The sequence below is a fragment of the Manis javanica genome, chromosome 15 (assembly GCF_040802235.1).
Source record: "Manis javanica isolate MJ-LG chromosome 15, MJ_LKY, whole genome shotgun sequence".
Lineage (NCBI taxonomy): Eukaryota > Metazoa > Chordata > Mammalia > Pholidota > Manidae > Manis > Manis javanica.
The window spans coordinates 25,395,770-25,511,941 of record NC_133170.1 but is presented as its reverse complement, the minus strand read 5'-3'; the positions used below and the strand labels follow the sequence as shown (position 1 = coordinate 25,511,941).

Genomic DNA, 116,172 nt, shown 5'->3' with positions numbered 1-116,172 from the left:
AATTAAATTAAATTAAATTAAAACTATTGCTGATCAGGGTCCACTAACCTGATATCACTACTTACCAGTAGTTCATCATCCTCAATTTTGAAACTATAGGTTTATAACCAGGAGGGGGATTCTGGGTTGTAATGTAAGCAACTTTAGTAGAGTTTGTCTAATTGAAGTTGTTTGGGTAGATGTTAAGACCCTTAAAATCTCTGATTTGCTGAATAAGTATAATATATTTGTTCAAACATCTAGTCAGCCTAGACCCTGTTTAAAAATACTGAAAGTCAGTTTCTCTTTGTGTTATACAATTAGATAACATGTTTGTCCCTTCTCGTACTTCTGGTGTTCTGAGAGAAAGGCGGGCATGGGACAGAAGCTGGGTCTCTGTTGACACAACAGGTGCCTGTTTGCCTTGCTCCTCAGGTGTTTGGTCAGTCACGTTCCCTTCATTCTTCCTATGCAGCACCTCCGTCTCTGGTTACCTAGCTGGTGAGTGAGAGAAGAGAAGATTAAGATAATATGTTCTCTTTATAATTAAATACATTCACTGAGGGCTTATAAATTGGATTCTGTGCTGGACCCTCAAAACAAAGATGAATACAAGATGGCCCCTGCCTTCAAGAAGCTCTGTGTCTAGTGGAAAGAGAGACATGAAGACATTGTTATAAAACGAAGTGGAAGTATTTGTATAGAAATAAGCATAACATATCGGTGAAACCTCTCTTCTCTGATTGCTGCTTTTCCCTGTCTTTCCTTCCCTCTTCAGCAATCTCAAGATCTCTTTCTACTTCTTCCTTCCTTCCTTCTTTTCTCCTGGCTCCTTGCTGCCTGTCTATTACCGTCTGCAGGGCTTCCTGTCCTAGAATACCCTGGTTTTCTCTGAAGTTACTGCCCTCTTTTTCTTTTCCCTCTGTACCATACTTGTGGAAAAACAAGTTTTTTCTCACTTTCTCATAATGGCAGAGATGTGTGTCACTCACTATCTGTGCTTGGGCTTACAACTTCTCAACTTCCTTCCCTGCAGGAAGGCTGAGACCATGTGATTAGCTATGGCCAATGGACTACAGGCAAAAATTAAGGGTAACTTCCTGGCCAAGGTGACTCCCAAATTTCTGTCTTCCCTCTATAATAACCTTGCGTGTAGGCATTCAGTTAGTCCTCTGATCTTGGCTGTTTGTCAGCTACCTCCTCTCTGCTGTAGCATCACTAGTCCTCCATCTCCCAAAAGTGTGTTTAAATGTGTCATCTGCTGGCATTTCTTCTTCCATTTGCTTCATTCCTATAGATTTATATCTTCCCCACTCTACCCTTCACTATTATTTTAGTGGGATCTCTGGCAAGTCTATCTGCCATTTTATTAGAAGTCTCCCTCTTTGTTTTAAAAATATTTTCCTAAATTGTCTGCTTTAAAAAGTACTTTTGGATAATGTATTTTTCTCTATATTTTTAAAGAACATGCTTAAGTGTCTGTATTAGTCTGGGTTCTGCAGAGAAATAGAACCAGTAGGATACAGGAGGTCATCTATCTATGTATCGATCGATCTATCTATCTATCTATCTATCTATCTATCTATCTATCTATCTATCTATCTATCTATCTATCTATCTAACTATCATCTATCTATCCCAGAAAGGGGTTGTGGTGTTGTAGCTCTCATTCCAGTGGTGCCTGGATATTGTGTAACCATCTGTAAATCAGGTCCAAGTCTTCTTTTCCTCTGTCAAACTGACTATAAGGAACTCCCAGGAGGGCAGAGGTGCAACTTGGGAGTGAGAAGGCAGTGTAGCAGGAATGAGAACATGGCATTTGGGCCACTTCTTCATGTACCTTACCTATATCTTTGGGGCCTGCTTGGACCCAATGACATATATATCACTTCCATTTGATGACAGAGTGTTTCTGTGCATGCCTAGCATTATGGCTTGGTGGGTCATATGACACTGAGTCATAATGGGCAGCTCAGGTCACATGTTAACTTGGTGGCCCATGTTGAGTGTTCAGTCTCTAATAAGGCCCATTAACAGGCCAAGAACTGCTTTTCAAAAGGACAGTAGTTATCCATGGAGGACGGCAGGGCCTTGTCCAAAATCCTAAGGCCCTGCATTGTGATTTGCCTACAGGGGCCTGCTAAAAGTTCCAAGCAACACTTCTATCTGCCAGCAACACTGTAAACAGCATTGGATCTCCTGGACCACGTGGTCCGTGGGGCAGAGCAGTGTGCACAGATGCTTGGACTAGTTGCAGAGTCTTCTCTTGTTCTGGCCTCTGCTCAAAACCAGCAGCTTTTTGGGTCACCTGGTAAATGGGTTGGAGTAACACACCACATGAAGAATATGTTACCTACAAAATCCAAAGAGACTCACTAGATGTTGTGCCTTTTTTTTGATTAGAGGAGTAGCCAAACACAGTAACTTATCTCACCTTGGAAGGGATATCTCAAGATGCTTCACACCACTGGACCCCTAAAAATTTCACTGAGGTAAATGGCTTCTGAATTTTTGTTAGATTTCCCACTCTCTGATTTGCAAATAGCTTACCAATAAATCTATAATAGTTGCTGATGATTGCTTAGTAGGTTCAGTGAGCATCATGCCATCAATGTAATGGACACGTGTGATATTTTGTGGAAAGGAAAGGCAATCAAGATCCTTGAGAACTAAAAAAAAAAAAAAAATTCCTGAGAATTAAATTTTCATAAGGGCTGGAAAGCTGATAAACTTCTGAAGTAGGAGAGTGAGGGTGTATTGCTGCTCTTGCCAAATGAAAGCAAACTGCTTCTGGCGATATTTACCAACAAGTTTTGAGAAAAAAACATGTACTAGGTCAATAGCTGCCTAGTAGGTACCAGGGTGTGAGATAATAGAAAATATATATCTTGGTCTTTGCCCCTGGTTTCTGGCACAGAGCCTTTGAAACCCTTGTAATTTCCTAAGAGATAAGAATCCTAGGAACATCTTTTGTTCTAGTATTGGTCTTTGACCTCTGTTCTGACAGGGGTCTTGAAATTCTTGTAACTTTTCTGGGTGATAGGAAGTCTTTTGTTCTTTTGAGGTGACTTTGGGTGGGCTCCTGGATGGCTCCTGGATAGGGGCTGGTCACCAGGAAGAACAAACCATAATTTGAAGCTTGGAATTTTCAGCTCTTCCCCCCAACCCCCATCTCTTGAGAAGGGAGAGGGACTGAAAATAAAGTTAATCATCAATCAAGTCTGTGTGATGAAGCCTCCATAAAAATTCCAAAAGCATAGTGTTTGGAGAGCTGCCAGGTCAAAGAACATGTGGGACTGCTGGAGAGAGGTACACCCAGAAAGAGTGTGGAGTTTCAGTGGCCCTTCCCATGTTTCCCTTACTCATCTCTTCCATTAGGATGTTCAGCTGTATCCTTTATCATATCCTTTTATAACAAACCAGTAAAAGTAAGTAAAGTGTTTCTCTGAGTTCTGTGAGCTGCTCTAGCAAATTGATCAAAGCTGTGGAAGGGGTAGTTGGAACCTCTGATCTATAGCCAGTTTGTCAGAAGCACAGGTGACAATCTGAGCTTGCAATGGATATCTGAAACGGGGGTGGGAACTCTTGTAGGAGTGAAGCCTTAACCCGTGGAATGTTGTTGTCTCCAGGTAGACGGTGTCAGAATTGAGTTGAATTGTAAAACACCCAGCTGGTGTTGCAGAAAATTGTGGATCACACTTGGTGACAGGAAGTGAAGTGTTATGTGTGGTAGAGAAGAATAAACGAGATGCTGGAAGAAAGACACAGTAGGGAAGAACTGGGTTTTCCCCTAAACAGCAAAGAATAAAGTTGAGTTTTTCCTTTAGGTGGGAGATATGTCAATTTGCTCAAGCAATGAAAGCACATCTGGTATAGCAGCTGCAAATGGGATCACCACCTGGTTACTCTTAATGATAATCTGCAGCCATTCTCCAAAATCTATCTTCTGCACAGGCCAAATAGGTGCGTTGAATGAAGATGTGGTAGACATTACCAGGCCTGCATTTTTCAAATCCTCGATGGTGGGTGGCACTTATCTTTGCAGTCCTTTCAGAAATAGGTATTGCTTTTGGTTGACAATTTTCCTAGGTAGGGGCAATGGTGGGGCCTCTTGCACCATAATATTAGTCACTCCATAGGTCAGAGAGCCAATATCGGTATTCTGCCAGCTGCTTAGTGTATTTATTACAAGTACGCATTTGGAACTGATGGTTTTGGGGGACCTGCTGGACCCACTGTAAGAGGGATCTGAGCTAAAAGTCCATCAATTACCTGACCTCCATAAGTCCCTCTGACTGATGGGTCATAGTGACATTTTGCATGTTCTGAAATTAGTGTTGGTTCAGAGCTGGTGTCCTGTAGCCCCTCAAAGTCTGATTATTTCCTTTTCCCCATGTGGATAAAATTAGAGTTCCTGTGGCCAGGATTCTCACCTGGCCCTGGTTGACACTGTGGGCAATTTGACTCTATATAAAGAACTCCACCCAGTGCTCTGGGCATGACATGGTGACAGGGCTGCAAGGCTGCAGGAGAATAGAGCAGAGGCTGGAGTGGTGGCAGCGCCGAGGACAGAGGCCAGGAGGACGACTGTGCAGATGGAAGGGCCCAGAGGCAGAGACTGGCTTGCTGCATGAGGACTCGCTCTGAGTGAATGGGATTTTAGTGACTGAACTGCCACCTGGAAATAAAGTTGGGTATAACCCTTTCACCCCAAGAACGTTTTACTGTCAATTTCTTTGGTCACATTGAATCCATAGCAAACTTACCCGGGTCTGAAATTCATTGGCAAGACACCCCAGAACACAGTTTCCCAGGTAAAGAGCCATTGATTCTTCTGGGGAAGGCTGGTAGGAAGATTAACAGTATACATTTTTGACAATGTACCAAGGTCCTTTCTCAAGCAGTCTGGCCCCTCCTTTCATGTGTTCTGGGTCTGTAAACTGGCTCAAGTCTGGGAATTGATTGAGAGGCTGTAACTCTTGTTCTTAGGATTCAGGTGAGACTTTTGTTCACTTGACCTAAAACTTTTCTGCTTTGACAGATCAAGTAAGAATTTAGTAGGCTTCCTGTCTGTTTCAGTTCTAGGAGCACCCTGACCAACTAGCTCATGCCTAGGCCTGTGCAAGTCAGACAGTTCTGACTGCTGTTTGGACTCTGCTGTCCGTCATGGTAACCACCTTGCCTTTTGGTGGTTGGGGCTGCCATGTGGCCTCTCCATCCCAGGATCCAATTACTCCCACTGCTTCTAGGTTTCCCAATTCCTACTCTAAGGTCTGGCCTATAGAGAAGAACCATCACAGAGCTCTTCAAGGATGCCTGGTCCCCCTCACGAACTTATTTCTCATAGTAGTGGTGAAAGATAACATTTTCTGGACCCTCCCAGTGTGGATGAGGAGGTCTTAAGTGACAAATCCACTCTAACATCCCAAACTCCCTATGCCTTTGAGTCCCTTCCTCTACATTAAACAAGGCAGGTCTAGCATTTATAATTCACGCTATTTATAATTCATGGGCCGCTCTTTGGTCCATGTTTTAGCCAGCAAACCAAACGAACTGTGGAAGCCCTTCCTTACTCCCCAAGCTGCACCACTAAGTGCCCAGTCTCTGCTTAGTGAGCTCATTTACATCAATGTAGCCTGATCTAACTTTATGTTCCTTCCACCATTATCACACACCCTCAGGAGCCATTCCCACACGTGTTCCCCAGAGTCCCGTGTATAAATTAGAAAACCCAAGTGATTCTTTCAGAGTGTGCTGCACCTGTTCATGAGTCACACTTTGTACCTCAACCTGTAGGGGCCTGCTGGGACTTGGGTCTAGTTCTTTGTTTTGAAGCAAATTGGGCTGGTGGGTGTGGTCCTGAAGAGAATCAGTATTGTCTTACTTGGCAGCCTCAGGGGAAAGCTTTTTAATTTCCTCAGGCAATGCAAGGTTAATCCCCCACAGATGGACGTGAGGGCTTGGAGGTGAAGAAGCTACTTCCATTGCAGGTGAGGAGGCTTTTCCACTGATAAAGAAGATTCAACAGAGTTTAGGGGCTCAGTCTCCCCGGCTTCATCAGCATCTTCCCACATGTCCACATTCCAACTTGCAGGATTCCATTCTTTGCCAACCAGTGCCCTGAGAGGCTGGGAATACAACTTGTAATTCAGCAGGGGACGATTCTGCATTTGCTTGTCAGTAACCTGAGCCCTCTGGCTGCAGGAGTTAACGGTCTCATTCCAGGCACACACGGGCTTTCCCGTCACTGTGTGGTACTTGGGCTGGGAATTCATATCTCTGAGCTCGTCCTTTTCTTTCACCACTTTGTCCAGTGACATTAGGAGCAACCAGTCAACTTCATTATATTTGTTAGTTCTCCAAAAATGTTAGAAAGTATCATAAGCACAGTCACCCAGCTCCTTGCTTCTTATAATGGGTTGGTTAACAGCAACCAGTGGAGCTATTCTTGGTCTCTCTATTGCTCAATCGCACCGTGGGATATCTGTGTTCTCTTTACTACTGGAATTAGAATAATATCTCTCTTTTCTTTGGGTAATGTGTTTTGTTCATAGGTATCATTACAGATTTGTTTGTGTATTTCTCATCTTGGCTTTTTTGGGGAGGGAAGAGGGATGCTTTTTGAGGGAGCTGGCAGCTTCAATTTGATCATGTTGCATCAGGACACTTTCTAAACTGTTTGATGTGTCCTCTGCTCTATTTCATCTCTCTTCCTCTTCTTTTGCATCCGCCTTCCTCCAGTCCACAGAAAAGCCCATCACCTAGGCAGGAGCTGCATGTGGCTTTCAGAGTTTAAGGTGTATTTTATTTAAATATTTGCTGTTGAGTTGTCTCTGTTCAACTGATTCTAATTGTTGCTAGGCAGCTGTGTTGGGGGAGGTCTCTCCCTGCACACAAGGTGAAACCTCAGCCTGGACAGGAGAGGGTTCTTGACTCTGATAGGGAAAGAATTCTTCATCAGGTTGAGCAACTGTCAGCAAGAAAGGAATTCATTAAAGCGAGAATAGAAGCAAATGTCAGCAGCTGTCCATTCAGTAGAGAGCAAGGAAGAACAGAGGGAGAAAAAGTTCACTGAACTCCTGCTTGGCATAGGGCAAATCCCTTGCCAATTCCTAAAGCTAGGGTCACCTAGTGTCCGGTGTCTTGATGTGCACCACGCAGGAATTATCTCCTTACCACCTCAGGATATAGGGGAGCTGTGGAGTACTGCATGGAGAGAGATTATGTCTTGAGAACTTCTACTTCCCTACTGGTCTGAAATAAAACAGGGAAAGAGACAAAGGACTGCATTAAGACTAGAAAGCTGAGTGAAAAAGCAAGGTGACAGAGACATTAGAACTGGAGGTGGAGGTCTGCCAATTCTTGTCTTTATCATGAAGGAGTTTAGAGACAAACGCAATAGGCTTATGCAGCAAGAGGGTTTATTTGGTAAGACAAAACACACACAGATGGGAGTGCAGGCAATGTCAAGAGAGGAGGTGTGCTTAAGGGCTTAGGGTTTGAGGTTTTACAGGGCCTTTTGGGTAGGGGTCGGCATAAGGCATGATGTATACAGGTGATTAATAATTGCTTTGAAGTTTTATCTTAAGAATAGGGTTATTTAGTTGACTGTGTTGATCTGGGTCTTGGCATTCTTTACCCATGTAGGTTCATTTACACTTTGGAGGTCTGTCTATCATTCTGGTTCCAAAGTTACTTAATAGACTACAGGGCTGGAAGAAGAGGAACAGCATATAGATTAAGTCAAACAATAAGCTGGGCCTTTTCCGTAGGCTAAGTAGATTTTACAATGGCAGGACCCTTGTCCCATTTCCCTGCTGTATCTCATAATCAACAGCTATAAAACTGGCTGTGCAGGCCCTCGTTTCAATCTCTGCCTCACTTCCAGGCAGTTTCTCCCAGTGAGAGTCTGAAACGGACAAGAAAAGGATGGTGCCCATACTTCCTTTCTTCATCATTGCCGCCCAGGCTGTGGTATATTCTGGGGCTTTGTTTGGTGTTCTGTTCCTCTACCATAAGACAAGTCCTGTTGCCTCTAGTCCTCATTGTCCTAACAAAGGATGCTTGGTTAGGCTCCCTAGGGACGTCTTACTTTTTGGGAAATGTAGGACCCTCCCTGATATCTGGACAGGAATCTTCTCCAGGTGCCCTCCCTTGTTTTGGTTCAGATTTTTATTATCCTCTGAAAATATTTCTTATAGTCAATGATTTGCATTGTAGCCCTTTTCTAATTTCAGTGCTGATGAAGTGTTCTTTTCTAATAATCATTTTATTGTTAATTTTGGTATTTTAGAGAAGGGAGTGAGTAAACATACTTTTATTCCACCATCTTTTATTGGAACTCTCCTGCCCTTAAACTCTCTTCTCTTGGCTTTTCCTGGAAAAATCTCTTGATTTTCCACTGCCCTTTTGTGATCTTTCTTGAGCTCCTTTTCTTTTTTTATTGCTGTGATTTTTAAAAATTAATTTTAAAAGTTAAGATGATACATACATACATACATTTCAAAAGTCAAAAAGTACTAATAGACTTGTGACATAATGTAGTTGTTCCCTGCTCCACCCTTCCCCATTTTCCCAGTTCTCCTTAAAGGCAACTGCCAAACTACCCATTTCTTCTGAAATTTACTCCTTAGGCTCCTTTTCAAACACTTCTGCCTGTCCTGCAAATTTTGATGTTCTCCAGGATTCTCTTTTAGTCTTTCCCACCTCCAATGGATGTTTTTCTGACACAACCAAGCAATTCTTAGCAGACACTGACTGAGTGTCCTACAAACTTAGCTACATGGAGAGGGTGTCAGATCCCACAGGCAAGGGCTCAGTCCCATAAGAGCCTCCACTCCAGATGCTAATTCCAAGTGTAGGTGTTACCTGTGCTTCTGACTGATTGGCTATAAATCAGAGGCTCCCACAGCTTTCTGGATTAATTGATTTGCTAGAGCATCTCACAGAACTCAGAGAAACATTTACTTGGGTTTACCCGTTAATCAGGAAGGATATGACAGTGGATACAGATGAACAGCCAGATGAAGAGGTACCTAGGACAGATCTGGAAGTGTCCTAAGTGCAGGAGCTCCTGTCCCCGTGGGATTAGGGCGTACCACCCTCCCCGTGTGCTCGCCACCAACCCAGGAGCTCATCAAGCCTCACTGTTCAAGAGGTTTTTATTTCTTTTTAGATCACAATTTTATTATAAAAGGATATAACTCCAGAACAATCAGATGGAAGAGATGCCTGGGAAGGCGAGTGAGAAGGGGTGTGAAGCTTCCATGCCTTCTGAGTGCAGCCTCTAAAAGCACTTCTGAGGCAGAGCAGGGACATGGGACAAGCACTGTGATTAATTTTTTTCTGCCTATGATGAAAAATACTGACATATAAATAGTATAGTAAGAACAGGAGGGACTCCATCTTAAGGCTAAGATTCCATTTTAAAAACTGGTGAGTTAGGAGATAAGATGCCTAACATACTTAATGGTAATTAGCCAACAACCGACCCTATCTTAAGGCAGAGCAAAGCAGTCCTAAATAGCATGTTCCCACTGCTTGAAGGTAACTATTATCTTAGAGAAGACCAGGATCAAGAATGTCCTTGTATTAAGTTTATTTTACAGAATATCCAAAGGATTGACTATGGTAATGACACAACATCTCTCAGAGGAGACAAACATCATAAGACCACATGTCAAGGCTAGATCCCCCCTGGCCCTTTACCCCACTCCAAAGACATGAATTCTAAGCCTTTAAGTACACCGCCTCCTGCCTGAGGCTTCCTGCACTCCCCTTTTCTTCAAGTGTGTACTTTGCCTTAAATGAAGCTTTCTCACAGTCAGCTTACTGTGTTTTGTCTCTGAGCTCTTCCAAGTCTCTCGGGAGATTTTAATAAAAGACCCCTTTTTCCAGTGTTACTTCACTATTTCATTCAGTGTTCTAGATATAAGCACAAGTCTCTCTGTTTGTTTTACTTCAGACAAGTAGGGAAGGGCTACTAAGACCTCTGATTTGGGCTTGCAAGTTTCTGTTGCCTGGGTGACCTGGACAGGACTGCAGCTGTATGATCATACTCTTTGGTAGACTGCCCCCAAATCTCTTTTCTTTGCTCTGGGGAAGTTCTCGGACATAATCTCAAACCATCCGGTGCCCTGCGGCTCCCCCAGTCCTGGGGTTGGTAGAGGCTTAGTTCCCATGCAGTGCAGAATTCAAGCAGACACTGGATGCCAGGTGACCCTGGCTTTAGGAGTTGGCCAGAGATCTGTCCTACACTGAGCAGGAGTTCAATGAGCTTCTCTTTCCTTCCTGTGCTCTTCCTTGCTCTCTACTGCCTGCATGGTTGCTGCCTTTCACTACTACTCTCGCTTTAATGAATTCCTTCCTTACCTACTGTGGGTAAAATTGCAATTATTTCCACAATCTCTTGCCTGGTCTTAGTCCATCTCCATATCAATAGGTGTTTCCAAGGAGTGGAGAGAAGTCCACCTTCATATCAGGAGGTGATTATAAGGGGAGCAGGTGGAGAGGCAAGCTCACAGGGACCAGAGTGGTTATTTTGGGTTTTTCCTAGTCAGAAGGGGGAGAGATGTGGGTGAGTGGGAGTAGACGAACAGAGACGACATCTTGTAAGCAATAAACAGGTTTCTCCCACTTGATTTTTCTCTCTGACAGATTGTGGCTTCAAAGGTTTATTTGCTGTGGGCTGGGAACACATTTTCCCCCCGGAGGTACACCTACACTCACCTGACCTGTTTATGAATTCTTTCTTGATCCAAGTCAAGAACCCACCCCAGTCCAGGTTGAGATTTCACCTAAGGCTCAGGGAGAAACCTCCCCAGACACAGGTGCCTGGCAACACCTCCACATGTTCACCAGCCCAGAAACTCCTGTTCAAGAATTTTGTTTTTATTGAGGAACTGAGTTTTTTATTTCAGATTTTTTTTGGTATTGTTAATGTACAGTTACTTGAACAACATTATGGTTACTAGACTCCCCCTATTATCAAGTCCCCACCACATACCCCATTACAGTCACTGTCCATCAGCATAGTAAGATGCTATAGAATCACTACTTGTCTTCTCTGTGCTATACTGCCTTCTACATGCCCCACCCACCCACATTATGTGTGCTAATCGTAATGCCCCTTTTTCCCCCTTATCCCTCACTTCCCACCCATCCTCCCCAGTCCCTTTCCCCTTGGTAACTGTTAGTCCATTCTTGGGTTCTGTGAGTCTGCTGCTGTTTTGTTCCTTCGGTTTTTTATTTGTTCTAATACTTCATGAGGGAAATCATTTGGTACTTGTCGTTCTCCGCCTGGCTTATTTCACTGAGCATAATACCCTCTAGCTCCATCCATGCTGTTGCAAATGGTAGGATTTGTTTTCTTCTTATCACTGAATCATGTTCCGTTGTGTATATACACTACATCTTCTTTTACTGTTCAAGAATTTTTAGAGAGTTTTGCTCTCTAGCCCCAAACTTGTCTCCACAGAGGTTGGTGGGAGGGGCTAAAAGTTTCAGCCCTTTTACCACTTGGTCTTTCTGGCGCTCTGCACCATCCTGAGGCTGTCTTGGAGCCCCACCCTGAGTCACTTGATTAGTATAAGACCAAAAGGGACCCCTTAGGAAGGACAAAAGACACTTCTACATCTAAGAAATTCTGAGGGTTTTAGGAGTTTTGTACCTAGAACTGGGGACAAAGACCAGATTTATTTTCTATTATTATGTGCCCCCACCCTCCATTTTGCAGCACACCCCCACTCTGCTTCCAGACCTACAGATGCCAGATGGATAATGTGAAAAAGTGAAGTGGGTCATATTTTATTTTGTTTTTTCCCATTATAGTGTCTTCAACAGAAGCTTTTTTCACAATAATTTGGTAGGAATATTCTTTATTTCTATAAAGAAATAGGTTCTCTCCCAGTTTTCTTAATCTTGTGAATTTATTTTGTTTTGTTTATGGTTTCCCACTTTTGATAGGTACAGGGCTATAAACATAGTTCCCTTAACTCATTCTTTAAGGAAGGTACAGTGGCAAATGACAACTGACCACTGACCTCAGAGTCAGGGACGATAGGAAGTAGTAGAGACCGTGGAAAAGTATACAGCATGCCTCATGTGGAACTGTGGGTTATCTATTCTGTTTTCTTCAAAGAAGCTGGAAATATGGATGTGGGTTTATGTGTGCAACCTTCTATTTTTTAATATTGGCAACTAATTAAAAAAATCTTAAAAATTCTGTGTAAACCTATACTGTGTAAGGCAATACCAGATGCATTTTCTGGACAGGTTTGACCACAGTCACCAGTTTATAGACTCTGCTCTGACATGCCTTCTCCATGGCTTTATCCTTTCTGGTGGTTCCATCCACGTAGTGGGAGGCTGAGGGTGGTGATCCCAGGCTTGACTTGGGATTCACACGTCTGTCTGTTGGCTGAATGGGTGAGGTGGGCATATCAATAATCTATTTTTAAGAGAAACCTCCTGAAGGGGAACTCACCCAAAGGGAAGAAAGAATCTGGCACAAGAATATCATGCTCAACTCAGTAACAAAATCTCAGGGTCAGAAGTGACATTCCCTGCTCTAGACTGACTTCTGTAAGGGCAGAGGCTGTGTCCATTTTGTTTCCTCTGTAAACTGAGAGCTTAGCAGAGCCTGGCACATAAGTAGATACTTAATAAGTATCTGACTTACTGACTTTCTGAAATCTAATTATTGCTCAGTGCATGTCAGTCACTTAAGCCGGTTTTCACCTCAGCCCTGAGGAAGTCATATCTGGATCCAGAAAGCTGTGTGTAAAAAAATACAGGAATTGCGTCAGGGAAAACTCAAGACATCGTGCGGTTACACACTGCTTTGGTACGACCTAAAAGGAATAACCAAAAAGAGAGAAGAAAGTGTTTTCCTCTCTTTACGTTACTTTTTTTCAAATGACAAAACTAAAACCATGTAGTAATTAGTTTGAGGACCTTATTCCAGGGAAAACAATCCATGGGTTGGGGGAGTGCTATGTATCACAAGCAGGGGCACTGTTCCCGAGGGATCTGAGGCAAGGGGAAGTTTTATAGAGCAAAGCGGATGGAGAGGCAAAGCGGACGGCTATGAGGTTGGGGATTTCCTTAGAAGGCTGGCAGTCCTATTTTCCAGGGTAAGGTGAGCTACTTAAGGCTGAATTGGAAGATTGGGATTGGTGCCAGCTTTCTTTGACGGTGAGGCATCTCCCATACGTGCAGGTTGACATAGGGTTAGATTTGTGACCTGCGCCAGGTCACTGGGGTGGCTTCCATTTATGAGTCCTCAGACATGAGTTAACTTCATCATGCCTCTCACTGTACATTCCTGTGCAGCTTGAGCCTTTAACGGGCTCTGTGTGATAGCAGGAGGTTCCTGCTGGGAGATGTCACAGTGCCCACAGTGCGGGGAGGAAGTCGCCCAGTGATAGCAGACAGGAGGTGTGTGAATGTGGGCTGGAGACCCTGGGTAAGAGGGTAGAGGGGAAGAGCCAGAGCAATGTTAATAAGATCCCCATTTTTCCACAGCTTGAGAAAATATGGGTTATATTTGGGGCTTCTGGGCCAGGGACTACTAGCTGCTCATCAAACCCAGATTTCCTCTTCTTTCTGGGGACAACCCCTGCAGTTCCATGTGACCTCGTAGTTGGGTTCTAGCCGAAGGACTGTGAGTAGATGCTGTGTGTACCCCACGTAGGCCTGGCCCATAGACATCTCCCACCTGGGATCCTCCATACTTTTTCTCACAGTGGCCCCGTGAGAAAGAATGTGCTAAAGATAACAGGGCCTTCGCTGTCCTGCTGACCTGGAACCATTCTGGGCTGTTTATGTGGGTAAATAATAAGCCTCCACTGTGTCTGAGCTGAAATAGTTTTTAGATTGGCTAGTGTGGCATTAGCCTGCCTAATTAATACACTGACTCATCCAAGATTTTCATGTCCTGCTACTGTAAATAACCAGCAACCTGGGTGTTTAGGAATGGGAGTGGAGGCTCACAGATGACCCCAGATTTTGAGAACACTAATTAGAAGTGAAGAAGCTGAAGTTGAATAGATTCCCTGGGCTGGCGTAGGGAGCTTGGCAGGATTTTCAAAAGTAGGGAAAACGTGAATGCAGTTCATAGGGTTTTCTAGCAACGGTAGCAGGAAATGGGGCTTCCTATAAAGTGATCTTAACATGCTCTAATAACTCAGACGATGAAATTCAAAAAAGAACAAAGCTCTACCTAGAAAGAGTTGCAGGGTGTGAGATAGAGCAAAGTGTGTATTTGAGATCAAGCCCAGAGTCCCACGTCTGAGTCCCACACCGTAGAGAGCCTGCATGGTGGGTTGGGTCGTGGGGAAGGCTGCTCAGCGGCCTGTGAAAATCAGGGAGTGGGCATTCTCTGAAGATGGGTGGGCCTGGTTCATAGATGCTGGAAGAAGTCAGGGGTTATTTTCTCCAAGAAATCTTCCCCTTGGTGGGAGGAGGAGGTGTTATGTAGTTGGGTCCATGTACAGCCCTGTCTTTTTAAAAATCGGTAAAATTCTGAATTTCGAAACACATCTGGGCCCAAGGTTATGGATAAGGGAATCTGGATTGCTTCTGAACTGGGGTTTGATTGGTGGATAGAATTTAGATGTTTGGAGATGTGGAGGGGATTTTAGGAAGAGAAAAAAACATCTTCCCTCCCGCACCAGTTTAGGTCTAGGTATGTCATTATTCCACCATTAAATTTGCCTTAAAGGCAGAGAAGGTCTGTATTTCTGATAACTACTCTCTAATTCGTGATTCATACACAGTTGGAGGGTTGGACTTTCTGAGTTTGGCTTTTTCCCCCACAGTATTAATCCCCTCCTTTTCCCACAAATCACCTGACTTCCCCGAAAACTCTGTAACACACCCTTTGGCTGAAGAAGAGCATTAGGCAATCTGTGAAATTCCCCACTCCTTTCCCCCCTGGAACCCTGGACAGAGAGGAATCCCAGGCCTCAGGAAGGATGCAGTTCTTGTCTCAAAAGCAGAGGGAGCTCCAGGATCAAGGCTGAGCTGCCCTTTCCCTGTGCCCTGGTCTCCCAGCCCCCACTCTGTTTTGACCAGGGAATTTCAGACATGTACACTGGGGAAGGGAATCATACGAACAGAACCGGGACAGGGAGGCCGGCGGAGGTTCCTGCAGAGGAGTGTCCAGGCCCTGGGCTGCCCTTCTTGGCTGCTGGCAGGGTTGCCCAGCATGCCCACTGGCAAGAGAGAGGGGACTGACCCACTTGCTCCCATCATCTTCTGAAGGTAAAAACCTTAAAAACAAAAGCAGAGCTTTGATGGAAGAGAAAAGAAAGGCAGAAAACTTCACATAGAAGATTTCGGGTAAAGATGGAGGGCTGGAAAGAGCAGAATAAAAGGAAGGCAGAATATAGACAACCTATTTCTCTTAGGTTGACCTTGCCAACCCCACATCACCCCACTACTTACCACTGTTTTCAGAGGTAGGAACATTTTTGGCAAGACTTTTCTAGGAACTTTGGGAAGATATCTTGTCCTTGTCTTTTAGTAAAGGGAAAACATCTGGAAAATTAATGGAGGGAATTGACGGAATACATTTCCTTTTAAGTATCTTGCCGTCCATCTGCCTCTTTTCTCTTTGCCCACCCAGCCCACTTCTCCCAAGGTCACTGCCTTCCCCTAGGGAGAAAACCTCATTCCCCATCAGTGGTCACTGGGAGCATCAGCAGCCGTATATGCAACAGTGAACATAGTAAAAGGAGAGCTGGTTTGAAGGGGTAAGGGGGTCACCGCCAACAGAGGAGGGGGGGGATGTCCTGGGTGGGTGATCGTGATGGGAAACGACTTCTGAAAACCTTAGTGGAAATGGAATATTGTTCTGGGAGGGCAGGAGACAGACTGACAGAGGGCGGTAGGGCGGGGGTGAGGAAGGAGACCTGAGAAGGAAGAAAACAGGTGCAAAGTACTCATGTCTTGGGGGGGGGGAACTGGAAGAAGTTCCAGGGAAGCGATGGAGAAGAAAAAGATTTAATTTTAGTCCAGGAAAGGAATTGAAGCAGCACCAGGGAGGGTATGAGAGGGCAGCTGTTATATGGTGGGGTCAGGGATATAGCTGTTTAACCTGTGTGTGATTTGTATGAAGGTGACACTGTACCCCAGGTGGCCCCTACTGCCAAATAGGTGCCTGTGTTTATTAGACAAATATAGCCAGGTCTGCCATCCCTTTAGCTCCAAAGTCCAGAGGTGCCGAGAGCCAGGACCAAGAGACGTGCCACTCACCAGGGTAGACACAGTGCCAGAGATGAGGTAAGTGCCCATGAGTCTACAGAGATGCACAAGGACTCCATTCCCTTCATCTTCTCAAGACAACAGCTCAGATGGAAGCCTGGTTTTGGTTTGACCTGGACCTTTTTGCTTGACTCCAAACAAAGATTCTCCTTAGAGAACGTGCTGTTGCCCCCTCCTTCCCCCTCCCCTCTCCCTGTGACAAAGCCTGGTGCTCTGCACTAGTCCACTGGGACCTGAGCCACCCATCTCTCCACATGCCTTTTTTTTCAGGTGCATTGTCCTGTTTTCCCTTTTGGTGTGGGCGTATGCTGAGCCTACTATGTATGGGGAGATCCTGTCCCCTAACTATCCTCAGGCCTACCCCAATGAGATAGAGAAATCTTGGGAAATAGAAGTTCCTGAAGGGCACGGGATCCATCTCTACTTCACCCATTTGGACATAGAGCTGTCAGAGAACTGTGCATATGACTCAGTGCAGGTATAGTGTCGTCCGCACGCAGAGCGTAGGGCTGGGTGGTAGAAGGAGAAGGAGGTGGGAGGCCATGCCACAGGCATGCAGGGAACCAGAGGCAAATAATCCTCAGATGGTACATGTTCTATTCTCTCTGTCCCTTTTTCTCTGAACTCCACACTGAAATATTACCTTTCTTAGCTTCTTTTGGTCTCTTCTCTTAGATAATGTCAGGAGACTTTGAAGAAGGAAAACTCTGTGGACGAAGGACCAGCAAGAATCCCAACTCCCCAGTTGTGGAAGAGTTCCATGTCCCATACAATAAACTGCAGGTGATCTTTAGGTCGGACTTCTCCAACGAGGAGCGATTCACGGGGTTTGCGGCATACTATGTTGCTGTAGGTAAGGTTCAACCTTCTACGGGTGCCTTGTTGATCCAGCTGAAAGATTAGAAGTGGGACAAATACAGAGCAGTGCAGTGATGAGTATTCTGTTTATAACTGTCACGAAGTGTTGATTTGGCATGAGTTCCTCCATGAATTATTTTTGTGAAATCCAAGCATATGATTGTATCTTTGTGGTGATGATGATGGTAGTACTGGATAGGAAAGGGGGATTTATTGAGAAACATGATGAACTGGGCACTGCATTAGAAAATACACCTGTGTTCACTTAATCTGCACCTCAGCTCTTCAAGGTAGGTATTATTACCTCCACTTAAAGATAAGGAAAGAGAGGACCAGGAAAGATCAGTGACCAAGTGTCACACCTGGAATGTATGGTATTCAAACCTGTTCAATGGCCAAGACACCTTCAAGTTCTGTGTGCTTCTCCATGTATCACCAGGCTAAGATGAAGTCAGATCATCTCATAAAGCCAAATTATTGTTTAGATTTGACAGGAGTGACACAATATCATATCAAATAATACATGTGCTAATGGTTCCTCCTCCCTGCAGAACACATATCAACACACCTAGCTTGCAGTGTTGTCTCTAGAATTGAAATGCTGCGCTTGTGACACAGGTTAAAGCCTCTGGTATTGAGAGCTCCCTCACAGCTGTGCCATGGCAGGGCACACCTCTGCAGTCATACTTCAGGAGAGTTATACATAATAATACCATCCTGAAATGTGATTCGCTGAAGGTCTTTAAGCAACAGGCTTTTCCTACTTTTTCTTACCCTTGTAGTTTTGGGTTTAAACACACTTTTCTTTCCAGGTCTTTGTCGTTGACCTCGAACTTTCCTTGTTCCCTATAGATATAAATGAGTGCACGGACTTTGCAGATGCTCCTTGCAGCCACTTCTGCAACAACTTCATTGGCGGCTACTTCTGCTCCTGCCCCCCGGAATACTTCCTCCATGATGATATGAAGAATTGCGGAGGTGAGCTTGGCATCAGGAGGGGTGTGTGTTCCCTGGGATTTGGAACGGTTTGATGTTTCAGTAAGGGCTTTGTCTACCCTTCCAATTTTGATTAGCCTCAGCCTTGATTTGACATATATATATTTTTGGATCTGTAAGTTGAGGGAGAGGCACAAGAGCAGAGGCAGATAAGCCCACAGAATCAAACTAATTAATTAGGGAAGAGAGAGAAAGATGCCTGTGCAGAGTCTACCTGGGGCTGTTCAAAGCCATGGAAGGCTCTATCATCAGCTCCTTTTGGAAAGCCAATAGGCACTGAGTGTCTCCATTGCTGTGTCCTGGGTGTGTAAACGTGGCACACGGGCTCCAGTCAGGGACTGTTGGTTCACGAGGAGAGTCAGAGAATAGGGCAGAAATTTCTTTGCTTCTCTCTGTATCTGATTTCCCTTTTCCTTTTTTCCCCCTAGTCAATTGCAGTGGGGATGTCTTCACTACACTGATTGGGGAGATCACAAGTCCCAATTACCCCAATCCATACCCAGAGAACTCAAGGTGCGAATATCAGATCCTGTTGGAGGAGGGGTTCCAAGTGGTGGTGACCGTGCGGAGAGAAGATTTTGATGTGGAACCAGCCGATTCAGAGGGCCACTGCCCTGACAGTTTAGTTGTACGTGCTGGGTCATGAATTTTCTCCCCAACTCACACAGAAAGTTTTCTCCTTGAAGACAAATTATTGTTCCTTCTTCCTCTCCTTTTCTTTTCACCTCCTTTTTCTTATTTCATGTTACCTTCTACCTTTTGTTATTATTTTTTATATTCCCTCCATTTTTACCTCTTTCTTTCAGTTCTTTCTGTCTTCTGATTTCACCATGTTGTTTCTTTTCAGTTTGTTGCAGGAGACCGGCAGTTTGGCCCTTTTTGTGGCGATGGATTTCCTGGGCCAATAAACATCGAAACCCAGAGTAATGCTCTTAATATCATCTTCCAAACTGATCAGGATGAGCAAAAAAGAGGCTGGAAACTTCGTTACCGTGGAGATCGTGAGTAACTGAGAATTTACTCTTTGGTTGTTGGTTAGTGGCAGCAAAGTCCCTGGACAATGTAAAATCGAAACAGAAACATTGTTTTGATTCTGAAATAGTCCACTTCCTCGGCAAGACCCAAACCTGTCAGTGGCTGCTACAAGTGCCTTGGGCTCTAAGGAATCCTTCAACTGGACTTGCCAGTGCACACAACTTGGGAGCGGGCAGTTAGTATATAATGCCATATTATTTTAGACATCTCCATGTTGGAATGTTTGGCATCAAGATTGAAGATGGCTAAACAATTTTAGAAAGTGTGAGAATGATATAAATAGAACAGAGATCCTCCAACTATTTGGTAATTTTTTTTTCTGTCCTTTCCAAGCAATCCCCTGTCCTAAAGAAGTCACTGCCAATTCTGTTTGGGAGCCTGAAAAAGCAAAATATGTGTTCAAAGATGTGGTGAAGATAACCTGTGTGGAAGGGTTCGAAGTTGTACAGGTGAAGTACTGTTAGGGGCTCCTCCCTAATCCCTAGGTTAGGATGAGTGTGCTGGAATTGTCCAATTGTTCATTGAATGCTTGAGCAAAGTGTAAACTCTTCTCCACAAACAGAAGGGCTGGGACCTGCAGCCCTTCCTTGTCATGAAGCTCCTTGGCCAGCTTGGCATTCTCTTTCTGCCCTGTCTTCCTGGGGAAGGAGAGCTGATAATCTGGGGTAAAGTTGTCATTTAGCCCCAACTGCTGGATGCTTTGGGTTATTCTGCTGAGATGTCTTCTTGTGGTGAGGACTTCTCCCTGATCCGAGGCCAGAGAGTGACTCCATTTTTAATTTTGATTCTCCATTATCTCCTCTTATAAACTGATGATGATGATGATGATGATGATGTCTCTTATTCTCCAGGGAAGTGTTGGTTCAACATATTTCTATTCTACATGTCAAAGCAATGGAAAGTGGAGTAATTCCAAACTGAAATGTCAACGTATGTATCTCTTTAAAAATGGGATCCTTTTTTTTTTTCTTCCCAAAGGGAATTGAAAGATCAGTGCATCAAGATTCAGATGCATGGTTTCTCTTTAGGCTTGTGAGAGGTCGGGTTGGGATTTAGATGGGAAACCAGTCATGGAGTCCCAGTCTTCATCTGGTCCCAGGCTAGCCAAGTTAGCAGGTGTCTTCCAAAGAAAGGGGCAGTGGGATTGGTAGAGTTAATAGCACCATGTGGGTCCATTCCTGGCTTCTACAGGGGCCTCAGTGAACACTGAGAATCAGGTTTCTCCTTGTCACTTGAAGGTGTCACCTTGAAGGCACTATCTGAATTGGCAGGACTTGGTGGGCTGGGAGTTGAGTGATGCCACTTGGAGAGCATGGCCACAGAGGCTGGTGTGGGGGATTCATCCCATGTGAGCTTACGGATGTGGGGGTGGAAAGGAGTGAGGCAGATGGCTGGGAGGATGACACTAGCCCAGGGACTCTTCCTGGGAGGGAGTGGCTGGCCTGGTTGCCCCTCTCCTGCCTTTTTCTTGTAGCTGTGGACTGTGGCTCTCCTGAACCCATACAGCATGGTAAAGTTGAAGATCCAGAAGATACTTTATTTGGTTCTGTCACTCACTACACTTGTGAGGAGCCTTATTACTACCTGCAAATTGAAGGAAGTGGTAGGTTTTTTTGACTAGAGAAAAAAGAAAGAGTGTGTGTTGGAGGGTGAAAAGCACAGTCTTTCTGGGTTGGAGGGGATTTAAAGAGAGTTGAAAGGGAATGGGATGGACTTGCTAATCTTCCCGGCTTAGTCTAAAGACACGGTTTTCAATTAGGGCAGGGTGGGTTCCACAGGGTCCTCCATAGGGGATTGCAGAGGTCACTGAGCTTAGCTTCACAACTTCTACAGGAATTCCACCTACAGTATTTATTTTTTTGACCAATTATTTAATGTATTCCAGCATTTGACCAATTATTTAATGTAGATCCAACAGGAATAATGCTTCCGGCTTTAAGTCACTGGCTTATAGTGATTGACTTTCTTCTTTTTAAATTGAAGTATAGTTGCTATGCAATATTATATTGGTTTCAAATATACAACACAGTGGTTCAACAGTTACATACATTATTAAATCCTTACCCCCACTAGCGCAGTTACTATCTGGCAACATAGTAAGATGTTAGAGAACCATTAGCTATATTCTTCATGCTCATTATCACCCCTGTGACCAACTTATATTATGATTGAGATTTTTGTGTCCCTTTATCCCCCTCACCCTGTCCACCCATCCATGATTGGCTTTCTTGATGGAGAGGTGTTGGTAGATGTAGGGTTGGATAAGACATAATATGTCCCTCTTCATTGCTTTTAATTTAGTTTCCCATGTGAAGCACTTTCCCAATCTCCACCATAACCCTCATTTATCAGACTGATCCTCCTCCACCCTTGGCAGGACAGAGGCCAGAGGGATTGCTTGGAGGATGTTCTCAGGAGTCTTTCCTCACTGATTTGATCTGATGCCCTCCTTCAATCCCAGAGGAGCTAAGGCTCTGAATGAATGGTGGGGAGGGGAGAATAGAAGAGAGAGGATGTGCTGAGGAGTATGTCTTGTGACACTTGTGCTCTTGCAGGGGAATATCACTGTGTGGCCAATGGAAGCTGGGTGAATGAGCTGCTGGGCACAGAGCTGCCAAAATGTATTCCAGGTAATCAAGGCTTGGGTTCGGTTAGGGATAAAACCAGCCACAGATACAGGTGAGTGGGGGTCACCTTCTAAAAGAAGCTGGGATCTTCTTGGGAAAGGACTTAGTAGTTCAGGCCTAGCAGAGTCAAGCTCAGTTGGTGGGGAGACAGGGAAGTCTGTGGGAGGGCAGGGCCCTGGGGTGTTCCTCATCCACACTGAGTCAGGCCAGCTGAAAAAAGCCCAGCCAGCGACAGAGGTATCAGAGTCAGTGCCAGTGAAGTTTGATAATGTAGGCGTTGTGAAAGGATTTCAGATTGCTAAACATGGGGCCTGAAAATTAGGAGTGAGGAATCAACACTCAGAAACAAGACGAGTTGAATAATCTAGTTATTATATTAAAGTTTATATGGCAACAAGATATAGAGGGATAAAAGAATTGAGGGGTTGCAGACAGGTCAGAGTCAGGTAGAAGGCTCTCAGGTGAAGCCAGGATAATAATATTGATCCTGGTATAGTGTTTTTGAGAGATAGGGGGTGAGCTAATTAATTCATTTATTATCTCATTCCAGTCCTTGCAACAATCCTATGGGGTAGGCATTATTAGCCCCATTTCACAGAAAAGTGAATTGAGTACAAGTTCATACAGTGAGGAGCAGGGGTGGGATTTGAACCCAGGTCTGTCTGAGACCAAAGTCTGTTATGCTCAACTCAAGAGTCCATTCAGGCTGACCAGCGAGGGATTTAGGGAAGCCAACTTCATCTGAAATAAAATTCAGTTTTAGTTACACTGGGTCGTGGCGAAGTGGTCAAACCTGGGCCCCGTCAGTGAGGAATGACAAGTGGGAGAGCCCTCTCTTTGCCCTGCTTCCGCTGACTCCTGGGAGGGACTCAGGTGCAGCTGGGTCCGCAGTAAAGAAGGCCATCAGCTTTGGGTCTGGGCCTGTGCTGAGCCTGGGGTGAAGTGTGCCTCTGGGCGGGCTGTGAGTCACGCGGTCCACTTATGTGAGTGGACATTTGGCCTTGGAATTCACGCACTGCCTCAGTTTGACCAGTGTCTTCCACAAGCCTGCTCGTGGCATTGGCAGAGGGGGATGTGTGGTCCCTAGGCGAGTGAGGATGAGGCAGGTGCTGGGATGGCTGACCAAATGCAGGGGCGGCTATGCTGTTCCAGGCACCTCTGCAGCGAGTAGTGGGAGGAGCTGCAGGAGGCCAGCAACCTGTTTCCTGCTCCCTCCTACCTCACTTTTTCCTTCCCAGTTTGCGGTGTCCCCAGTAAGCCCTTTGAAGCAAAACAGAGGATACATGGAGGAGTACAGGCAGACATACAGAGCTTCCCTTGGCAAGTCTTCTTTTCGAGCCCACGGGCCGGTGGGGCTCTCATTGATGAGCACTGGGTGCTGACAGCTGCCCATGTTGTGGAAGGAAACCCCAACCCTGTGATGTACGTCGGGTCCTCCTCGGTGGTCACCTCAGTTTTGGCAAATGCCCAGATGCTCACCGCTGAACGTGTCTTTATTCACCCGGGTTGGAAAATCATGGATGCCCCAGAAACACGTAAGAATTTTGACAATGACATTGCACTGGTGCGGCTGAAAGACCCAGTGGAAATGGGGCCCACTGTGTCCCCTATCTGCCTGCCAGGCACATCCCCAAACTACAACCCTGCAGAGGGAACCCTGGGACTGATCTCAGGCTGGGGCCGAACAGAGAAAAAAAGTCATGTTATCCTGCTCAGAGGGGCAAAGATACCCATTGTTGCCTTAGAAAATTGCCGGGGATTGAAAGTGGTAAATCGCAGAGTGGATATAAATGCCTTCGTTTTCACTAATAATATGATCTGTGCTGGAGGGGAGAAGGGCGTTGATAGCTGTGAGGGGGACAGTGGTGGGGCCTTTGCTGTACGGGACCCCGAGGGAGAGAATAAATTCTACGTGGCTGGCCTGGTGTCCTGGGGTCCCCAGTGTGGGACCTATGGGATGTACACACGAGTGAAGAACTACCTTGACTGGATAAAGAAGACCATGCAGGAAAATAGTACCCCCAGTGCGGACTAACCCGTACATACCTCACCAGCCTCTCCAAGATCCATAGTCATCTGTTGTTTTCCATTCTTCACAATATTCCCATTAGTTCACTGTGACTGAGAGAAGACATGGAAGTATGATTTAAATAGAATTGATCGTTGGGATACCTGGCTGGAAGTCATTTAGTGTGGTCTGAATTTGTGGGGTCCTCTCCCCTGAATGCCAGCTGTGGGTAACACCACGGGAAGCGCAGCCCTATCTGGCACTATTCCACGGGGAGGCCCCTTTTCTGATGACCGACTCGTGTCACAGTTCTGACTGAAATTGATTGTTGGGCATACCCTTGATTTTTCATTTCCCCCTTTGCCTGTTCAAAGTTCTATTTACTTCATCATTCTCATTGTCTGCTATCTACTTGTAATAAAGCACGGTTATAACCCAGTTCTGGCTGATTCATCATCTTGTTTTCCACCAAGACCTCAGCACCATAGAAGGGGGTGTGATGAGGGGGCTGTTGTGTCCTGGAAATCCAGGCATCTATTTGATCATCATGAAAGCAGATATTTGACCATCATGAAAACAGGGAATTCAGTTATTCTCTTCTCTTCCAACTGAAATTTGCTGAATATTGTGGATCAGCACGAGCATCCTTAATGCAAGTACTGTATTCTGCACCTTCAAACTCATTATGTAAACTTCAGTCAGAAGTCCACATACAACAGTTAGCACTGGCTGTTTAGGATCTTCTTTAAGTGTAACGTTTTAAGTATAAATTGTTTCAATATGTTTCCTGAAGATTAATTTCCCTTTAGTACTTAATTGTAAAAGATCATCTATGATTTAATAAAATAGAAAAACAGGAGAAATTCAACATGTTCTCACTGCTTTCCTAATGGTTTCAGTCAATGTTTCAGTCAGGCAGCAATGTCTTCTCTGGATAGATCTCTGCACCAAGATGTTCTGGCTGAAAGTCCTAGTGACAGGAGATCCAAAGACTCTCTCTTCTATTTTTTTTTTTAAAGGAATGAAAATGAAAAATAAAACTCTTCCTCCCCTCTCAAATAATTAGTGATGAAAAATGACTGCACAGCAGAGATTAGTATGTTTCAGATGAGGACAGGAGAGCTGTCTAGGGCGGCAGTTGCCCTAATAGGCTGTCTTATGAAAGCCATGGACGGAGAGGAAGAGTTTCGAAGGACTCTGGTCTGTTTGATGTGACGTGTGGCTTTCAAGAGAACAGTTTTTATCAGAAGCCAAAGGGGTTGTAGCTGAAGCCCATTGAGAAAGTACTTTGACCTCCACAGAACAACAGAGCTAAATTCAACAGTTGACCTTAGACTGAAGGTCAACACTGATGAAGTATCCACTACGATAACTGAAGAGTCTGAACAATCAAAGGGGAATTATAATAGGGAGCCTCCAGAGGATTGTGCTGAGTCAACCAAACAGCACAAAGCCATTTACGCTATTCCTTGACCGTATATGCCTTGTAACCACCTTCCCCCACTTGCCTGTCATTACACCTGCAATGGAATTGACAGTGTACCCCAGACGACAGTGTTTTGGGTGGGAGAAGGGGGATTCCTCTAGAGAAAAAAAAGAATTGGAAAAATATTAAGATTAAGAAACATATTCATGATGTAGAAATTTTCCTCATTTTTTATAATTGGAGCAATAGAAAAAAAATTAACCTAGAATCTGACAGGTAACAGAAAAAGGAAGCCCATCCCTGCCAAAGAGACTCTTGGTCTGTTTGGGTTCTGCCCTTACTGATAAGGTGAGGTTGGTGGAAGAATTTGCTGGTTGCTGCAGCCTTGTGTAGTAGGATGGGTATGGTTTTTGCATGGTTAACTGTACTATGGGATCATTTTCCTGGGTGAATGGCAGGGAGGGATTCTAAATGAATCATCACTAGAGACTACAGAGCTTGGAAGGGCTCAGCAAGGCCTAGAAGGGCTAGAAAATCACTCATGTGGCTTGATGTGTATCAATCATACTGCTTTGCTTGCCATATGGGAACATGTGTCTGCTTGAGACTCAGGGAAAGACAACTTATTCAGGCAGGTGAATTGTCATATTTCTTTGATCAGAAGGAAATGGACTGGTGGATCAACTCCTCATGCCAGGGAGAAGATAATGGCCAGAGGCCAAGGTGACTTGATGGGAAGGAATCTTGTTGACACTGGGCTAGTCCAGAAGGGGTGAGAGGGATTTGGGGATGTTTTAGAGTTCTTTTACTGTGATTCCTAGTATCAGAAACATTTTCTATGGAAACATGAGTTTATGCTTACTGCGTATATGTTCTTTTTTTAAATAAAAAATCTGAGAAACAATTTTTAAGCTTTATTGTGCTATAATTGACAAAATTGTAACATGATGATTTGATGTACCTATATATTGTGAAATGATTTCCTCCATCAAGTTAATTTATACATGCATCTCTCATATGTTTACCCTTACATTTTTTTGTGTCTCTGTGAGAACATTTAAGTTCTACTCACTTAGCAAATTTTAATTGCACAATATGGTGTTAGTAACTATAGCCACTATGTGACAAATTACATCCTCAGGACTTATTTATCTTATAACTGAAAGTTTGTGCCCTCTTACTAACCTATTTCCCCCACAGCCCACCCCTTCCTTGGCAACTACTTTTCTCCTCTCTGTTTCTATGAATTTGACTTTTTTTTTGTAAGATTCCACATATAAGTGATATTATGCAGTATTTGCCTTTCTCTAGCTGGCTTATTTTATTTAGCATAATACTCTCCAGTTTCATCCACATTGTCTCAAATGACAGGATATCTTTCTTTTAAAGGCTGAATAATATTCTATTGTACTATATATACATATATGTGTGTGTATGTATGTATGTGTGTATATATATATATATATATATATATTCACACACCATATTTCCCTGATCCATTCATCTGTTGACAGACTCTTAGCAAGTTTCTTTATGTTGGCTTTTGTGAATAATGCTGCAATGAACATGGAAATACAGATATCTCTTTGAGGTAATGGTTTCATTTCCTCTGGGTATATTCCCATAAATGAGATTGCTGGATCATAGGTAGTTTAATTTTAATTTCTTGAGAAACCTCTAAACTGTTTTGCACAGTGGCTGTACCAGTTTACATGCTCAACAACAGTGTACCAGGGTTCCCTTTTCTCCCCAGTGTCCCCAGCGTGTGTTATCTCTATTCTTTTTGTAACATCCATCATAACAGATTTGAGGTGAAATTTCATTGTGGTTTTGACTTGTATCTGCCCGTTATTTAGGGATGCTGAGCACCTTTTTCATGTTTCAATTGGCCATTTATATGTCTTCTCTGGAAAAATGTCCTTTGCCCATTTTAAAATTGAGTCATTTCCTTTTTTCCTATTGGATATGTTCCTTGTATAATTTGGATATTAACTCCTTATCAAATACATGGTTTGCAAATATTTTCTCCCATTCTACAGGTTGCCTTTTCATTTTGTTGATGGTTTCCTTTGCTGAGCAGAAGCTTTTTAGTTTGATGTAGTCCCATTTGTTTATTTTTGCTTGTTACCTTTGCCTTAGGTGTCAAATAAAAGAAATAATTGTCAAGACCAATGTTAAGGAGCTCACTGCCTATGTTTTCTTCCAGCAGTTTCATGGTTTCAAATCTTCCATTAAAATCTTCAGGATTAAAGATTTTGTTTTAAAATTGATCTTTTTGTAGTTATAAAAATATTTGATTGATAATTTTACATAATAGTAAGGGGTTGTAAGTACTTTTTAAATTTCAGGATATTGATAAGTGCATAAACTGGCAATTTTGAAATAGGGCATTTTGATTTTTCATAAGAATTGTTGTATTTACAAGTGTTGGTGAGGTTGTGGAGAAAAGTGAACCCTCCTACACTGTGGGTAGGAATGTCAATTTGTGCAGCCACAGTGGAAAGCCACTTATGGAGGTTCCTCAAAAAACTAAAAATAGAAATACCATTTGATCCAGTAATCCCACTTCAAGGAATTTACCTGAAGAAAACAAAATCCCTGATTTGAAAAGATAAATGCACCCTTATGTTTAAGGCCACATTATTTACAATAGCCAAGTTATGGAAGCAACATAGTGTCCATAAATAGATGAATGGATAAAGAAGATGTGGTACATATACATAATGGAATATTATTCAGCCATTGAAAAAGAAGAAATCCTGTTATTTGCAACAACATGGATGGACCTAGAGGGTGTTATGCTCAGTGAAATAAACCAGGCAAAGAAAGACAAAGACCATATAATTTCACTTATTTGTAAGATATAAAAACAAAACAAAACAAAATGGACAAAATAGCAGTGGACTCATAGACCCTGAGAATGACTGAAGGAGGGGTTGGGGTGGGTAGGTGGAGAGGATGAGGAGGATAAAGGGGCACAAAAATTCTCAATCATAATATAGATTGGTCACAGGGATGGTAGTACAGCATGGAGAATACAGCCAGTGGTTCTGTAACATCTTCACATATTGACAGATAGTAACTGCACTAGTGGGGATGAGGATTCAATAATATGGGTAAATGTTGAACCACTGTGTTGGATACTTGAAACCAATATAAGATTGTATATCAATGATACTTCAATAAAAAAAAAAGAATGAGGGAGATTCAGATACATTGACATCCAACATGTATTTAAGAGGAAAAAAGAAATCGAAGAAAAATACATATGTTTGATGCCCTTCCACCCCCCAAAAGAATTGTTATATTTCATAAGGGGCTAATTAAACTGATTTAAGATTAGTTATTTCCCAGTTCTGCACAACAGTTCTCATTTCTATATTAATTAGATTCATGCTTCTGTGACCCTAGCTAAAGTTTGAGACCAGAAAACAGAAATCAAGCTATTAAGTTAAAGTTTTTCCCAAATTGCAGCTTTTAAAATATGACAGGTTTCTTTTCTCTTCTGTTTGCCAAATGCTTATAATTATTTGAATTGTGGTGTGTTATTTAATATGGAAAATGCCAGTGTTTAATGACAATAACACTAAAACTGAATTATAAAGCTAAATAATCAATGTTTTATTATTTACTAGTCTGCTAGTAAATATTACAATAAATAAATGTTTTGAAAGATAAGCGAAAAAAAAAAGCCCACAAAAAAACAGATAAAACCAGAAATAATTCAGGAACAAGAATTTAATAAAATGTGTCAAAACATTGGCAATGGTTCATACAAGTTTTTTATTTAATAGCAATTTTTCTATTTAACCACACCAAGCAGGTGTATTTAAGAGGCTAACCATTAAGAAAATTCTGTTGCAGCAATAGTTGATTGATTTTTGACTTGTATTCACATAACTGTTTCACAATTCTCAAATAACACATTTAGGCAGCTTATGTTATAAAAATTTAAATTCATTGCATGCCAATAGTAGAGAATTCAAGAATTACATGTTAGAATTCACTAAACTAAAAGTGACAATAGACTTACCAATAATACTGAATAATGAATAATTCAACCACAGTTTCATAGCATCTTTAACTGTGGAGACCAAAATATTAAGTCTGGAACTGTTTGGTAGGCATAGTCTGCAATAAACAGACTTCTATTTTATGTAAAATGCAAATTATGGATTGTGCATGAATATGTTTGTTATGAAAATGTGGTACTTCTTGGTATATCTGTGTATTTGCATGGTATGACAGAAATGACTAAGAAATTGGAGAATATAAACTTTAATGAGATTCTCTGTTCAATGAGGAGGCCTCTGCTTGGGGTGAAGATAACCTGGACACTGCCCTCTCTGTGTTATCAGAGCTGGAGCCCCTCTGACTGTGTATCTGCAGAAGCAGCACTAGATGCAGGCGGTGACTTCGTTTTCTCCTTAAAGTCTGTAATAATGACTGTCAGATCCCCAACGGTAACTTACCAAGTGTTGAGAGCTGCTCCGATCAACATGTTTCAATCTTGGCCTGGTTTTCTCATGACTGTTCTTTCGCTATTTTCCTGTTCACTTTTGTCATTTTCTATTTTACCTCTTTTCTCTTTCTTTGTGTAGGGGACACAGACTGCAAACAACTTGCTGTGCAACCAACTGGGAGACAGGTGGCAGTTTCTGGGTGAAAGTGCCCTTCTGAGCATTGTACATCAGGACCTTGAAGGCCTCAGCGCCATTCGAGGAGGTGCAGAAGCTGCAGTCCCAGTAACTCTCAACCATTCAGGGCTTCAGCTGCTGGCATGCTTCAACCTGAAGGACACAGGGCCAAGAAGCCATGGTGCCCAGTCAGCAGCATGCTCACACCTGGCACCAGCCCATCCAGCCCGCCTTGTGCAGCCCAATTCCCCCACCCTTCAGCCCCAGCACACCAATCTGGGGTGTGGGCTAGACTCAGAGGGCAGCACTACCATGGCTCCATTGTGACCCTTAAGTTGATTTTTGTGTATGGTGTAAGATAGGGGTCCAGTATGGCAATCCAGTTTTCTCAACACTGTCTATTGAAGAGACTTTTCATTCCCCATTGTATATTTTTGGCTCTTTGTCAAAAATTAATTGACCATGTATATGTAGGTTTACTTCTAGGCTCTCTCTTCTGTTCCATTGATCTATGCATTTGTTTTTAATGCCAGTACCACACAGTTTTAATCACTGTAGCTTTGTAATATAGTTTGAAATCAAGATATGTGGCACCTCCAGCTGTGTTCTTTGTTAAGATTGCTTTGGATATTCAGGGTCTTTTGTGGTTCTATACAAATTTTAGGATTGCTTGTTCTATTTCTGTGAAAAATGCCATTGGAATTTTGATAGGGGTTGCATTGAATCAATAGATGGCTTTGGGTAGTATGGACATTTTAACATTAATTCTTCCAATCCATGAGCATGAAGTAGCTTTCCATTTATTTGTGTCTTCTTCATTTTCTTTCATCAGTATTTTATAATTTTCAGTGTATATATCTTTCTCCCCCTTGGTTAAATTTATTCCTAAGTATTTTACTCTTTTTGATGCTGTATTTATTCCCAAGTATTTTACTCTTTTTGATTGTAAATGGGATGGTTTTCTTAATTTCTCTTTCTGATAGTTCATTGTTAGTGTATAGAAACACAACTGATTTTTGTATATTGATTTTGTATCCTACAACTTTATTAAATTCAGTTATTAGTTCTAACCAGGTTTGTGTGTGTGTGTAAGCTTTAGGATTTTCTATAGATAGTATCATATCATCAGCAAATACAGACAATTTTACTTCTTCCTTTGAACATGGATGCCTTTTACTTATTTTTCTTGCCTAATTGCTCTGGCTAGGACTTCTAGTATTATGTTGAATAAAAGTAGAGAGAATGGGTATCCTTGTCTTGTTCCTGACCTTAGCGAAAAAGGCTTCAACTTTTCACTGTTTAGTATGACATTAGCTGTGGACTTGTTGTGTATGGCCTTTGTTATATTGAGATACCTTCCCTCTATACCCAGTTTATTGAGAATTTTTATCATGAATGATGTTGAATTTTTTTCAAATGCTTTTTCTGCATCTGTTGAGATGATCATGTGGTTTTTAATTAATTTTATTAATGTGGTGTAGCACATTGATTGGTGAGTGTTGAATCATGCTTGTGTCCATGGAATAAATCCCTCTTGATCATGGTACATGATCTTTTTAATGTACTTGTATTTGGTATGCTAATATTTTGTTGAGGATTTTTGCGTCTGTGTTCATCAAGGATATTGACATGTAATTTTCTTATTTTGTAGTGTCCTTGTCTGGCTTTGGTATTAGGGGAATTTTGGCCTCATAAAATAAGTTTGGAGGTGTTCCCTCTTCTTCCATTTTTGGAAGAGTTTGAGAAAGATTGGCATTAATCTTACGTGTTTGGTAGAATCTATCAGTGAAGACTTCTGGTTCTTATCTTTTGTTTATTGGGAGTTTTTGATTACTGACTCAATTTTTTTATTAGTAATTGGTTTGTTCAGATTTTCTATTTCTTAATGATTCAGTCTTGGTAGATTGTATGTTTGTAGGAATTTATCCATTTTTTCTTAGGTGGTTCTATTTGTTGCTGTATAATTGTTTATAGTAGTCTCTTATTCTTTGTATTTGTGTGATATCGTTGTAATTTCTCCTCTTTCATATAGAATTTTATTTATGTAGGCCTTCTCTTTTTCTTTGTAAATCTGGTTAAAAGACTTGTCTATTTTGCTAATCTTTTAAAAAACTCAGCTCTTAAAAAAAACGCAGTTCCAATGATCTTTTCTATTGTCTTTTTTAGTCCCTGTTTCATTTATTTCCACACTGATCTTTGTTATTTTCTTCCTTCAAAAAACTTTGGGCTTAGTTTGTTCTGCTTTTTCTAGTTCCTTGGGGTGTAAAGTTAGGTTGTTTATTTGAGATCTTTCTTGTTTTTAATGTAGGCATTTATCACTATGAACCTCTCTCTTAGAATAGATTTTGTTGCATCCCATAAGTTTTAGTATGTTATCTAATACAAAATACTTAATATATAAAAATATCTCGAGATATTTTTTATTTCTCTTTTGATTTCTTCATTGACCCATTTGTTGTTCAAAAGCACATCATTTAATCTCCACATATTTGTGAATTTTCCATTTTTCTTCTTTTAATTGATTTCTAGTTTCATATTATTGTGGTCAGAAAAGATGCTTGATAGATATGATTTCAATTTTCTTAAACCTAGTAAGACTTATTCTGTGGCTTAATATATGATCTATCCTGGAGAATGTTTCATGTGTATTTGAGAAGAATGTGTATTCTGTTGCTATTGAATGGAATGTTCTATAAATGTCTGGAAGGCCCATCTGATCCAGTATGTAGTTTAAGTCCAATGTTTCCTTATTGATTTTCTGTCTGTATGCTCTGTCCATTGTTGAAAGTGGGTGGAGAATATGTTATTTAATTTTGACCAAATCCATGAATGCTGCCATTTTTTAAAATGATGGTTAAAAAAAACCCTTTTTCTTTTGAAATATAGATTCACAGCAAATTGCAAGGATAGTACAGGGAAGTCCTGTGTACCCTTCACCAGCTTCCTCTAATGGTTCCATCCTATGTAACTATAATACAATATCAAAACCAGAAAACATACTGGTAATTGTGTGTATAGTTTTATGTCATTTTATCCACGTGGAGATTTATGTAATCACTACTGCAATGAAGACACAGAAATGTTCCCCTTTCCCTTCCTTTTCTTACCATTTCTTTCTTCCTTTCTTTTCAACCTTTCTTATTTCTTCCTTTTCTTTCTTTCCTCCTTCTTGCTATTGCCACCATTCCTAAAACCACAAAACATGAAAAATTGGGCACAATAAAAATGGTAATCATTCTAATAAAGAAAAAAGTAAAAAAAAAATACAGAGATGTTCCATCACCACAGAGATCTCCTTTGTGCTACCCCTTTATAGTCACACTCTTCTCTTTTATAGTTTCTCTTTCAATTTAAAAAGACACTTTACAAAGATCCAGCCTTTCTCAGTTGTGCTGAGAGGTCAGGTAACTGGATTTGGACTGTGCCCACCTTGCAGGTAGAGAAAGAGGGCAAGTAGATAATGACGGGGGCAGTGAAATTGTGGCAACAGCGGCCACAGTGAAGGAACCCCAAAGGGGAGATCATGAAGTTAGGGAGAGTGTCCCCTAATGCATCTTGTTACCTGGGGCTGCAGGTTCTGTTTTAAAAGTCTCTTTTTTTACTACAAGGGAATACAATGGACATAAAATACCAACAACTGCCAATAAGGTACTAATTCTAATTTTAACCACTGTATTCTGTCTGATCTCCAAATAGGCTGTTTGATATCTCTGTCTCCCTTTATGTTTAGTGTGGAAGCAATTTTTTTCTTTTGTCTTCACAGTTTGAGACTGACTGAAATATTTTTGGCATAATATACTCAAGTTTTTCTGGGTATCCATCTATTCATGGGTAAAATGTAAATATTTCTTGATCTCTCTTGGACAGAAAGCAAGAAGAAACTAAGGTTTCCAACAAGAAAAAAAAAGGACGACTAGAATAAAAATTCACAGAAGCCAGGGACAAAGCAAAAAAGTATCTGAGTACAGAGTGGAGGGAAACCCCAGGACAAACCCCTACCCCCCACCCAGAATTCTGCATCCTTGGAGGCCAGTGTCCCAAAGAATCCCCAAAGGAGGGATTGTATTCTGGAACCAAGCAGTGGTGAACATGGGGAAGGGCTGAGCCCAAGAGCCTCAACAGAGATAATCTGAGAGATTTTGGAAAAACAGTAGTCACCTAAAATGGACCTAGGTTTAACTCTACATCTGCTCTGGGACCATGGAGGCGCTCTGTACTTGTGACACAACTTAATGTAGAGCTTTTTCACAGCAGGTTATGAAGTTTTTCAGTTTGTTTTAAGTGGCCCTGAGCCTTTTCCAGCCTCCTTTTCTTTCTGCTTATTCCTCTTTTGACATCCTGTGCTGTCCTCACTACCAGTGTGAACAGATATGTCAATTCATCCAGCTCACCTATAGCTAAAGGTTTGAAGGACTTTTGTCAATGACATTTCAACCATTATCCAGAAATGGCAGGGATTGCTTGAGGGTGGCGGATCTTAAAAAATTGTCCTGAAAAAGGTGTGTTGGGAAGGAAAAGGGATAAAAAGTGTAATTCAAAGATCACAGTCACAAAGAAAGATCCTGCCCTCTGGTTGTGGATATTAAGGCAGTAAAGAACCAGAAGGACATCTTCACAGTGTATCTTATAATGTGCTTGACACTGCGGTAAGCCTGTTACATGTATTATCTCATTCAACTCTTCAGTATTTGTATGAGATACTACTATTATCCCCATTTTACAGACAAAGAAACTGAGGCTCAGAGAGGATAACTAACTTGATGAGGTGCCATGGGTAGAAAGTGGCCCAAGAGTTTGATTCCAGAGTCAATTTGTGAGTTACTGTGCCCTCCTGCAGCTTTCTCAACTGGTGACTGTATTTTTCTCCCACAGCCTCTGTTCCATTGGGACTGGCAGGGCGACTGCCTTCCACATACAGACCATGCTCTCCTTCTCTCAGCCTCTCAGTTTTGAAGCTCATGTCATTGACTACATCATCAACATCTTCTCATTGTTTGGATCATCTCCTACATCTTGGGTCATTCCCCTCATTTCTCAGTGATCTTGGTTCCTGATTCATTGTCATTCTAATATTATGCCTGTCATAATTTTTCGCAATTTTAATGTGCAGACAGGTGATCCTTCTAGAACTTTGGCCTTGTAGTTCCACAGACCTTCTTCTTCAACAATCTTACCTTCTGCTCTATCTCAGCCACACACTTCCATGGCCATGCCTAACCTGACCTTTTCATTACTAATAACTGCACTCTACTGTAATCCCAAGTTCACACATCCCATTCTTTTGCCACTGCCACCTATTTTTCCAGGTCAATTCCTATATGGCCATACTTCCTATATTCTGTAAAACCAGGAACTCTAATACATTAATCTACTGCATATTTGCTGTCCATCACCCTCTGTGTACTTAATCCCCTCTTTACCCAGCTTCAATTCCATATAATAACTCTTGCATACATCTTGGACATCCTTACCCTTCTATGGTTTCAATATATTCACTTGGCAAAATCAAACTTGCCTTCTCTATGCCTATGTTGGTGCACTGTTGCTGGGGGAAAACACACAGCCAAGCTCACACAACTGTCTCACTTTCAGTTCATGACCATGAATCTCAAGTGGACCCTTAATGCTCCCAGGCATTCAAAATTCCCTAATCCATTGTCTCTCCCACTTGCCTTGATGACTATTTCATTCCTTCTTCTCCCCAAATCCCCAAATCTCTCTGCTTGATGACCTTATTTTCTACTTCATCAAGACAAATGAAGAATTAGAAGACAACTACCCACTTCTCTCACCACACCTACTGAAATACCAGCCTTATATTCTGCTTGCCTGCCTGTTACCATAGGTAAATTATCTATGCCTCCAGGGGCCCCATCTCTCCCCCACCCACACCCATCAACACCGCTTTCTCAATTACGTGATTCCTATCAGCATATAGGCATGTTGTTATTTCTCTAATTAAAAAAACCTTCTCTTGACTCCAGTTCCCCCAATAGCTTACCCTGTTTGCTTGTTCCCTTTGGTAGTAAATTCCTTAAATAACTCTTTGTCTCCAGCTTCGGTCTGGCTTGTGTCCTCACCATTCCATCAAACTGTTTTCCTGGATCACTGATGACTTGGATATTGCTCTATCTGAGCATAAATCCTCAGTCTTCATCTTGACCTGTCAGCAACATTTGCCAAGTTGATCAATTGGTCACTGCTTTGCCTTGATGGACTCTCTTTCCTTGGCTTCTGAAATTCTGAACTTCCCAGGTTTTCCTCCTATCTCAGTGCTCACTATCTTAGTCCCTGCAGGCTACCATAGTGAAATACCATAGACAAGGTGGCTTAAACAATAGACATTTAATCCTCACTATTCTGGAAACTGGGAAGTCCAAGATCAAGGTGCCAGCAGATTCTGTTCTTGGTGAGGTCCCTTTTTCTGGCTTGCAGATGGCTGCTTCACTCTGCGTGCACATGGCCTGCCCTTGGTGCATGTTTATGGAGAGATCACTTCCTCTTCTTATAAAGGCATTAATCACATCATGAGGGTCTCACTATCATGAGCTAATACAAACCTGGTTACTTCCCAGAGGCCCCACCTACAAATATCATCCTATTGGGAGTTAAGGTTTCAAAGTATGAATTTTGAGGGGACATAATCATTCCATCACAGTCACTATTTCTGAGCCTCCCTTTCTGATTTTTCCTATTCTCCCATACTTTCAATACTGGCATGCTCAGGGCATAGCCCTTGGTCCTTTTCTCTGACTTCACTCCCTTGGTTGCGTCATCCAAGCTTTGGCTTTAAATACCCATTTATACATCTACCAGTGACTGTGAAATTTACATTTTTAATTCTGACCTCTTCCCTCAACTCAAAACTTATGCATCAAGAAACCTATTCAGCATCTCTCCTTGGGTGTCTACTAAACATTTATCTAAGTTTTTGAACATATAGGATACAGTCTTATGCCCTGGTCTGTTAATTCTTACATCTATGTCAGTTTTGGTTTGGTTATGATAGATTTTCTCCTGTAACAAGTCATATTTTCCTGCTTGATTGTATGCTTGTATTCTTTGATTGGTTGCCATACTGTGAATTTTATCTTCTTGGGTGCTGGATATTTTTATAATTCTATAAATATTTTTGAGCTTCGTTCTGGGACTCAGTTACTCTGAAACAGTGGGGTCCTTTTAGGTCTTGGTCTTAACGTTTGTTAGGTAAACAGAACACCATTTAATCTGGGGCTGATTCTTCCCTACTACTGAAGCCAGACCCTTCTGCACACCCCGCACAATGCCCCTTGAATTCTGAGGTTTCTGGCACTGTTCCCAGCCCTGGTGATCACCAGGCACTATTCCAGCTAATCATCTTTTATGGTGAATACTTGTAGGGGTACTCATATGGGTGAATACTTGCAGGGATTGTCTGCAGTTCTCCGAGTTCTCTCTGTGTGGCCTTTTCCTCTGTGAGGCTCAGTTCTGTGACCTCTAGAGGCCTTGGTCTCCCTGCACTTTGGGCTCTGTCTCTTCAACTCGGGGAGTCAGCTGAGCCCCACTTAGGTTTCTCCTTCCAGCCTCTCAGCTTGGAAACTCAAGAAAGTAAGTTGGGGCAATCGAAGGGCTCAGTCTCTCAGGGATCATTGTCCTTGATTACAAATACTTGTCATTTGTCCTTTGTTAACTGATGTCTTGAAAACTGTTGCCTCATTTATTTGATGTTTTTCTTGTTGCTGTTTGTCTCAAGAGGGAGGGTACGTCTGGTCCTTGTTACCCCACCTTGGCCTACTCCAATAGGCATCTGGAACTCAGAGGTCCAAAGGGAGCGCCTCCTGTTTTTCATCAAACCTGCTCCTTTTAATTTCCTGCATCTAGGGGACTTTTCTCTTTTTCTCATCCATCTCCCTCCTATATTTACTCCATCGGGAAATCTTTTGGCTCTTCCTTCAAATATTCTCCATAACATGCCCATGTTGCATCACCTCCACTGATATCATTTCTTGCTGGATTACCATAGTTGTCTTCTTAACTGGTCCCCTTTATGCCCTTTTTCTCCTGTAGTCTGACCTCAATTCAGCAGCCAGAGTAAGCCTTTGAAAATATACATTCATGTTACTCTGTTTTGGCTGCCTGTGCAGTTCCCTGATATGTCAAGCATATTCTTAATTCAGGAACTTTGCACTGGCTGTTCCCTCTCCCTGGGATGCTTTTTCCCTAGATCTCTGAATATCTAACTTTCACCAATCTTTGATAAATGTCTATCTCTCAATGAGGTCACCCTTTACGATTTTCTTAAGTTAAATATTATTTTAATAGAGTTCTTACCTATTTATTTCTGACTAGATAAAGTCTCTATATGGCTCCAAATTTGAAAGATAGAGTATACAATGATACTTTTCTTCTCCTCTCTAAAGATCACTACTGTTTCTTGTATATTCTTCCAGCAGTATTTTTGCACATAAAGCAATTTATCCCCACTCCTTCTTTTTTAATACAAATAATAGTGTTTTATACATGCTGTCTGCTTCTTTCTTTTTTCATTTATCTATCTGGGAGAAGGAATGGCTACATTGTATTCCATTATTTAGATATCCCACAATTTCCTTGATGTTGGTATCAGACCTTTTGGAATTACAATAATTTGCTATTATAATCAATGCTGTGATGAATAACTTTTTATGTATGTCATTTATCTCATATGTGAGAATTACTATGGGAAAAATCCTAGAAATGAAATTGCTGGGTAAAAGGCATGTGCATTTGCAATTGGACAACATGTTGCAAAAATGGAGTTTGTACCAAATTAGATTCCAAAAACAATGCATAAGTGACTGTTTTCTCTATATCTTCACTAACATAGTATATCATTTTTGCTAATACAGGTAAAAAGGTGTGTTTTATTTAAATATTTTCCTTGTTATGAGTCACATTAAATTCCAAAGCCCAATCTGTATTTTGTTTTCTGTTAATTGTCTCTTAATAATCACTGGTTTTGTCTTTATTTTTCTACTCCAGTGCACTTGAAGGATAAGATGCACATGCCTTAGGGGGAGGGGAGTGGGAACCAGCAAGGTCAGGGCAGCCACTGGGCTCTCCTGGGACCACCTCTGTGACTAAAAGGACACGGGACTCAGAATCTTACATTTGCCAGGAATCTTAGAAATAATACAGTTCAATGTTTTCATTGTCATTTTACTGTTTTTTTTTTAATCACTTCCTTCTCTATTGACTCCACTTTACCTCCCTAGAGCTACTTTACTTCTGAAAACATTTCTACATCTTCACTAACATCGTATATCATTTTTGCTAATACAGGTAAGAGCTATTTTACTTCTGAAACATTTCTAACCATTAAAGAAACTGCAAACAATATTATGCTCCTCAAAAGTACTGTGCACCACTTATGTATGCTTTTGTGCATACTATATGAGAAGTTTTCTGTCATTTCTGCCCATATGAGTCTGCAGTCCTGAAATCTACAGTCCTGGCATCTAAAGTGCTCTTAAAAACAGAAAGAGTGTTTAAGAAAATTTTTAAATATTGAGGTTCAATAAATGCACGATAAAATTCACAAATCTTAGTGTACAGCTTGATGAACTTTGACATGTGTATACACTCATGTAACCACTGCTCAGATCAAGATGTTAAGCATTCTCTTTAATTTCTTCTTCCTTTGCTTATTTCACCCCACCCCCTTCCTAAACTGAAAGTGTTTTAGTAAGTTTGGCACCAAAACTTATTTAGTGGCAAAGCCTGACCTGAACTGATTGGTATCTGGTTAGGGTCTTTAACTATCTCACTGTGACTATTCAACTATTTTTCGGAAGAAATATTCATCTGTTTTATTACAGGGTGCTTCCTTAGATCCTGCTGGGGACATTACATAATTGACTGTATTTCTGAAATTTGTAGATCTTGAATATTGAAAGGCGCTTGGTTTTGACCAGGGTCAGATAAAGGACTGTGGACCTGCATTTGGACTTAAAAACTTGTTACTTGGGAAGGTTTTAGTTCCACTGGTCTTAAGCTCAGCCATGTGTGTGTCAGCTCACATAAAGTTGTTCAAACAAGTCCAGAAGAGTCAGTTGTGCAATAACCTTATGATAATATTCTACTATAAACACTTACAAATGCTTTTTCCAAGTCTTGGGTCCTTCTCTGACCTTTAAGTATCTAAAGGAATACAAGTTATTTAAAAATGTTCATGAATCAGTTTGGAAACAAAAATTTCATACCACTCTTCTCTTGAGGAATATTTAGAGGTTGGAAGGTGAGCTGGTAAAAAAACTGTTACATAGTTGCAACTTTGTATGTGGGAAAATCAGGATTTCTTCCTTCTGTGAAATCAAAACAAAATTACAGAAATAAAAAGTCTACAACCCTAATTGTAAATGTATGCATAAACTTAATTGTTCTCATGGCCCTCCCAGGTGAATATTTTAAATATGACCTTATAAAGTATTTTTCTATTGATTAAATACTGCTGTTAGCTCATTTTTGAGCACTGGAATTGCTCATAAAATTTTATTTGAACAGTTTTAGTCAATTGCCTAATGGTATACAAATGGAGGAGGACAGTGATAACTAGAGACTGTGGAATATCTCTGCAATCCTTGGAAGAAAAGAATGTGGCCTTTGTGTTGTCTCAGGTGAAGAATGGATGAGAGAAAAGAGAGTTTAGTTCACACAGTGTCATTCTGCATCAGTGATTTTAATATGGATTTTTAGTGGTTATCAACAGCTGGTCAGGTAATTTTTTCTTTTCCCACACTGCTCTCTGGATTCTGGCCTAGCAAATGCCGGGCTCAGCCTTCCTCCTCCATCTCCTTCTTGATCCAGTCCACGTAGCTGAGTAACTTGGTGTAGAAGCCATAGCCCTTGCTGCACCCGATGCCCCAGGATACAATGCCCGTGGCCACCCAGCGATCATTGTTGCTGTCCCTCACTGCAAAGACCCCTCCACTGTCCCCCTGGCAGGCGTCCTGCTTTAGCGTTGGGTCCCCAGCACAGAACATGTTTTCAGAAAACACATCTTTTCTATTCTTCTTCCGGAGCCAGCTCTCACACGACTCCCGCTTAGCGATGGGGAGACGGACAAACTTGAGATCGTTGGAAAGCTTGTCCTCCATTATACCAAAGCCGCTGACATAGCCCATGAGGCCCCTGTCATAGAAGGTCTCATTGTCGGGGAGGCAGATGGGGAGCAGGTTGGGGCCCAGGGTGACACTATTTTCCAGCTCCAGGAGAGCAATATCCCCCTCAAAGTTGTGGGACTCATCCTGGCGGTAGTCTGGGTGGATGCTGACCCTGCGGACAGGGTGGTTTGCTAGTTTCATGATCTCTTCCACGCTTACATGGCCCAGGAACACATCCATGGAGCTATTTCCTCTGGTGTCCTGTTCCTTGGGGTAGAGGATGTGGGCAGCTGTGAGGATCCAGCGGTCGCCCAGCAGGGCACCACCACCTCGCCCGTGGATGTTGGTGAACACCTGCCAGGGAAAGTTGCCCAGGTTGGCCTTTTGCCCTCCAATGATGCGCTGCTTCTGCTCCACAGGGTTGACGGGTTTCCCACACACTGGAGGGGAGACAGGGAGGGCAAGGACAAGTGAGCTCCAGGCCTGCCCTTCTTGTGGTCAGCCAGCTCTCCTCGCGTCCCTGCTCTTTGGCTCTGGGCCCTTCTCTCTTCCTCCTCCCGTTCCCACACTCCGTCTTGGCCTATTGCCAGCCTCTTCTCCTTGTTCTTGTTTATTTCTTCCTGGGGTTCTGTTTGCTCTTTTTATTCCCTGATTTCTCATCTGCTCAGAGAAAGTGCTGGAATGTCAGGGACCCCGTTCTCTGGGTCCCTCTCTCCCTTTCTTCTGAGATGTCTCCCTTCTTTTTTCCTTACTCCTCATGTCTATGTTCAGAGGCAAGCTGGGGGTGGGGGGAGGTCTCCATTCTCTGTGCACATTTTTCCTGAGGCCCTGCAGAACTTCAAGGCACTGAGAATGGCCCCAGAGGGTTTCCACTCACCTGGCAAACACCGAGGGATCTTCTCTCCTTCCCATTCATTCTTCCAAATGCCCTGGGCTGTGCAGGTATACATCCCTGAGGGGGAGGAGGCTGTGATCAGGTCAGGAGGTGGTGGGCAGGAAAACTAGTTCTGGAAGCCAGTGAGCACTGAGTGTGCTGGGCAGGAAGAGGGGGAGATTCAGGACCATCATGGACAAGGATCAAAGGGAAAGGTTCGATGTATAAGGATGGAATATCAAAAGTGATCAGAGGCTCCACACATATATTTTTGTTTTAATGTTAAGTGAAAGAATCCAAATACTTAAACTATATGTTTGATGTGATCCCGATTTGTGAAAGTAGAACTGGAAGGAATATGTAAAAATCTTATGAGTAGTTGCTCCTTGGTAGTAGGTGGCGGTGATGGTGATGGAGCTGGTGGTGATGGTGGAGGTGATGGTGATAGAGGTGGTGGTGTTGATGGTGGAGGTGGTTGTGGTCGAGGTGATGATGTAAGGAGCCAACTGTTTATGAGATTTAAATTTTTGTATGAGCTTGGATGCCTCCTTCTTTTACCCTACTTGATGCCCCTTGGCACTCTACTTTATGACCCTGAAGCCAGTGTTCTGGGCAGATACCTTAATATACATTCCCTTGGGTTTCTGTTGGAAGATGTAATATAATGAGTTATAAGAAATACATATTTGGTCATTCATATGTGCCAGGTATATTTGGTCTTAATCCACAGTTTCTGAAAACACTGCAGTCTTGAAGGCAAAATGGGTGTTTTATGATATTAATGAGACACTTTTGGATCCCACCCAAGGGTGGGGGCTGGATGCTGAATCAGCGAATGGCCAATAATTTAGTCAGTCATGACTATGCAGTGAAGCCCTCACATACCCCCTGAGGAAAGTTCTGCCCGCTCTGCTTGGTTGGATCCTGCTTCTTGGCCAGAGAGGGCTTCTATGTGTGGGGAACCAGAGCACCTCCATATGCCACCGAGCCAGGCCCAAGCTCCACGAGGATAGAAGCTCCTTTATTTGGGACCTTGCCCTCTGTCTTCCTCTGGCTGTTCACTTGTATCCTTTATTAAACTGGTAAACATAAGTTCCTGAGTTCTGCGAGCTGCTCTAGCAAATTAATTGAAACCAAGGGGGAGGTAGTGAGAACCTTCAATCTGTAGCTGGTGGGTCAGAAGCACAGGTAACTCCCTGGGGCTTGTGACTGGCATCTGGAGTCAGGGGTGGAGGGCAGTCTTGCAGGATGGAGCCCTTAACCTGGGGAACCTGGTGCTGTCTCTGGGCAGATAGCCTCAGAATTGAGTTGAGTTCTCCAACACCCTGCTGGTGTTCCAGAATTGCTTGGTGTTACTACGTGTGGGAAGACCCCCTCCCACAGACTTAGACACGTTGGAATTGGGTCTGGGAACCCGAATGGAGTTATGCTACTATAACCTCTGTGTATAATATTGTTATCGTTATACATGTATGCAGGGAAAAAATACACCATTGCATTTGGTGTCTGACGAGTGTGAATCACAGAAGAAATCTCAGATTGCGGAGAAGAAGGAAGGGAGAGGAGTGCTCTTTGCAAGGTCCTTACCCCGCTCGGACTCACTGGTGCCTCCTCTGGTCTGCATCCTGTAATATGGCTCCCGGCAGTAATACTGAATACGGGCCTGGTAGGTGTTCACCCCCTTCGTGGAGGTATAACTGAAGGCCCCATTGGGCAGGCTTCGGGGCTCTCCGCAGTCCCTGACTTGGAGAGAACACAGGGCCATGGGGGAGCGAAGAATGACTGTACTGGATCTTCACTCGGAGGGATGTGAACTGCCTACACACAAACAGGCTAAGAACGGTAGGAAATCAGATCAGTGGGGGGCACTTGGGATGGGTGGGGACTGGATGGAGTGAAATTCTGTTCTGGAAGAGCCCATCTGTCTTGCTAGGATGAGGATGACTGGTTCCTTAGGGTCATAGGCCTCAAAGGACAAGTCAGGGGGAGGGTCTTTTGGGGAGATGCTTAGTGCAGGGGTCCTCTTCCCTTCTCAGTCTAGAGCCCCAAGGCTGGGGGTGGGAGGTCCCCAGAGGAGGACACACCCTGAGTTGTGACTTACTCTTGCACCTGGGCATGGTGCGATGCCATGTGCCATCATCCTGGCAGACAGCGGTGAAGGAGAGCAGCACCTGGTTCCCCTGTGTGAGCAGAGGTCGGGGAGCCATTAGTACAGGGGCCACCACAGCTCCTGTCCTGCCTTTCCCACGTGGGAGCAGTAGGGGTGCAAAGATCTCTGTCAGGCTTGCAGACCTCAGCACCCCTGTGACTCTTGCGTCCCTCTCCCCAGCCAGTCCTCTCAGACCAGAGGTACAGATGGGAGCCCTGAGTCACACGGCAGACAGTCAGAACAAGGGCTAATTGTCAGACCTGATAATCCTCTCCCTAGACTCTTGCCCTTTTCCACTGAGGCCAGGTGAACCCCACACTTTTAAATTAAAAAAAACCCCAGCCCAGTTGTGTGTTTTCTGCACTGAAACAAAAGACTCTGCCCTGAAGTAGACCCATGTTTCCCTCCCCCAGGAGTGCTCTGCCAGTCTTGACCTGCATTACTTCAGTTCTCTAGATTGCAGTTTTCTTAAGGGCAAGGGCTTTTCCTAAAACACTAGTGCAGCCCAGCCACTTTCAAGGGAGCCTGAGATGCTGATACATGCTAACTACAGGCTGTGTTGTTGGGCAGATAACAGGGCTAAGAGAGAAAATGGTACCCCCTGTCCCCAAAATGAAAGATATTGGACAATGGGAACTAGTTTTGTTACAGCCAGCAGCTATCCCTGAGAGTTGGCCCTGGAAAAGATTGCAAGTGAATGTGCATGAGTATTAGGGTGTCTGAGTGAAATGTACATAATGGGAGGTGAGCTGTGTGACTTGCTTTAAATTCTGTGATGTGAATGACACATGCCAAGCAAGGGTGGTGGTGACATGGGAAGGGGAGGCTTGTCACATGAGCAGAGTATGTAGTCTCTGCCTTCTGGACTCAGGATGTAGTCCTCTGGCCCAGTCCTCATGACGGAGCTGGAAGCATCCTGGGGTAAAGAGCAATTCACCGGGCTACCTTGCTTGATGCAATGTTCACATATAGGCAGCATGAAGGCTGTTGTGAGTACGTGTGTACTCACATCTAGAACACTGCCTGACACTCAGTAAACATTTAAAATGTTTCTTAAATGAGTTCACTACTACTTAAGGATATACCAAAGGTCTACTCCCTGACTCTGATTAGCTCTTCCAAGTGGATTTATTGAACAAAGATGGGATGTCCACTCCTGGGTCCCCAGCCAGGGGTAACTCCAATGTTTTGTGTTTTAAAATAGTACTTTTGTTTACCAGCTTTTGTGAGATTGGACAATAAAACCATGCTCTTTCCTGAGCCTGCAAAGCTGAGGATAGGGTGGTGGGCCCAGGGTGAGACCACCAATGGGTGTAAGAGCCCGGGAGCAAGAGGCAGATTTGGTTCAAGCTCCTGCTCTGCTGATCGCTGCCATGTTGAGCGAGTCCCTCCTGCACCGTCTCCACTCTGCCTTTTCAGTTCCTGATTCCACAGTGAGTTAGTTATTAGACTAGGTCAGAAGTTCTTAAACTGGGTTGCATGTCAGAATCACCTGGGTAGCTTTAAGGAATCCTGATGCCCAGGCTGCGCTCCAGGCCAAGGAATCAGTCTCTAGCAGGGAGCCCGGCCATCAGTATTTTTTAAACTCTATGTGTTTGCAGTGCACAGACAAGTTTGGTAGACCAGGAGACCCTTCCGGCTCAGCCATCTGTGATTCTAGGTGGGGCTGAGCCTAAATCTGCTGTGGGCCTTCCCATCTGAGTTACCCCTGGACCACTGAGCCATCTCTCTCCCTTCAGCCCCGGGCTCTTACCTCCACGAGCTGGTAGCCTTGCTTGCAGGAGGCGATGAAGTAGTCACGGAACTGGTATTGAGGCTGCAGGTTCTGGATGATGGTGAACTCATCTAGGGTCTTGGGCTGGGGGCACTTGATGACTGTAGGGGAGAACACAGGGCATGTTTGCTTCAGGGCCACTGTGCTTCTTTGCACCCACCTGATGCTGCCCCACTGCCGGCCTGCAAGGGAGGCCCGCAGGCAAGCTTACTCTCAGAGGTATAGTGCAGCTTCCAGCCCCGGCTGTCCCCCGACTCGTCTGTGAAGAACAGCAGGTCCACGGCGTTGCTGCTGCTGTCAAGCTCAGCGGGCCTCTGCTTCCCGCAGAACTCGCCCAGGCTCCTCCCGTTGGCATAGATCTGCGGGAGGAGGAGAGGGGGCCATCCCACTACTTCATTTTTCCCCAGGGGCAGGAAGTGGGGTTGCTGGGAATCCTGCTTTGTGTATGTTTTCAGCTGGAGGGAAAAGGAAACCCCAGGCCCCGCTTCCAGTTGTGTGCGAATGTGCCTGGTCCCTGTGTGGTGTTGGGCATTCCTGCCCCAGCTGGCCAGAGGGTGGAGCAGGAGGTGGGATGAGAGGAGGCAGGCCGGGAAGGGAAGGAGAGGAAGGGGTGTCTGGGGCACGGGGGGCGTGGTGGCAGGTAAGGTGGCTGTACCTGCAGCTGGTCGTAGGGGCAGTGGACTTGCTGGTGGTCATCAATCTCGAAAGGCTCCAGGAACTTGAGGTGAAGGGTGAGGCCGCGCTCCACCCGGATGCTGTAGTTGCAGCGCAGGTCAGGGGGGTAGGGCTGGGGGTACTCCAGGCTAGAGATGTAGCCCGACGGCTCTGTGTACAGCTCACTGCTGCACTCGGCTGTGGGAGCAGAGCTGGGGTGGGTTGGTCACTGGGAGACTCCCTTGCTCAGTGCCGCCCCTCCCACAGCACCCCAACCTCACCCTGGCAGGAATGCCTGTCCTGCTGCAGCTCGTAGCCCAGATGGCAGGAACAGAAGTAGCCGCCAACATAGTTATGACACAGATGCTGGCACAGGGGCTGCAGGTTCTCCTCAGCTGAGTTGCGCTGGGAAGCACATTCATCGAGGTCTGGAAAGGGTTCCAGAAGGAAGGTTAAATTCCTGTTGGGGACCTGCAAGGAGCTCTCGTCTAAGAGAGGCACTCCCCAGAGGCCTGAAGACAAAGCCAGCCCCTGAACCCTGGGCCAGCAGACCTCTAATGCTTTCTGGGGACTTCCCAGTGGGGAGAGAACCCAGGTTGACAGGCCTCTTCCGGAAAAAGCTCCCTGGAGGGGAATAACCGGGAAGGCTTGGCTTTCTGCTTCTTTGGACTCAAGGTTCCCCTTTTCTGGTCCCCATTCAATATGACTTGGGCCAGAAGAAAGGGCCCTTGGGGCCACTCACCCACAGCTTGGTAGTAGGCCAGGAAGCCCTTGTAGAACATGACGGTGCCATTCTCCTCGTTGGAGAAGTCTGTGTGGAAGGTGAGCAGCATCTTGTTCCCTTGGGATATAAATTCCCTCGCTTCCGGGGGGTTGCCCAGTGGAGAACCCAGTTGCCCACAGAACCTTCCCAGCGTTTTCTTGTCAGCAGAGATCTGGAGGTGAAGGACAAGGGGCAGGGGGAAGAGCTGTTGAGGAGACAGGTCACCCTCCTGCCCCGAGGACTGAGTCGCAGCCCGCTGCTGGAATGGCCCCCAGCTGGACCCTTCCTGTGAACAGGCCCAGGTGACTTTGTCCAGCTGTCTTCCACTGGCTAACCTTTGCATGTCATCTTGTGCCCAGAGCATCACCTCCTCCATGCTTTATGACCCCCTGCATGTTTCAGACCTTTCTTCATTCCCGCTGCCTCCCATGCCCGACTTACCCCTACCCCAAATCCTGGTTGTCCCTACCCAGCCTTTGTCATCCCTTCATTCCTAGAGCCTAGCCTGGTCTGCTTTATTTTCCATCTTGCCATCCTAGCTCACCGTCCTCAAGCCACACCAGCCATACCTCCTGATAGACTCAGTCGAATTGGGCCTCTATGGCAGCAGCTTTAGCGCCTGCAAACATTGCTTGGTTCCCCTTACCAATTTATTCACAGATTTCTTAACCTCTCAAAGGCAGAAGATGTCCCTCCACTCCCCCTGTTCCTCAAGACCCCTGCTACCAAGCTCCCCACAACCTGAGAATATCTCAGGTCCTCTGGGCTGGGCAGATGTGTCATTTCCACACTTAGCCTCTCCCAACCTCCAGGGGACCTCTGGGAATGGTATTTTCTTGAGTCCTGCTTCTAGAATCCCATTTTTATTGGGTACAGAAAGCTGGGACTGGGAAGGTGCCCGTGGTCAGTATGGAGATGAGGGGACTGGCCGCTGCCCTTGTAGAGGCTGTGCGTCAGCTGCCTCCAGGCACATTTTTCTTCCCCATGTCCTTGTGTTTCTCTTCAAGCAGGTGGTCATAATATTCTCCATGGAATCAGGGAAACTGAGGCACAGCAGTTTCCTAAAGACTCCCAGCAAGTCAGCAGATAGGGAAGGCTTTCCTGACTCCCACAGATAGTAAATTTCCTGAGAGCAGGGCCTGTGCCTGTGCTTCTCCCTCAGCACACACTGAGGGCCTCCAAAGCCAGTGGACACCCTTCCACGGCAGAACCTGACTCTCAGAGCCACACACGGCCATTGGTTGTCACAGGGCCGTGGCCGTGTCCATGGTGGGGAGTGCATTCCAGGATGGTGGGAACTGAGTCCTCATTGGCAGAGACACCTCCCCTGCACCCCACCTGACCCCCCTACCTTGACGTAGTCATAGAAACAGCCTTCCGAAGGCTCCAGGTCAAACTGCCTGAAGACCAGCTTCACCCTGTATCCCACAGGAACTGTGATCACAGTGGTTGTCTCAAAGTTGTTGGGGTAAGGCTTGGGGTACAGAGGGGAAGTCACCTCCCCAAAGAGCTTCTGAGGGGTATGGATGGAGCCGCCCACCCTGCAGAACAGGACTGGCACTAGGAGGTACAGGAACCACCTGCCAGGAAGAAAGCGGGCATTGGCAGGGCTGCAGCGGCCCAGCACCCTTGCCGTGGGGGCAGGGGCTGGGTGGGGTATGGGGCAGCCATCGCCTCCCCTGGTACTTTTGTCCCTGGCCATTGCAGGCCTCATAGGGGTGCCTGTGGGGGTGGGTGGACTGGAGAGGCAGCCTCTGCAGCGGTTGCACAGCACGCTCCTCCCCAGGGCAGTGAGGGGCAGAGGGTCATTGCTCTCCTCGGTCCCTCCCCGGCCCTGACCCATCACTCCCCTCCTCTTCCTGGAATAGGGATGGCTTGAGACCAGTCAGTTAATTGAGGGTGAGGGTTTCTCATCACGGCTCCTTGAAAGGGCTCCCCAAAGCCCTGAGCTCAGCAAAGGCCTCTGGGAGGGAACCTCTATGGCCTGTGGGTCAACGCACAGAGCATACCCCCTGGGCAGAGTGGGCCCCCACCCAGCTGCTCCCTGCTGGGAGCTGGGAGGAGGAGGGAAGGTGGCCATCACTTCAGGTGTCTGTGGTCCCCTTTTGTCCTCAGAAGGAGGGATGGGGGTCTGCACCCAGGGTGTGCACGCCTGTGCAGGTTGGGGTAGATGAGTTTTAAGGGGAGTCCAGCTGTCTCTCTGAGTCCGTTTGGGGCCAGGGTTGCCTCCTAAGCCCAGGGTTCTCCCTCTGGTCTCCCCGTCCCTCCTCGGGCCCCATCAGCCTTACTCACATTTCTTAGGTTCTATTTTGGATCCTCCACTCTCCTGACAGCGTCTTCATCCACTCTGTATTGAGGGACAGAGCGGTCATGCAGGGGCGGGAAGGGGGAGGGAATGAGTGTGGAGGGGGAGGGAGGCCATTCCCGGAGGAATGCTGTAGGGAATGGACTAGTTGCATAAACAAAACTAAAAAAAAAAAACCTGTTTCCAATTTGATTTCGCTTTGGGTTTTGAGGCCCCTGGTGGTGGTGCCACCTGCTGGCCTGCCTGGGGAAGGGCCCTTTCCTCAGGGATCATGGCCTTGTTGAGGGACCTTCCTGAAGGGCAATGGGAATCACAGTTGAGGGGGGCTCTCTTTTCCGGATTGCCATTTTCCAGTGACCCTTGTCCTGTCCTTAGGCATCCTGCAGCCCTAGTCCAGGAATGGCCAGGGTTTCAATGCCTGGAATGATGTGACAGGAACCAGGGTGTAGAGGAGGGCAGGGCAGGAGTGGACAGTAGAGAAGGGAGTTTGGTTGCCCGGGGGCACAGGCCTATGTCACTCATGAATGACACTTAGACACAGACAGGGACTGCTATGCCAGGGTGACCCTAAAGCAGCACGAGGCTCTGTTTTCAGACCCTTCCTCCCCACCTCAATGAACTCAGGCCTGGCAGTGAACTTGGCTCCTAGAGAAGCAAGGGCAGCTGAGGTGGGGGTAGCGGCATCCTCTTTTCCTTAGCATCTGGCCAAGAGTTTGATCCCTGGAGGGTCCCAGCTACGCAGGGCTGGGCAAACACTGTGGCTGTGGACCAGAGTGGCTTGGTCGTTGCTGAGAGAGAGCCAAACCCTGGGATGGAGGACGGGATGTCTCTCCTGTACACCAGGCCAAAGTGTCCTGTTTGAAAAGTTTGCTCTTAGTAGAAGCCTTTCTTCATCAGTTCTCCATGGCTCAAATGCTGTGGCCCTGTGAGCTGCAGGGCGGCTCAGGCTGCAGAGCAGGCGGCTGAGATCTTAGGCCTTCGGAGTCTGTCCCCTATTAGATGAATCCCTCCGTCCTCCCACCCACTCACATCCGCATGTGTCTGTTAATGCGCCAGGGGCTTTCCTAGGCATTGGACAGTAAGGACTCCCCAGGATGGGGTGGTTCCCAAATAGGCAGTGACCGAGTCATCCCTGAAGGGAGCTGAGAGCAGGTATGTGGAAGATGTGAAACCATCCAAGGTTTGGAGGGTTTCCAGCAGGCTTACTGGTTGGAGCTGAGGAATGGATCCCTGACATGGCCTGTGACTGACCCTGGACATGGCCTTGTCAGGTCAGGAAAGACAAGAGATAGGGAAAGAGGATAAGGACCAGATCGGAGACAAGGAGGAAGGGGAACCTGGTCTAGCAAAAGGCACATCAGCATTCTGACAGCAGTGCGTGTGTGTGTGTGCGTGCATGTGTGTGCATGCAAGTGTGCATGCGTGCGTGTGTGTGTGTTGTGCATTCATAGTGGGGGCAGGAATGGCAGAGATGACAGGTGAGGAGGTGGTCCAAGAAGGTAAGTCCTAGCTGAGGCTCTGCCATCCATCCTGGGGTTCTGAGTTCAGCCCAGGTACCCTAAGACAGGCTGGGGAATGTCAGACCTGGGACTCATTAGCTCAGTTCCAGCCCCACCTCCACCCTGCCCAGCCTTCCCAAATAACCTTCACTCAACATTTGTCTTATACTTTGACTTATGCCAAGGATAGAAAGAAGAAACAGCCACATGAAGAGTGCTTCTGCACTTGTTTAAAAACCAGTATTGAAGACATTGTATGTTATGTTTTTATTCCTCTTAGGATTTGATTCTGGGGAAAAAGAGAAAAAAGCCTCTCTCTTATTTAAACTAATGATAGGTTTCCCTCTGTGGACATAGTAATACCTATACCTACATATATTTATATGTAGATATATATTTATATTGGAAGGGAGAAACTCATAGCATTTTTTTAATGATAAGTAAAATAAAACTAATATATGCTCATTAAGGAAAATTTAGCACATTGAGAAGAATAGGGGAAAACAAAACAGTCAAAATCATACCACTTAAAACAGCCTCTGAGTGATATTTGAGAGGATTTTTAATAGTCTTTTGTATGACACATAGGTTTAAAACAACGAAGTAACCTGTAGAGAAAATGAAAATTCCTCTGGCCAGAATTCTCACCTGGCCCTGGTTGGCTTGCTCACTGCACACATGTGGGCAATATGTTATTATTGATTCTAGGTAAAGAGCTCTGCCCAGTGCTCTGGCTGCAAGGCTGCAGGAGAGCAGAGGCTGGAGTGGTGGCCTCGACAAGGACAGAGACTGAGATGGCTATGGGGGCAGAGAGGCCTGGAGGAAGGGATCAGCTTGCTGTGTGCAGACTTGCTCTGAATGGATGGGATTCTAGTGATTGACCTGCCACAATGGGAATGAAGTTGGATATAAACCCTTTTACCTCAAGAAAGTTTCATGGTCATTTTTTGGTCTCACTGACTCAAGAGTGAACTTGCCTGGGGCTGAAACCCACTGTCAAGACAACTGGCAATGTCGGCAGGATTTGCTGTAGACCAAAGAATGAAACAGGCTGCCCTCAGGTGAGAAGTGTTTCAGCGGCTGCTTCTATGGATGGGGAGACATTCGGGTGTCCCCCAGTGGTGGTCCAAGATGGCTTGCCTCCTAGAGAACTGGGGCCCCATCCCAAGACTGGGAAGGTGTGGAGGTGATGCCTGAGGCTGTGAAGTTGGCCCTAAGAAAAATAGAGAATTCCTTAAACAGAGTGCCATGAGCTGGCAGGAACTGTGTGGGGTGTTTTTCCCACAGTACTGAGAAAGGCCATAAGGGAGAAAGACGCTCTCCTGCAGGAAGCACGAGAAGAGGCAGCATGAGAATGCGAGCTGCGAGGTGCCGTAGAGAAGGTAAAAAATTTGGTGATGACTGAAATGGCCTCACTATGAGGTGCTGTGGAAATGGTAAAGGATATGATGGTAGTCTGAGAAGCAGCAGCCTAAGAAGCAGCAGCCCAAGGGTGCAGACTGCCGGTGCCATGGGGCAGGTGAAGGATGCAGTGGAGCCGTCAGTCCCAAAAGTGGAGGAGGAGCCGAGGTTTGGCGAACAGGTGGGGGTGGAGGCTTTGTGGTTGCTGGAGGCATCGGCTCCTTCTCAGTTGGAAGCCCTCCCGGTTGTAGTAAAGAAAATAAAGACTCAGCAACCGCGGTTCCTCAGGGAAAAGTGCAGCCCCCTCCCCAGGTCATGGAGCACTCTGTGGTCTGCCCCTGCACTCAGGCTGAGCTGGTGGATTTGGGCTCCTGGTTTTGGCAGAGCCCTCAGAGTCAATGTCAGCTTGGCTCCTGCGTCTGCGGGGTGTAGGTATTGATGGAATTTTTCTGTCTGGGTTAGAAATGGGAAAACTGGCTTTCTGACAACTCACGCCGCCATGAGGCAGTGACTGCAAAACGTGCCTCAGACCCCAGACAATCACTCCCCCTTGATTGGATTATGGCCTCCTTTGGGATGTGTGGCCCAATCGGGGTGATTTACCACCCTCCCCTGCTAGACGGGGGACGTATCCGAGCTCTAACAGGTGTTACAGGAGTTAGGCATGAAAAATACCATTTATAGTCCAGGGAATTATGGCCCAGACGAGGAGACTTTTACCACAGGGATGAGAAATGTGGTGCTTCGCATGGCTCTCCTGTTCTTCTTTGGGCCCCTGTAACTCAGGGGGAAAATCCCAGGGCAAAATACCTCTGAAACCGAAATCAGTCGAAGGGAGAAATTAAGTTAAGAAACGTTTTTTTTCTTACAAGCCATCGTCCTGTCTCTTTCTTGACCCGGCTGCCGCAGAAGAGCTCCACCCAACCTTTCCCAGTGGAAGAGCTCCACCCAACCTTTCCTGTCCAGATAAACCCTTGCATGCCCTTGTAATTACCTATTGATGCGTAGATGCACTAAAGCCAGGTGAGAGATTCTGGAAATATCACAATTTTACCCATAGCCCCTACTGGTCATTCTTGCCCCTCACTTAAGATATAGCCTGTAAGTGAGGTTATCCATACAGCAGCAGACTTGGGAGAGGCTGAAGCAATGAAAGTACAGGAGGAAATACGGTCTGCTACTTGGGGGAAGAATTTAAAGGGCCCTGTGAAGGTCACGAGGGCCCATATGTGGGTTGATTTGATAAATGTAAGAGTGGACAGAGAGAAATGGGATGGAAAGTCAAAAGAACCTTACTGGAGCTGTGGCAACAATTGAAATTGGAGCAGCAGTTCTGGCCACTGAGGACAAAGCATCAGAGGCTGGAGACAGAGCCACAAGTCTGGCCTGTGTGTCTGCAAAACTTTCTGCTGGAGAGGCTAGAGAAGCCCTCCAGGGGCTGAAGAAAGTGGGTATTATAAGGCCTGCCCATGATCCTTTTGGTTAATTCATCTGAGAAGAAAGGTTTAAACACAGCTGGGATGACGACTTGGTGGCAGTGGATCTCCTCAGGCTTGAGGGTTATTATAATTTCTGTTATCTGTATCATAATTTTTGTTATTTGTATATTGTTGTAGCCTCTGTTATTGTGGAATTTTGTTACAATGTTTCAGCTTGCACAGGAACCATTGCAGGAGATTGAGGGCACATAGATTGAGAGGCAAGAATCCTGGAGGGGTGAAGTGTGGGGAAAATGAAAGTTCCTGTGGCCAGGATTCTCACCTGACCCTGGTTGGCTTGCTCACTGCACACGTGTGGGCAATACATTGTTGGGGACTTTATATAAAGAGCTCTGTCCAGTATGCTGGGCTGCTGTACAGCTGCAGGAGAGCAGAGGCTGGAGTGGTGGCAGCGCCAAGGACAGAGACTGAGATGGTTGTGGGGGCAGAGAGGCCCAGAGGCAGGGACCAGCTAGCTGCATGCAGACTTGCTCTGAGTGGATGGGATTCTAATGCTTGACCTGTCACCAAGGAAATCAAGTTGGGTATAAATCCTTTCACCCCAAGAGTGAACTTACCCGGGGTTGAAACCCAATGGCAAGACATAACCACATGCATATTATGTTGAATCCTGTTACTTTTCAGGGAAAAATTTAACCTTTAACCATAAAGCTAATTTGACCTTCAGTGCTAGCAGATTTGGTGGTATTCTTCTTACATGGTATTAATTTCCTGTTTCTATTTGAACAATTGGATTTCACTTGTGTCTTTCACTGTAAATCACCTCTGGTCCTTACTTAAAGTTAGAGTTGGCCTTCTCAGGTGGAGCACAGACTGGGGTGTCCAGCAGCACCCAGGTGTCTGCAAGAATATTCAGCTGGGCTCAGCGAGGTACCTGCTAGAGTTGGGGCTGCCGGAAAGTGTGAGCCAGGGGTTGTAATTATGCTGGAAAGTGTGAGTCAGGGGTTGTTGTGCCCAGAAGCAGGAATTCCTGGGGAGGGAGAATCTGTAAGGTTGTGGGGATTGGGAGGGGGAGTGAGCAATGTGGTAGGTCTGGGGACAACTGAGAGACATCAGGGCACATAGGGAAGCCTGGCCTCTGCTGTCCTGTGTCAGCTACAGTGTTTGGGCAAGTCACTTTACCTCCCTGAGCTTATTTCCTCACCCGTAAAATGTGGATAATAGCACACCCTTTGCAAATTTGGTGTGAGGCATCATTGAAGTAACAAATGTGAAGTGGCTGGTATGAAGGTATAAAACAAAAAAGTGCTATTATTGTAACTGCAGCCAGGAGTTGTGGCTGGTGGTAAAGCCAATAGTTTGAATATTTGAAGGTTGACAAAAGGGGTTTTGGAATATTTCAGAAATGGAACTCAATGAAGACCCCTTCCCCCATACTCCAGGGGGTGTCTTCCTGAATGGAGGGGTGGGGGAGAAACAGAGTGTCTCCCAGGAGAGAACAGAAGAAGCTGTGTCAGCAGGAGATGAAGTTCAAAGTGAAACTTGCTGAGTCCTGCAGGGCCCCCTCGGGTGTAGTGCAAACTGGCAGGAAGGCAGGGGATGAGGAGGGGGGCTGTGGCAGCCCAGGCTTGGGTGGAGGAGGCTGTCTCTTGCACCCACTGTGACTTCCAGAGGGATTTGCTGTCCTGCTCCTGCCATCCTCAGGGCTCAGTACTGCCTCCTGGCCTGCGCATTGCTGCTGAACCACTGCCAGGGTCAGTCCTTCCTGTCCATCACTCCCTTGATCCAGTCCATGTAGCTGAGCACTTTGGTGTAGAAGCCATATCCCTTGCCACACCCAACGCCCCAGGATATGATGCCCGTAGCCACCCAGCGGTGGGCATGACCGTCCCACACCACAAAGACACCACCACTGTCCCCGTGGCAGACACTCTGCTGCCGTTTCTCATCCCCAGCACAGAACATGTTCTCGGAGAACACGTCAGTCCTCTGCTTCCCTCGGAGCCAGGCCTCGCAGGCCTCCCTCGGGGCTACGCGCAGCCCTGAGTATTTCAAGTCAGTGGTCAACCAGCCCATCTCCACGCCAAACCCACTGACATAGCCCAGCAAGCCGCTCTGGTAGAGGGTCTCATTGTCGGGCAGGCAGACTGGGAGGAGGTTGGGGCCCAGGGGGACGCTGTGCTGGAGCTCCAGGAGGGCGATGTCTCCATTGAAGTTGTAGGACTCATTCTGGCGGTAGTCGGGGTGCACCACCACACGGTGCACAGGGACATCTCCCAGTTTCATGATCTCCTCTATGCTGGTGTGACCCAGGAACACGTCCACACTCCGGCTCTGCTCAGGAAAGATGCTGTCCTTGGGGTAGAGGGTGTGGGCAGCTGTGAGGACCCATCTGTCACCCAGCAGGGCCCCACCGCCCCGGCCATGGATGTTGGTGAGTGCTTGCCAGGGGAAGTTGCCCAGCTCTGCTCTGGAAGAACCAAGAGCCTTCTGGTTCTGGGCAATGGGGTTGACTGGCCGTCCACAGCCTGGGAGGGAGGAGAGGTAAGCATGAAAAGTCAGCTGCTGCCTCCAGACGCCTTCATTAAAGACCTTCTGTGAAATGCTCATTCTCCTGTTTCCTCCGCCATTTCAAAGCCCCTTTTTAAACTCTTGGTGGGACTGCTCCTGAGCAAAATCATGCATCAAGGACAGCTGGTCTTCAGGGCCTCTTGCCTCTATTTTTCTGTGTCACTACTTCACTTTTAACATTTCCCACTACCATCTGCCTGTGACCCACTCCCAAAGCACGAAGCTGGGCAGCCCCCACAGCTTTCTGAGGGCCAGGAGTCAAATCTGAGCAATTTACTCAGACTGGGTTAGAAAGGCAGTGCTCTCGCTCAAACAAATGGGCTTCAAACATGGTGGCCTTGAACCCTCATGTACCCTGGTGGGGATGTGAAATGGTGCGGCCACAGTGCAGGGCACTCTGGCAGTTCCCTGCGAAGTTAAACACAGTGTTGAGCTAATGCTCACAGCCGCAGTATCACAACAGGTAAAATGTGGAAACAACCAAAACTGATGGATGCAAAAACAAAATGTGGTATGACCATACAATGGACTTCTCTTCAGCCACAAAAAGGAATGAAGTACTGACACAGGCTACAAGGTGGATGAACTGCGAAAACATGATGCTAAGTGCAAGAAGCCAGACCCAAAGGATCACATACTGTATGATTGCACTTCCATACAATGCTCAGAAGGGAGATGGGTGGTTGCTGGGGGAGGGGAGGGGTGGGAAGGGAGAGTTGGAGGTACCGGTTTTCTTTTTAAAAATTTTTAAAAATTTTAATTAATTAATTTATTTTGGTATCATTAATGTACACTTACATGAGCATCATTACGGTTACTAGACTCCCCTCATACCAGGTTTCTTTCTGGGGTGATGGAAATGTTCTGGAATTAGTGGTGATGCCTGCCCAGCCTTGTGGCTATAGTAAAAATTGCTGAATTGTACACTTTAAAATGGTTCAAATGGTGAGTTTCAGGTTATGTGAATTTTATCTTATAAAACCTTTTAAAAAAATGGGCTTCCTGGGACTGAGGCTTCTAGGTAGGGCTGTATTTCGGGGACAGGGCCTGTGTGTCCTAAGGCAGGCCGCACCGAGGCAGGGCCCTCGCTGTTCCGGCTCCTCTGCCCTCTCCCTCCTTCACTCCCCTAGCTGACTCACTTCCTTTGGGCTTTTACTTTCTCAGTTCTCTCTTGATTCTAGAAGAATAACGGACAAGCTCCTTGCCTCTCCTTTTCTGGGCCTTTCGGGGTCCCCTTTTCTTTCTCACTTTCTGCCTTTCTCTCCCCTTTCTATTCTAAGGCTCCCTGTAGCCCCTGTCCTGCCTTCGCAGGCCCCTGACCGCTGAGGTTTCCTGGGGAAGTGGCACCGAACAGCGCTGGCAGGTCCCCACTCACCAGGCACGCAGCCAGGAGCCTCCTTCCTGTCTGGTGTCTCCTCCTGGGGGCTCTGGGCTGTGGGGGTCACTGTCTCTGAGGAGTGAAATGAGGGAGTCAAAGAAGCAGGCTCAGAACTGGGAGGTGGGGGCTAAGGGAGTAAGTTCCCAGAAACCCAGGCCTCTTGGTGGGATGGAGGCAAACAGGAGCCTGTTCCCAGCAGGCGGGGACTCACCTGCCAGCTTTGCCTGATAATAGGGCTCCTGGCAGTGCTTCTGGTTCTTGGAGAGGCTGTCTCCAGGTTTATTGATGGCCTCAGAGCCCCCACTGGCCTGGCTGATGGACCGATTATGGTTCACACCTACAGAAAACCAGTGGTCATCAGGACCTAGATCAGACTGCAGACTGACAACCCTGAGACTGGCCCATGGCCATATTTAGTTTGACCTGCACAGTCTTTAACTTAAAACATTTGAACAATTTTTTACTGATCAGATTGTTAATGCTAAAAACTTTTGGAAATAACTGATAAGTAGGGTATGGGGAAACAGGCATTTTCATACATGACTAGTGGGTGTAAATTAGCAAAACCTTTTTGGAGGGAAATTTAGCAACATCAAAATTAAAATTGCAAACTTTTTCACCTAGCATTTCCATTTCTAAGAATTTACCCACATAGAAATGCTCGAAAATGTATGTACAAGGAAACCCATAACAGTACTGTTTATGGCAGCAAGATATTTATCAGTGGAGGACTGATTAAATACATCATGATGCAGCAACCAAAGGAATATTATATGGTCACTTAAAAAAAGAAAAAGAAAGCCTATGTTAACAATATGCTTATGGAATGATCTTTAAGATATGTCATTGAGTGAAAAATGCCAAATTTAAAACATAGTGAATATTATGCAACTTGCACACACAGTATGTATATTTGAATGCATAGATTGTCTTTGGAAGAATACTCAGGAAAGGGATAACAGGGTTGTTTCTGGACAAGGTAGCGAGGGACTAAGGGCCCTGAGATCAGAGGAAACCTTACTTTTTACCATATTTTTATTTTTCAAAATTTTTACCTCTTGCATGCATTAGCTTCAAAAAAAAATCTGAGTTACCATTTGAGAATTCAGAAGTTCACTTAAAAACTGGATTTGGGGCTTCCTCTGAAGAATGAGATGATCTGCAAGCACTGGGCCTGAAAATCTGAAACTGCGGGAGCTGAGCACTGGCTGTCCCTTTAACTGGGCTGCTCATCAGCAATGGCTGGGCTGGGGCGTGGACGGGTAGGCCCATATGTTTGTAAAACCCCAGACTCAGCAGTCACTCAAGCTTCCACCTGTCACTTCAAGATCCTGGGCCCACAGCTGTGGGCAGAGGCCACAGCCCCAGGAGGGATACTCACCCACGGCTTGGTAAAGGGCCAGGAAGCCCTTGTGGGGGCTGATGGCCCTATCCTCAGGGGAGGTGGGTGCATGGAAGGTCAGCTGCAGCCTGTTTCCCGGGGACACAAACTCCTCCTGATCAGGGGGACTGCCCAGAGGGGATCCCTGCTGCCCACAGAACCGGCTTGCATCCATTCCACTGGCTGTGATCTGAAAGGAGAGAGGGGAGAATCTGCAGCACAGGAGGTCACAGGGTGGCGTCCTGGGCATGGACTCCAGCCCTGTCAAGAAGGTCTGCTTGCCTCTGGGGCTCTGAAGCCATCCCTGGGGGAGCCTTCCTCAGGGAGCTGCCTGTTTCATTACTGATTCCCACATTTCTTCCATCCAGGACCATGTGGTATGACAATACAATGGACTTCTCTTCAGCCACAAAAAGGAATGAAGTACTGATATATGCTACAAGGTGGATGAACTTCAAAAACATGATGCTAAGTGAAATAAGGCAGACACAAAGGATCACATACATATTATTCCACTTATATACAATGTTCAGAAGGGAGATGAGTGGTTGCTGGGGGAGGGGAAGGGTGGGAAGGGAGTGAGGGTTTCTTTTGCCTACTGTAATGATCTCATAAAGCCCACCATATTACCTTCCTTCAAAAGAAAGAAGCCCTTGGTTACCCCAGGGCTCCCCAAATAGTCCGCTGGATTATCAGCTCTAAGAAGGCAGGAACTACTTTTGTTTTGCTCACCACTGGGACCCTGATGTTCTCCATGGTGCCTCTAGTGTCACAGCCTTGAATCAGCAAATATGCACACTTAAGTCCCTCCCATCCAGCGTCTTCCACCCCCACCACCTTCCACTGCTCTGGGTAACTTCCTGTGGCCAACATCTGTGAAACAACAAGGCCCTCTGCAAAGACTGAGCCCCTGGGGTTCCTGCCCTTTCCTGGTTGCCTTCTGGAGTGTCCCTCCTCTTAGCACACAAATTGTAAATGAAGCCTCCACAAGCGGTGGAATCCAAGGACACAAAATTGTACCCCGTGTGGGTACGATGCTGCTGTTGCTTAATCACTTTAGGAACCTAATGAGCAAAACAGAGTGAACACGTGACTGAGAGTCCTAAGACTTGTGTCACATTCCAGACTTTGCTCCTAACTCCCTGTGTGACATGGTGAGTTTCATAACCACCCCAGACCTCAGTTTTCTCTCCTGTAAAATGGTCTGTCAGGCCTCATCCAGCCAGGACATCACAATGTACGGCAGCTCTCTCCACATCTGCACAAAAAACAGTGGCCAGGATGGTACTGAGTATCTGCCATTCAAAATTCATTCTGCCATGTGTCCAATCAACACGGCAAGCTTGGATTTCATCCATCTCTCATTTTTCCCTCAACATACAGTCATTCTGTTCTGTGTGTGAGATGCTGTGCTGTGTGCTGGGGATACGGATAAGAATGAGTCACAGTTCTGCTCCCAGGGAGCCCACAGTCTGGCTGAGGATACTGACAAGTAAAAAATGAGCTAGACCACAGTGTGTTCGGTTCTGCGTTTGAGGTGTATGTGTGCATAAGATTTGCTCTGGAAATGGACAGGAGCGAAGAATCCTATTCCTGACCTTGAGCTCCCTCAATGACAAGGGAAGAGTCAAGCCAGGATTCAAAGCAGGGCTCATGGTAGGTGCTCAGCACACAGAGGCTGAACAGAATGAATATAACCCTGACTTCTGATTTAATCTGAAACAATAAATACATGCATTTGCCTCCTCTCCCACCTCCAATCCCACTCATATGACAGCAAAGGGATAAAATGGTCTATATGATCAAGAACAAAAGGGTGAGAGGGGAGCTGACAATGACATTTTGGAGGATGGAATGGAGATGGACACGTGGCTTCTGGAGTCTGCAAAGCTGAAAGTCAACACAAAGCAAGTAAGTTCTCAACACAGGAAAGTTTCAGGAACTGGGGTGACCAGGAACCCCTGAGGATGAAGATGAGGGAGGGGTTGACAGACCGCCTGTGTAGGAAGACCTCAGAACTCCAGGTCCCTTTGCCCACCCGGTGCATCTGAGCAAGTCCCTCGGGCTCACACTAGACCTGAGGCAGAGCTGAGTGTGGGCCAGAAACCCTGGGCTTGCTCCTCCAGTGCACGTGACCCAGGGGATGGAGGGGAGAGGGGTCAGGTGAAAACCTACACATCAAACCGGGAAATGCCCTCCCAGCTTATCTGCTGGTGATCCTGAGCAGGAGCCTAGAGGCTGGCGGTCCCCAAAGACAATAGTTCTGCATGCTGACATTTGCGAGGCCCCCAAGAACACATCCAGGTCACCTTGTTGATGACACTATTTTCAAACCTGTTATTTCACAAATTTTAGCTGTCTGTCTAAACAGAGTATCCAGTGCCATGCTAGCACTTCATTCTTCAACAGGAATGGACAGCCAAGACTATCAGACACTGTGGGAGAGTCTCTAACATGAAAAACAGAGACCAAAACAAAGGAACTTGAAGAAGTAGAGACAATACAGGGAACAGAAGAAACCATTAAAAATAGTCCCAACAGAGGGAAGAGAATAGATATCGCCTGAGACAAGAACAATATTCTATATAAAGGCATGCTTAGTAAAGAATGGGCCTTTAGGCATGAAAGAAGTACATTGGCAGAAACAAAACAAAACAGACATTAATTAAAAAGTTGGCGGTAAAAGTGAGAATATCTCCCAGAAAGTGGAACAAAAAGACAAACAGCTGCAAAAAGAACAGAATGGATAAACAAGTTAGAGAATCAGTCCAGAACATACAACAGCTAAGACCTGGGAGTTCCAGAGAGAGGACAAAGAAAGCAGCCACCAGGGAATGATTTAAAAAGAAATGCAAGAACATTCCCAGCATTGAAGGACCATGTTTAAAGAGCCTCTAGATTACAGAGCACTGAATGATGAGTACAGGACGACCTGTATCAAGGCACATCGTGAAGTCCAGAACCCTAGGTAATAAGGGAAGTCTTCTCAAAGTTCTGGAGAGGAAAATCTAAGAGTCAGGAATACTGGTACCAGACTTAACACCAGAGCTAGAAGACAATGACATCAAAATTCTGGGAGAAAATGACCTATAACTTAAATGCAATTAAAAGCAACCACTCCCTTATTTTGGAGGGGAATGTGCTCCTCCAAAATGAAGGAGTGAACCCAGAAACGTGGGCTTCAGTTCTAACATGGGAGAGATGAAGGAAATACCCAGAATGAGGGAGAAGGGAAATCCCAGATTGGGTGCAGGCTTAGCCAAGAACTCAGACTGAAGAAATAAATCAAGAGATCTTCACGTGGGATGTCGCCAGTACAACGGACTAAGAGATTGAGATTTGTAGCTGAATGTGTCAGAGAGAAGATTTACTCTCCTGGCTGAGTCTGGGAAGACTAGCCACAGAGAGAACTAAACAAACTGAAAAATCAAAACAGAAACAAACAAAAAACCCCAAAGAACTTCATGTAATTATTGACTTCTGGGAAACCCAAAAGTTGGAGAAGAAAGGAAATATAATTATTGTACACCATGTGCTGGATGTGAATATTTTAAGTCAAAATAATGTAAATAGTGAATATAGATTTAACTAAAAATGGTAATACAGGGAAACTGGGAGGATGGGAAATGTGGGTGGTAAAGGTCTAAGAGAGGGAAGTTTGAGATTAATAGGTAATAGGCCAAAAAAAAAAAAGCATGCTATTATACATAGGAAAATAAATGCCAGATGAAACAGCACCATGAATTGTAAATGACTGCCCCCCCCTCCCCAGGAGTCACAGTGGTGGGGGGAGGAGTAGGCTGGAGACGCTGGTTTTCATCATAAGCCTGTAGTACTCTGATTTTTTAAAAAATTATGCACATGTACTATTTTGATACAAATAAAATTTAACCCAAAAGCTAATGTGAAGAATTGTTTTTAGAGTGTCCTTATTCTGATTAAGGCTCTTGTCACAAGTTTTTCGAAAACTTTTCTAAGGTAAACTTGAACTGTCACCTAACATTGTTACTTACGCTGAGCTTCCTGACCTCACAGCGCAGGCACTCGATGAACGCTTGTGGGTGGGCTTTTAACGGCTGAGGTGTGAGTCTTGCCCTTTCACCTTAGGGTCTTGTGGTATGTGTTTGTCCCTTTGTAGGGCTTCAAGTGGCAGGCCTGTCTTCCCGCCCCCTCCTGTGTTCTGTGGGGCCCGGATGGCAGCAGGGGCAGGGACAGGGTGGTGGGTGGAAGGCTGTGTGCTGGAGTAGCCCTCGCCTCCCAGGTAGGCCGCCCCCTTCCCCCGACAAGGGCTCTTCATCCATCCTCTGTGATCAGAGCACAGCCACCTCCCCCTGCACCTGTGCTCCGGGCCAGCAGGCCCCCTCCCCGGGTTCCTCCAGGACCTGGACCCCAGCTCACTGTGACTGAGTCCCCCTCACAGTTCTGGGACGGCTCTAGGTCGAAGTCCTGGAAGACCAGCCTCACGGCAAGGCCCTCTGGAGCCCTGATGTCAACGATCATCTCTTGGCCTTTGACATATGGCTCTGGGTATCCAGGAGATGTCAGCTCCTGGGGTAGCAGCTGGGCCAAGAGTGCAGAGCCCTGCATGGGCCAAGCCTGGAGGACTCCCCAGAGGAGCAGCCACCACCTGTAGAAGTGTGAGGGCAAGATGAGGTCCCACAGCTGTGGTGTGGGGCCTGCGGAAATATGAGGTGTAGGGGCAGGTGATGCTAATGGTTTGAGGCCTTAGCAGCTGGCCTCGGCCCTGGAGACTGGGCCCTTCTGGCTGTTCCCTCATTGCCCCTCCTCAGCCCGGGTCCTTTAGCTGCCTGCCTTGAGCCCCGGGACTCTGAGTTTCCCCCAGCACTCCTCTCGTCCAAAGTGGGGCTGTAGCCCACCCTGGGAACTGAGGGGGCAACAGTGCACAAGTGAGGGACTTTTAGACACGTTTGCTAGCTTGGAGCGCTGGGCCTGACCGCAGGGAAGGCTGCTGGGGGCCTCGGGCAAACTCCAGCTCCCCCTCTGCGTGAGCCGGTGGTGCGTGTGTGCTTGTGTGTGTGCCTGTGTGCCCCTGGGCCCCGGTGCCCCTCTCCCCACCCTTTTCCTCTCCTCCAGGTCGCCGCACTGCACACTCACATCTTCCCCGGGCAGCTTGTGGAGTGGGGGCTTCTCCAGAGGTACTTCCCTCACTCGGAGACCAGGTACCTGGAATGGGACAGGGACCGGCGGGAGGGGACACAGGTGGGGCTGCAGAGGGCCCCACGGGGGAGGAGGAAGTTACTGGAAATGAGTTAAGCAACCCTCCACGGTTCCCTTTTTCTAATTCCCTGGTTTGAGCGCCACCTGCTGTCGAGTTCAGGACTAGCTCACCCACCCAATCTAGAGGGGAAACGGCTTCCAAACCTCGCGGGACCTCAGAAGAGATCAAGGGTGGGGGCATTACTTTTTACTTTGTGCTTGTATCGCACGCTAGGAGGGCTCCTTGTGAGTTAGGGCTGTCGCTCTTAATTGGCCATACCTCTCCCTCTCTGCCTTTTCCACTCATTTAATTACCAGACCGTCTCTTGTAGGCGGTGGACCTGAGCGGCTTCTTCCTTCCTGCTCCTCATCAGGCATGGGGGAAGGGGAGTCAGCCACCTAGGTTGTCTTTTGAACCCTGCCCGCAACCGCTGAAGATGCTTGTCCAGCAGAGCTAGGCTGGGGCCCGGCTGGGGTCAGGCCCAGACTCTAGCTTCTTTAGACAGACACCAGGCGCCATGGCTGCGGGCAGAGGCCACCCTCCCTGTTTCTCCAGGAGGGACACTCACCCAGGGCTTGGAAGGGAGCCAGAAAGCTTAGTGGAGGCTGGTGGTCTTGTCCTCAGAGGAGGTACGTGGAAGGTCAGCAGCAGCCTGCTCCCCCAGGACACACTCCTTCTGACCGGGTGGGCTGCCCTAGGGGGTCCTGCTGCCCACAGAACCGGCTCAGAGCAGCCCCACTGCCCGTGGTCTGACCGGGCTGGGGAGGTGGGCAGGGGTGGGGAAGAATCCGCTCCACTGCTGGTCACGGGGCTGCAACCCAGGGGGCTCAGAGGCATACATGGTGGCAGCCTTGTCCAATAGTCCTGTTTTCCCTTCTCTCCCCATTCTACCTACTACCACTGTCGCCAGATGCTGAGAATGGCTCCCCGCACACTCCAGTCCCACTCTTGGTCTGTGCTTTAAAGAGACCCTCTGGGAACCCTGTGGCGCCCTCACGAGCAGTCCATCAGGCCAGCTGGCCGGCTGCATTCAGGCAGGGTCTGTGGTCCCCTGGCTCACCATTAGTGATGGCTAAAACAGCGCCCAGCCCAGACACATGATCGTGAAATGTGTGCCACTGAATCTTCAGTATATGGGTAGGAAGTCTCTTTGCTTCCCGTCTCCCCTCTATGCTAACTCCTGGAAAACCCCTACCCCCCGCAGCCCACTACCACTTCGCTAAGTACTTTTCTACTAACACCCTTTGGCCCCTGACTTTCCCTCCTCCCCTTCTGCAGGACACTTCCTCTACCCAACATAAGGTAACTAAATACAGTTGTAGTCCAGCAATCTAATCACAGAGGGAGAAAAATCTAAAGATACAAAGTAGCTACAGTGGTACACCTCTGTCCTGTTCTGTGATCCTGTAATAGCAATAAGCAGCTCCTTCCAGGCTCTCCCTAGGCCCTCCCGAACGACCAGGCTCCTCCTCAAGCTTTACTTCTCCATTCCTCTCTGTCTAGGAGCATCCTTCCTTCATCCTTAGTCCAAGGCAGCGCTTGGGAGGCAATCCCTCTCCGCCCCATCCCATGGAGTCATCTCCCTGGGCCCATGCCCACTGCTCAGGTCCCTGGTGGCATGTTCTCCTCTAACTCTTCCTTTACTTGCCCCCCTCCTCTCCATTACTTTTCTCCCTTTCTCCTGTGTTATTAATTTCCTCCTCTTCCTTGATGCAAGCTTCAGCTCCAACAGCGTCCTCTCCTCTGAGCATTATGTTGCTCCATCTTCCTGGGGAGGCTCTGGCCTGGCAAGGTAGAGTTGGGCTTGGGAATTTTCATTGTCTCTTGAGTAATAGCACAGTGGAGATGAGGACCCCAAATATCATGGTCAGAGCATGTGATCACGCCTGGGGAAGGGGTGCTACAGGCAACCCACAAATGCCAAATGCTCTCAAGTGAATTGAACTCAGCGTTTTACAGCCTCACCCTCTTTCCTTTTTTTTTTTTTAGCTTTTCCCACAAGGCTGATTCCTCTTTTTCCTGGTAGATCACAGGGCAGGAATTCCTCCAGTTAATTCAAATAATCACAGACTCTTAAACTCTTTGCAAAATGAATCAAACAGAGTAATGGGATTTTACCTTTATGTTTGAAAAGGGGAGAGGAGAGTCCCAAAGGTATTCTCTGGGTCTAACAAACAATCTCACAAGTACTTACGTCTTTTGGAAATTGAAGAGGTTAGTTTAAATATTGTTTTCAGAGTAAAGTTACCAAAAGCCAACCAGAGCTGTAGACTTTGAAGGTTCATAGATTACATTGCACTTACCATACAGCCGTCATCTCTGAAGCCTGAATGTCTAAAAAGATTGCTTTGTACAAATTACACTTCCAAAGATGATATGAATGTAACAAGAACAGGATTATCTATTTTCACACCAGTGAGACGGAATGTTCCTGATTCACCACTTTGTCAGGTCTGCTCTCTGAAGAACAACCATGTCTGATTTTCTGCAACTCTAGGATAAGAGGGAACATGCTTTCTCCTCATTTTGCTGAGATCTGTTTCGTTAGCTTCTGTGGGGCTTGCTTTTTAAAGCCAAGCACCAGAATTTCATTATGGAGTATTTAGAGGGAAAGAAAGGCAGGCCTGAGAAGCTTAAAAGGTACAAAAGAAAAGAGAAAGTTAACCAGTGGAATATGGGACATCTTACATTTTTCATCTGTAATTGGGGAGACAGGTCTTTTCACTCCAGGGCAAGTGAGAGGGCTTGGCCCAACCTGGGCAACAGGGCTGTGGCTGGGGAAGGCTCCAGGACAGGAGGAGCAGAAAGTTACTGGAAATAGAGTAATTGTCAGTATGACCGTTAAAAAATCTGTAGTGTAGACACCACTTGCTGTCTGGCTCAGGGAGAACTGAAATCTTGGAGGTGGTCTTTATCTCAATTGACGCTTTATATCTCTGAGGCCAGGAAGATGTCTTACCTACCGACACCCAGACTTAACTTGAAGGAGAAGCTGAAGGAAAGTTCTGTGGGGGACATGCCAGCTGTCTATTTGCTTTAACTTCTCTATTTCAAATATTATTCTAATTTCTTTAGGCTCCTGGTTCTCCACCAATCATTCCCAGCCCCTGATAGTCTGTTATCACTGCCATTCCTTTCTGGGCCCTGAGCTCTGGTAGAAGGAGCCGTGGCCATGTGGAGGCACCGGGACCGACCTCTTCGAAATGAGGGGCGGAGAGAGGGAGGTTGGTGAAGGCAAGTAGAATTCGCCTCCGTGGACGACTCCTCAGGTCCTGGTCTGCACTGTCCTGCCCGCCCTGAGTTGGACACCTGGAGCTGGAGATACAGCTGATGCCAGAGGCCCTACCTTCTCACTGGATGTCTGAGCATGTAAGGTGGCTGAGTGCAGCCTGCTTGGCTCAGCAGTCCAGCCTGGGCCACTTCTTGCCAATTGTGGCAGAAGAAGGAGGTATGGGGCCCCGGGAGAGGAAGCCTACTGACACTTGCTGGTGAAAAGCCAGGACCTGCTGGAACTGCCCCAGGGGTCTGCCCAGGAGGAAGAGTGGCCGAGCCAGCCCCTGGATTACAGGGCTCTGGGGCCCAGTATTGTGTCGTCTCTCTGACCATGGATCTACTCTTTCATCACACACTATCAGCCCTAACAGTACTGGTGACTTTTGCATTTATTTTCACTTACCCTGATTTACTTTATTTGAAGAAATAAATCTCCAGGTAGATGCACTTCTGTCTCCCCTCATTGTTGGTCTCTCTGTGTGACTCTGGGAGGTCTAGCAAGACTGTTAGGTCCTTACCCTGGGGTCCTTGGGGCCCTTGCATGGGGGTTGTGAGGTCAAGATTATTTTCATAACAACACTAAACTGTTATTTGCTTTTCTCTCTTTCTCTTAAGAGTGTACCATGGAGTTACCAGAGGCCACATGAGGTGTGACATCCCCTGACAACCAACTTCCGTGCTGTGTGGCCTGTGTTTTAAAATATTCTCAGCTTTAATTTCCAATACAGTGAATATGAACAGATATAACCTATATAAACAGAAGCTCTTTGGGGTTCTCAATTTTTGAGAAGTTCTCAACGTTTGAGACCAGCTGCCTCTGGGTAACCCCTAAAAATAAAATAAAACAAATTAAACAAAGAAAGGCAAAGAGTTACAGCTAAAAGGCCAACGTATAAAGTAAATTAAAATGGAATTCTGAGCTGGTTTAATTTGGGACTTCTTTCTAATAGGGTGACCTGTTAGAAATTGTCTGGCTTGTCTGGGTCCAAGAGGTTTCCCGGGACACAAGACTTTCAAAACTAAAACTGGTTATTTCCAGCCCTTCAATCATCTGTTTTGTCCCCCTTGCCCATGGGAACCCCTCGAGAGCACGAGCTGTGTCTGCTCTGTGTGTAGGCCCCCAGACAGGTAAGAGGAAAAGGAGAAGCAAGCTGCAACCTGTAGGTTCAGTACGTTTGCAAAATAGAAAATGTCCACAAAGACAATCTAAAACAACTGTGACTGGATTAGAATACAGGGTTGTGGATGGCTGAGAACACACTTCTCTGTCTAGTGAAATGTCGGTAGTGCTATTAAATCACTTTAATAATGATCATTTTAAATACATTTACTTTATAATTATAATTATGACCAGACGGCTCTTTCTAAGCCAGATAAGATTACAAGGATGAGGCCAGGGGTCCCGAAGATGATGCTAGACCCTGGGTCTGGGGGCAGCTTTAATCCACGTGATTAAGGAGGAACCTTTGCCCTTGGATATAAGCTTAGCTCAGGCGCAGGTCCTTTCAACCTCAGGGAGCTTATGTCTAAAGACAAATGGACATCCCACTGTCCCAACTCTCCTCTGCATCTCCAGTTCTCTCACCTTCTGAGCCTGCTTCTGGGCCCACTGAGGGTTGCTACTTATTAACTGAGAAGGGGCAAAGGACAGATCAGGGAGAGGGGACAGTCTTTGAAGTTATCGTGGGGGATGGAGTACATGGCGTGAGTGCAGGACGTGCAGAAAGTTTGGATTTTACTGTTGAATTTAATGTCGCTGCTGCCACCTGCTGTCCTGATGGGGAAGGACCTTTGTGGGGACTGGGCTGGGCTCACTTGACCCCAGCATTTAGAGAAGAGTTTGTGCTCTCGGAATCCAAACAGTCATGCGAGATTGAGGGGGTCTGCCTCTACTTCTGTGATAGCCAGGGTTTCCTGTCTTAGACATCTTGCCCTGGGTCAGGACGCACGGGGCTTCTATGTCTCCCATAGGTGAGGAGAGAGATTCAGGAGAGAAGTGGACAGCAGAGGGCGCTGAGGAGCCGAGTGAGCTGGGCTGGGATCCTGGGCTTCTGTCCTTCAAGTGGAGATGCCCACCAACCAGGGATTTAGGATAAGAATGACTCTAAGGAGAGTTGGATCTGTCCTGCACGCTCTGCTATCTCCGAGTCATCACAGGTTTGCAAGTCAGCGCTTGACTTCCATATGTTAAGTGTATGTGGGCAGAGGCTAAATAAACTCCAAAGGGATGTCAGTCCTCATCTTGCTCCTCCGGTCCACCTGTCAGCTATCTGTTTAAAGTACCAAGCCTTCATGGCCCTCCCCAGCTTAAAGCTTTCAATGGCTGTGCCATCTGATCTGCAAGATAAAGGCCAAGCTACCAGTCTTATGGCTCACTCTTCATTCATAATTGGGGCTCTGTGCTGGCCCCCCCCCCCATACATGTCCTAGCCACACTGATGATCTTACAGTTTCCCAAACATTGTCTTGCATTTGCACATGTGACTCCCTGACCAATTCCATGTTCTTCAGTCATCAAAGACCAAAAGTTAGTATAATATAGGGGTTAAGGGGGGCTGGACTCCTAAGCCAGATTCACCAGGTTCAAATACAGAGAGAGCCTTGTAGAAGCTTTGAGACCATGTGCCTTTAAACATCTTCATCTGCAGAAGGATGAGGACAGTGGTGCTAACCACAAAAAGGCTGTGGTAAGGATTAGATGTGTTAATAATCAAAATTCCTTGGGAGACTGCCTGCATTTGGCAACCACTCAATATCACTACTTGCTTAGTGAGGGAAAAGAGCAAAATGGTTAGATCAGTGGTTTTCAACTAGGAGCAGTTGTGCTCCCCAGGGGATATTTGACAATATCCAGAGATTTTTGATTTTCACAGCTAGGGGGATGCTATTTGGCAACTAGTAGATAGAGGCAAGAGATGCTGCTAAACATTCTACAATCATAAGACAGCACCTCCCACAACCAAAAATTATCTGGCTTAAAATGTCCACAGGGCTGACATTGAGAACCTTGGTCCGGCTCCTCTACAGCCAATCTGTTTGTGTTCAAATCCTGGCTCTGCCTTTTTTGTTTTTTCTGCTTCTTCCTTTTATTTGTTAAATGACCTTTGGCAAGTTACTTAAACTCTCTGTTCCTCAGTATCTGTGATGGTTAATTTTGCAAGGCAACTTGACTAGGCCCAGGGATGGCCATGAGAGAGTGTTTCCGGAAGAGATTAGCATTTGAACTGGCAGAAGAACCTCCCCAGTGTGGGTGGGTGTCACCCAGTCCACTGAGGGTCCAAATGGAAAAAAAGGCAGAGGAAGGGAGGATTAGCTGGGACATGGATCTTCTGACCTAGAACTGGGATTTATACCATTGGCTCCCCTCATTCAGGCTTTAGCACTTGGAGTAGAATTACATGGCGACATTCCTGGCTCTCTAGCTCACAGATGGCAGACTTCTCAGACTCCATAATTGCTTGAGCCAATACCTTATAATAAATCTCTTTCTATATATATATGCAAGTGTATGTATATATATATCTGTTCCTCTGGAGAATCTGGACAATCTAATTTTCTTACCTGTAGAATGAAAATAATAATACGACACAGGATTCTAGAGAGGAGCAAATGAGATGAGAAGTAAATGCCCTGTATGTAGTAACCATGCCATGGATGTCTACCATTATTATTACTTCTTATGTGTCCCCTCCTCTGGGAAGCCCTCCTTGACTCAGGTTAGATTACTTTCCTGTGCTTATCAGCATGCTAGCACTTAACTCGACATATAACAAATCACCTGTTCACTTGACTATCTTTCTCACAAGCCTGAGCTCCTTGAGGGAGAGACTGTGCTATGGGTTTCAATATCCCCAGGACTGAGTGCAGGGCCTGGCACATGATGGTGCCCACCTGCATCTGTGGGGTGAGCTCCTGGGGTGTGCCAGAGAGGGAAGGTATGCAGCAGGTAGTGGAGTTTTCAAGGAAGGTGCCCAGGGAGGATGAAGGCATGTGGCAGGCAGGTGGGCCAGGAGCTGGGGTTGGCAATGGAGGTGGACAGTTCCAGACAGGGAGCCTAAGCCTCCTGCCTCTTGTCCTGAGCCAGGGTGTGGCAGTCAAGTCCACCCCAGCTCTCTAGCCCTGCCCCGTTTACTGTTCTCTACTGCCAGTGCTGGCCCCTGTCATGTGATGCTGCTACTACCTATTGGGTACCTTACCTTTTGTTGGGGAGAGCAGGCCCGTGAATGGAAGGGGTCGTTGAGAGGGTGTGGCTGGTCCTCCCCTGGGGCCTTGGCCCCTACCCTCTCTGGTCTTCACTTGGTAATAGCCCTTCTGGCACTGGGGTTAGATCTGGGCCTGGTGAGTGTTCTGCTTCTCTGCGTGACAGCAGCAGGTACTGTGTGGCAGGCTGGGGGACTGTGATCTCTAACTGTTGGGGAGGCCCAGCCGAACAGAAAGCCGCTGAAATACCTTTCTGCTGTCCTCCCCTTTCCGGTCATGGATTAGAGGGCCTCTGCACACAGCCTGCGCCCACCCGCGTTTCTCTTTTCCCTTCTTCCTCTTTTCAGCAAAGCAACCCCTGGCTCCAGGATCGCTGTGCTGGGCCTGGAGGGCTGGGGCGGACCCCAGGGATGCCTTACTCCATGAGGATCCTGACAGTGCAGGTGGGGCTCTCCCCTGCCATGCACATCTGGGTACCACCTCCCCTTATTGCTGCTGGTCTTCAGGACTCCACTACTCTGCTGTTCACAGAATTTGTCTATTACCTTTTGTCTTAAATTAAAAAGAAATTTATTGTGGTAAGAACACTTGACAGGAGATTTAACCCTCTAAACATGTTCTTAAGTGTATAATGTGCTGTTAACTCTGGGCACAATGCTGTACAGAAGATCCCAGCGGTCTTTTATAATCTAGCCTTGAAGGAACACGGTATCACTGCTGCGGTATTCTGTGGGTCTCACAGACCACCCGCCACAGTGTGGGAGGGGGCCGCAGGATGGGAACGCCGGGAAGCGGGGACCCGGGAGCCATCTTGGAGGCTGGCTATCGCGGAAGTAGATGTGTTATCTTAGTTCAATAACCGCAGAAGATCAGTTAGCAGCATGTTAATTTTGCTCCGTATAGTTGTAATTCAGCTGTATTAACTCGAAGGGAGTGCATTTAGGGACTCTGACCCTTTCCTCTTTCACCTTAAGATGCATCCCCTGCAAGCATCAAATAGGAGGATGCAGATCAAAGCACGACCAACAGGAGACCAAACACAAGGGGTGGGGCTTTGGGAGAATAACAATGGGTTAAAAAGGACCATGAAGCTGTTCAAAAGGAGAGAGAGAGGGCAGGAAGGAGAAGCCCTAGAAAGAAAGCTGTTTCCAGTCTCAGGGAAGGTCTCCTTAGTGTGAGTCTTGAGAATCGAGGGCTATGGTCCCACACCAGCAGATTATCCAGACTGACAGGTTCAGAGGCTGGAGACTGCAGGTTCGAATCTCCCACACCCAGTGGGCTTTGTGTGGACTTTCAAGTCTGAAATAAAGTCCTTTAGTGAAGGACTCTTTAAACACACTGTGTATGTGCCATGCTTGCTAATAGCTAGGCTGTTCTGCTGGGTCCTGCACCATCGCTTCCGTTCACAATAACGAGTTCATGGCAGGGAAGGCTGCACCTGAACCCCAGATAGTTGACCTGTGTATTACTCTCTGTTCTATTTCCCTTTTGTTTCCTCCAAGACTTTAATAAACCCTTATTCAAATAAGATGCACCCTTGTCCCATCTGTGCCACTCAGTAAGAAATGAGTGGTGGGGAAGCACCTTGTGAGGCATCAAAGGCACACAGATGTGACATGATTTGCTCAAGATCACCCAGTGAGGGAGTGACAGGGACCCTGGGGCAGCTCTCTGCCCCTCCTTGCCCACCTGCCGGCTCACCAATGGGCAAGCAGGGCTGTTGAGGCCCAAACTGAGGCCTGAAGGAGGGATCCTGGAGTGTCAGTAATGCAGAAAGATGACAGGGGACATGCTGCAGGGGATCAGAGGCAGGAGGGTGGGGGCCTCTCAGGCAAGAGGAGAGTGAGAGCAATCCACAGGGCAGGTGGAGGCCGCTGGCTGGTTCGCGCATCTGTGGGGATGGGGGGTGAGGAGCCAGGAGGGTGGGGGAAGTGATCACAGAGGGGTCCTGGCCTGGGCAGAGCCCCTGCCTGGGGGCTCAGCCCCTTGAAGGGTGTGGCTTCAATGTATACCGTGGGGGCGGGGCCCCTGAGGGACCCGCAGGTGAGAGTGGGGCCTGTCTCCCCAACTGCCCCTGTGTCCTGCGCTGAAGCCTCCCTTTTGGCTGGCAGGGAGGCAAGAGGGCTGTTGCTTTGAAGCTTGTAGGCTGGCCGGCAGGCACTGAAGAGCCATCCAGATCTGGGTGGGGGGCTCTGCAGGGCAGGGCAGTGCGGGCTGGCACCTGTCCTCAGTGGGTGAGGGGTTCTGGTCTGGAGCCCGGGAGGGGCAACAACCCCCCTCCTTCACCGTCCCCCAGACGCCGTACCTGCCTGCACAGCCAAGGTGAGAGCCGTACTGGCTCTGAGTCTCTGGCGTCAGTCATTCACACTTTGGTGTGAATATTAGCCACTGTGCAATCTCAGAGGCACTGGTAGTGATGCCTTATCCCTGACTATAGAACACAAGGATTTGCTTCCAGTTAAGAGAATTTCCATCATCAGGTGAAGAGGTAGGAGGCAGTAAGAGCAGGAATAGCTAACATTCCTCAGTGCTTATTCTCTTCCGGGCACTCTGCTGAGTGATTTTCACGGAATCTTCAAAAAATTCCCATGAGGAAGGAAGTCCTCTTGGTACTGCCTTGTATGACCAGCACATGAGGCTAATTTACTGAAGGCTGAGTAGTGGGACACCAGGGTTGCTAGTAAGCTAGCAGTGTGGCACCAGGGTGGCCTCACCTGACCGCTGTGTAACACTCCTTCCCAATTTTAGCTGCCATTTTAGAACTTCTGAATTAAGATTGATCCATGATCCCAATGGATCATGCTGGCTATGCTGCTGGGGGTGACCCAGTGCCTGGGCACTGTTCATGGGGGCAGAACAGAGGCTCCTAGAGCTGCCTCCTCCCTAGTGGCCAGAACAAAAGTGAGGCCAGAGGGAAGTGAGCCTTGGGACTGGGTGGGTGTGGGGACACAGGAGCCTCACCCCAGCTGATGGTGGTCCAGTAGTCCTTGAGAAAACAGAGGTCCTCTTGTTCTTGCTGGGGAGTGTGGGAGGTCAGCTCCATTTCAGGCTCTGGAACCTAAATGGCCTTGGTGAGAGTGGGTGTTCAGGATGGAGCATAAGCTGGCCAAGGGCCATCCTGTTAGCTGAGATTTAGGGGAGGACGAGGGCCTGGAGTGTGCTGATTCTGGCCCCTGGTTAGCATGGTTGCTGCTGGTACCCCTGGCCCAAGGGGCCTGGGCTACCATCTTTGTTTCTTTTCTCTCTTTCTTCCATGCAAGCCCAGGTCGGCTTATCAGAGTCCCACCAAGTCCCATCACCCACTTCCCTTTCACCTCCTGCTATACCTACATGGTCTCCCCATCCTCACCTGATTCTGTAATCACGGACACAGCCCTGGGATGCCTCCAGGTCAGGCCCTGGGGACCCTGATGGCCTGGGTTCTTCATGACTGAGGGGGTTAGGATGGAGGGCAGTTGGGGAAAACACCTAGAGAGCCAGGTTGTGTATGGGAGGTGGTCCCAGGCTGGGCAGGAAGCTGCAGTGGAGGAAGGGTCTTTGGAAGAGCAGGCAGGGAAGGGGTGCAGGCCTCCACCCTCATCTCCATCCCCACCCACATTATGGACCACTGGTCTTGTACTGACCTTTGGGAACATAGGCCTGGATCTGACTGGTCCTTGCTGCTTAAGGATGGCATTTGGGTCAGGGAAGGGGCCAGCGTGGCCAGGCCTCTGCTCTCTCTTGGGATCCTAGGATTTGCAGTGGCTTCTAAGGGTCCCTCACTGCCAATAGGGATCCAAGCACATTACAGGATCTGACTCCTGGCTGGGGTGGCCTTTGTGCTTTAGGGTCAAGGAATTGCCTACCTTGCCTGAGCTTCCTTTCATCATGCAGGTCTGGGCACATGGGGTGGGGCCGTGTGAGACAGTGGCTGAGCAGAGGGGGCATTTGGTGCTAGACTTTGCCCCTTCTGCCTCCTCTGGGCCCCCAACTAGAATGCAGAATGTGGACAGAACACAGTCCACTGACTCAGCAGGCACATACCTGCTTCTGTCCAGTCCACTGTTGGGCAGCTTCGATCTGGACTGACCTACAGGATCAAGGCTAAAGGATCCTTTGGAGTTTAGGCTGGAAGGTTGCTTGTGAACATGTAGTGCCATCTGGGCCTGCCCAAGGGGCATGGGTAGGGATGTGGAATGGGGCTGGCTCAGCAGGTGCAGTTATTCCATCTTTCGTGGAATAAACATTTTGGATTCCTGATCATCTCCAGGGTGAGCAAAGTCAGAGTTGGTCCTGGGTTCCACAGCCCTGTGTGCCCAGGAAGGGCTGGGGTGGGACACCATCCTCTACGGTTGTTCTCCCCTGCCTTCTTCACTAGGATGCCTGGTGGCCATCTCTTCCAGATGGAGCAGCCTGATTTGAATGAGAGGTATGCATCTTGTCAAGGTGAGTATGTTGGTTAGGTGTTGGTGTATGTGCGTGTGTGTGTGTGTGTGTTGAGAAGATGAACCTTGCGGGATCTCTGGCTCCCATGGCAGTGAGCAGCGCCCCCTGCTGCCCACAGGGGAAACAGTGGCCGGGCTTCCACAGTCTCAGTAGGTGGGGCTCCCACACCCTCTTGGAGATGCCTCTGAAGCTGCCCATTCTGGAAATCCAGGCCTCCTGTTGGATTTTGGCTCCTGCGGTGGGGGGTGGGTGTCCAGTGCATGAGGTGGACCTGCAGTGTGGATGGTGTCGATGCTCATGGCACAGGAGTTTTGGGGGATTGAGGCTGCTTTAGTGAGGGCCTGACGGTCACCACAGAGGCCTGTAAGCTCCTGGGTCAGGCCCTCAGGCAAGACTCCAGTGAGGGTGCTGGCCTGACATGAAGAGCGCAGAGGACAGTCCTGTGGGGAGAGGCCAGGACATGCACTGTGAACTCAGAGTGGGGACTTAAGCAATGAATATACATGGAGCATCCCCTTCTGTTTTGCTGTGTCTTGGAAAGGGTCAAGGCAGGATCCGGCAGCCCCTGGTGCTTCTGCTGGGGGGCTCTGTCCAGAGGAGGGCTCTCTGCTCCCCACTCTGCTACAGACATCTGCAGAGAAGCTGGGCATGGGCAGGGAACAAACTATTCACTCCCACTCTAAGTTCTTTTCTTTCTTTTCCAGATTCATTCCAGGGTGTGCGGCAGGATCAGTGGTGCAAGCCCAGTTCTTGGCCAGAGCCCCAGTGTCTGTCCTGAATGTGTGTAGGGGGCTTAGCCATTCAGGAGGGGAGGGGTGTTCATCTATTGAGCACAGGCAGGGACTTACCCATACTCCCTCCCCTATTTCCACCCCTCTGACCTCCGCCCCCCTCCAACTGAGCTCCCTTCTCTCTGACTCTTGCCCCTCAGGACTTTTATTTATGAAAGAACCAAGGGCCCAGGGAGATAGGGGAGGGACGGAGGCAGCCAGAGGCCCTGACCCTGAACAGGCCCCACCCTTCTGGGCTGTTTTCCAGGGCAGTGGTTCTGGGACCCTCAGGGAGAGGCCTCACTGTCCTTGGTTCTCCCCTGTCTCCAACCTTTCTGGCATTTAGGCAGAGGGTCACTGTAGCCAAATCTGTCTGTCTTCTCCCTGCTGTTGTCTTCACACCCCCTGTCCCTCATCTTTGTAGCCCTTGATCTTCCATCTGCTTCCTTCTCCAGTCTTTTCTGGCCTTCTCACTGCCTGTCCTTCTCAAAGCCCACAGGGAGGCCAGGTCACTATTTAGATGCTTCCAGCCTCCCCCAGGGCTGGACGGGGGTCTTGCCCTGGCCCTTCTGTCTTTCCCCAGCATGTAGGATGGAAATGTGAGGTAGCCAGTGTTCTTCAGATGTGGGGACACCTGGTCTATTGAACTCTGGGTGGGTGGGCCTGCCTTGGGCCTTGTTCTCTCCAGCACAGGAGGCTTTATGGAGAAAAAGGACAAGGAAATGGACAAAAAGACTACCAGCAGCTCCTGTTTAAATCCCAGAACCCCAGGCACAGTTTACAAAAGGTCCACCAGGAGAGTTTTCACTAGTCCCCAAATGCTTGAAGCCGATGGGAAAAAGAGGCCAAATGAACCAAGGAGAGTTGTGACCACGACCACTCATTGTCAGGGGCGTTTCCCCTTGCCTTGTGTCTTTCATCCAGGAGGCCAGACCTTAAACTGGATGCGACATCACCAGTAGACAGTGCAGTGTGAGAAAGGACTTTGGCCTGGGGGCTGCGGTTACAGATTAACATGTGGAGTGGGGAGGAAGGACCCAGAGGGTGTGTGAGTGGCCTGAGAAGGGGACTGCTGACCTGGGACAATCGGGGCTTGAAGGGGCACAAGCAAGAGGAGGCCTGGCATGGTTTGGAGGGGCCCAGATCCTCTCTGGCTACTTGAGCTTCCTGAAGACCTGCTCGCACACTGCATCCCTGGCTGTCAGCTGCTGCGAACAGAGGAGGAACGATGAGGCGAGAGAAGGTTCTTGCCAGCTGGGGCTCCTTTCTTAAAATTTAAGCCTTGACCTCCAGTGAACCTTCCAGGGTACACCATCTAGGACATTTGATGTATGGGGCATGGTATTATTGCTCTAAACCTTCAGTGCCTCACCCCAGAGGCAGGGAGGTAGCTGGGACAGGGAATGTGAAGCAGCTGCATCTCCATGTCTCCAGCTGTGACTTACATCCACTCATCTGACTTGCAGCCCGGGCCACCTGGGCCCCTCTCTTTCTCCCTCTTGCCACTCCTCCCAGTGCTTGTTTTTCCTTCCTCAGTTGCAGGGCAGGGGCTGGAGCACTGATTTGATTTGGGCAAGGGGATGAATCCTGCCTCGAGGCCCCCCTCCCAGACGGGTCATCTGCATGCCCTCACCCAGCTTACCAGATACAACTTCTCTCCCTCCAGCCAGTGTCTCCAGCCTCGGTTGGGGACCTCCCCTTTCTGCACACATACCAGCTGCTCTGTCTCCCAGGTTACTATGGTCTACAGGGAAAGCAGGAATTAAGGAAGATGGGGGGGGGGCAGGACACCCAAAAGGCATCCGACTCATTCTGGCTGGGCTGCCGCCCAGAAACTGTGTTGCTCCAACCCCTTCCTTCTGAGCAAGAGGCCTGCTCCCATTCAGCAGCCTGACATTTCCCAATTCTGAAATCTCCTTGGGGAACCCACAGTTTGTCTCCAGTGATCACTGGGGTGGAGCAGGTGGAGAGGACAACCAGGGGTAAAACTGGTATGTGTGTGCTGCAGAGTGGAGATTGTGTCCCCTGGATACCTCCAGTTGAGCTGGAGGGGTCTTTTGGAAAGAAGAGAGACTGGTTGGGGCTCCCATCAGGGAATTTCTTCTCTCTTCTTTCTCATTTCAAGGACAGCTGAAGTGTCCCTGGGAATGAAGGAGGAGGTTCCCTGAATCACAGCTGGCTGGGCCTGGGCATTCCAACCCACATTTATTGAATCCTCCCATAGGAGAGGTCTTCCTGAACAAGGAGCTCAGAATCTTGATCAGATAGAGCAGTAAGCAGGGATCTGTACCAGGCAAGGGAGGTGGGGGCAGGAGAGGGGAGGGAAGAGCCAAGGAACAGAGGTGTTAATTAGTTGGGGGTCATGGGAAATACCTAGCAAGGAAGAAACAGCATAGAAGTAAATAAAAAGGCCAAATAGTTGAGAGGAGCTCTAACCTAGAGTGTACGTGGTCAAGACCCTTGTATGCCATGGACCTTATCTGGAATGTAACAGATTATCACTGAAAGGGTATCAGTCAGGGAATGATACAGTCACTTTTCATTTTAGATAGATCCTTTGGCTCCAGTATGTCGGGTGGATTAGAGGAGGATTAAGACTGGAGGCCAGTGTTGGGCACCAGGTGAAAAATGAGGGCCTAAATTAAGAGAGAAAGACTGGCAAGGATCAGCGATGTTCAGTGGAAATATAATGGCTCATAAATGCTAGCCACATATGTAATTGAAAGATTTCTAGTAGCCACATTAGAAAAGTAAAAAAAACACAGGTGAAATTAATTTTAGTAATATATTTTATTTAACATAAAATATCTAATATATTATAATTTCAACATGTAATTAATATAACAATTTCTGAGAGATTTTACATTATTTTTTGTTGTGTCTTAAAAATCCAGTGTGTATTTTAAACTTATAGTACATCTCAATTTGAACTAGTTACATTTCAAGTGTTCTAGAGCTATATATGGTTAGTAGATACTTAATTGGACTACATATAGGGCAGAAAAGTTATAAAGACTTCTTGATCAATTAGATATGTGCGTGTGTGTGTGTGTGTGTGTGTGTGTGCGTGTTGGGGACACAGAAGTAAGGGAACACAAGATATTAATTGTGACTCCCAGGTCTGTGGTCTGGCCTGTTATTGCTATTAATAGAGACTGTAAATATGAAAGCAGGCATAGGTTTGCGTAGAAAGGTAATGAACTTGGGTTTGACCTTGGGGTATGCGGATGAAACTGTGCAGGCAGCTGAAAACTTCACCCTGGAGCTCAGGAGGTATCTCTGGCTGGAGAATATATGTCAAGGGAAGTTTATATATGGTAGTTGAAAGCATAGGTGTGGATGATTTAGCCATGGACGGTGTACAGATGAGAGACAGTCAAGAACAGAGTATGGGGAGGGGGAACCCCAGTTTAAGGGATTAATTGGGAAACTACAGTCTGTAAAGGAGACCAAAGGGAATACGTAGGAAACACAAAGAAAGGGGAGGCAGTTACAGAGGCAACAGGAAAAGAGACTCTGGGGTGACCAACAGTGTCACAGGCTAGAAGGTGAGCAAATATGTGCTTATTGGTCTGAGGATGACCTGCTCTTTCTGTCCTTTCAGCCGGTGATAAGAGGGGCCAGGGAAGGAGGAGGAGAGAGTGGGTTGGGGCAACACCAGGAAGGAGCCTGTTATCCTGGGGAGCCTGCAGCCTGTCATCTGGTCACCTTCCCTGGCTCTGGCTGGGGGAGGTTACTTTGTTTTGCCCCCAATTGTTGAGGCACCTCCCTGCTCATCCACGTCCCTTCCCTAAGCCTGAGAACACGTACTTGGCACTTGCGTCCATCCACGATCCGTAGATCCTCCTCAAACTCAACTCCCACCTCAAATTTCAGAACGTAGTTGCGGAAGGTGCTGAGCATCTTCACCGTCATGTGGTTGCCCTGATGGTCAATCTCCTTGTCTGGCTTGAGCAGCAGCACTATCTTCCTCAGCGCCAGGCCGATGTCTGCGGGCATGGAGTCTTAGCAGGGGTCCTGCCAGCCAGCTAGGGGCCACCCCACCCACAGCAGCACCTCAGGGCTCCGAGCTTTCCTGCAGCTGGGTCAGGGCCTGTGGGTTTACCCCTCCTAGCCGTGCCCCTGGCTAGAAATGGATCCCCAGTGCTGGAGCCTCTCCACAGCATCCAGCCCCAGCTTTCTCTTCTCAGTGGGACGGAGATGCGGGCAGGGAGAGGGAGGGAGGGAGGGGGCCGGGGAGGGTGAGGCCGTTACTTAGGGCTTGCAGGTAGTCCTCCAGGTTCTTCTGCGAGACAAAGCGGTAGTAGCCGGTGAGGTTGGGAGGCATTGTCTGCCCCGGCTGAGGTGGAAGTCAGGATTTCAGGAGGCTATAGGGGATGGGTGAGGAGGGAGGGTGTGCTGTCCAGCAGGTAAGGCAGAGACTCCAGGCCGGCCTCCATGCAGAGTACTCGGACAGGCTGTCTAAAGGTCTACGCTCACCAGGGATTTTATAGATCTGGGGCCCTGTTGCAATAAGAGTTCTGACCAGGCTTCCTCCTGCTGCCCACGGTGAATCTGGGGCTGGTGTCTGCAGCATAAGGGAGGGGCAGGGACCTGGCATGGTTGTGCCTGACCTTGGCGTTTCCTAAGGAAGGAACCTAGAGCAGGATCTGGGGGCTGTCAGTCATCCAAAGCTTGAGCCTTTCAGAAGGTCAGTTTTGGCCTTCAGTGCCTCTGCAGGAATGGTCCTGAGCTCTGAGGGGCAGTCTCCCCTGGGAGGGAGCTGGTCTCGCTGGGTGGAGGGGGGCCCTTCCAGGCTCACCCAGGGATGAGTTCTAACAGTGTCCTAAGGACCTAGGACTGAGTCAGGGACCCTGAAAGGTCTGAGGAGGAGAGCCATCTGGCTGGGAGCCGTGGTGAGGAAAACCCTGTAGCGCTGGCCCCACTGCTCTCTCCGTCCGCCTTGCTGAGCTGGGGCCCCAGCTCTTACGCTCTGGACTCTTGGTCCTATAGGGCCGTTAGCAGGGAGGCAGAGAAGCTGCTCTTCCCAAGCACAGAGGGGGCTGTCAGCCCGAGGAGGTGTTGAGTTCGCAGCCCGAAGCGGAGGGGTGAGGGGGAAGTTTGTTGACTCTTCTGGAGTCACTGATAGCATCACCCCTAGTCCCAGTCTTGTGACAGCCCGTGCTTACCAGATGCATTCTCGCGGTGGTGGTGGGCTGCCTAAGTTACTGTGTGCCCACCTCCAGCCGCAGCCCCCAAACCAACCTACTTCTCCAGCCTCAGAATCAACTGGGCTGCTTCATCATGGTTGAAGGTGGGAAAATCAGGGAGAGAGAGGCAGGGCGGGCAGGCAGTGGGAAAACTCCCACCTGGTGGTGTGAGCTGTCAAGATATGGGGAGAGGTGTGTGTTGGGGAAGGGGTGGTGCACAAGTATTTCACCCTTCCTTCAGCCCCAGAACCTTTTCCACCCTCTGCTGATCACCCCGTGCTGTCCTCCAGACCCAGGGCTGGGAACTGAAATGCAGGATTTCAGGTTCAGGCTCTGGGCTTTACTTCAGGGTCCCCAGGAGGAACACAGCAGGGACGTGCTGATGGAACGGGGGCCGGAACAGAGGTTAGTTCAGAGTTGGTGGGGGCGGCGGGAGTGGGGAGGGCGTTGGGGTGTTGTGTGTGACACGAATACTGCTCTTCCTTGGCTCCCCACCCTTGGGGCTCCGTTGACGTCGCCCTTCCCCACCCCCGGGCTTCTAGCTTTTCCATCCTGCCAAGGTCCCTCTTATTTCCCACCCCTGCTTCCTCTCCAGCCCCCGCAATTCCCTTGCTCCTCCGAATTGCAGTCAGAGGAAAAGGCCCTCACACGTTTTCCCGCCCCTGCTCCCCGGTCCCATTGGCTCCCTGCCCCCCTGCAGCACCTGGCCGCGCCGGGCCCCCCATTGGCCACCGGCTCCGTCCGTCCGCCCGGCTGTGCTGACGTCATCCTGCAGTAGCGGGGACGGGGTGGGGAGGGGAGAGAGCCTGAGGACGCCGGGCTCCGGAGCCGACGAGGCCGCTCCTGCAAGTCCCCCACTCCTGCAAGCCCCCCACTCCGGTCCCCCAGGTCAGGGTCTGCCCGGTCTGCCCCATGGACTAGTCTGCCCTGCTGTCTGTTGTCTCCTTCCCTCCTGGGAGAGCCCCTGCATCCGTCCCCCAAGGTGGAGTAAGTGGGCTTGGGGCTCTCAGGGGACAGCCATCCCCTGCCCTGCCCTGCCTGCCCCACACCATGACCCTCCTGCTGGTGACCCTCTTGCTGGCCTTGATCCCCTCTAGCTCCTGTAACAAAGGTGAGTAGTCTGCGGGGTGGGGGCACTGAAAGAGGGGCATCAGGCAGAGCCCTGTGGGGCAGGGGTGGGCAGGCTCTCTGGCACATGACAGGTGCCCATTCTCCTCTAGCCACCGGTTTGCTCAGACCTGCCCTCGTCTCTTCTCCACCACATCCTCCTCCCTGGTCAATTTCTACCCATGTGCTGCACTTGCTCTCCTCTGGTCCCCATTCCCATCCTGGGGTCTCTGTCTCCCCCTCCCCAAATTTCTGCCTGCTGCAAATACCTTGGGTCTCAGAAGGACTTGCCCCTGAAGGGTGATATGCACCTCTGGGTGGTTCTGTTTTCTCTGGGCTGTGCGGGCACTAAGGGTGTGTGGCAGACCCATCTGGCTCATCTCCATCCCATCCTGGGGAGAAACTGTTCCTTACAGCTCAGCAATTCGGAGCACGTATGTTTTGGTGTGTTCCTCTGCATCCATACCCTTGTGCCTGCACACAGCTGGGCTGTGGGTTACCAGAGCTGCCCTCTCTGGTAGACAGCAGATAAATTCAGCTGGGTGAGGCCGTCAGAAGGACGGAAGGGAGTGAGGGGAGGGGTGGTGGTGGAGGGCTTAGGCAGGGGGAAGGAGGCAGCAAAGGGCACCAGTGGGTGTGGGGGGTGCTAAATGGTGGTGAGAGGGAAAGCTGAGGGGGAGGCAGGTGAGGAGTGGGAGGTGGTAAGGGGGATGGAGGAGGGTAAAGGTGGAGACAGGAAAAAAGCGGAATGAAAGGGAAATCAGGAAGAGCAGGCGAGGTGGGTGAGTCAAAGAAGAGATGGAATCAGGAACAAGTGAGAGGAAATGGCCCAGGAGAGAGTCAGGGAGTCAGAAGCGAGCTGTGGAGGGGTGCCCAGTGCTGGCCTGGCAGTGCCGCAGCCTCTCCCGGGGCCGTGTTCCGCACCTCAGTCTCTGACCTCAGCCTGGCTTCTTAGCCTCCTGCCACTTCTGTGCTGCCTCTGGAGAACCATCTTGTGGCTTTCTCCTCTGCCATCAGAGAAGTGGGTGGCAGTGGTCATCTGCAAGACAGGGGCAGGCATTCAAATACCAGGAGGCTTTTTGGGGTGTGGTTGGAGGAGAGAATGCAAATCAGGATTTCTTGCTCACCATGATGTACTGGACATGAGCTGCCTTTCGGTGACTCAGTTTCCCTCTGATGATTTGTCCTCCTCTCTCCGTGTCCTGCTGATGGGCCATCGCGAATGCACTTTGGGGACATGGGGTGGCATGATGGGATCAGATAGAGCAAGCAGCAGAGGCTGGAGTTGGTGAGGTCGAAGGGAAAGGGAGCACTCGGCACTTTCCCCGTGGCCCCCACCAGGCTAGTGGGAGATGGGTTCTGGGGAGGAAACAGAGTTGAGCTGGATCTGGAAGGAGAAGTGGAGAACTGGAGGCTGAGTGAGTCCCACATCCATCCTGGGTTGGCTGGTGGTTGAAGGGAAGAGGGTTGGGTAGGTAAAAATCAGGACCAAGCTATGAGTCTGTATAAAAGTTGGAGTTCAGGGAGCACAGGGTTCGGTGGCCTTGTGGGGGACACAGAAACATGCTGGTCATGAGTGTGTTTGCTTGGGTGTCGGGGTGAGAAGCAGGGAGGGGATTTGCGTATTTCTAGGCCAGTTGGATAATCCCTTAGGATGCTGGCTCTGCTGGGCTGGTCATTTGTCATCGATTCCTCTGTTCCCTCTCTGCCCTTCTTGGTCTGACTCCCTCTGCCCTATATATTTCTTCTCCCCTCTTTTCTCCTCTTCCCTCTACTCTGGGAGAATGGCCTTAGGTTGGGGCTTAGCTGGGAGAAATGCAGGGTGCAGGATTGAAATTGGGGTGGGGGGTGGGATAGAGAGGATAAACAATCAGGATCTCAGGAAACTTCTAGGTATTCTTCTTTTCCTAATCTCAACTCTGCCCTTAATCTACGCCTTCCTTTTCCTAGGGCCTTCTGATGGCCCACCACTGCTCTGTGAATCCCCTGTCTCCACTCTCCAGCACTTCAAGTCCCTAAAGAACACTCTCTACCCTCTGACCATGTTTCCCAGGGGAGAGAGTGCTCGTCCTGTTGTTATGGAAACTGTCCATCCTGCCTAGAAGGCTGTGACCTCTCACAGACACTCTGACTCCTTTAACAGATGATTTCTTGTCCTCAGCCCTTCCTCCTGCAGGTGCTTCTCCAGTCGGGAGAGGGGTGATGCTGGGGTGTGAGCTTGTAGGGGTCAAGGGGTTATGTGGGGGGTGGAGGGCGAGCTCCCAGGTGCCTCCTTTCCTTCTCCTGGGGCGTCAGCCAACAAGCACAAGCCATGGATTGAGGCAGAATACCAGGGCATCGTCATGGAGAATGACAACACGGTCCTGCTGAACCCACCACTCTTTGCTTTGGACAAGGATGCCCCCCTGCGCTATGCAGGTAATTGGGTTAGGGGACGGCAAGACGGTAGGACAGAGAAAAGAGGTTGGGGTGGCAGTGGGAAAGGGAGGAGATGGGAAGTCCTGGGAGGGAGAGCAATGAGGAAGTGGGGCAGAGGCCTTGGCAAAGGGGAAGGAAAAGTGGGCTCAAGGATCTTGATGGAGTAGAGGGAGCCAGAGAGAAGGACATGGGCAGGCCGGGGTTAATGCATCAAGGTTTTAAGATTTTGCCAGGTCCCACAGGAGTGGCTCTGAGAGGTTGCTGCTCAGGCAAGCTGGGGTTGGAGCTGTGTGATGATTGCTTTTATTGTGCACAAGAGAAGGGACAGGGGTTTTGGGGGAAAGGTGAAACAGGAACCTGAGGCTGGGAAGGGGCGGCTGGAGATGGTGCAGTAGCCTCCTCCCCACCCACCTTGGCCAGGTGAGATCTGTGGCTTCCGGCTCCATGGGTCTGGGGTGCCCTTTGAGGCTGTGATCCTGGACAAAGCGACGGGAGAAGGACTGATCCGGGCCAAGGAGCCAGTGGACTGCGAGGCCCAGAAGGAGCACACCTTCACCATCCAGGCCTACGATTGTGGCGAGGGCCCCGATGGGGCCAACACCAAGAAGTCCCACAAGTGAGGAAGCCCCTGCCCCCTTCCCTTGCTGCAGGGCCCCCCCTCGCTCCTCTTAAGCCCCTCAGTGTCCTCTGCCATGCCGTCACTGAATACCTACCGTCCACCTCTGTTCATGGAGTTTAAGGACAGGGACCTGCTCCTCCAGGAGCCTTCAGTCTAGGTGACAGCAACAGAGGAGAGCTCAGTGGGATCTATACCTGGTTCTGTCACTTATGACCTTGGGCAGTTACTTAGCCCTTCTGGACCTGCTTTTCCTTATCTGTAAAATGGGGCTAATGATGATACCTACCTCTTTAGGTTGATGTGAAATGAAAGGAGAGGGTTTGTAGGAAATGCGTGCACCACAGTGCCTGACACGTGGGGAAGGGCTCAATACATGAGGCTTACGAGGAGGAGCAGGATGAGATACGTTCCACCTGCCCTGCCAGCCTGTGCACATGCAGATTGGCATCAGGAGGGTGGGTGGGAGACAGCGACTGCATGAGGAGGCTGGGCCCCGGATGCCTATGTCTGCTGCCAGCGGACTTCTTGTTTGGGAACAGGAGAGAGATTGGCAGTCAGGATTCCCGGGCTAATAAATGCCCTATATATTGTGACTCAGTTTCCCATTTGGAGATAGTGCCCTTGCCTGGCTCCTGGATGTAGGCTAGGGGCAGGGCTCAGCACGAAGGGCTTAGCTCCAGCTCAGCTTGCCCTGTGGAACCTGAGTAGGGAGGAGCCAGTGCTGACATGCACATTTCACACGTGTGCACAGAAGGCAGCACCTGGTTCATGTGTGCTGTTCATGTCACATGACTCAAGGCTTTTGTACAAATGTCATTTCCCTTCCCATGGTTGGTTTTTATTTGGCTTTTGCTCTGTCTCTTCCTTGGTTACCCCATCGGATCTGACTGTTGTGGAAGAATCACCTGCCTGACACAACGTCCTATGTCTTACTCCGGTCTTAGCACCCGACCTGTAGCATTCTGGACAGAAGTCATCAAAGCCAGCGGCTGGTGCCCCCTGGGGTGTTCCTTAACCCTTCTGTCACTCACCCTGCCCTCTGCAGCTCCCTGGAGAGCCCTCTCCCCTGGTGCCTAGTGCCCGGGGGGTGGGATGGGCTTGCCCACAGCCCAGGCTCAGGGTAGCGCTGCCCCTTAGATCCTGCTCAGATTCTGGTCTGGGTTCCTGCTTGTACCTCTCTTGGAGTGTGGAGGCTGGCTGACTCCTCCTGTGCCTCCTTTTGCTCTGGTACATGCAGGGCCACCGTGCATGTGCGGGTCAACGACGTGAATGAGTTTGCACCAGTGTTTGTAGAGAGGCTGTACCGTGCTGCAGTGACAGAGGGGAAGCTGTATGACCACATCTTGCGGGTGGAAGCCATTGATGGTGACTGCTCCCCCCAGTACAGCCAGATCTGCTACTACGAGATCCTCACGCCCAACACCCCCTTCCTCATAGACAATGATGGTGAGCTCCCCCTGCCTCTCCTGCCTCAGCACATGTACACCCACATATCTCAGGGTGCTCCAGGGCTGGGTTCTCCAATCCTGCCCCTTAGATGCTGACTCCACACCTTCCTTCCCAGATGGGGAGCCTTTTTCCCAGACACCTTCTTCCCAGCTTCCTGCTGCCTAATTAGCTCCCAGGGCCTCACCAGGCTTTCACTAATGGTCCTGACCCTTGCTCTTTTCCCCTACGCCCACCCCAGGGAACATTGAAAACACAGAGAAGCTGCAGTACAGTGGCGAGAGGCTCTACAAGTTTACAGTGACAGCCTACGACTGTGGGAAGAAGCGGGCAGCAGATGACGCTGAGGTGGAGATCCAGGTGAAGCCCACCTGTAAACCTAGCTGGCAAGGTGAGGAGCTCTGCTCTGTGACCCATTTCTGTCCCTTCTGACAATCGTGGCGGCTAGGCTAGGAGTCAGGGGAGGGATGTTTGGGAGCAGTTCACCCTGGCTGGCTATTTTCATCGGGGCTGGAGGCTGTCAGTGGACACGACAAGAGCAGAGAGGCTCAGAGGAGCCATCCTACTCTTCTCTTTCCACTGCCCTCTTCCTTTCACCCGTGCAGGCTGGAACAAAAGAATTGAATATGCACCTGGCGCTGGGAGCTTGGCTTTGTTCCCTGGTATCCGCCTGGAGACCTGCGATGAACCTCTCTGGAATATTCAGGCCACCATAGAGCTGCAGACCAGCCATGTGGCCAAGGGCTGTGACCGTGACAATTACTCAGAGCGGGCACTGCGGAAACTCTGTGGTGGGTATACCCTCCCCCCAGGCCTTCACCTGGCTCTTTCCTAAGAATCTGCTGCTCCTCTTCCTTTGCCCAGCACAGATGTATGTACCCGCAGGGGTTGTGGCATGTGGTTAGCTCTTGTGACCCAAAAAGCAACTCAGTATGTCATAGGTATAATCATAGCACAAGACAGTCGCCAGATACACTGTGGAACAATGGGAGGGAATGAAGGAGACTTGGAGAATGAATTGAGTTAACTGGGGAGCTCTTCTTAGAAGAGACGTCCATCCTCTGTGTCTTTAAAAAGCCCTGAAGAGGCTGTGAGATGAGTGGTAGGAAATCTGTTCCCATTAGTCCCTCTTCCTCTGCCTGCCGCCCTGTGTCCCACCTGCTGCCTCCCAGCTCTGACACTTGTGCCTTCTGGGGCTCCTGTAGGTGCTGCTACTGGGGAGGTGGATCTGTTGCCCATGCCTGGCCCCAATGCCAACTGGACGGCAGGACTCTCGGTGCACTACAGTCAGGACAGCAGCCTTATCTACTGGTTCAATGGCACCCAGGCCGTGCAGGTGCCCCTGGGTGGCACTGTTGGGCTGGGCTCTGGGCCCCAGGACAGCCTCAGTGACCATTTTACCCTGTCCTTTTGGATGAAGCATGGTGTGACTCCCAACAAGGGCAAGAAGGAAGAGGAGACCATCGTGTGCAACACTGTTCAGAATGGTAAGCCTTGCTCAGGACACTGGTCTAGGAGTGGGCAACCCAGCTTCTTATCCTGCCTCCATTCTTGGCCAGTCTGTGGCTGTGGATGGACCCTTCTTCTCGCTTCATTTGTAAGATGCAGTGCTAGATTATTTACGCCCTGAAATTCTGTGATTGACTTACAGTGTAGCAGGTTGACGTCGTACTGCTCTCAGAGTGCCATGGGCTGCTTGCTCACTGTCATCCTCTTTGGCGTTGCCCAATCCCCCTGCTTCCCATCCCTCACATCGCTCTTATTAAAGGCCCTCCATTGCAATGGAGAAGCCTGGGTAATGGTGGGCCCCATTCTTTCCTTTCCCTCACCAGCCCGTCTCCCTCCAGGAAGGGCTAGTTGGCTCCCTTTCCAAACGCCCCTCTTCCCTCTGCTGCAGTGGTACGTACCTCTCGGAAGGGCTCAGTCGTGGCCTGATCTTTTATTTCTGCTACTTTTCTGAGCTTATTTCTCTTGACTGGGAAAGGATTGTCACTCAGGAAGTCTGTATTAACTGAAGGACTAAGGAAGATATGGGTGGGAGCGGCTGGCCAGCATCCCTCCTCAGCTGGCTGGGGGAGAGAGAACGCCTAAGAGGACCAGGACAGTGCAGGGCCCTCTCCCGCTAGTGCTCTGAAACTGCTCTTGCCTCAGGGCTGTGTCTGACTGCCCTCTCTGGCCTCTCCCTCAGAGGATGGCTTCTCTCACTACTCACTGACAGTCCATGGCTGCAGAATTGCCTTCCTCTACTGGCCGCTGCTTGAGAGTGCCCGCCCGGTCAAGTTCCTCTGGAAGCTGGAGCAGGTGAGGCCAGTGCCAGGCTCCTGGGAATGCTGGGTGGGTGTAACTCACCTTCAGGGACGGCGGGTCCTGGGGCAGGGTTGGCATTTTCTGGGTTGCCCTGTGCCCCTCCTTCATGCTCCACTTTCAATTCCTGACCATTGTGTCCCTGGGTTCTCATCTCTTTTTCCCAAGCTTGTCTCCTGCTGGAAGCACTCCTGGATTAAAAAGAACTAGGGAACAAATTACTACCACATAAGCCCAACCAATCAAGCATCTTTTCCCTCTTGTTTTATGTCATGTCTTTCTCATCTAGAACCTTAACACTACATGTCTCTGTCTCTCAAACAGATAAAATGTTATTGAGAGCATCAGTAAATCTGAGGTATACAGATTGGGTCTGAGTTCTGCCAGGGTACTTATTAGCCATGAAATCGTGGTTGATGTGTCCAAATCTCAGTTTCTTGACCTATTAAGTGGGGAAGAAGATAAGAATTCTATATCCCAGGGTTATTATAGGATTAAGTGATGTAATAGACCTTCTAGACAGAATAGAATGTTAATTCTCACTACTTTTATCCATGATTATGAAGGATAAATACAAATGGACAGACAAAAAAAAAGTAAAATTTTCTCTTGAGCCAACAGTTGCAACCTATTTTATTCATTCTCCAAGCTGACCACAAGGACCAGTGGGGACTAATTTGAGTTTCTATTTTCCTCTGATTTTCTTGCAAGTCCCGGCAGAGTGGCTGAGTAAGTAGATGGCTGAAAAAAGGCAGGAAGTGGAGGAGAAAGAAAGGGAATTGAAGGGTCTAGAAAATCCACAAAATGGATAATTGAGGGCTGTCTATGAAAGCTTTTGCTTTTTGTGGTCCTCTTTTATAAGAGATTAGTCTGCCATTTGCTGTTACTTCATCTTTCCCCTATGTTGCTAATATTGGATACATTACTCTTTCTACTTTTACTTGCTCTTATTTATTCAACAAATATTTATTAAATATAAATTAAGTCTCTGTCATTCTGCTAGGTTCTGGGGATACAATGGAGTATAAGATGGAAGAAAATCTTTGCCGTCATTGAGCTTATGTTTTACCTGGGGAGATAGATATTTCAAAACTAAAAAGAATAATAAAAATAATGATAAATGCTCTGAAAGAATAAGCAAGGGACTGAAGTCAGGAATAGGGGAAAGCAAGGAGAGGGGAACTCACTGTCCAGGATGGATTGACTGAGGTGAAATCGAAGCTTAATCCTCAAGGATGAGAAATGGCTGTGAGAAGCATGTTCCAGGCAGAGGGAAGAGTAGATGCGAAGGATCTGAAGCAGGAGAGAATTTAGCATTCCAAGCATGGGAAGAGGGCCGGTGAGGTTGGAGCTCAGTGAGCAAGGGGGAAAGCTGGCTATGAGTTTGGAGAGGTGGGCAGTGACCAGGTTCTACAAAGGACTGTCAGCTGGAGTTTGTTTAGATTGTGTTCTATGAGGGATAGGAAGCCTTTAGAAGCATTTGAAGCAGGAGTGTGATCTAATCAGATTTACATTTTAAGATGATCCCTTTGGCAACAGGGAGGAATGTATTGAAGAGATGTGAGTTTAAGCATATAGAGAAGACCATTGCCCCAGTGCACATGGGAGAGGTCGAGGCCTTGACAACATGTGGCGATGGAGGTGGAGAGAACCGCACAGAAACCCACAGCTCCTGTTCTGTTAGGACCCAGAACCAACAGTACCACTGATGGTGTGGATGTGGAGGATGAGGGGAAAGACAAGGATCAAAGTTGTCTCCTGGGTCATCCATTTGAGCAATGCAATGGACAGTGGAGCGTTTATACTGTCCAGGGACAACTGTGGGTATTGGAAAAGGCCATGGACATCCAAGTGGAGAGCCCGCATTTGAAGGAGAATTCTGGGCTGGAGAGGTAGAGCAGCCTAAATAGAGTATCTGAACTCATGGGAACAGATGAGATAACCCCTGGGAAAAACAAGTAGAGAGAAAAGGGAAGAAGGTCTAGGTGGAACCTTGAGGAATACCAACATTTGAAAGTTGACAAAACAGAGATCTCTACCCCTCATTCCTTTGACCACTCGTCACCCCCATCACAACTGACCTTAGGATAAACTGCAAAGGGAAGCCTGTTTTAGGGGTTCCTGCTGGGTCACAAACTGCTTTAGAGGTTCCAGTGCCTGCCATCCATCCGTCCATCCATCCATCCATCCATCCATCCATCCATCCATCCGTCCATTTTTTGAAATAAATTTACTCATGAAATAGCATGTTACTTCTCTTAGGAATGCTTGTAGTTTTAAAGATTTACCTGAACCGTGGAATTTGAGGTCCTTGGTGCCTGGTAGATTTTGGGCAAAGATGTTATTCCTTGAGCTGGGTAAGGTGGCAGTTGACTAGTAAGCCCTGTTGATGGACTGTGAGAGGAGCAGTGCCTTGCATTAGTTCCCTGAGTGGAGTAACGAGGGGTTCTTGCCCTTACCCTGCTCCCCCAGGTCTGCGATGATGAATGGCACCACTATGCTTTGAACCTCGAGTTTCCCACAGTCACGCTCTATGCTGATGGCATCTCTTTTGACCCTGCCCTCATCCATGACAATGGTCTCATCCACCCGCCCCGCAGGGAACCTGCTCTCATGATTGGGGCCTGCTGGACTGGTAAGTCTCCCTGAGCTTCTCAGTGAAGACACTGGGGTTGGATCCTTCAGCCAGGTAGGACTGGTGAAGGAGAAGGGCAGCCTGACTGCGGCTGGGCAGGGTAACTCAGAGGTCTTCAGTGGAGGAGACCGTGGCCCCCCATGCCTCCCACCTATGCATCTAGTCATCACCTCTGACTTGGAGGAATTTCCTTCTCATGTAGCACCAGAATCTCTCTCTCTGTAACTTAAGCCAGTTCCTGATTTGTTCCGTCGGTGATGATGATTTCAACAGCCCATTCCCCTGCTGGAGGCCAGAACCCTTCAGGAAGTCATCAGTCTTCCAACTTTTAAGCTATTTCTTTCATCCTTCCCTTCTGGGAGCACACACATGCATGCATGCATGAATCTGTGTCTCACCGGAGTCCTTGTGTTTTCTCAGTCACATATTTGGGGTGTGGCTATAACAGAGGCTGGCACGACGAAGAGTTAGGACTCGGTGGTGAGGTTGCAAGCCCTACACAGGCAGAGTCAAAGCAGGGAATACCTCCTGTTCCTCTCTGTCAATCTGTCCCCACAACCCTGAGCTCACTGTCTTCTTTTATTTCCCTCAGAGGAGAAGAACAAAGAGAAGGTGGCGGGAGACAACAGTGCAGACCCCACACAAGGTACTCTGTGCATAAGAGCTGGAGACCAGAGCTTTCCTCTTTCTGTTCTGGGCTCCCTTTTCCACCCCAAATTGTGTCCAGCCTCACTGTTTCCCCACTTCACGTGCCACCAGGGGGCAGAGCCTCTGAGAACTACCAACAGGCAGGGTTCCTTGGAGAACTAAGGCAGGACGGAGCTTGGCGGCCCCCTGGGTGCTCCTCCCTGTGTACAGGCTCCCTGTCCCTCAAGTCCGTAGCTCCCCTGCTGGTTCCTCATGGCGGGATGTGGGAGTGAGGAGGCAGGCCCACCGCAGGGAGCGAGGGCCTCTGTGGAGCTCCCACACTCATCCTGCCTATCCTGCATGCCCCTGTAAAGATGCCCTCCCGCAGTCTCCTTGTCCTGTCTCTCCTGCTTTCTGACTTCCCTTTCTCCTTCTGCTGGAAGCTTTCCTTGTCTCTCCCTCTGCCTCCCCCTGGCTTCATATTGTCTCCCGTCTCCTCCTCTCCCTGCCATCTCCAATCTTGCCCAGCCTCACTTCCCTTCTCCTCTCCTTTCTTTCCTCTTTTAGTGTCCACATTCTCCTTTCCATTTTCTTTCTCAAGCCTTCTGCTCTTTCTTTTTTCTTCCATTCTCTCAAAGCCCTTTCCTCATCCTGTCTCTCCTCTCCTCTTACCTCCTCTCACCTCCCATCCGCTCCTGTGTTCCTGCCCTAGGACACCCTTTGCTGATCCACCACTACTTCCATGGCTACCTGGCTGGTTTCAGCGTGCGCTCAGGCCGCCTGGAGAGCCGCGAGGTCATCGAGTGCCTCTATGCATGTCGGGAGGGGCTGGACTATAGGGATTTCGAGAGCCTGGGTAAAGGCATGAAGGTATAGCCCTGCCCTCCAGCCCTCTCCTTCCCGGCATGCTTCCTGCCCCGTCTCTATCTCTGCTCCCACCCTCTTCGGCATTCTGGTTCTGCTCTCAGCTGTGTCTGTGTCTGGGGCCCAGGTCCACGTGAACCCCTCGCAGTCCTTGCTCACCCTGGAGGGGGATGATGTGGAGACCTTCAACCATGCCCTGCAGCATGTGGCTTACATGAACACTCTGCGCTTTGCCACGCCTGGCGTCAGGCCCCTGCGCCTCACCACTGCCGTCAAGTGAGTGTTGGGTGGGGTGGGCAAATCACAGAGCAGAGCCAGAAGGTGTCAGAACTCCTTGGCCCTGATGTCACCTAGGGCTAGGCACACCTCCCTTATTTTATAATGGTGAGGTTGGGTCCCAGATTGGCAACTGACCTGCTCCATTGACGTAGCAATGTTCGTTCCTAAAAGAGACCTGTGGACTAGGCTCAGATTTCCCAACCATGGATTCATTACCTTTTCCACTAGGCTACACTTCTAGGATTTGGGAGCTTTAATTGCTGTGCCTCTGTGCTGATATGTAAAGTGGGACAGGGAGGGTATGGATTGGGAGCCAGGAGATCTGACATTAATTCTGACTCAATACTAATTGCCTGGATGACCTTGAACAAATAGCTCTAGTTCTTTCACCTATTTTAATCTTGATTCCTTAAATGCAAGATCAAATAAGCCTGGGGGTTGGCAACCTATGGCCTGGGGCCAAATCTGGGCTCCTGCCTGTGTTTATAAATAAAGTTTTATTAGAACACAGCCATGACCATCACTTGCATATTGTTTACGGCTGCTTTCCTACTGTGATGACAGGGCTGAGTAGTTGGGACAGAGACAATGTGATCCAAAAGCTGAAAATATTTACTGTCTGGCTTGTCACAGAAAGTTTGATGACTTTGAATTCTAAATGAATGATTTTAAATTCTTTGAAAGAAAAATTGTGCATTACTCCAAGGTTTAAGTATACTAGGTGTTTAAAAATACAGATTAATTGAGAGGTAATAGAAGCATAATAGTTATGGACACAGAGTCTGTTACCAGCTTTTCAGCATTAAGCAAATGTTATAAAGCAGTGGAATTGTTATGAGAACTGAATGATATAATCCAGATGAAATGCCTATCAGAGTGCCTATTAGGCAAATGTGGGCCTTTATTCTATGAAGGCAATATCACCCCTTATGGCTCACGGGGCAGTTTTCCAGAGGTACTGCCATCTAGTGGGTGGATCACACAACACAGGACTCAGGGATCCCGATTAACCCTTCCCTTCTCCCCTTCTCTGCCTCAGTTTTTCCGTAAGCTGTATGAAGATAATAAACATCTCTCATAGTCCCTATCCTGGGAAGGGTAGGCTTAGAGCCCTAGTCAGTGATGGGCATAGTGATCAGGCCTCACAATTAAAGCCCCAGAAGGCAGGACAGCGGTTCTTGGGAACTGGGCTGCAGGTCCCTGGTGTGGTCCTTGTGTGGTCATGGTGTGGAGTGCAAGGTCACAGGTAGATGAGGTACATGGGTGCAGATCATAGCTGAGTTTGCGCCCAACCTGTCCTAGTGAGAACTCTAGTTATTAAATGGCTGGTAACCAGGTTTGAAAGCTTAATCCCTAAGAGAACGAGCAGTTACCCCATCCTCTTCAGTATGTTCAGGGGCCACGTCAGAGGGCGGGTGGAGCTCTGCAGAGGGGGTCCCAGAGTGGGGTGAGTTCACATCCTCTTTGTGGATGGGCTCGTCTAATCCTGCTTCCTCTTTCATGCTGAGAACCTGATTTTGGTCCTTCAGTAGCGAGAGGGGGCCTTGTGTTCTTAAGAGGTTAAGAAAGAGAGAGCTCTCATTTCTCCATTGGTAGGGCCACCGTGTAGTTAGTGTAACCCTAATACTTCCTTGAGGTCATGGCAGAAAATGTGGAGGTAGGTGTGTGTGTGTGTGTGTGTGTGAGAAACATGGAGAGACAGATGCCTGGTGGCACCCCCCTTTTGTAGATGCATATCCTTGTCCTTGTCCAAGTGGCTTCTCTAACTTCCCGTGCAGATTGAGTTCTTGGAACTCTGTCTCTTCAAAACCAGATTTATGCAATTATTCTGTCAATACAGACTTTCCCAATGGTTTTTAAAGTTTCTTTCTTGGAAAGCCCTTGTATTTATGCCTTTAACCCCTGAACAGATGGCCACCACATCTCTCTAGCTTTGTCCTCTTTCCATAGCTCTTGAATTTCTACCTGCTTTCTATAACCTCTCTCTAGACATTCTGCTAGAACCTCAAACAAGAGAGCTGAAGCTGAAATATGAGCTTTAATGGTCAAATAAGTCCCAGCCCCTGAGTTCTCTTCTTCTGCAGTGGAGTCTCTGTCCTTGCAGTCACCCAGGCTTGAAGCCTGTGAGTCATTCTGGATTCCTCCCTGCCCTTGTCCTCCACACCCATTGGTTGCCAGGTCACCTAGATGCCACCTCTGTGCTGGGTATCTGGAATCTATCTCCTCCTTTTCCGTTTCTGCTGTTGTGACGCCAGCCCACATTACCTCTCACCTGGCCTGTTTGCTGTAGGCTCCTAACCAGGTGACCTACCTCTAGTATTCTTTTTTTTTTATTAAGGTATCATTGATATACACTCTTATGAAGGTTTCACATGAAAAACATTGTGGTTACTACATTCACCCATATTATCAAGTTCCCCCCGTACCCCACTGTAGTCACTGTCCATCTGTGTACTAAGATGCCACAGAGTCACTACTTGTCTTCTCTGTGCTACGCTGTCTTCCCTGTGAGCCCCCCTACACCATGTGTACTAATACTACCATGAAATCTCCTTCTCCCTCTCTCCCCACCCACCCTTTCCACCCGCTTCCTTTTGGTAACAGCTAGTCCCTTCTTGGAGTCTGTGATTCTGCTGCTGTTTTGTTCCTTCAGTTTTGCTTCGTTGTTACACTCCACAGGGAAATCATTTCTACCTTTGGTATTCTAACTGCAGTTCACTCTCCACTCCAAGGTTAGTTTGTTGATCTTAAACGAGAATGTTCATCCTCACACCTCCCCAGTGAAGGAGGTATTGGGGGCTTCCTCTTGTCCACTGCACAAAAATTGCACTCAAAGCCCTCAACTGTCTGCTCCAGCTGTTCCTGCTTCATGTTTCTTTACTCCCTTTGGTATATGCCTCACCGGGACTCTGGGTTAGCCTTCTGCCTAGTGAAGTCCTCTGCTCCTTCAAGGCTAGCTCAGTTGCTACTTTTCTTGATTATTCCTACCCTCCCTTGCTAAACACCCCATTCCCATGCTAGCCAGAAATAACCTCTCTCTCTCTGAACTGTCATGGGCTTTGTGTGTCTCACTCACATGATGGTGACCATGTCTGCCCTTGTTTTAAGGCTTCTCTATCATATATAATTTCTCGACCAGATTATTAGTGCCCGTGGGTCAGGGCTAGCCACCTATTTCCCTTTGCATCCCCTTCGGATTGCTCATTGCAGTGGGAACGTCTGCTGGAACATATGCTCTGAGGGTTGGCTGGATTTTTTTCCTAGAGGCTTTGTTCTGGGCCCCTCAGAATGACTGTGTGGATTGTCTTAGGCCCTGCTTCTTATGGCCCAGGAGCCCAGCAAGTTGTGGGCACTGGTCATTTCAGGGCCTCTGAGCTCATCATACCTGCTGAGGTTGCACCTTCTCCCTTTGGGCTCCAGCAGTCAGGCTGGGCATGCTCAGTACACCGATAACAGTCCTCAGCAAAATTATTTTGGTTAGCACAAGCATGTGGACCCTAGGCCCTGCTCCTGAATTACCAACTCCCTTGTGAAGACTGCTTGTTCAAGGGGGTACTTCTTTATAAATAAATTTGACTGGTGCAAACCCAGGCACCAAATGGTGTCTGGTTTCATGGGAAGATTGTGAGTTTGGAATGAGAAGAATGTGTTTAGGTCTTGATGCTGACACCTGTTTCTTGCATGGCCAAGATGCTTGATTCAGGTAAGAGTTTTGGTTTCATCCTCTTCCACAGCATTTAGATAAGGTTAAATGAAATAGTTTGGGCAAATGCATAAACCAGCAAGTGCCATGAGCAAGGGAGGCTTCGTGAATATTGATTGGCAAGGGATGGGGCGAGATCCTGGGAACGCGTTCTTCCCGAGTGGCTGTGTCATTGGCTGGTTTGGCCTGGCCGGGTTCCCTAGGGAGAGTTTGTCCTGACACCCACATCGGTGAGGCTTCTTGGGATAATGGTCTGTCAGGTTAGCTCACCTACCAAAGGAAGTTCATCCGACATTGGACATTGAGGGGAACGAATGGGAGACTCTCTAAGGAGGAGGACAACCTCTGAGAGGCCCCGCCCCATCCCACCCCACTTCTGTTTTTGAATATTTTTGAGTAACTATCCGCCACATATTGTACTGAACACGCTTAAATTTTTTTTTTTATTTTGGTATCATTAATCTACAATTACATGAGGAACATTATGTTTACTAGGCTCCCCCCATCACCAAGTTCCCCCCACATACCCCCTTACAGTCACTGTCCATCAGCGTAGTAAGATGCTGTAGAATCACTACGTGTCTTCTCTGTGCTGAACATACTTTTTAATTTAAATCTCCTGGGTAAAGAACTGTGCATGTATATACATTTTTATAAGTTCAGTTTGCAAATAACGTTTGATAAATGTTCCACTGTCTTGGCCTGGAGCATTGATGATGTCGTCACCCCGAAGGTTGGGGTTGCCTGACCTGTTCCTGACCCTTTCCTGCAGGGTGTCTCACCTCCACCTTTGCTACAGGGGCAGTGGTGGTGGTGCAGAGACACTATCCCCCTTTCCTCCCCTCCTGCTCCCTGACCTGGGGGGCTCTGCAGTACAGGTGGTGGCCTGAGGGGATGCAACAGAGCAGAGATGGTAAGGGAAGGGCTGTTGAGGTCACAAGCTTCTTCTCTCCCCTCTTCTCACAGGTGCTTCAGTGAAGAATCCTGTGTCTCCATCCCTGAAGTGGAGGGCTATGTGGTGGTTCTTCAGCCAGATGCCCCCCAGATTCTGCTGAGTGGCACTGCTCATTTTGCCCTGCCAGCTGTGAACTTCGAGGGACCTGAGGGGATCCCTTTGTTCCCTGATCTTCAGATCACTTGCTCCATTTCTCACCAGGTGGAGGCCAAAAAGGATGAGAGCTGGCAGGGCACAGGTAAGGATGGCCCTGGGGATGATACCATCCAGAGCAGGGGCCCGTGTTTGGAAACAGAGTGAGGGAGAAAATCTGGGCCCAGAAACGAGAGGGGCCTCATCCTGCATTTGCTTGACTAGAACCACTTACCATTAGGAAGTAGAGCCAGTAGATGACCTGTGGGTGTAAGGAAATTGTTGGGTAACATCATCCTTGAAACTGATGCTGGTTGTTATCAGGGATGAGGCTGGGAGGGGAGGAGGAGTAGCCATGCGGTGGGCCCTTCAGCTCTGACCCAGACCCTGACTCTCCTGTCCAGTGACAGATACACGCATGTCGGATGAGATTGTGCACAACCTTGATGGGTGTGAGATTTCTCTGGTGGGCGATGACCTTGACCCAGAGCGGGAAAGTTTACTCTTGGACATGGCATCCTTGCAGCAGCGGGGGCTGGAGCTCACCAACACGTCTGCCTACCTCACCATTGCTGGTTAGTGGAGACTGAGATCTTGTCTTCTTTTTTTGTGTGCACCCCTCCCTTTGAGCAAGTATCTAGGAAATCCATAGAGTCCTCTTCCCAGGCCTAGGGATATGGCCAAAGGACATCCTGCACCTTCCTAGCATGGAAGATCCTCTGCTTCCAGATTGCCCCTAGAGAACGTGTGCAGGGTTTAAGCTCCAAATGATTCTTTCCCGCAGCTGTTTGATACTAGCCATCTCCTCCATCTTCTATCTCATAATCTCATGTACACACCACTGTTGTAAGTTAAGAGCTCATTTCCTGGTGAATAGTGGTAATGATTTGGTAGCTTCCAAAGGAAGCCTGTTCTTCTCTGAAGGCCCCTCCCTAAGGAGGAGGGTGAAGATGGGCATAACCAGTTCCCTCCTACTTCCATTCCCTTCTGGTGCCTCACTGAGGACTTCTGCACTCTCCCCTCTTCTCCGTTTCCCTCCTGCCTGCCATCTCCCTTCTGTCTTACTTCCTTCTCTCCATCCCTTCTCAGAAGCCACAGAGCTACTAGTAAAGGGCAAAGCAAGGATGGGGGCCTTGGTCACTCTGTCCCAGTCAGGCAGGGCCAGGTGGGGGGCAGTGGGGGGCCTCTCTCCTGAGAACGCAGGTCACAAACTGCTGAGAGGTGGGCCTCACCATTCTGTGGCTTTGCGTGGTATCAACTGGTGGGAGTGGGGCCTTGTCTCTGCCCCTCCCCTGAGCTGCTTCCTGGCCCCCAGGGGTGGAGAGCATCGCTGTGTATGAGGAGATCCTGAGGCAGGCTCGATATCAGCTACGACACGGCGCTGCCCTCTATGCCAGGAAATTCCGGCTTTCCTGCTCAGAAATGAATGGTCGTTACTCCAGCAACGAGTTCATTGTGGAGGTACCCAAGGAGTCTCATTCCTTGCACAGCTAGGAGGAGCCAGGGTGGAGTGGACTAGAGCCTAGGGATGGTGGGAATGGAAATTGCAGCATGAGGACTCCTGGGATGGGGGCGGGTGGAGAAGGGGAGAAGCTGTGGGGCAGTGGTTAAGAGACGGGCTTCAGAGAGCTGGGCGAGGGCTGGGGAGGAGAGCGTGGACCCACTGAGTGCCCCCTCTGCCAGGTCAACGTCCTGCACAGCATGAACCGGGTGGCCCACCCTAGCCACGTGCTCAGCTCCCAGCAGTTCCTGCACCGAGGTCACCAGCCACCCCCTGAGATGGCTGGACATAGCCTGGCCAGCTCCCACCGCAACTCCAGTGCGTAAGGCTGTGCGAGGCCAGGCAGTGCTGGGTGGAGGCAGGGGAGTGGGCTGGGCACAGGCATCCCCATCCTGACCCCTGGGAGTCAGTGGGTTCTGTTCCTGGGGCACCTGACTTCACTGACTGCTGTATTCCAATCCTTTTATCGCCCTGGATTGTTAACTTCCCCTCATGAAGAAGGTGAGCCTCTGTTTGTGTAGGGGGCACTCATGCTTGGAATTGTGAAGTCAGTGTGGGGTTTAGGAACCTTTGCTGTTCTGTGCCCTCCACCAGGAGCATAAGGAAAAGATCAAATAGCCCTGGATCTAGGGATCCTCTGTAGTGCAGCTATCAAGTATTAATCAATTAATTAATTAATTAATTTTGTGAAATGTGATTTTTAATCATTATAGTTATATTTGCAATTTTTTTGTTTTTATTTATTTATTTATTTAGTTTGGTATCATTAATCTACAATTACAGAAAGAACATTATGTTTACTAGGTTTCCCCCTTCACCAAGTCCCCCCCACATACCCCTTCATAGTCACTGTCCATCTGTGCAGCAAGATGCCGCAAAATCACTACCTGTCTTCTCTGTGTTGCACAGCCCCCCACCCCCGTGTCCCCCATGCACTATACATGCTAATCGTAATGCCCTCTTTCTTTCTCCCTACCCTTATCCCTCCCTTCCCACCCATCCTTCCCAGTCCCTTTCCCTTTGGTAACTATTAGTCCATTCCTGGGTTCTGTGATTCTGCTGCTGTTTTGTTCCTTCAGTTTTCCTTTGTTCTTATACTCCACATATGAGTGAAATCATTTGGTTCTTGTCTTTCTCCACCTGGCTTATTTCACTGAGCATAATACCCTCTAGCTCCATCCATGTTGTTGCGAATGGTAGGATCTGTTTTTTTCTTATGGCTGCGTAATATTCCATTGTGTATATGTACCACATCTTCTTTATCCATTCCTCTACTGATGGACACTTAGGTTACTTCCATATCTTGGCTATTGTAAATAGTGCAGCGATAAACATAGGGGTGGATCTGTCTTTTTCAAACTGGAGTGCTGCATTCTTAGGGTAAATTCCTCGAAGTGGAATTCCTGGGTCAAATGGTATTTCTATTTCAAGTATTTATTAAGCAGCTACTGTGTACTATTAGTGCTCTTAGGATTATAAAAGAATTATAAGATAGGTATGGTCCCAGGCCTCAAGGAGGAAGTTAGCTCTGTTACATATTATGTGCTATCTTTAAAGCCATAACACTTTCTAAAACAAAATAGGCGAATACGCCAAGTATGACATCCAGGTGGAGGGCTGCCTATCAAAACATCTCATTCCCTGGCCCTGGTCCTTCAGCAGTGATACAATTTTTAAATTCCTAATTTAAGAGTGGCTTAATTGTAGAAAAACTAGAAACTACAAATATAAAGAAGAAAAACCAGCCATGATTCCATCACAGAAAGGTAACCATTGTTAATATCGTGGGTTCCAGTTTTTTCCTATACTTACTCTTTTTTTCTGTTTACAAAGTTGGGATCAAACTGTTTTGCAACCTGGTATTTACACCTAATCTTACAAAGTAAGTCTTCTTTGGCATTATTAAAAACTGTAATATGAGTTGGATCCTGGGTCTTGCTATTCAGATTAGGCTCAAGGTAGAGCCAGGTTGGCATTTCTGCTGGGCCTGGTGAAAGCCTCAATCCTTATTTTCTCTGGTATGAGGTCCCGGGGGGTAGAGTCCCCCTTCCAGCTACCCCAGGGCTTCCTCCCCTGAGCAGCTGCTGCCCTGCAGTGACTAGCTTGGCAGGCCGCCCTCTGCGCTCCTCCTCTGTGGCTGCCCGGGGTGCTCTGGCCTGTGTAAAGCTGCCCTCATCTCTCTTGGGTGAAGCCTAGCCTCCCTGTCCCCTGTTCTGAGCTGATGTTCAGGTCAACCAAACTTCCCTCTGAGATTCCAGTTGGGAGAAGCAGCCTGCTCTCCCCTTTTCCCTTACTTTGGCCTGAGTAGGGTGCAGAGTTCACAGCTCATTGGAAGGCATTGGTGATTGACATTTTCTGAGCTTATCAGGAAATCCACTTCTTAAAACCCATTCCATATGCCTTTTCTGACTCTCTCCCTTCACCTCTCAGCTGCAAGAAAAATCAGGCATGATTCCATCACAGAGAGGAAACCATTGTTAATATGGTGGGTTCTGTTTTTTTCTATGCCTATTTTTCTGGTATGCTTTTTTGTTTGTTTTTGTATGCCTATTTACTTTTCTTTTTACCAAGTTGTGATCAAACTATTTGTAATTTGGTATTTACACCTAATCTTATGAAATCAGTCTTCTTTGGCATTATTAAAAACTGCAATATGAGTGTGTTACAGAATTAGGGCTTTGCAATTTCAAATTTCTCTAACCCAGCAGAAGCAGTAAGAGAAAATTCTCTGCAAAGGGACAGGAGGGACATTCCTCTGAAGCCCCCAAGTGCACCAGCAAAGAGAGGTCAGTGTGGATCGGGACAGTCAGGGAAGATCGCATGGTGCCTGTGGAGTTGAGTGTGGACCTTCAAGGGTAGGAGGGATTTTGGATGGGCATGAGAGAGAATGAGAATGTAGACCTGGGGTGAGTGGATGGTTGGTTAGGGGTGTTTATGGTTAGGGAGAATAAGGTAGTCTGAGAAGGGCAGGTTGATGAAGACACTATTCAGTCATCTCAAATTTTGATACACATCAGTATCACCTGGGCAGCTGTAAAAATACTTGGTGATCAGGATACACCTGCTACCAGTTAAATCAGAATGAGGGTGGGAGCTAGGCAGCAGTGAATTTTAAATACCTTTGGGTGATTCCAGTATGCAGCAAACTTTGGCAACCATTTATTGAGTTTCTTTCCTACAAGTATCTGAGGCTTTGCAGAAAGGCCTACAGTGCAATAGGATGAACACAGAAAATGAATTAGGGAGGCATCAGGAAAGCACAATGATGAAGGAAGAAGATGAAGCCAGGGAATACAGTCAGTTCATAAAATACACGCTGTGAGATAGTGTGCAGTTGCTGGAGTGGGCCGGAATTCTGACTCTGAGCTTCCTTGTGGCCAAAGCAAAAGGAAACTTGAACAGTTACAAAAGTCCTATGATAGGAGCCCACCGGTATTTCAAGAGAAGCCCCAGGACTGAGAGCAGAAGGGAGTTTCCCCTGAGGCTTCATAAAGGGGGCACCACGCAGGGCTGGGGACCAGGCTTCCAACAGTGCCCTCACAGTCAAAGGACACCAGGACTTTCACATAGGCCATTTTCTAGAACACCCCTTCCTGTTGAATTGGGAGATCATTCAAGGCCAGAATAAACTGCTCGGACCTCATGCAGCAAGAAAGGTTGATTGTACTTCTTAAATTCTTCATTTTTGTCTGTAGCTAATTGAAAAGTCCTGCCATCTCCCTGGCCTCCTGGCTCATTTTAACTAATTAACTATAGTGCTTGCCTACAGATGGGGTGTCTGCATTTCTTTCCTGTGGTGGTTTCTTATTCATGGCAATCAGCTTGTCATTTCCTTTGCTAGGCCAGGGGCTCAGAGGGTCAAATGCACTGGATCAGGCACAAACCAGAATTCTGGCTTGTCATCCGTGTGCACCCAGAGCCAGTTCACCTGCTGTGGCCTCCACTCTGGGGGTGGGGGTGGTCTCCATTCCTTCTAGAGCCTGGGCTTAGCCACAGGGGCCACGTGCTGGGGGGTCGCCACTCTTGGATCTTGCCTATTTTCACAGAGACCTGGGGAGGGACTGTCCTGCAGATGAGCAGAAAGGGCAGTTCTGTCCCTCTCTCTGCTCCTCCCCGGTCCCCAGGCAGTTGAGAGGTATTGATTCAGCCAGGCCCACTTCTGCCCTGGAGCCAGTGCCCAGGGAGCCTGTCTGCCCTGCTCGGCAGAGTTGGCTTTCCTTGGCGAATGGCCCCAAGTGGGCTATGGGTCAGGTCAGGATGGGGACCAGCTTGGCACAGAGCCGTCAGGGCGGGCTCAGGGAGGCAGGAGGCTAGTGTGTGTGCCTCACGGGGCATTTTCCACATGCCTGGCTGGCCCTGTGGTGTTTGGCGTACATGTGCTGGCTGCTGGGGAGGAGGTGTGCAGAAGGCGTGTGGGGCTCCCTGCTGTGCGCTCTCTGGGCTCTGCTCTGTCTTCTGACATGTGGGTCCTAGACGCTGTGGATGAACGCAGGACTAGGAGATGTATCTGTGGTCAGGGGAGCTGCTGTGCACACAAGCGGCGGGAGGGGTGTCCACCCACGTGGAGTGTAGTGGCCAGGTTCCCGTGAAGGCTCTGGGCCTGGTGGTGCATGTGTGGGGTCTCTACCTCCACCTGCTGTCCCTGGGGCTGCGGGCTCTCCTGCTGTGCCCCCTCCTGCTTCCAGGAGGGCTGTCTGTGTGTGTCAGGAGGCGGGCAGGGCTGTGCTCATCGCTGCCTACTCTGTGGCCTTTGTGGCCCATGTCTGTGGTGTTTACGTCAACCTCCTTCTTGGGGTTGCCTGGTCTGTCCAGCTGGCAGGGAGCTGGGTGATCCTGCACATATGGCTCTACTCTGCCTTGCTGGAGACCCTCAGACTCAGCCTTTTGATTCTGCTGTGTGAGCAGGCCACTAGGGGGCTGGTGCAGGCAGTCGTGCCTGGCGGCAGAGGCCTGGCTTGGGTGCAGGGTGTGGAGACCTTTGTCCAGCTCTGTGCCACACATTCTTCCTGGGCACCTACGCATGCATTTCTGCTTTGCTGTTGTCAGCTCTGAGGTCCGTGTGAGGGTACCTGTGCCCTTCCGTGTGTCACGCCCTCCAGTGTTCATGCCCTCCTGAGCCTGGGTGTCCAAAGGTGGCGGCGGAGCCAGAGGCATGATGGGGCCAAGGGGGTGGTGGGTGTACCTCAGGGGGAGATTTGGGGGCAGAAACCCCAGATGTCCAGACACCCTGAGCCCACAAGGAGAAGGCAGGCGTCACTGTGCAGGAGGGAGCTCAGTCCAGGTGGGTATGGGAAGGGGCTGCTCCTTGCCCCTTGGACTGGCTCCCAGCCTTGGGTGCCAGCACCTCCTCCTGGCAGCTAGCCCAGGCTTGGGGGCCTGTCTCTGCTCTTATGGAGGGGAGGTCATTCTCTTCCCCGGTGCCATCAAGCCCCTGTGGCTGCCGCTCTTTCCCCCACAGGCACCTCCTTCCGAGGTACTGGGCACTGAGTGGTCCCAGTGAATGGGCAGGATGACCTGTCCTTGCCCAGTCCACTCCAGTCCTTGCCCTCTGGCTGCTGAGCGCAGGGTGGGGAGCCTCTGCCCCCCTCTGCACGCCTCCCACCTTCCCTCTGTCTGCCCCCTTTCGGCCCCAGCAGCAGCTGCTCTGCCCCCTTCCCTCCTACGTCCCACCTCTCCAGGTGGGGCCCCATCTCTCCTCCGTCTCAGGGTGCTCCCTGGCCCTGGGCCATCATGGAGCCACCCTCTCCTCCCTGTCCCCCGCGTCGCACGCCTCCCTTCTCACCGCGCCCCTCCCCTGCAGTGGTCCCGAGCGCGGCGACCCTCATCATCGTGGTGTGTGTCGGCTTCCTGGTGCTCATGGTCATCCTGGGCCTCGTGCGCATCCACTCCCTTCACCGTCGTGTTTCAGGGGCCGGCGCGCCCCCTGGAGCCCCCAGTGACCCCAAGGACCCGGACCTCTTCTGGGATGACTCTGCCCTCACCATCATCGTGAACCCCATGGAGGTGAGTGGCCCTGGGGAGTGGGGAGATCCAGCTGGAGCGTCCACACAGCCCCTGCTGAGTGGCTAGGCCCTGGGCAGAGAGCTCCAGGCAGGCCCGCAGGAGTGGGGAGAGGGGGCCTGAGGGAGCGAGGCCCCCAGAGGAGAGGCTGTGGGGCGTGGGCAGGCCCCGAGCCCCTCTCTCTGCCCCTGCCTCGTCCAGTCCTACCAGAATCGGCAGGCCTGTGTGGTGGGGGCTGCTGGTGGCCCTCAGGAAGATGAGGACAGCAGTGACTCCGAGGCAGCGGACTCCCCCAGCAGCGATGAGAGGCACATCATTGAGAACCCCCCACACCGCTACTAAGGCCTACACCCATCCCCAGACAGAATTCTGCCCTGGTGAGACAGAGACGCCCCCAGAGGACATTCTGAGAGAAGAGAGACCAGGAGGGAGAGAGCTCCCCTGAGGAGCCTTTCATCTCATGTGCTGGTGGCCCACCTCCTCCTCCACCCCCAGCCCGCCTCCCCCCTGCCTCCAGGGCTCCTGTTCCCCTGGGGTGGGAGTCTCTCCTAGGCTCACCAAGGCCTGGGTGGGATTGAGGGGACCCTGCCTTCCCTCTGCTCCTGTCCCTGGAGGCCTTTCTCAGCTGGGCCATCCCTGCTTCTCTTACTGCCCCTGCCCCTCTTTCCATTTCACCCTGGGGGTTCCTGCTGCTTCTCCTTGCCCACGTTTCTTCCTCTTCCTGTCCTCTTTCCCCTCCTCTCCTGGTCTGAGGTCCTACCACCCCTGCCCCTTCCAACACTACCTGGTTGTGGCTAGGTTGTGGGGATGGGAGGGGAACGGGGGCCTGGGTGTATTATATATAATGTATATTTTTTCATGTCGTCGTGAGCACAGCCCGTGTTCCGTGTGCAGCTCACAGCCTTGTGTGTGTGTGTGTGTGTGTGTGTGTGTGTGTGTGTGTGGCATTGTCATGTCCTGGGGTGGGGGTCGGGGGGATGGGTGTGGTGATGGAGGGGACACACCCTAGGGTTTTCCAATAAAACAGTCAGAAAAAAACTCTGTGCCTCCTGCTGGATCCTGTATGGGCGGCAGGCTCGTGGGTCTCAGGGCCCATTCCAGGCTCAGGTGGGGGGCCCCAAAGCGCCAGGCCCCTGCAGGTGTCAGTGGGGGGCAGATGGCTCTTTAGCACCTCCTGGAGAAATATACAAAATTGAGGGGACACTGTCAACCCCTCCCTGTCTCTTGGACCACCTGGAACACATGCAGCCCACCTGGGAGGGTGGGCGGCCCTGCTCCCTGCGACAGGAGAGGACGGGCTCCGACACAGGTTCCCCAGAAACCAGATGGGGTATTTCAGAAGAGTGGAGTTAGCGGGAGTGTGCTTCCTATGGTATCCCCACCCCAGGAAATACCAGGGCTCCATGTCTGAGCTCCTTTCTGTAGAATGAGGGGCTCAAGTACCAGCCACCTTCTCCCTGGTTCTCTGTGGCTGGGCTGGAGGTGCTGCTTACTGGCCCACCCTGTGCTCCATCCAGGCCAGTCAGACTTCCCCTTCCACAGCCTCCACTACCAGTGGCGTGTGATGCCTCCGCATTTATATCTCCCACCCAGACATCCTTCCTGACCCATTTCCAGCTCCCTATTGGTGTCTTCATTCAGTCACTTTTGTGCCTCAGATTCAAATTTTGCCTAAATTCAACTTATTGTCAGTCACCTATCCTGTTCACCTTTCTCCCAGTTACCTAAACCGAAGATCTGGGAGTCAGTCTAAATTTCTCTCTCTCCCTTAACCTCATGTTCAAATGGTGTCATCTCTACCCCTTGAAACCTCTCCAATGTGTTTTCTTTTTCTTCCCCCTACTGTCGCTGCCCCCATTCACACCCTTTTCAATATACATTCTGTTGCAAAAGCCTCCGACCTGTGCCCCTGCTTGCTCCGGCCTCCCGTATCTTGCTCCACTCCAGCCCAGCTGTCTGTCTGAGGGACCTTTTAAAGCGCAGCTCTGGTTGTGCCAACTCTCCTCTTTAGAAACTCCCATACGCCCAGCACTGCCAGGGTCAAGTCCTGAAGTCTGGAGAGGCCTCTTAACCCAGGTGGGTCAGGCCTTGCCTCCCTCGCTGCCTGGCCCGCTCCCTGCCATCCACCCCCCCGCCCACGCCTGGGCTTCAGTCACACAAACCATGAATACTTCCCCAAACTCACTCTGTTCTTTCTTGCCTTCATGTCTTTGCACATACTGTTCCCTCTGCCTGGCATGTCATTTTCTTTGGTGTGCCTAGTCATCTTCTACTTATCGGAGGACCCAGTTCAAATGCTGCCTCTTCCAGGGTGTCTGCTGTGCTCTGGCTCCGCTGTTCATGCCTCCAGACAGCGCTTCCTGTGAGTCTGCTAGGTGCACTGGATTCACTGCACCCTCATCTGCTCACATGGGGCCTGGTACATGGCCTGGGCTCTACAGCTGGTGGTGAGGTGGTGAGTGTGGCTCTCAGACTGAGAGAAGACTTCTGTGTGGGAGGGGAGAGGAGAGCTGCTCTGGGGGCCCTCTGGCCTGGGAGGTGAGCGCACAAAGAGGGGACAGTGGCCAAGCAGATGCGCTGAGGCAGCCCCTCCTATTGCAGGGCCCGGATGTCTGTGGCAGTGCCAAGCAGCAGACAGCCACTGCCTGCTCAGTTTGGAGCTGCTCAGCAGCTCAGGGGCCGGCTCAAAGGCAGAGCCCTCAGATGCCTGGGAGCTTTAGCTTAAAGGGGCATGGGAGAGAGTTTGTGGTCTGTGATCTTGAATCCCACTGAGTTCACCCCCTCCCACCTCTTGCCGCCTCTCCTAGTCCTCGCGCACCCTTGGCCTCAGAGCCCACAGCTTCCTGGCGGGGAAGCAGCAGCCAAGTGGATCCAACTGGCTCTGTGTTTGTCTTGGGGCCCCTACACTGTGGCTGGGACTCAGAAGGTGGGGTCTTTATTCACCTCCAGGACAAGCCCCATCTCTAGGGAGCAGGTCAGGGAGGGGGTGAGCTTGCTGTGAACTCTGACCCCTTAATCCACACACATCTGCAGCATAGAAAGGCAAATGGCAACAAGTTCTACGGGGGTGTCTATGCAAAGTCTTTCTCTTCGCTGCTGCCCAACCTTGGCCTGATCTGGGCCTTCCTGATCATCTATCTCTGGGACCCAGTGGGGGTCTCCTGAGTTGCACCATTCTACTTGTTTCCTAGAGACTCTTTCTGGAATGAGAATCACTGAGCACTGACCATGTCTCTCCTGTCCCTCCTCTTCACCCCCAGAGTCTGACACTCCAGATCTCAGTCCATGGTTACCACCATCTCCCTATATGACAATATAGGGTAGACGTGTCCTGTTGGGGTGGGGTATTAGTAGAAGCCTGGAGGCCTGGACACACTAGGAATCAGGAGTGAGGCAAGATGCCAATTCCGATCATGCAGAGAAAGGGCAGCAGGCAGGAGTCCAAATGGGCTTTTGTGTTGCTGCTCAAGCTCTCCTGGAAGGAAGCTCCCTCCCTCCTCACAGCAGCAGGCGGAGCCTCAGGATGGCAGGCCTTGGGGCAGGGTCTCCAATTTACCTATACCCAGTTTAATTAGAAACAGCAAACACATCTCCTTTGGCCTAACTCAAACCTTTTCTTCTGCATTGGGAGGCTGTTTTCCCCCTAAGTCCACTCTCTGCAGTGAAAATTAATGAGCTTCTGAAAGCTGTGTGATGCAAAGCTGTGCCCTTGGGAAGAGCCGTGCTTGAAGGCAGATACGGTAACCACCAGTTCAAGAACAAAGTGCGTCTTCCTGTTACCAGACCAGAGACCTGAAAACTCACCTGTGTGTCTTCTGGGTGGGTGGACGCAGACAGTGGTGGCGGGTAAGCGCAGCGCCGCTTGGCCTGCCCCAGGAGTCTCAGTTCCACTCTGCAGCCCCCAGGCTGCTGCCTCAGCAACATTCTGAGACCTCCACTTTCTGCACCAGCGCTCCCCTCTGGGGGCGTAGGTGGGTCAGGCAAGAATGACAGATCTGCTGTCTTCTAGGAACTGAGGAAGAGCTCCAAGGCCCTTCAGATTTTAATCTCCATGTTGGGGCTCCCCAAAGGGTGTCTCCTAGATCCCCTGCCTGGCCTTCTCCACCTCAGGGCTCTCCTGCACCGTGCGCTCATCGGGGACTCCCTCAGACCCTGGCGTTTCACGGGGGTGTCTGTAAGCACGAGCTGAGGACGTGTCCTCTGTGCACTGCGGTCCTGGTTTCCCAGGCTCCACCTCCCTGGCAGCCTCTCCTCACCGGGTGTCCTGCTTCGGGCTCACAGGGGGCTCCCTCCTGGAACAGGTGGAGTGGGGAGGAGGGAGGGAACTGTGCAGATGACACTCTGGGGTGGGCATGTCTGACAGGAGGAGCTGGCACGCTTACTGTCACCGCGCTGGTGTCACTGCATCTCCTGTAGATGTCGCTCCCCTAAAATACCCATGTCCTACAGGAAAAGGACAGATGAGGGTTTAAATTTAGTGGCAGTCGGTAGGAGTGGGGTGGGATGGGGTGGGGAGAGACTGGGGTGTGGTGAGCTGGCTTCCTCAGAAGAGCAGGAACCCTGGCGCCAGGCGGGGATTTTAATCCACCAGGAGAAGGAAACCTCTGTCCCAAACAGCCACTCTCACAGACCTGAGCTGAGTGTCTGGGGCTCTGCCCATGGCTTCCGCCCTCTCCCACCTCCCGCCAGATGGTCTTTTTCCCTTTGGTGGGGGCAGGTCAGGATGGTGCTGCCCTTTGCATGGGCAGCACTGCCTGGCTCTGGGGGAAGCAGGCTGTTAATGGGCAAAAGCCACATTCAAAAGGGCCTCTGATTTTTAGTTAGAAGGGCAGCAGCCTTCCTTTATTCCATGGTACAGACAGGGTCAAGTCCAAGGGCTGGGAGGGCAGTATGACTTCCAGACAACCAGGCCAAGCCCCAGGGAACCAGGTATCTTGGTATCTTGTCCCCTGACGTCTCCTCACAGACCACTGGCCAGTGACCTCTGCCTCCAGACCCCACTCTTGTTACGTCCTCTTCTCCCTTTGAGGAAATCCTCAAGCACAGAGGGGCACCTCTTGCTGGGTGAGGCGGTGGGGAGGATGGGTCCATGGGCTTTGCTATTAGCCTGCCTGTGTTCAGATCCCAGCAACTCAGTGTTCAGACTTGGTCTTTAGCTTCTCTAAGCTTTGGTTCATCACCTAAAAAGGGGAGTTGCTTACTCAAAGGGTGGAATGAAGTTTAAATAACTTTTTCCAAAGTAATGCAGAATTGGCATATTGCATGTTAGCTAGCATTATCATTAATTATTGAGGGACGGACAAAACCCTCCAGGGCCCCAGTGACAATGAGATCTGTAAAAGCAAGAAGTATTGGGATGGCAGATCCCTAAAGTTCCCTCCGGCACAGTTTTGAACACATGCTTTGGAATGAGACACACCTGGGTCTTCTTCACCTTGGCAGCTTACCGAAGCTTATTATGGCTAATGCTCATAGCAGAGTGATTATTTTTAGAGTTGTCAGCCTGTTTTAAACAGGCACAGGGTAATTTTTTAATAGGTGGGGGCTTTTGCTGCCAGAACTTCTAGGGTCTTAATAACTAAAAACTCACAGGCTTTTGGGAGCTGACTTCTGTGGTTGACCTTGAGCTGGATGGGTGAAGGTGACCTGGTACTGCAGTTAAGGCAAAAACACAGAGATTAATTCACCAAAAAGATGGTCTTTAGGTCTCACCCTGAAATGGGTAGAATTTTAGCTATAAAGAAATGCCTTTCTAGATAAGGCGTTGGTAGAAGGAATCACTTTTGTGCTGCTGTGTTTTCTACCAGGTTTTCACAGAGCCTCAAACCTCAAAAGGAGTTAAGTTCCACTCCTGAGCACATGTATGTGAACTTTGTGCAGCCCAAGCAGGCCACACCTATGAGCCTCTAGCTGACGGTGTGAACTGTATCATGGGGCCAGGATCTCAGATCATTAGGCTGCTCCACAAGCTCCTGAGAGTTACCTCCAACCATCTCAAGGTGGCTCTGGAATTGTAACCTTTACAATCCTTTGGTTCATTGTAAAATCCTTGGTCATAAATTTGAATCTTGAAGAACTAGACTGTGGCTATTGCTACCAAGGGTTTTATATCTTTTCCAATAAATAGATAAAAAGAAGTGGAGATTATCTAAAAGACAAAGATAAGAAATAACACATGCTGGAAAGGATGTGTAGAAAGCAGAATCCTCGTACACTGTTGGTGGGAATGTAAATTGGTGCAAATGTTGTGGAAGAAATATGAAGGTTCTTCAAAAACTAATAAAACAAATATCATTTGACCCAGTCATTCCATTCCTAGGAACTTACCCAAAGAAAACAAGATCCCTGATTCAAAAAGACATATGCACCCCCATGTTTATCTCTGTGCTATTTGCAACAGCTAAGATACATAAGCAACTTAAGTGTCCATCAACTGATGAGTGGATAAAGAAGAAGTGGTACATATACACAGAGGAATATTATTCAGCCATAAAAAGAAAAGAAATCCTGCCATTTGCAATGACATACATGGATCTAGAAGGTCTTATGCTCAGTGAAACAAGTCATGTGGAGAAAGACAAATTCCAAATAATTTCACTTATTTGTGGAGTATATAAACAAAGCAAAACAGAAGTAGACTCATAGACACCAAGAGGGGACAAGTGGTTACCAAAGGGCAGGAGTTGGGGAAGGGGAAAGAGAAGGGTATTAAGGGGCATAATAATTCAAAATCTCAATATAGGTTGGTTACAGGGATGGTAGTACAACACAGTGAATGCAGTTAATGGTTCTGTAACATCTTACTACATTAATGGGCAGTGACCACACTGGAGGGGAATGGATTTGATAATATGGGTAACTGTTGACTCACTGTTTTTTATTTGAAACCAACATAAGATTTTATATCAATGATACTTTAATTAAAAAGGAAAAAATTGATCAAAAAAAAAAGAAGTAGAGATTCCTTGTTATATAAGGGATGTGGGGAAAATGAAAGTTCCTGTGGCTGGGATCCTCACCTGACCCTAAACTACTTGATGATGTAACTGGCTACTGCTAGGCTAATGATTACACACACGTTGGCAATGAGCCAGTATTGCCTGTGTTGCTATATAAAGAGCTCCACCCAGTGCTTGGGGCAGAACAGGGTCTGGAGGCAAAGGTGGAGCCTGGAGCAGAGCACAGGCTGGCTCCCCGCTGGCTCCCAGAGGCACAGACAGAGATGGATTGCAAATGCCCCAGAGGCAGACATGATTCCAGCACTCAACCTGCCACCGTGAGAGTAAAGCTTGGTGTAAACCCTTTTACCCCTGATGTCCCATTGTTATTTGGTCTCCCCAAAACCAGAGTGAACTTGCCCAGGGCAATCCTCCTCAGGAGAGACAGAGATATGCCATTTTCTTGTTAAGACAGAGAAATAACTGAACTTACTGCAAGTCAAGGACACAAGAATGCAATTAAAAATGCCAATGTCTGGAATTTTCTGACTCTAAGAATCATGTTTATTCAAGGAGTCAAGGAAGAACTGGCTAAAACACCACCTTCATGTGGATTTGGTCTTATTCCTGTAGCAGGAGAGGTGGATTTGAAAGAAAAACAGAAGACTGATGAAGCTAGAGGAAGAGAAAGATTTCACTGGAAGAAAGGTTTGTAGTCTTTGAAGACAAACTGGACACATTTGAAGGGAACATGAAGTCTGTGGACAGTTCAGACACGTATGAAAGGGAAAAGGAGAATTATGCCAGCCTGATGACCCTTGATTAGAGGATTAGGAAAGAGAGGCCACTGACAGGGCTAGAGAATCAGGTAAGACATGAAAAATATGGAAGGAATGCAGGACCTAATGATTAAGGGGAATTTGCTGAGACATAGGTGGGGTATGCTAGTGAGACAGGGATGGTGGGTGTAAGATAAATTCTAGCCGAAATAAGCAGGAGAAGAGAGGCAAAAAAGGGCCAGGTAGTTTATTTGAATGCAAATTCCCAGGTGATGTTCTGCGGTCTGGCTATCACAGGCTGGGGAAGTCACACTCAGCAGGGCAGGGAGTGAGTTTTTAAAGAAGGTAGGGGAAGGCAGAGCTTAGATTTACAGTGGCCCGAGGATTGGCTAGCTTGAGGCACATTTTTCAGGTTGAGAGGGGGCAGCAGCTGGGGCCTTTGGCACGTTATCAGTGTCTGACGTGCTCACCCCTCCCCCCAGTGCCTTCAACCTTACAGTGCGCTTAGACATAAGTGGTGAGGGCCTCTGGAAAAAGCAAGGCAGGATATTTACAGTCAGAGCAATGTAACTACGTGCAAGGAAACCCTTACTAAATCTCTATGTTAAGCATTAAGCTCTAGAGTTGTTCTTCAGTGAGATCAGTTAATATTCCCCAGATAAAAAAGAGTAGTACATGTTTTTATTATGCTGATCATTTGTAATCATGTGTAAGATTCACCTTAGCATGCTAAAGGCCCAGGCCTAATGTGCCGTCTTTCCTCTTTCAGACCTGATGAGGTGATTTGCAAACTGGGCAACTAATTTAGCATGCAGGCCCAGCCATAAACAACACTGTAAAAAGCAGGAAGGATTCCATCTTAAAGATAAGATTGCATTTTAACACTCAGGAAGTTAAGATTCTTAACTTACTCTTTAGCAAACAGACAATAACTCAGCCCATCTTGGGGGCTGGGCAGGCAGCCTTGTTTGATATGCTCCCAGACCAAGACACTGGTATCTCAGGGAGAAATCATCAGAGCAGGAAGTTGCCTGTGTTAAGTTAATTCTAAATATTCAGGAACCACTTAACAAGTCCACATCCCTAAGCCTTTATCCAGTTCCCCAAAATCCTCAACCGCCTATAAAACCCCTAGACAATGTACCACTACGGGCTCTCTTGTCCCCTCCTGGCATGAGCCAGGAGCACTGACCTCTCACTGTATCTCTCAATAAAAGCCTCTGCCCTGACTCTCCTACCTTGGGTGTTTGCGAGATTCATTCTTCGACTCCGCAAACAAGAACCCTGGCATCACTAGTGGCTCATCTACTCAGGATGGGATAAGGTACCATGCAAAAGATGCCCTGCTAATTTGAATTGTGAACTGGTTCAGCTAGAAGCCCAGCCCTGCAGCCAGCAGAGGTTAATTCCCCCAGGAGGATGCTCAGTGAGTTCACTACTGAGACCCACCTTGGCAGCAGCCTCATAGTCCCCAAGTGCTCCTGTCCTGCTCACCAATCTGACAACTGTTTTATGGCACTGACTTTTTGACTTCGTAACCTCAGCCTTCCTGAGATAATCAAACTGCTCTTCTGAGAAGACATAAAATTGAGCATACAGATAGTGAAGTAAATAATAATATTCTGAACTTAAGTTTAAGGTAAATTGAAA

The 116,172-nt window shown here is 48.2% G+C and overlaps 4 protein-coding genes, 1 long non-coding RNA gene and 1 pseudogene across 9 annotated transcripts; 3 read left to right on the top strand and 3 right to left on the bottom strand.

The window, feature by feature from the left end:
• Nucleotides 1–15,075: 15,075 nt before the first annotated feature.
• Nucleotides 15,076–24,207, top strand: C1S (complement C1s). 2 transcript variants are annotated; one of them, XM_017642021.3, is made up of 13 exons: nucleotides 15,076–15,243; nucleotides 15,608–15,734; nucleotides 16,186–16,263; nucleotides 16,516–16,723; nucleotides 16,921–17,098; nucleotides 17,956–18,081; nucleotides 18,528–18,727; nucleotides 18,947–19,100; nucleotides 19,468–19,583; nucleotides 19,986–20,064; nucleotides 20,609–20,737; nucleotides 21,690–21,764; nucleotides 23,000–24,207. In XM_017642021.3, the coding sequence occupies exons 3-13, from the start codon at nucleotides 16,259–16,261 to the stop codon at nucleotides 23,794–23,796; spliced, it is 2,067 nt and encodes a 688-aa protein (XP_017497510.2). In that variant the 5' UTR covers nucleotides 15,076–15,243; nucleotides 15,608–15,734; nucleotides 16,186–16,258; the 3' UTR covers nucleotides 23,797–24,207. The 2 variants fall into 2 exon arrangements, with proteins under 2 accessions (XP_017497510.2, XP_073078374.1); XM_073222273.1 differs by lacking the exon at nucleotides 16,516–16,723.
• A 5,266-nt stretch (nucleotides 24,208–29,473) lies between these two features.
• Nucleotides 29,474–30,896, bottom strand: LOC108384824 (YY1-associated factor 2 pseudogene; annotated as a pseudogene).
• A 9,613-nt stretch (nucleotides 30,897–40,509) lies between these two features.
• LOC108384823 (complement C1r subcomponent) lies at nucleotides 40,510–64,404 on the bottom strand. Its single transcript, XM_017642018.3, has 16 exons — nucleotides 64,256–64,404; nucleotides 63,539–63,767; nucleotides 59,141–59,330; nucleotides 57,971–58,096; nucleotides 57,757–57,831; nucleotides 55,567–56,338; nucleotides 48,518–48,746; nucleotides 47,146–47,338; nucleotides 46,685–46,831; nucleotides 46,405–46,601; nucleotides 45,961–46,108; nucleotides 45,729–45,850; nucleotides 43,928–44,006; nucleotides 43,414–43,569; nucleotides 41,830–41,904; nucleotides 40,510–41,392 (listed from the first exon to the last, which is right to left on the bottom strand). Coding segments are annotated over exons 1-16 (3,510 nt in total). The 5' UTR covers nucleotides 64,258–64,404; the 3' UTR covers nucleotides 40,510–40,622.
• Nucleotides 64,405–75,880: 11,476 nt separating this feature from the next.
• LOC108384833 (uncharacterized) lies at nucleotides 75,881–77,040 on the top strand. Its single transcript, XR_001850138.2, has 3 exons — nucleotides 75,881–76,081; nucleotides 76,189–76,256; nucleotides 76,961–77,040. It is a non-coding gene; the product is annotated as an uncharacterized lncRNA (long non-coding RNA).
• A 1,140-nt stretch (nucleotides 77,041–78,180) lies between these two features.
• Nucleotides 78,181–82,615, bottom strand: RBP5 (retinol binding protein 5). Its single transcript, XM_017642028.3, has 4 exons — nucleotides 81,281–82,615; nucleotides 80,837–81,015; nucleotides 78,669–78,770; nucleotides 78,181–78,234 (listed from the first exon to the last, which is right to left on the bottom strand). Exons 1-4 carry the CDS (start codon nucleotides 81,351–81,353, stop codon nucleotides 78,181–78,183), a joined length of 408 nt encoding a protein of 135 aa, XP_017497517.1. The 5' UTR covers nucleotides 81,354–82,615.
• Nucleotides 82,616–82,975: 360 nt separating this feature from the next.
• On the top strand, nucleotides 82,976–107,820 carry CLSTN3 (calsyntenin 3). 4 transcript variants are annotated; one of them, XR_001850137.3, is made up of 20 exons: nucleotides 82,976–83,326; nucleotides 85,618–85,740; nucleotides 86,161–86,356; nucleotides 87,597–87,805; nucleotides 88,047–88,196; nucleotides 88,411–88,596; nucleotides 89,011–89,292; nucleotides 89,994–90,106; nucleotides 92,582–92,744; nucleotides 93,337–93,390; nucleotides 94,084–94,241; nucleotides 94,363–94,511; nucleotides 99,184–99,410; nucleotides 99,709–99,879; nucleotides 100,620–100,765; nucleotides 100,988–101,123; nucleotides 103,236–103,290; nucleotides 103,511–103,591; nucleotides 106,606–106,808; nucleotides 107,007–107,144. XR_001850137.3 is itself a non-coding variant. In XM_017642027.3 (18 exons), coding segments are annotated over exons 1-18 (2,580 nt in total). In that variant the 5' UTR covers nucleotides 82,976–83,265; the 3' UTR covers nucleotides 103,515–103,529. The 4 variants fall into 4 exon arrangements, 3 of the variants coding, with proteins under 3 accessions (XP_017497516.1, XP_073079227.1, XP_017497514.1); XM_017642027.3 differs by lacking the exons at nucleotides 106,606–106,808; nucleotides 107,007–107,144 and having other exon boundaries at nucleotides 103,514–103,529; XM_017642025.3 differs by lacking the exons at nucleotides 103,236–103,290; nucleotides 103,511–103,591 and having other exon boundaries at nucleotides 82,977–83,326; nucleotides 107,007–107,820.
• Nucleotides 107,821–116,172: the final 8,352 nt, after the last annotated feature.

What these genes read in the sequence shown, in the direction of transcription:
- C1S (XM_017642021.3), top strand. An exon ending in AAGGGTTCGAAGTTGTACAG is followed by an intron (nt 19,584 to 19,985) that starts GTGAAGTACTGT and finishes CTTATTCTCCAG; the next exon opens with GGAAGTGTTGGTTCAACATA. An exon ending in TTCCAAACTGAAATGTCAAC is followed by an intron (nt 20,065 to 20,608) that starts GTATGTATCTCT and finishes TTTTTCTTGTAG; the next exon opens with CTGTGGACTGTGGCTCTCCT.
- LOC108384823 (XM_017642018.3), bottom strand. An exon ending in GGCTCCTGGCTGCGTGCCTG is followed by an intron (nt 56,339 to 57,756) that starts GTGAGTGGGGAC and finishes CCTCCCTCCCAG; the next exon opens with GCTGTGGACGGCCAGTCAAC. An exon ending in AAGGCTACCAGCTCGTGGAG is followed by an intron (nt 44,007 to 45,728) that starts GTAAGAGCCCGG and finishes CTGCTCACACAG; the next exon opens with GGGAACCAGGTGCTGCTCTC.
- RBP5 (XM_017642028.3), bottom strand. Translation starts at nt 81,353, where the DNA reads ATGCCTCCCAACCTCACCGGCTACTACCGCTTTGTCTCGCAGAAGAAC. An exon ending in GGACTACCTGCAAGCCCTAA is followed by an intron (nt 81,016 to 81,280) that starts GTAACGGCCTCA and finishes CCATGCCCGCAG; the next exon opens with ACATCGGCCTGGCGCTGAGG. An exon ending in AGGGAGAGAAGTTGTATCTG is followed by an intron (nt 78,235 to 78,668) that starts GTAAGCTGGGTG and finishes CTCTGTTCGCAG; the next exon opens with CAGCTGACAGCCAGGGATGC.
- CLSTN3 (XM_017642025.3), top strand. Translation starts at nt 83,266, where the DNA reads ATGACCCTCCTGCTGGTGACCCTCTTGCTGGCCTTGATCCCCTCTAGC. An exon ending in AACACCAAGAAGTCCCACAA is followed by an intron (nt 86,357 to 87,596) that starts GTGAGGAAGCCC and finishes TGGTACATGCAG; the next exon opens with GGCCACCGTGCATGTGCGGG. An exon ending in TGCCTACCTCACCATTGCTG is followed by an intron (nt 99,880 to 100,619) that starts GTTAGTGGAGAC and finishes CCTGGCCCCCAG; the next exon opens with GGGTGGAGAGCATCGCTGTG.